General features: G+C 51.3%; 2 protein-coding genes across 6 annotated transcripts; both read right to left on the minus strand.

The window, feature by feature from the left end:
• Nucleotides 1-2,023: 2,023 nt before the first annotated feature.
• FBLN7 (fibulin 7) lies at nucleotides 2,024-43,519 on the minus strand. 4 transcript variants are annotated; one of them, XM_045008419.1, is made up of 8 exons: nucleotides 43,501-43,519; nucleotides 24,556-24,715; nucleotides 15,807-15,977; nucleotides 10,588-10,713; nucleotides 9,208-9,345; nucleotides 8,065-8,202; nucleotides 4,466-4,604; nucleotides 2,024-3,081 (listed from the first exon to the last, which is right to left on the minus strand). In XM_045008419.1, the coding sequence occupies exons 2-8, from the start codon at nucleotides 24,671-24,673 to the stop codon at nucleotides 2,709-2,711; spliced, it is 1,203 nt and encodes a 400-aa protein (XP_044864354.1). In that variant the 5' UTR covers nucleotides 24,674-24,715; nucleotides 43,501-43,519; the 3' UTR covers nucleotides 2,024-2,708. The 4 variants fall into 4 exon arrangements, with proteins under 4 accessions (XP_044864354.1, XP_044864353.1, XP_044864352.1 ...); XM_045008418.1 differs by lacking the exon at nucleotides 43,501-43,519 and adding an exon at nucleotides 39,649-39,693; XM_045008417.1 differs by lacking the exon at nucleotides 43,501-43,519 and adding an exon at nucleotides 36,894-37,681.
• Nucleotides 43,520-55,424: 11,905 nt separating this feature from the next.
• MERTK (MER proto-oncogene, tyrosine kinase) lies at nucleotides 55,425-119,464 on the minus strand. 2 transcript variants are annotated; one of them, XM_045010102.1, is made up of 19 exons: nucleotides 119,383-119,464; nucleotides 108,404-108,845; nucleotides 105,902-106,002; nucleotides 105,414-105,587; nucleotides 96,298-96,384; nucleotides 93,338-93,453; nucleotides 83,481-83,664; nucleotides 81,826-81,977; nucleotides 75,564-75,714; nucleotides 73,765-73,918; nucleotides 68,773-68,858; nucleotides 68,133-68,228; nucleotides 67,058-67,138; nucleotides 64,014-64,106; nucleotides 63,159-63,277; nucleotides 61,349-61,458; nucleotides 60,697-60,856; nucleotides 60,040-60,176; nucleotides 55,425-56,288 (listed from the first exon to the last, which is right to left on the minus strand). In XM_045010102.1, exons 1-19 carry the CDS (start codon nucleotides 119,426-119,428, stop codon nucleotides 55,793-55,795), a joined length of 2,985 nt encoding a protein of 994 aa, XP_044866037.1. In that variant the 5' UTR covers nucleotides 119,429-119,464; the 3' UTR covers nucleotides 55,425-55,792. The 2 variants fall into 2 exon arrangements, with proteins under 2 accessions (XP_044866037.1, XP_044866036.1); XM_045010101.1 differs by having other exon boundaries at nucleotides 75,564-75,717.
• Nucleotides 119,465-120,414: the final 950 nt, after the last annotated feature.

Below are 120,414 nucleotides of genomic sequence, written 5' to 3' on the forward strand. Positions count from 1 at the left end.
GGCTTTAGGATTATGCAAAGATAACGGGCCAGAGTTTTAGCTGGTGTAGGCAAGCGTCTCAATGGAGCTACCCCACATCTACACCAGTGGAGAATCTGGCCCAGAATTGGTAGGACTTGCCAGGGGAAAGAAACGCCCAGCATCCGATAGCTACAGGGTTATTTGTGGGCTGTACACCAGGGATCTGAGCCAAAGCCCACTGAACCCAAGGGCAAGATTCCCATTGCCTTTAGTGGTATTAGCTCAGGCCGCACTTGGGGGAAAGTCTGCGGGTTTGCATTTCCCATGAATGTGCAGGGGGAGTTTCCATGGGGAATCGCCATCAGTGAGTAGGTGCTGTGTGTCAGATCCTCCTGTGTAGCCATGTGAGCATGGCCGCTAGTCTCCTTCCTGTGTCTGAATGATGATACTATAGCATAAAAGGAAGGCGCATGAACCTCTTACCACAGGGTGCAGGTGCTGGTGCTGGAAAGAAACAGACACATTTCATCTTGAGAAGCAGCCATTGCAGTAATGTGCTGAGGTACCCGAGTGATGAGAGCAGGCTTAAAAAATGAACAAACCAACAAAAAACCCCAAATCCCTAGCTGGACGGCAGCTGAATGCACAACACTCCATTCTTCTGCCAGCGCCATTGTTTATCAAGCCACTGAGCCAAATTCTTCCCAGGAGCAGTGCCAGTGATTTAACCCCAAGGCAAATTTGACCTATGAGCTTCTCTGGGGCTGCAGGGGTGAAACTGGGAGCAGAATTTGTCCCATGCACTGTAAGACAGCACACACTATTCTGCATTCAAAATGCAAGACGTGGGGCATGGTGATGTCACAAAACCAGCCATTTTCATTGTCTGATGTGAGCTACGGGGAAAAAAAAGTCTAAAAAGAGGCAGATTGGGTCTAAATTGTGAGCTCAGTACACATCTGGAGTAACTCCATTGAAATCAATGGAACTATGCTGAGTCACACCTGCTCAGGATCTGGCCCATAGAATTTAATACAGAATGATCCCCTTTCAATAGTTTTTAGAACCATCCAAGGGCTCCATTAACAGGGAGGGGGGGAGGGGGTCCATCAAACTCTATGGGAGGGATCAAAATGTCTAAGCTAAACATGAGACTTGGATTCTAACTCTGTGAAAGCAATCGGCGGTCTCAGCCGACTCCACTGGAGATCCAGCCACCCCACAGAACTCCCACACATCGTGGTGCAATTCAGAACTCAAGGAACTTCATCCTGGGCTTGGCTATACTTACAAATTTGCAGCGCTGCAGCAGGGTGTGAAAACACACCCTCTCCAGCGCTGCAAATTGCGGCGCTGCAAAGCGCCAGTGTGGTCAAAGCCCCAGCACTGGGAGCGCGGCTCCCAGCGCTGTATGTTATTCCCCACAGGGAGGTGGAGTACGGACAGCGCTGGGAGAGCTCTCTCCCAGCGCTGGCGCTTTGACTACACTTAGCGCTTCAAAGCGCTGCCGCGTCAGCGCTTTGAAGTGCTAAGTGTAGCCACAGCCCCTGTCCCACTACAAAAGCAGCAAAGAATCCTGTGGCACCTTATAGACTAACAGACGTTTTGCAGCATGAGCTTTCGTGGGTGAATACCCACTTCTTCGGATGCAAGTGCATGCTGCAAAACGTCTGTTAGTCTATAAGGTGCCACAGGATTCTTTGCTGCTTTTACAGAACCAGACTAACACGGCTACCCCTCTGATACTTGTCCCACTACACTGATGGCAGCTTCCCCCCTGATTTGAATGGGAGCACGATCATGCCGTTGGTAGACCGCGCTCAGTAGCAACAAATGGAACCAGAACGACAGGAGAACTGGAGCCACTAGCTCAGAGCTGTCTTGCAGAAAATCTTACAGCGCTGGGTACCACGCCCAGCCTGTGCTATCGGCTCCTTACGCTCATGTTCGCTCCTATTCAGAAAACTGATTCAAGTCAGCTTTTCTAGAAAATGTTCATGGCCTTAGTTAATTGACATCTACAGACTTCAACCCTTTATTGGGGCAAACGCTTTGGGACGCCTTTTTAAGGGGTTTGGACAAGGACAAAGGAGTTATAAGTAACATCCATTTGTTCAAAGGTTTCACATGAGCCCGTTTTTTCATTGATGGGGAGGCTACTTGTTGTTACGGTGTCACTGATAACTGTTGGGCATGTGGCCCATTGCTAATCTGACTGCAGGGCAGGCCAGATTTCTGGGCGGATGCAGCTGTTGAGAGCACGTGATTTCATTCACACTTCATTGCCTGTTTTCCATGTATGTGAATGTAAAACCAGCCAGGAGACGGAGCAGACAAATCAACCTGAAATCTGGTAGAAGGATATTTACTCTATGGAGGCTTATATAGGCTATAATCTGGATTTCATTGCTACATCTCTGTTACTATGATTAATGTTCCTGGAGGCATGTGCTACAGAAGATGATGAGAAGCAAAGTCAGAAATGTCCAGAGTCAAAACTTCTCAAGAACAAATGAGTCTGAGATTATTGCAAGCCCCATCCTGGCATTGCCAGAGTAATGTGGTTTGTCTTGTCTCTCAGCACTGGGCTTTTAAGGTCCTGTTTTTTAGAACTGCTGCAGCGCCGTGGCCTTTCACTGTTTCGAAAGGAAGGAATTTCGTTCCAGACAGCACTGAAAGAAAGCGAGCGATGAACAGGAACAGTCCTTGTGGCTGTTTATTTGCTGACTTGCAGAAATTGCCTTTCTTTAAAACTCATAGGGAGACACAAAGACTGTGATCTTGGAGACATGCTTCGCCTGGAAGGTACGATCCAGATACTCGGACATGTCCACTTCCACCTCGATGGTCTGGGGTCCTTTCAGGCTTTGCACAAGGATCAGTTCTCCCGTCTGCCGGTCGGAGCGCTGCATCACAAAATGCCCTCGGTTGTTGCCTCCAATAATTCCGAAGCGCAGGCTGTCGGGCCCAGGCCGGCCTGGGGCGGAGGCAGTTGCCATGCGGAAGAGAGGGGTGGGGGTTATTAGATTGGAAGGCAGAGGGAGATAATGGAAGGAGATGGACTTTGGAGCATGATGGCACAATCTGCTGTCCATTGGGCAGGGGTTGCGTTCACATTGGCTGGCAATGAAAGAAAGGACAAGGGTTAAGGCAATCCTGGAAGCGGGAAGAGCCTGTGAACTCTTACACTGTTACCGTTGGGTCTTTGTGTTCTGTTCTGTTTCTGATGAGCCATTAACGATCATGTGGAGAACTGGCTGTCCCGTTTATTGCCCACGCATCTCCTAAAGCACCTTCCCCAAAGTAACCTGGTGATAACGCAGCACTCACGTACGCAGCCCCTAGACCACTGGAGACTCACGGCCCTAGTGATCTGGGGCAGCACTTTCATGGCTTGGATTCCTGAAAAGTAGCAGACCAGGGGCCAAATTCTGTTCTGAGTTAAACCAATGTAAGTCGACGGGATCTCCACTGAAGTCTATGAAATGAGTTTGGGTTTATACCTGTGTAACTAAGGACAGAAACTGGCCCCCCCAGCGACTGAACTAGGGCCCTCCAACCTAGACGCAAAGCCTCTCTGGGTATGTCTACACGGGAGGTAGGAGCCAACCTCCCAGCCTGGGGAGCCAGATTGTCCTAGCGGGGCTTGGGCTAGCATGCTAAAAACAGCTGTCTGGACATTGCGACACCAGCAGAGGCTCAGGCTAGAGCCTCCATCCTGCCTGCGGGGTCTGAGCTCCGGGAGCAGCCCAGGCCTGCACCAGTGCCACGACATCCACACTGCTATTCTTAGTGCGCTAGCTTGAGTGGAGCTAGCAGGAGTCTGTCTCCCTGGGCTGGGAGGCTCGTTCCCAGCTGCAGCGTAGACAGACCTTACGAGAGCTGGAGCTAGAAAGCCAGGCTCTGCAGCGGGGGCTGTAGCAGACATCTGGTGTGTCTCAGGCACAGCAGGGGACATGAAACCCATGCTGACCAGTGTGTCTCACACATCTCTCAGGAACGCCTGGAGGAGACCCAGGCACTTACGAAGGGTTGGGTATTGCAGCTGAGATCTGCTAGGTGAGGGTGAAAACCAGGGAAGTCAATGGGAGTTTTGCCATTGACATCAACAGGGCCAAGATTTCACCCGGAGAATGGTATTTAACCCTATATTCATAGATGATACGGCCCAAAGGGGCCACTGTGAGTGGCCATCTAGGTTGTCTTCCTGTCTAGCACTGGCCACAGGACCTCCCTGAATTAATTCCGGTTTGAACGAGCGCACCCCTCTGCAAGATGCTCCCCTATTTTGGATTTAGCCAAATGAAGAATTGAACTAACTTCCAGCCGAACAACCTGGGAAGGGAGGAACCCTGTCCTCGGGGGTGACAGTGATCTCCCCAAAGCAGGCCTGTTTTAACACTGTCCTTCAAAAAGGTAAATACCCTGTTGAGCTTTTCAGCCATGGGCGGTTTTCTCTGGCATTGCCAGGGGGTTGATTCTCTCACAGTCCCCTACTACTTACAATGGCGATGTTTTCACATAGCTGGCATTGCCGCTGGGCCGAGGGCACTCGGCGCTGACACACTGGAAGCCTCCTCCTGTATTAATGCACGTCATGCCCCTGGTGCAGTTGTGCTGGGACAGGCTGCACTCGTCTATATCTGCAAAACAGCGAGAATTGAACAGAGTGCGCCAGACGGAACTGCTCAAAGTGCAGAAAAGTGACCATCAGTCAGCACCGAGGGCCTGACATGGCCGCCGGACTCCTATAAAACACGCTCCCTTTTACAAAGGGAAAGATGGGGGCATTTTTTAGAGTAGATTTGCCCTTGGAAGACTTCACGCAGCAGAGCGACTCTGCATTGTCAGAGACATTCCAACGCCCCCTGTGTTATATCTGCCTCGTTAGAAACGATTGTAAATAACGTCAAATGTTGTTTTACTGAGCGGAAAGGTTAACACTCCATTGTCACTCCCTCTTGCCCACCTACATTTTAACTCGTTACTGGGGAAATTTGATCTTTTGGGTCAGAGGCTGCTCTTATCTCCTTTTCGCCTATTACCATCATAACAGCTTCTAAAGGGGTTAAATGGTTAAATATAAAGAAGAAAACATGATAGCAGCAATTTTCACTGATCCCTCTTCCTCTCTTTACCTAGCCGTCAGTACCTTCTAAATACACATTACCCGTCTCCAGCAAAGTGAGTTTAAAAAAAAAAGCTAATGAAAATCATTCAGACTTGATAGAAACACTAGCATTCGCCATCTCTTCCTTTCTTCTGTCCTTCTGGCACATAACGGGATGCTTTTTGTACTATAACCTCTGTCCGTAGATAGGTTAACCCTTGCTGGCCCAGGAAAATCAAAGAAGGTCTAAACTAGAGCAGAAAAATTAAAATCTATTTTTGCAACAAATTTCAAAATTACAGAGTTGTTTGAAACTGACCTATTTTTTTAAAATATGGATAGAATATTTTAATTAAAAATCTTACCAAACCATTATCAAAAATTTTCAGTAACTGCTCCTTCCCCCGTCCCAAAAAATATATTAAAAGGCACTACATTTTTCACAAAAATACACATTTTGACAAAACTGATGCTTTTTCCTAATGAATTTCATTTTTGAAAGCAGGCTATTCTTTGATGAAAATCTGTTCACCCAAACAATTTCAACCAGGTCTAGTCAAATCTTTTAAAATAACCAGCAATGTTTTTCTCCTGTGAATTCAAACTGGGAAAGGGGCAGAGAAGGGCTACACGGATGATCCGGGGAATGGAGGGCCTATTTTATGAGAGGAGGCGGGAAGAGCTTAGCTGAGCAAAATGAAGGCTGAGAGGGGATCTGATCACTCTCTCTAAGCACATCCGGGGGGTAAATACCAGGGAGGGTGAGGAGCAATTTAAGCTAAAGGAAAACGTTGGGACAAGAACAAATGGGCATAAACTGGCCATGAACGAACGTAGGCTGGAAATTGGAAGGAGGGGTTGTAACCCTGCGTAGACAGTACTAGGCTGATGGAAGAATCCTTCTTTTGACTAAGCTACCTCCTCTCGGGCAGGTGGGTTAACTATGCTGATGGGAGAACCATTCCCATCGGCACCGGCAACATCTACACTGAAGTGCTACTGCAGCGACAGCGTTTCAAGTGTAGCGAAGGCCTTTCACCTGACCTGCCAACTCCTGTGACACCCGGAGGCTGCCTTCCTTCGCTAGAGTGAACTCCAGCTAGTGACACACCTTTTGTCCCAGTGAAGACAGGGCCACACAGATACAATAAAAGCCAGAGGCTAAATAATGTGCTTCCTAAAAAGCACACTGGCCCAGCCCTCAGCTCTGCGCCATTCCAGTCACACACAGGGAGTGGACACTGCCCTCAACTCCCATGTGGGAGAGTCCCCAGCCGGAGAAGAGCCAGCCAGCGGTCGGCTGCTAGGCCACTGCCCTGGAGCCCTGGAAAAGGGATGTCAGTGGGAGGAAGGTGTTGCCGGAGCCCAGCCTAATGGCTCCTTCGTTCCTTCCTTGCTGCACTGGATAACTCTTCGGCTGCGTCTACACTATCGGGCTAAGTCGACCTAAGTTACGCTACTCCAGCTATGTGAATAATGTAACTGGAGTCGACGTGGCTTAGGTCGACTCACCGCGGTGTCCTCGCTGTGCTGCGTCAACAGGAGATGCTCTCCCCACGACTTCCCTTACTCCTCCCGTTCTGGTGGAGTCCTGGAGTCGACCGGAGAGCGCTCTGCCGTCGATTTCACGGGTCTTCTTCATGAGACCTGCTAAATCGACCCCTGCTGCATCAATCGCAGCAGCGCCGTAATGAAGGCAAGCCCTTTGCCATGGCACAGAATCCAGCAGTGAGCATTCAGCACTACTGCTGACCCCTGAGCATAGGCACCAACTCCCTCTCTACCTGGGGGTACTCGACCCCCAACTCCGCCCCAGGCCTGGCCCCACTCCACCCTTTCCCCCAAAGTCCCACACCGCCATGCCTCTTCCCGCCCCACCCTGTCTCTTCCTGCCCCCTTCCCCGAACGCGCCTGGTCTCCGCTCCTCTCAGCACCTCCTGCACGCCGCGGAACAGCTGGTCGCGGCAGGCAGGAAGTGCTGGGAGGGGGAGGAGTTAATTGGGGGAGCCACCGGCGGATGGGCGGTGCTGGGGGGGGAGTAGAGGTGGGGAGGAGGGCTTGGCTGCCAATGGGTCCTAAGCACCCACTTATTTTTTTCCATGGATGCTCCAGCCCTGGAGCACCCACAGAGTCAGCGCCTATGTCCCAGATTATTGAAAAATCATGAGCCAGACCACAAAAAAAAAAAAAAAAGTCAGGAGATTTGAAGCCAATCATGCGATTTTTTTTACTTTGGGTTCTTTTTATTTACCTCCTGGTTTTTGAGCTATTAGAATCACGTTTTCCCAGCTTTTCTCCACAGCCCAGGAGGGCCAGACCCTGACTTCTGTGTAAATGAAAGCTGGGATTCTCACCAAGCACCTGACTTGAGTTGGGGCTTTCAGAAAAACACCTAATTTTGCCAGACTCATGATAAAGTCCAGAGAGCTGGAAGCATCGAGGCCCTGATTCAACAACGCACTAAAGCACAAGCTTAGTTTTGGGTGGGGAAAATCCCACTGCCTCTCCCTTTTACCTCTCTCCCCCACTTTGTTTCCACTGGGAAAGGGGAGAAAAAGGTGAAAAAAGGGAGAGAAAAGGACGTTTTTGACCAGCTTTATTAAAGACCCACCTTCCACAGAATTCGGGAATGTGTCGATTTTGATGAAATTCCACCTGGTGTCCTGCCAGCTCCCCCCTGGCTCCTCACCTGAAGCCCCAGCTCCCAGGCTCACTGATCCTGGACAGCCTGGAATTACCACTCTCCACCCAGCTCTAACAATGGTGAAATCCCCGAGTCAACAGGAGTTTTGCCGGCGACTACACCATGTGAGGATTTCAGCCCACTGAAGTCAATGGGAGTCTTCCTAGCTATAAAATCTCTGCACAGCAGGTCTTTGTGACAGGAAGTTACGCATGAAATCAGAAAACAATACAGCTTCTGCAAATGCGCTTTTGTTTCCTGCAGCAGGCCCCAGCCTGCGGTGCCCAGCTCTCCGAGCGCGCTGGCTCACCTTCACAGCTTTTCCCGTCTCCGAGGAGCTTGTACCCGCTGGGGCAGGAGCAGCGGTAAGAGCCGGGAACGTTGACACAGGTGTACATGCACAGACGAGGGGCTCCCTCCAGGCTGTAAACCTCACACTCGTTTACGTCTGCAGAGGAAACACACCGTCCCATACAGCGCAGACCCTGCACAAAAGGGTCCACCCCGGCAAAGAATTCCTGCTGACAACCCATTCGCCCTTTGCCAGGACAAGAGCACCCGGGAATAGCAGCAAACTGCTCGGGTCCTCCCAAGAGCGGCCAGGAGTGGACCACCATGGAGAAACTAGTGAAACTGCAAAGGCACAGTGTTACCAGAGCAAAGGTATTTCGGTGCTTAGTGGTGTGTGGGATGAAATCTGACTCACCCCCGCTTTGGGGCTGGCTGGCTTGATTCTAGCCCATGCTATACGACAATAGGAGCGAGCAGGACGCAGGCCACAGGCCATGCAAAATGTGCACGCAAATTGGACTAGTATTTCCTTAACGAAAGGGCCAGTCTGCTGGGTTTTGCAAGCAATGGAGTTCTCGGGATGCCCCCAATTGCAATAGACATAACTAGATTAGCTGGGTTTAAAATGCTTGGCATTTATCCTGTCCCTTGTATCCACAGACCACAACGCACTGATTTACAGGTAGGGGTCGTTTCATCCACTACTGAAACGCAGGCGCTTTGGGGTTGGGAGGCTGCAGCCACAGGACACACCTGATTAGGACACTAATGGAGGAGAACAGCTTGGCCTGGAAATGCAGGGACTCTGGCTCCAGGGAATAACGTGGCTTGCAGGTACATAGAAAGTCGCCCTTGCATGGCCTCTTTCTGAAACTGAAAGAGCTCTCCTGCCGGCAAAACACCGTTCACTCCGGCGCTTTCTGTCGGCAAAACCTTTGTCATTCGTGTGTGTGGTTTTTTTCACCCCCCTAAACGACAAATGTTTTGCTGACGAAAATGCAGCGCAGACAAAGCCTTAGCCTCTTCCAAGCAGTCCTGTCCACCACATTTGTCCATAAAAGCTGCTGCACCTACTGAACATTCAGCTGCTTAGATGTGTTGTGTGTGCATTGGGCAGCAGACTGGTGAAAGCTGCCGATGGATATTTCTGCTCATCTCCTACCCTGACATATGCTGTTGTCGGACGTGCCACTCATGTGGAAGCCGGCTTCGCAGCTGCAGTGCTGGGTCCTGTCGATTTTGGCACAGCGGGGCTTGCGACTGAAAGCTGGGTCATTTGTAACACTCCATCCAGGTGGGGCTAAAAGAGAGAAGAGAGGAAACTTTAAAGTGCTTCTCGGACACCTGGCTCACAGGCCTGCAGTAACATTTTCAAAAGTGCCTAAACCACTTAGGAGTCACAGTCCCATTTTCAAATGCAACTTACGCACTTAGGCCTAGATCTTTAAATGCACTTTTGAAAATTCCACTCAATGCCTCTATGCATCTTTTGGCACCCAAATACTTTGAAAAATCTATCCCCGAAGAGCTTAATCTTATGAAAATCACTGGGAATTATACTTTTAAGACACTTAGGGACTTTTGAAAGCGTTACTCTTGGTTCCTACTAGAGCCATGTGATTTTAATTTATTGTTCATATAATTTTACTTGAGTTTTTATCACAATTCCTCTTGCTCAGGGGTATAGGTGACATGTAGGCGCAGGCATGCGGGGTCAAGTGCCCCCCAAGATTTCTGGCTGGCCTGGCAGTGGGGAGTGAGAGAGGCTCCGTTCTTCTCCCGCTGGGCCTGCCTCCCGGCAGGCTCTGCCTCTGTCCCTGGCAGCTGGCCCGGGAGGGGGACTATTTGCAATTCATTAATCATGTTGTGTGACTGGTTACCAAAGTCACATGACATTTTTTCTCCTCCTTGATGAGATGTGTGAAAGTAGAATGAATTATATTGGAAAAATAAGAATGGATTAAAGAAATGTTGTATGTACCTTTAAGCAGAAAAAAGAAATGTTGAAATACAGGTGCCAGGAAAAGAAACATTAGGCATAAACAATGGTGCTAATGGTGAAACATTAACAGAAGATCGGTAATAGTAAGGAAATAAGATATGCATGTCTAGTCCAGGTAAACTTATCAGATTCTGCTTCCTTAGTTATCTTGTTAAGTTCTCGCCCTTTTATCTGTATAAATAAGATAGTTTGTGCCTTGCATGGGGCTCACATTATCTGGGTGTTATTAGCAGAGCGCTGTGCTAATAAAACAGAGTGGTCTGACAAACTGTGAGTCCTGAGTCTAACTTTGACAGATGGGGCAGATTTTGGAAAGTGCTTAGTCTTTGGAAGCTCAGGGGCAGGGACTCTCCTTTTGTTCTGTGTCTGTACAGCACCCGGCACAGTGGGAATGGACCTCTAAGTGCTACCACAATGGAAATTACTGTCATTCTGAGGGTAGAGGCTGACATCTGAGACAGGGCAGGGGCTTCTGCCTTGTAATTCGTCGTCTGCCTTGCTCGAGTCTCTTTCTCTTTCACACCTCACCTGGTTACATACCTGTTTGTGATTGGTACTGGCAGTTCTCACCAGTCCACCCTTGAGGACAAGTGCATTTGTACTGGTTCACTCCATCCACACAAGTTCCACCATTCTGGCAGGGATTGCTCGAGCATTTGCTGATCACTAAGGGAAAAAGCATTTTTAAAAACAAACTACACTGGCTCTATCTCTCCTAACGTAAGGCCTGACCCTGCAGTCCTTCAGTGGATGTCAGCGGGAGCTTTGCCTGAGTAAAGACTGCGCAATCAAGCCCATCATTTTAATAATTCATTAAATATAATAATAATAATACATTTAAATCAGAATTTTAAAAATGGGCGCCAACATTTAGGCTCCTAAGACTTCCATAAATGTTAATGGGGGGATGCTGGGTGATCAGCACTTTTGAAAATCAAGGATTTAGGCCTAAAATAGGGATTTAGGAGCTTAAGTTGAGGCCCCCCCATTTTTTTAAATCTTGGCCTTAGTTTTAAGCACGACTTTCCTTGCCAAGCCACCAACACTACTACCCACGTCGTACCTTGATGGCTTTAGCGCCAGGTGCATGTTTTCTGGTTGGCTGTGTCAGCTCAGTAGGTGTCTTACTGCCGGTGCAGCTAGTTTGTTTAACTGCATCGCCAAAGTAATAAACCTCCCAAAGGATCTTTTCAAATAGCTTTTATTAGCAGCGAGTAACCCCTTTGCGATGACTGGCCCCATCGCTTGCAGAATCAATCTAAAAGCTATTGTAGATGGTCAAACAACAAAGGCGACAGAACCCAGTGCAGTTAGTCACACCTCCGCCCCAGGATCATGTTGGCCTAAGCTGGGACAACCCCCAGCTTTGGAAACGATAGTGAGTTCAACAGGACAGATCCAGCCTGAAGTACTTGCTGAGTTTGGTCTGAATGCTCCCAAACTCCTGTTCGCCTGAGCCATATTGTCACCCCTGCCTGGCATATTCTCTTCTTAACTCGTTAGCTCAAAGGCATGGCGGTGAAGAAGCAGGCTGTGAGTGCTACATGGCTAGCAATTCCTAAGCACATGCCAAGAGCCGAGCTTGCTTGGTCATCAATAGCATATTCTAAATATTTCAGGACTGCTAGAGCATGAAGTTATTGACCAAGACGTGAGAGAGCATTAACCGCCCCCGTCCTTGAATTTGCTGCCAGCAGAGATCCAAATCTCTCATCTCGCTTGCTCTCTGCAGCGATTGTGTGCAGTGGGCTGCACTGACACCTGGCCGACAAGCTGCGGGGGGAGACACCATGTCCCACAGTGGAACGCACGTCAGTGGCTGCACAGGTGTTCAGCAAAGGAACGCAGGGTTGCGTTGGTTGCCAAGCACTTTCATGTCAAGGAACGCTACATAAAGCCTCCTTTATTTCTCATCTACATACCGAGCCTGGGAAGATTAAATGGCTCTCTGTCCTTATCCCCTGCTCAGTCTAGTCTCTTTCTACAGACAGTCCAGGCTGTCAGCTTATCTAGTATGGCTGAGTTCATCTCTTTAGGCATTTCATAATAGACCATTACAGCACTCTGTGATGTCAGCAGTGCAGGGGGTAGATGTTGGGAGCTTAATCGACCATTAGCATTTTAGACAATGTCGTGGAATTTCCTTAAACAAACAACACTTTCAATCTGCAGAGCTCCAAGCTATTTAAACCTTGTGAGCCCCACTGCGTGAATGTCAACTACCCAGGCTATAAAAAGTATGTTGGCCATAGGGGACTGTTTTAGGATCCAAAAGACTGATGCAAACATAGGCTTTATCCAGGACAAATTACATGATGTGTCTTGCATGGCATCCATACATGCCTGACTTTAAACTAACACTCAAATTCAACCCTTCCCTACGAATTGCCAGGCATGAAAGGGTTGGTACTAAAAAGACTCATGCAGAGCAGGTGGCCAGGTTTATTTTTCAAACTCTCTCCCATAACTCTGCCCTGAACCTGAGCTCCCGCAGCGAGCCACTCCACATGCCAGCCGGGGTGAGTTCTGTGAGAAGTTTGTGATGTAGACAAACTCCTTATACGCTTAACGACAAAATCAAAGGCTCCATATGGTACGAGATGGCTCGCTCTCTTAGCAAAAGGAGAACACAGATTTCTCAGTAGGAGGCACCAAAGATCCCTAAAGATCAGCTGGGGGGAGGGGGGCGGTGCAGTCAGTGACTTTGTGATTCTGAAGGGTTTGCTTGTCACAGGATGGGCCGTAATTCTGATTGCGTATAGCTATGTAGGATTGTTTTTAAATCAATGAACACTTTATAAGCAAAGCAGGTGCCCCTGTTCACAGCCCTCCAACTTTAAACAGTTCATGCTTTAAAGATAGTTTATTATCAGGATCATTTACTTTACGCCTGGCCAAGAGTTTGGTTTTAGCAGGTCTGTGAGGCTCTGATCTCTTTCTCAGCTAATCTTTGCGGCTTCTGGGGAGCTTGGGTTTTTTTTGTTTTTTTTGTTTTTTTTTTTAGAACTTTTAAGCCCACTCCTAAAAGAGCTTAAATACTAGTAATACTTAGTGCTTCTCTGGCACTTTTCATCAGAAGATTTCAAAACACTTTACAAAGGAAATCAGTATAATTATCCCCATTTTACTGATGGGGAAACTGAGGGAGGGGGTGATGCAGTGACTTGCCCACATTGACTCAGTCCGTCAGTGGTGGAGCCGGAAGTAAAACAGCAGGTCTCCTGAGTCACAGCCCAGTGCTCTAACCACTAGGCAGGCAATGCTGCCTTGTATAAATATCCACATCAGGGTGAACATGTTTCTGACATTCTAGGTTAAAACTGGCCTGAATATAGAGCAGCCACTGTAAGTTCATTGGCTTTCTGGCTGAAGCATCCATGTTAGGAGTGGTTCAGTGGGAGGTTTATGTAGCATAAATCATTCTTCTCCCATAGGTGTTTCTTAATGGGGGAATCTTTGGCAGGTCCATGTGCATTAAACGAAAGCAGATGTCAGTGTCTTGTGATCGACTCGTGCACAGTTTCTAGAAATGCTGCTCAACAGTGTTTCTTTGGACTGATTCAAAATGTTGCATTTGGAAGGGAACGAAGCCCAGCACAGCTCTGGGAATGACAAGGGCAAGGGAGTGATGGAGGGATTCCAGGGTGGGTTACTGTGAAGAGCTGCCAATATTTTAACAAAGGACCCCTCCGAAATGTTCCCTCTTTCTCTGAGATCAGGCTGATGTGCCAGGGTCTGAGCAGTGTTGAGAAGAGATGTGCACGAGGCACTGAGCAATTCTGAGTATCTTCCTCTGGGGAAATGTTTTTAAACGAGCTGCCTTTTGGTGCCATCTGGGCCATTCCCAATGCAAAACAAGTGATGGTGAGAAGTGTTTCCAAGCGCCCCAAGTGGTCAAAAATCATGAGTTGGGTCTTCAAAAATCACAAGACTGGTTTAAACAAACAGCCCTGGGTCCACAGGCTCACACGTGCTACTTTGGAGGGTCAATCTTGAAAAACACTTGGTGCCAGAGGACAAACTAGTAGGCAAGTGCCCTGGCAAACAAGCGCCTCGCACCTGTGCCACATCCCTGAAACACACAGTGTTTTAACAGGAAGAATAACCAGTATCCTCGAAATGAGAGACACGTTACAGGACAATGCATTATGCCAATTTTAAATGGATGTAAATTGGATCATAATTTGGCCCAAAAGGAAGACAAGAACATGGATCCTGCTGGTAGAAAGCTCAGATGTCGTTACAATAATGTATCTGTGAATTAGAAATACGTGTGAGAGCAGTAGGTTCAAAGTAAATTTATTCTCCACCCATTGCACTTAGAGAGGGTCTTTCAGCTGAGGCTCTCCCTGTGGGTGTGTCATCTCCCTGTTAGTTAGAGGAGGGAACAGAGCCATAGAGACATTAAACGAGCTGACCAAAGTCACAAAATGACTGAGAGGCAGAGAACTGGGAACAGAACCTGTGGCCCCACACAGAGAACACTGCCCCTGAGCACAGGAATGCTGCATCGGCGCAAAGTCTTTCTTTCTGGTACATGGAAATTTGTGGGGATTGTATTTTTGGTAAGTTACTTTGGTGGTCAGAGCGCCACAGTGGGCGCTGTAGGCTTTGAATACCGGTTTCAATCAGTCTTGTGGTTTTGGAAAACATACTTTAAAAAAAATAATCCTTTTTTGTGCAATCGCATTAAGCCAAATGGCTGTTAACTACCATGAAACTCTGCCCAGGAAATTATTTTTAATAGAGGTAATTAGATATAATTTTCTTGTTTGCCAATTTGGATCAATCACATGTTGGACAGAAAGGCAGCCGTCCAAATAAGCATCTGAGGGGAATTATTATGAATGTGATGTGCCAGCTGCTTCAGACCCTGATATTTATTGTTATGAAATAAACTGTCTATTGCGGAGTTGGTTTTATGCTCAGAGCTTCAGGACGAGAAAAGTGGAACAGATGCGAGGTTGACTGCTAGAGCCGGGGACCCCCGTTACGCAGAGCTGGAAAGCAGCCGAACTACTGGTACACAAGGCAACGTACCCAGCTGTTATTATTCCAAGCTGAAGAGGGGGACTTTTCCAGTTCAGTGGAGACTGTCCAAGCACAGCGGCAAGTGTGTGGGCTTGCTGAGGCCTGCAAAGGGCCAGCTGTGAGTTCTGCAGGCAGGAGAGGACTAGCTGTGGCATCTCCACATCTCCTGTCCCTGGGAGTTGGTACACCTCTACCCCGATATAACCCGACCCGATATAACACGAATTCGGATATAACGCGGTAAAGCAGTGCTCCAGGGGGAAGCGGGGGTGCGGATCAAAGCAAGTTCGATATAATGCGGTTTCACCTATAACGCGGTAAGATTTTTTGGCTCCCAAGGACAGCGTTATATCGAGGTAGAGGTGTATTTGCAAAGAACAGAACATCACTAAGCTAAATGCCGAGGTCACAAGACCAGCCCGCTACTCAGTAAAGAGTGTAAGGTTGCTAAGATTCAGGAGAAGAATCCTTAATGGAGAAAATAAGCCCTCCCCTCTCATCACCACACTTATGCAAGAAGCTGAAGTTGAGGAGCGAACTGACAAGCCAAGGGGAAGCAAGAGCATCAAGGAGAACCTAGGCAATGCATTAGACTTTCCCGCACACCAACCATCTGCACTAACGAGTTACGACATTTTACAGTAGGGTAGCTACACTGGTTTTGTTCGCTAACCATGGCATGCGATGGGCTCGCACACTCAAACCAAGGGCATGAAAAGGCAAAGTACCTTTGCACCGTGGTGCTTCTCCAGTCCAGCTGCCATTTGCCTGACACACTCGGGTGCTGGAACCAGTGAGCTGAAAACCAGGTTCGCAGGTGAAATGGACTTCATGGTCCACAAAGTACTTGGTACCAAATCTTCTGCCATCCACGGGGGCATCCAGTGCAGGGCAGGACACTGCAAAAGCACAGTGGGAAATGTGGAGGTTAAATACTCAGTATGTTGGCCGCCCCTGGAGTACTCGGACAGCCAGCTGGCTTACAGCCTTCTAACTCTCAGCTCAGTATTGTTCCCATGGAGTAACAAAGCCACCTCCTCGGACAGCCTGAGCAATTGTAGTTGTTACCCCTGGGTGTTGGTCAAGCCATGCCGTGCCTCCTGTGTTTAAATAGTGAAAGACCTAGAATCTGACGTGGATCCTCACAAAGGAGAATTTTATGAAGAACAGGCCAGATACTGAGACTTGTATTCATAGCGAGCGATATTTGAGGCTGGAAGTGGTTCCATTGACTTCAGTAGGGTTACTCTCAGGGTAAGGCACTATTCAACTAGACAAAGGCCCTCAGAATCTGCCCCCAAAATACATGGTTTATTTTACATTAGGTATGAAATAATCAACAGAGAAAATTTTTATGAAACATCAGCTAGCAGAGCCCACTCCTCCAGATGCCGTCTTCTAACTGAAAGCAAGACAGAAAAGTGAAGTATTGACATTTACAAAAAATCCACAAACCACACGAGGAGAGTGAAATAGCTGTACCATTAAAGAATGCTCTGTCCTCAGCAAAGAAAATCAGCACGTCAATCATAGGTTCGTGTTCAGAGCCCGCTGGCCTATTTCATGACAGAATTATATTAGTGCCCCGATGGCTAGTCACGTATGAAAGAAAAGAAAGAATGAGCTGATACCTCGCAATGGAAGACTCTATGACATCCCTACTTGTACTGTCTGGGAGGTCCCTACTCTGAGTAGCCATTGGCCGGATGAAGCATTTGACAACATGCAATTGTTACACGCTCTGGGCCAGATCTTCTGTTGGAGTAAACCGGTGCAGCGCCACTGAAGTCAGTGTAGAGCAGCAGCGAACCTGCCCATCTTTCTGTTTTACATGAAACCTCTTCGCTTTCCCCAGAACGAGAAACGTGTCTCTGCGGGAGTAAAACGCCCCCTTGCTAGATGTCAGAAAAGTGCCTCTTAGGCAGGGGTTGCAGAGCACCACGTGGAGTGGTGGGGCACCGGTTTCCCCCAACCCTCCTCTTGCTGTCTCATGGGCCTCCCCCGCAGCAGCCTGACTCCCCTGGCCCATAAGTCCCTACACCCACCCCCTCCAAAGCTGGGTGGTGTTGCCACCCTGTGTGCCGGGTCACAACCTCACTCTCTTAAATTTGGCCTGCCTGCACCACTGTCATGACAGAGGAGCCCTGGGTCACGTTTCAGTGAGTGGGGATGTGAGCTGGTGCACAGGGTCGCAAGGCCACTCAGATGCGGCCTGGCCAAAAAGCAGTTGGCCCACGGCCTGGGAGGCCCCTCTGGCTCTGCGGACTGTGGTTTTGAGAACCTGATCCTGCCAACGCTACAGGGTGTGATGCTTCTGCCACTGACTCCAACAGGCACGGGATCTCATACCTGCACAAACTGGGTGAAAAGTTTAGGTTGCCATGTCGAGCAATCAAAAGTCACAAGTGTCAGATCCATGGAGGCCCACGCAAGCTTCATTCAGCCTCCTTGTGTATCCAGCCTGCCCACTGAACGAGGCAGGGATCCGGTGGGTGAGCCCATAATTAAAGACCGTACCTGAACGCCGGGTGATGCGAACAGCGCCAGCCACCACGGAGAGGCTCAATATTCCTGTGTCCTAGCTCCAGTGCTGTATGTAAACGTGCCCCCCATTGACTGCCTCCCTGTAGCAAGTCCAGTCAGCAGCAAGCGGGACTGGGGCAGGGGCTGGTTTGTCTCACCACCGTTAATGTTTCAAGCGGCTGGTAAAAGGTGAGACGGTTTCGAAGGCTCACCCAGCACAGCTCTCTGAGGGCACTGCCCCAGCCAGGTGACAGGTGTTGGGAGGCCATTCCAGGCAGAGGGGCAGCAGAGCAGAATGCAGAGAGGTCTGTGAATGAAAGGGCTATTGTTGTAGCATTAGCAGAGCAGAGGGTGGGGGAACCTGGGGGGGGGGGGGGAGGGTGTTTGCAGGCTCCCAGAGGCGAGTCAGCTCTGGAGAAAGGCTGCTGGGATTTCTGGAGTGTGCATTCCAGCCTGTCAGGTTGACTCTGTTCACTGCTCCGTTGTTTTATTAGCATCACAGGGCAGCAGTGAATTTTATTCAGCATTCTCAGAAATGTTCTCCGACACTCTTCGCCCCCAGTGGCAAAGCTCCCAGATAACACTCAGCCAGCTCTCGGAGATAAGGCCAGCTATCCAAATCTTCACCTGCCGTGTGATGATGTTTGGCCAAAGGCACTTCTGCTAAGTCAAAGCTCTTGGTTCTGGGTATGCCATTCGGTGCGCTATCAATTCTGTTACCTTACAGCAATGTCAGGTAAGAAAGTGAATCAGCAACATCTAAACTATACCATGAAACTGAAAAGGGAACTACAGGGAACTTCATTGACACCTTTCAATTTGGACGTGCATTCTACTGACATCAGGTGCCGTGCCCTGGCAGCTACTGCCTGTGCTAAACAATATCCAGAAAAGAACCCTGTGGTGGCAGAGAAATGGATAGTGACTGGCAAGAGTTAGGAGAACGGAGGGGTAACATTTGCAGGAACATCTGTTGGCAGTTTAATTTCAGTGGGAGCTGGATTGAACCTAATGTGAGACTTTCCATGGACCTTTGGGAGATCAGAATTAGTGCTACGTTGGAGTTGTTTTGGAACTCACCATAAGCGCTTCTGAAAGCGGCTTGTAGGCTGAGTTGATAAAATGACCACACATGTCTCTCATGGAAATGCCGCTGTGAGAGACTTTCATTCTGTGCATACTTCTGTTCTGTAGGTGAAAGAGACTTGGATGCAAAGATACAGGCTCTTAATCCGGTAGCAGGGTAGCATCGAATCCCATCTCATTGACACGAGTTAGGAAAAGAACCTAAGTCTCCTGACTCAGAATAATTGTTCTACACACTAGACAACACTTCCCTACAAAGTTTAATCATATGAGATTGCATTGGAAGGGCCTGATTCTCCACCGCCTAGCTCCTTGGGGAGTCATTTGCACTGTGCAAATGAGGTGCAAGGTAGCTCATACATTTCAAGGCAGGAAGCTCCATTTTGATAATTTACTCTGACCTCCAGCATAGCCCAGGCCAGAGAAGTTTGCCCAGTGACTCCTGCATCCAGCCCAATAACTTGCGGCTGAACTACAGTGATTTTTTAGGCAGATATCCAGGCTTGATTGACATACCACAGGTGACAGAAGATGTTCCTGTGGTTAATTCCCATTCTGTGTTAAAAATGTGTACCTTATCTCTAGCTGCATTTAATTTAGCTTGAGCTCCAGCCATTGGATCTTGTTGGATGGATGTAAGTCACAATCATGAAGATCTGGATCAAGTAATAACAAAAGAATGTGAACATAAGAACAGACATGCTGGGTCAGACCAATGGTCCATCTAGCCCAGTATCCCATCCTCCAACAGTGGCCAGTGCCAGATGCTCAAAGGGAACGAACTGAACAGGGCAATTAGCGAGTGATCCATCACCTGTCGTCCAGTCCCAGCTTCTCGCAGTCAAAGGTTTAGGGACACGCAGAGCATGATGTTCCGTCCCTGATCATCTTGGCTAATAGCCATTGATGGACCAATCCTCCATGAATTTAATTAATCCTTGTTTAACTCGATTATCCTTTTGGCCTTCACAACAACCCCGGCAACAAGTTCCTTCCACAGGTGGACTGTGCGCTGTGTGAAGGAGCATTTCCTTATGTTTGTCTTAAACCTGCTACCTACTAATTTCATTGCGTGAGCCCAGATTTTGGTCTTATGGGAAGAGGAAAATAACACTCCTGTACTACTTGTGCCACCTGGTTCATGATTTTATACACCTCTATCATATCCCCCCTTAGTCCTCTCTTTTCTAAGGTGAACAGTCCCAGTCTTTTTAATCGCTCCTTGTAGGGAAGCTGTTCCATACCCCTAATCATTTTTTGCTGCACTTCTGTATACTTTTTCTAATTCAAATATAGCATCTTAGTTTCGAGATGGGGTAACCAAAGCTATATGCAGTATTCAAGTGTGGTCATACCATGGATATATCAAGTGGTGGTTGATAGTTTTTATTTTATTATCTATCCCTTTCCTAATAAGCTTTTTTGACTGTCGCTGCATATTGAATGGACGTTTTCAGAGAACTATCCACAGTGACTCCAAGATCTCTTTCTTGAGTGATAACAGCTAATTTACACCCCATCATTTTATATGTATAGTGGGGATTATGTTTTCCAATGTGTGTTACTTTGCATTTATCAACATTGAATTTCATCTGCCATTTTGTTGCCTACTCACCAGTTTAGTGAGATCCCTTTGGAACTCTTTGCAGTCAGCTTTGGACTTAACTTGAATAATTTTGTATCTGCAAATTTTGCCACCTCACTGTTTACTCCTTTTTCCAGATAATCTATGAATATGTTGAACAGCACTGGTCCCAGTACAGATCCCCAGGGGATCCTGCTATTTACCACTTTCCATTGTGAAAACTGATCATTTATTTCAACCCTTTGTTTCCTATCTTTCAAACAGTTACTGATCCATGCATGATACAACCTTTCCTCTTATCCCATGACTGCTTACTTTGCTGAAGAGCCTTTGGTGAGGGAACTTGTCAAAGGCTTTCTGAAAGTTCAAGTACATTATATCAAGTAGATCACCTGTGTCCACATGCTTACTGACAGCCTCAAGAATTCTAATAGATTGGTGCACCTGTGTTGATTCTTCCCCAACATATTGTGTTCATCTATGTGTCTGATAATTCTATTCCCTACTATAGTTTCAACTAGTTTGCCTGGTACTGAAGTTAGGCTTACCAGCCTGTAATTGCTGGGATTACTTCGGGAACTCTTTTTTTTTTTTTTTATAATCGGCAATACATTAGCTATCCTCCAGTTATCTGGTACAGAGACTGATTTAAGCAATAGGTTACATACCACAGTTAGTTTTTCTGCAATTTCATATCTGAGTCCCATTAGAACTCTTGGGTGAATCCCATCTGGTCCTGGTGACTTATTACAATTTAATATATCAATTCGTTCCAAATGTCCTTTACTGACACTTCAGTCTGGGACAGTTCCTCAGATTTGTCATCTAAAAAGAATGGCTCGAGTGTGTGAATCTCCCTCACATCTTCTGCAATGAAGACCAATGCAAAGAATGAATTTAGCTTCTTCACAACAGCCTTGTCTTCCATGAGTGCTCCGTCAGCACCTTGACACTCCAGTGGCTCCACTGACTACTGGGCAGGCTTCTTGCTTCTGATGTACTTACAAACAGTTTTGTTTTTAGCAAAAGACACAAAAAGTAGTTGCTCTTCAAATTCTTTTTTGGCCTGCCCAACTATACTTTTACAGTTGACTTGCCAGAGTTTATGCTTCTTTCTATTTTCCTCAGCAGGATTTGACTTCCAATTTTTAGAGGATGCCTTTTTGCCTCTGAGTCTTCCTTTGCTGTTTAGCTATGAACAGACTTCAGACAGACTTCAATGAGAAACTGCAGAACTGGAATTAATTTGCAAACTTGACACCATCAAATTAGTCCTGAATAAAGATTGGGAGTGGCTGGGTCACTAGAAAAAATAATTTCCCCTCTGATTGATACTCACGCCTTCTTGTCAACTGCTGGGAATGGGTCACATCTACTTTGATTGAATTTGCCTCGTTCGCACTGACCGCCAGCTTGGTAAGGCAACTCCCATCTTTTCATGTGCTGTATATTTATACCTGCCTACTGTATTTTCCACTCCATGCATCTGATGAAGTGGGTATATCCCACGAAAGCTTATGCCCAAATAAATGTGTTAGTCTCTAAGGTGCCACAAGGACTTCTCATTGTTTTTGCTGATACAGACTAACAATGCTGCCCCTCTGAAACCTGTTTAGCTATGGTGGCATTTTTTTATCCTACCTTTTTTTTAAATTTGGGGTATACATGTAGTTTGAGCCTCTATTATGGCGTTTTTTAGTAGTTTCCATGAAGCTTGCAGGCATTTCACTCTTGTGACTCTCCCTTTTAATTTCTATTTAACTCACTTCCTCATTTTTGCGTAGTTCTCCTTTTTGAAGTTAAATGCTGCTGCAGTGGGTTTCTTTGGTATTTTCCACCCTACAGGGATGTTACATTTAATTACATTATGGTTGCTATTACCAAGCGGTTCAGCTACATTCATCTCTTGGACACGATCCTATGCATCATTTAGGACTAAATCAAGAATTGCCTCTCCCCTTGTGGCTAGCAGGACAAAATGCTCCAAGAAGGAGTCATTTAATGGTCTCTAGAAATTTTCTCTGCAGCCCTTCCTGAGGCAACATGTTCCCAGTCAATATGGGGATAGTTGAAATCCCCCACTATTATTGGGTTTTCCAGTTTTGTAGCCTCTCTAATCTCCCTGAGCATTTCACAATCACCGTTATCATACTGGTCAGGAGGTTGGTAGTATATTTCTATTGCTATTCTCTTAAATTCTCTGCTTGAACAATCTCTCCACAGAGGTTCTGTGGTACAGTTTGATTCACTTAAGATGCTTTTTCACAAATAGGGCCTCCCCCACACCAGCATGACCTACTCTGTCCTTCCAATACATTTTGTACCCTGGTATTACTGTGTCCCATTGATTATCAATTGTTCCACCAAATTTCTGTTACCTATTTTATCACTGTCCTCATTTAATACCAGGCTCTCAAGTTCACCATCTTAGTATTTAGACTTCTAGCATTTGTAATAAGCCCTTGTAAAGTTTGTCAGTGTTTGGCTGTCTGTCTTCCGGTGATGTGACTGACTGGGACTCTTTCATGTGACTTTAGATAATGCGACTGTTTCTCTTCAGTTCCTACCCAGACTTAATCACCTTCTCTCCTCTCCTCCTCACTAGGATGTTGAGAGTCCCTTTTAATAGCTCCTCCCACTGGCCGAACTGTGAGCTCCTCTCCCTGTCGGCTTCCCCCAGCCCTTAGTTTAAAAACTGCTCGACAACCTCTTTAATTTTAGATGCCAGCAATGTAAAACGCTATGCGGTGTTGCAGTGAAAAGGCCGGGAAACTTGAAAGTCAATACGGAAATGACCTTCCTTTCAACAGACGTAGGAGAATTAAGTACGAATCATGGGGGCTCAAAAGACCCTAAGTGATTTAAATTTCAATGGGACTTGTTCTCCTAAGATGCTTCTATAAATGTCACCTGACAAGTCTCAGGGCTTGTCTACACTGGCAACGTTAAAGCACCGCCGTGGCAGCGCTTTAACGTGGCTTGTGTAGTCACGGCACAGCGCTGGGAGAGCTCTCTCTTACTTAGAAACCCACCTCGACGAGGGGCGCAGCTCCCAGCGCTGGTGCACTGTCTACACTGGCACTTTACAGCGCTGAAACTTGCGGTGCTCAGAGGGTTTTTTTCCACGCCCCTGACAAGAAAGCTGCAGCGCTGTGAAGTGCCAGTGTGGATAAGTCTTCAGTTTCTACACTGTTGTGACACTGCAAACCGTGCACGAGAAGTAAAGCTTTCAGGCACTATTGTTTTCCACAGAAAATATTATTTCTGCTTATCATATGCTGAGAAAACTGAATCTCATTCTAGAGCAGTGTTTCCCAAACTTGGGATGCCGCTTGTGTAGGGAAAGCCCCTGTCAGGCCGGGCCGGTTTGTTTACCTGCTGCGTCTGCAGGTCCAGCCGATCGCGGCTCCCACTGGCCGCGGTTCGCCACTCCAGGCCAATGGGGGCTGCGGGAAGCGGCGCGGACTGAGGGACGTACTGGCCGCCGCTTCCAGCAGCTCCCATTGGCCTGGAGCAGTGAACTGCGGCCAGTGGGAGCTGCAATCGGCCGGACATGCGGACAGGGCAGGTAAATAAACCGGCCTGGCCTGCCAGGGGCTTTTCCTGAACAAGCGGCATTCCAAGTTTGGGAAACCCTGCTCTAGACCATAGAGAGACGTATTTATTACTGCGTGTCTCTCCACTGTATATGGAGACCAAGCATCCCCCCAAGAGAGAAACAGGAAAGAGGATTTAGCAAGCGAGCGAGCACTATAAATATACTGACCTAATTTTAAGATCTAAAATTGAGATCATGGGCTTGAGCCCGTATGGTCACAAGGCTTGAGCTGGTTGTGTGGGAAGAGCAGGTCACACTGAACATGATCTACTGTAGCTACTTTGGGGCAGATTCCTGATCTACCGATCTGCGTGCAAAGTGACGTGTACAGCCATGGGATGAGACTGACGGACAGTCTGGTATGGGGAGAAAAGGTGTATTGGGGCTGTCCCACAATGTCTGGCACCGTTTGGGTGGGACACGTGTTCCCCTTCTCTGCCAAAAAGTAGGGAGTGGAGGGGGGAAGAGAGAGGGCAGTAGTGCCCCTAGGTCTTGGCAGTTGATAGTGCAGCATGGCATGGGGTGGGCAGCGGGATGTGCCAAGAGCCAGCTTGCCTGGCCCTCGCTCTCCCTGCCGGGGCGGGGCGGGGCGGGGGGAGGAAGCAGCCTGTCGGTACTGGTGTGCACCGCAGCCAGATGCTCTACGGCTGCTCTTGTTGCTGAAAGGCCAGCTGTGGGTGTTTACCGGATTGTGGGTCCGGGGTGGCTTTCGTCACCGAGTTCTGCAGAGTTATCAGCCGGTTCTTCATGACGCGCACTCCCTCTGCAAACCGCGTTTCCTGCCCCTTTAAGAACTGCTGCATTTGGCGGATGGCAGCCAGGAGATGCTGTTTGTTGAGACAGTTCTGTGAAGAAGAAAGAAAGAGAGCGAGAGAGAGAGACAGCTGTTTCACCGCTGAGCGCACACGGCACGCAACTGCGCGTTAGCTGCCAGGGACAGCTCATTCAGCACAATTAGCGAGCGATTATTCCAGCGTCCGCTTCCCCTCCTAACACATGTGGTCTATGTACATTCAGTGGGGTGCTGAGCAGTTTCGTTGGCACACCCAGGCCTTTTCAGGGATACGCTGTCAAATAACTGCAACCCGGTAACCAGGGTGAGCAGACAGAGCTTGTGAAAATCCATCCATATTTTTAACCGTAGCAACAGCAGTTCAGCCCCTGCCAGCATCGTCCCATTCTGCAATTCCTCCCTGCAGCCCCAGTGGAGCCATGTGCCTAGTGCCCCCTTCCTTGCCAACCCTCCAGGACTTAGAGATTCATAATTAATTAAAGATTATGTCATGTGACTAAACATCCAGGAATACGTCCAGCCAAAATCAGCAACTCCTTTGCCCATCCTCACCCCCCCCACCGCATCCCCAGCATTTTGTAACCCTGTTTTATTTACACATGAAGGGGATCTGGTGAAGTTTAGACCCTCAGAAAGACCGAGTCAGTATGGCATCACCAACGAGTTCCAGGCACTTTGTCGCACGGCTAAGTGCCAGCGCTACGTCACGCTGCCCATCTAGCACTGGGCAGCAGTCACCCCATTGCCGGAGCCTTTCCTAAGCAAAGGCAATTGCCAGGTGGATTGGTGAGGTGGCCCAGGAGGTATCAAATTCAACGTATAGAAAGAAATGGCAGAAAAGCCATGCCCTGATCTGGGAGGTGTTATGTCACTACTTGCCATGCACCCCTGGGGGCCCCACAATGCTTTGCTACTGTAGCTCCCGGCCTGGACTCCTGCAGATCACATCCTGGGTGTCTGTGTATAGCCACCACCCTGGTACTGCAATTCTGACCCCAGCTGCCTGTGCACAGCCCCACAACCTTACTCCGGCTTCCACCAGCCTGGGTTATAACAAGCAAGGTGACCCCAACACACTCCCCATCCCAAATTTTCCAAAAACTATGTGTGCTGCAATGTCCAGTCCTCTCCTGGACAACTCAGAGAACTAAAAAGGTTTGTTTGTTCCTCTAAAGACACAAAAGCACACCACAGCTTACTAACTTAACTGGGTAAATACACCCTTCTATTTAAACACAGCACTCAGCTGGTTTATAGTAAAAAATAAAACAAACTGTACTAACAATAGGACACAGGTTAAGGGATGCCAAATAAAAGGAATAAAGTTAGAAAGGGTTGCAAGCAAATAAGCGTGAAAATGTGTATCTAAAAGTGTACAACAATCTAGCAAGGTACAGATGTTGTTCAAGATGGTTTCTCAACTCTATTCAGAATATATGAGGTACACCATATGTTGTGATAGGTATGTATAGGATCCATGGATCTTGAAAGGTGTGTTGATCATCATGGCAGTGGATATATGTCCACAGGTTTTGCATTTGTTGCTCTGGCAGGGTCTGATGCTGCTTTGAGTTGGTGTGTCCTGGTCTGGGGAGGGAGGGGCGCTTGCCTCTGATGAGCGTGGGAGAGGTTGTGGGGTGGGGGTTGTTTGAAGGCCAGAAGACAGAACTGGGAAAGATTTCTTTCAGGATGGGGTCCCCACTGAGTATGGGTTGTAGTTGTTTGATGATACCTCATGTAGGTTCCAGGTGGTAGGTGACAACTAGGGGTGTGCAGTTGGAGGGGGTTTTATTTCTGTATTGGAGAAAGTTCTCTCAGGGTATTTGGGTGGCCCATTGCATGATGTAATCTATTATTCTGGTGGGGTGTCCTTGTTTGGTGAAGGTGGTTATGTGTGTTTAGATGCGTCTCCCGGACTTTCTCTTTGGAGCACATTCTGTGGTATCTGAGTGCCTGGCTGTAGAGAAGAGATTCCTTGGTGTGTTTGGTCACATACAACAGAAGTTGGTCCAATAGAAGATATTACTTCATCTGCCTTGTCTCAGGCTCTCTCATGAGATTCAAGAGCATTCCCTTCCACAACCCAGGTGGGCAGGGGTCTGCGAAGATGGAAACTGAAGTCACCCCAGTTATTTCAGACCTTGTGAAAAGTTCAGTTCCTGAGGTTCCAGAGAGATTCTAATTTTATCCAAATGGGCTCACACCAAAAACTGACTAGGTGAAGATGATAGCTGACCGTTTCCGGGGAATATGCCCAGAAAATAGACGGGTGGGGCAAATTTTCAGATCAATGAACAGTGATTTGTCCACCTAAATCCCAATGCTACTAACTTCCACATTCCCTGCACACTGCTTATGATCATCAGTCCACCTGAAAAAGAAACCAAAGGGGATCCAAGTGTGCTCAAGGGTATGAACCACATGAGTATTAGTCATCTCAGTCTAGCACTTAGTCCTGAGAGGTGCTGAGGCATTGCAGTCAGTGGGTGCTCTCAGAGTTTGGCTCCCAGGAATTTAGAGGGCCAGCAACGAGGCAGGATGTTGGGGAGTGGGGCCACTAGCTAGCCCCTTAAGAGCACAGGACAGCTACTCTCACCTGCAGAGGTGGTGAAAAGCCACCCCAGTTCCCATCAATGGATGCTGCATGGAGGGAAGCGTGCGCCATTTGTGATACTTCTACATTAGGCCCTCCAAATATGGGCATTATCTTAGTCAAGGCAATGGCAACCAAAATACTCACTCACCGCAATGCTCAGTAAACGCTGCTCTGTCTGGGAATCTGGCTACCGGTACTATCTGTCATCTCATCACAGGCAACGGCAACTGGGTAATACCACCTAGCTCTTCTGTAGCACTTTTCATCAGTAGATCTCAAACCTGCCGGTACCATTCCATGGAGATGCTCTGTACAATAGCTATCAACAAATCGACCTGTTAAGTGTGCGATGACTGATAATGAGAGAGTTCAAAGTGGAAATTTCTTGTCTCACAGAACTTCTTTCCAGTAAACACATGCAGGGCCGTGACACCGTGGGAGTTACAGCCGTGACATGCTGGCGTAGAAGACATGAACCTCCCCAAAAGGAGCCATTCTGTATTTTGCAGAGTGTTGCGCAATCACTTGTTATGATGTTTCACTCTCCCAGACCCAAATCCGTTCTGATTGCCTTTGATTTGTTAAACCGTCTCTCCTGGTTGGGTTATTACTGTGGAAAAAAATATCTCCTCAGAGAGAGAGAGAGAGTGTTTTGGGAGACAGATTGGAGATCTTGTTCCGCTGATCAGGAATCTTGGTCAGAGGAGAGTTATTTTCCAAGCGCACACAAAGCTGAACAAGAAATCTTCCTGTTGTAGCTGGAAGTCACTCATGTTTTCTTCCTTTTCCAATATTTGAGTCCTCGTTGGTTAGCACTGCCCTCTAATTACAATGGGCAGACACTAAAATCAACCCTTCTAGCTACATTGCACTCCCAGTTCTTGATAAAATCTTCATAAATGTAAAGAAATGAGTTTTCCTAGGATTCACAATGACTGAATGTGTCCCTGCTGAGCCCAGCATGGGGCTTGCGGGTTGAATCTGGCTCCAGATTTGGGCCTTGATGCTGCTTCCAGACAAACCTCCCAGTGGCTCTGATGGAAAATTCTTTGTAAGATCTGTCTGGGGCAGATCAGGACTTTCTGCAGATTTTGCTTTTCATGTGACCAGACTCTTGAGTCCTTCATCCTAATAAAGAAATTCTTACTTCAAGGACGGCTTCCTGTGAACTACTTGTAAGAGAATAATTCAATGCTGAGTATGACAAGGAAGGGCTGTGATTACTTTGGAAATCCTGGGAGGGATTCCATAGCTCATGTTAAGTCCTTTTGGAACCAGAGCTATATTCCACTTCAGTTTTACAAAATAATAGGAAAACAGATGTCTTGTCCTTTCTTAGAGTGCCAGGAACACTTGTGAGATTTATGCCTGAACGCTAACAGTTCTGGTTCGAAGCCGGAGGGACTGATTCACCCGGGAGGTGTGGATCTTTGTGACAACATGCAGCAGAACTAACTTAAAACCAAAAAGCAAGCCTGAACCAAACTGGCAATTCTGTAGCTCAGACTCTCACCAAAACTCAGTTTCCCCCACAAATAAGCAACTTCTGTTCTACTGGGAAATGCCCCTTGTCAGTGGGAACAGAGAGAAGATATGGTTCCTGCCTCTTGTCAAGAGCGTTTCAGAAGGGCCACTGGGTGCATAGGGATTGTCGTACAGTCTTTAGCTACCTGCTCGCACGCTATTTGCTCAACTTGGCCACGGCCTCAGTCAGTGCACAGAACAAACAGCCAAGGAAGAGAACGATAGTCTTGGGTGCTTAAGGCATTAGCTCGGGACTCAGGAGAAATGGGCACGAACCCTGGTTCTGCTACAGTCTCTGTCTGTAACTAGCTTGGTGAGAGCGGGGAAGTAAGCTGCACCCTCTCCAAGGCTCTCTGTCTGAGGAACGATATTAGACCCCGAGCTATTCCCGGGTCCCAAAAGCCATGTCCACCTAGTGTTACAGAGGGGTCACCAGATAATGCTGTAGTGTGGTGCAGATTCCTTGGGGAGGCTGATGCAGTCAACAAGGGAATTTGCTCTCTGCGTTATTCACTAATTAGAGGCAGTTGGGGCAAAGTCCCTTGCTGGGAGCCAGGCACTGGCGTTTGGGCCGAGCTCCCTGGAAAAGGGCTTGGCCTGCATGCCATTTGGGACCAGCTCTGTTCAGGGACTGGTGGATGAAAGGAACAAGCTACACCAAGAACATCCCCAGATCCACATCACTGATTTCTCCTGCAACAGGAAACCTGCCTGCAAGGCCCCAGATCTACTGCTGGGCTGAAGGGTGACTTGTATGGCAACTTCACTTCTTCCTGTTTGCAGGGTCCGCAGAGCAGGGGCAAGGAAAGGGGCAAGAACTGTCCTAGGCTTCTTTGCTGGCACCCCCGTGAGGCAGGCAGATGGCTGAGAAAGGGCGCCTTGGTCGGGCGTCTGTGAGCCAGGATTGCGGCAGAGAGCTGGCTAGGCTGGGAGAGAATGGGAAGGGAGCTTTCTGATTCTGCTATAAACCCGGCAGAGTCAGAGAAGTGAGTGGAACGACCCAGCCTAGAGTGGATAACTGTGCCATGGGAAGGTACCCTGCGGAAGGGTGGTTTAGTCCGGCTGGAGATCCAGATACAGGCAGGTGGAGGCACTAAGACAAGGACGAAGCCAAGGGGCTGAGCAGAATACCCTGGAGAGAACCAACAGGAATGGCCTTGGGCAAAGGAGCAGAGACGGCTCGGAGACTCACACCAGGCACCCTCTTCCTTTTCGGGGTCTCCGGGTGAAGTGCCCAGCAGAGGGTGGGTGGGAACTCCCCTTCAGCCCTGCTCTAGCACGGTGGAAGCTGGTCACTTCCGTCTCATGTAGCTGTGTCATGTGGATTGTGTAAAGCTGCCAGTACCATAGACTTCTCCGGAGAGCAGCTGCATTTGTCGGTTTATCTATGATGGTCATTCTTGCTAGGTAACTAGTCCTGCTGCCAACACACGGTTACTTGGAGGCAGATAAGTGGGAAACAGCCCAACTTAATTTCAGTTTAAACAGGGAAAAGAAGATTTCTGAAATCTTCAAGGAACTTTTCAACAAGATCCCCTGACTTCAGGGGGATTTTATAATCAGCGCGTCGTTGGCAACTGCAGACTCATCACTGCCAAGGGCACATTCGTTAGTTGTTGAAGAGCACAACGAACAGTGGTGGGCATCATTCCAACATGCCATTGAATCTGGCCTGGAAATTCTGTTTCATTCATTCAAGAGGCTTCTTCGTCAAAGAGAGTGCGATCATCCAGATAAACAACCAGTGCTGCAATTATCTCAAGAAACCTCAATGAAGAGCAGAGCAAGGGGCGCGCCATGCCAAACCCTCCAGAGGAGCTCAAGAGGGAGGAGGAGCTGGAAACCTCCTTCCACTCCGGTCATGCTCTAGGGCCTCTGTGGACGGTCATGGTGCCTCCTCCCACACAGGCAGGATGGGTGTGTGCATGCGCTGATGGGTCAGCTAACTGGATCTTTGGCTGGCCCCATCCCTACCCTCAGGCGCCCCTACGTCTGGAAGCCATGCTGAGCCCAGCTCTCAGAGACCTGTCTGCCTAGTGAAGTGCAATGACCTAGCCTGACTTCTTTCTCATGCCCAAAAAGAGGAGGGGGAAGGGGGGGGGGAATGGAGCCTATATGAGTAGTCATTAAACAAACAACCAAAGAATCCTGTGCACATCTATAGCCCCTTCCACAGAGGGTTGCAGTGCAAGCCTGATGGTCACTAGCAGCTGTGCATCTTATACCTACTCCCATGATGGACAAACTAAGGCATGGCGAAATTCAACAGTTTGCTCAAAGGTGTGAGTGAGGGACAGATGGGAGTCATACCCAGAATCCTTGGCTCCCCATCCTGACCACTAGACTCTCCTTCCCCCACCCCCATCCAGGCCACGCTCCCTCTTCAATCACGGTACAGTTTTCCTAGGGTATTTCACAGAGTGGGAACCTGCCAGCATTTCATACAAATTCCTGTTACACATTTGCAGAGCTGCAAGCCTGAGAGAAGGCTAGTAAACGATAGATCACAACAAAACTGACCTGACCATTTGTGACACGTCTGGCCATAGGCCCACCAGTCTTTTCTAGCCCCCTTGTGAAGCAGTTCCAGTTACTTTTACTGTTGGTTTAACATGACTATTATGATGATTAATAAGAGACCCTTCCTTGCCTCCAGGTCTGCTCACCCTTTCCTTCCTGTGAATACACTCGCGATTGAGAACCCTCCAACCAGCTGCTGTGGAGAGTGCTGTGTGCCCAGAGCCACAGCATGGTAGGAAGTGACCCACGTTCCTTTCTTCCCCCAATGGAGTATTGCTTTTTGGCCTAGACTATGGATTTATCCCAAGCGCGACATGTGGGGCAGCTGGGACCCCCTTGCCCCAAGGGGGACAGGAATTTGCTACTGGCCCTTACTAGCAGGGAATTTCTACGTCTACCTGCCAAGGTTCTGCCCACTCCTCCACTCCCTGGCCGTCTGCTCTTGGGGTAGGGTTGAGAATGGGGCATACAGTGCCTCCCTGTGCGTCAAGACCCAAGGTCTGGGGAGGCCAAGCAGCGTAAGGGGCGGGTTGAGGAACCTATTTCCTATCATGCTGCTGAATAGACTATTTCCTATCATGCTGCTCTTCAAGCCGAGCCCTTCAGTCTTTAGAAAGCTCACAGGTGTTTCCTTATAGATGGACAAGCAGCACCAGCAAGATCTGTGTTGTTCCCCGCCTCTTTGAAAGAAGTGGGGAACAAAAATTCAGGCACAAAATATAGATGGCTACATCCGGAAGACGAGATGTCCCAGCTCGCTCACAGGCAGGGCAGAACAGAACAATTAAGAACCCAACATTTCAACCCTCAAATTTTGGCAGAAATTTTTAATTTTGCCCCAAAAGGAGGGATGATTGGGGCGGGGGGGGGAGGTTGGGGAGTTTTATCCTGTTTTTTTGACTAGCTGTAATCACAGGTACAGACAGAACATAGCTGAAGCTAGGTCTTTCCCCTGCATCTACCGCTCCAACACCTCCCTGAGGCTGCCTGGGGCCACACGCAGAAGCTGCTAGGACACGGGATTTCCCGCCAGGGTGCAGCCGGGAGCCATTTGACAGAGGGGTTCCAGGAATGCGGGCAATGCTGCACACCAGGGTGGGAAAGTTCACACTGGCCAGCGTTCAAACACAGCCCCCAGCCCCCAGGCACACACCGGGCTCTCCGACAAACACAGGCAGCTGGGACCAGCAGCCAGGAAACGTCTCTGACTCTGCCGTGGCGCCGCTTGCAGAGACTCCAAGGCCAGAAGGAGCCATTGTGATCACCTCCTCTCCGACCCTCCTGCCTAGCACCGGGCAGAGAATTTCACGCCGGGATTCCTGCCTGGACTCCCTGCCTTCTGGTTGAGTGACAGTAAATCTCTTCGAAAGACATCCAGCCTCGATTTACAGATTCCAAGTGATGGAGACGCCATCACATCCCAAATTACTTTGTACCAAGACTCGATTCCTCTCCCGGTTTAACGATCTGCCCCTGCTTTTCAGTCTGAACGACGTGTCTAGCTTTCGCTTCCCACCATTAGAGCTCACCGCGCCTTCATCTGCTAGAGTAAAGAGCCCTCTGTTCGTTGTGAGAAATCTTCTCCCATCTAGGTGCTCTGGGTGGGGGGGAAACACTCACTGTGACTAGGGAAGGGTAGAGAGAACGGACGGGGGAGCTACTCCGACTCAGGGGCTGACCCCCAGCTCGGCGTGCCGGTGCCTTTGCTCCCAAGTTCTTCCCTTCCCCAGGGTTGGGGGTTTCCTACCTACTCCCCAGAGACTGGCCCGATCTGGTGCCCCATGGCGGCTGCTCCAGCCCCTCCTCCAGGTCCTGCTCTCGTCTCTGTGCCCCACACACGCGTGCAGGGGCAGAAACACACCCGGGGCCCATTGTTTCCAATATTTCCATTGTGGGGGCGTTAGACCCCTCTGCTTCCAACACTGCTGTAAGCTCCAGTCGCCTCTTAAATGTCTCTTCACACAAGAAAGAACTTGGAGCCAGTGATGCTTTAATCCTGCCCCCAATTGCAGGTTCGCCCCCGGTTTGTAGTTGTGAGGCAGGCGATCGTGGGAGCGTCTGAGGGGAGCTGGTTACGCCCGCACAGCGCCACGCCCTTACTTCTGGACTTAGCAGCAGCCAGGAAGGATTGGGGCCGGCTGTTCCCTGGCCGTCGCAGAACGTTTTACCTTGCGCTTGTGCCCTGCCACGCCCTAGGGCTTTGCCCGTGGTGTCTGTCAGAGTGTCCTGCCCCACAGCAAGCCCCACACACAGAAAAGCGACTCACCAGTCAGCGCCCCCATGTGGCTGGGTGAGGGCTGACGGCCGGCCGGCCCCTGTGGCGGTCGGGGTCGGTGACTCTGGCCAGGTCACACTTAAAAGCTCAATCCCCTCACAGGGTATGTGGCCAGGCCCTAAGCTGGCTTCCCGAAAGCCCTGATCCAGCTCCACCTGAGCCAGCAACAGTCTTTCCGAGCTGTACAGACCCTCACACGAGGAGCCCTCTCCGACCTCACCTTTTGCGACAATCACGCTCTTCCTTCCAGAGTCGCTGGGCCCTGGGCTTCTCGCTGGGGCCCCGCAGGAGAGCTCAGCACTACAAATCCGCCACCCCCGCAGCCCTGCTGCAAGCTCAGACCTCCCGTCCCTCTGGGGCTTCTCCTCAGCAACACCAGGCCCCGCACAGCCTCCCGGGAGCCTGGCCTCGCCCCAGGGCCTGCCAGGGAACTAGCGCCACTCTTATGGCTGTCCCTCCCCAGCTGAGCCTCAGCGGCTCGGCTTCCTCCCATTTTATCCCACATCCTGCAGCTGTGGCAGGCCAGGGCTAACCCAGGCCTCCTGGTCCTTACAGGAGCAGGCCACCCTGTTACAGGGCCTGTCAAACAGAGGTACTCCTGCATACCCTCTGTCCCAGAGCACGACGCGTGAACGAGCACCATGCCAATGCAGAGCGTCGCTGATAAACAGAGAACACCAAGTCCTCACCTGCAGGCCACTGCTCTAACCACTAGACCACACTCCCCTTCCAGAGCCAGAAATGGAACCCAGGACTCCTGACTCCTTACATACACAGCAAATAGTGGTGTAACCCGCTAGCAAAATGCGTCTTACAGCTCTCTCTGGGGGCTGCCCCCCACAGCAAGGATGATAACAGCTTTCTACTGCTGCCAGTCACTTCATTTCTTTAGCTCAACTGGTAGAGGTCTGTGCTGGAAATCTAAAGGTCTAGGATTCAAAACCTGCTAATGACCCAAGAGAAGGGCCACTACAGTGGCACATAAGATAATGTCTTTTTTTTTAAATCTTTTTTTAAAAACCTAGGTAATTCCATTAAAACCCCCAAAACTATATTAACAGAACATTAAGGTTGCAATTTAAGCACTCAGAAGTTAAGAAAAGCCAGATTCACATTACCTATGAGACTTTAATTTGGCCCCCTTGTGTTATGAAACAGTCTTTAATTTCATGATACCCTCCTATTTGCTCTACAGGACGCTGCATCATTCAGTGCCCAGGGCAGGCAGGAAACGAAGCAGGAGTGTGCAAGAAGTGAAATATTGCCGTGTGACTGAGGCAGTCGCCTGGCATTCCAGAGAACGGGATCCTATCTTAGCTTAAATCAAAGAAGGTTAAGGGGTGACTTGATCACAGTCTATAAGTATCAAACAAATATTTAATAATGGGCTCTTCAATCTAGCAGAGAAAGATCTGACACCATCCAGTGGCTGGAAATTGAAGTTAGGCAAATTCAGACTGGAAATAAGGTGCAAAGTTTTAACAGCAAGCAATTAAGCAGTGGAACAATTAACTGAGGGTCATGGTGGATTCTCCGTCACTGACAATTTTAAAATTAAAATTGGATGTTTTTCTAAGGCTCTGCTCCAGGAATTGCTCTGGGGCAGTTCTCGGGCCTGTGCGATACAGGAGGTCAGACTAGATGATCACAATGGTCCCTTCTGGCCATAGGATCTAGGCATCCCTAGTTCTGCTACCAACTTCTTTTGTGAAGCTGGACAAGGTGTTTAAACAACAGGCTTCAGAGGCCAGAGTTGCCAGTTTTGCCTTTCATTGAGCTACCTCGCTGGGGCGTTATCAGGATAAGTTCATTATCATCTGGGATGAGTGCTGACGCGCGCCATAGAAAAGCCCATGAGAAAACAAAAAGCCCCTTCTTTGGTGCAGGCTTAGGCTGGTGGGCAGTAAATCTGGGACAAGGGCCACACAGTGAATGAGGGGGATAAAACAGCTATTGAACAGCCTCTTTCACTGAAGCCCTATCTACCCTATGCACGGAGATAGGCTGGGTCAGGTGGAAAAAGGAGTATGTAATTCAAGACTGCATCATACAGCATGTGCACCAAGGGACTGACCTGAATTTGCATGGGCAACTAACTTTTGAACACTTAACTTTGCAACCCCAATGTTCTTTTCTTTGTGTGGAATATATCTGTAGATATCTAGGCCAGCTACCATTTGTTGTCCAACACTGTCATAAAAAATTATAGCGGCTGGATGCGGTACACAGAAATCTGGGGAAAAAAAAGTTGATTCCTGGCATGTAGTTCACTTTTATAATAAGTTCTTTGTTAAAAGGCTATTTTTAATTTGAACTGCCTGACATACTGCAGCTCGCTTATGCTAACCAGAATAAACAGCACTAGGGAACTGCTCTCAGAAAATTGGTTCTAGTTTTTGTCCCTAACAGCCCAGCAGAGTTTGTCAAGGTGATTAAGCATGTGCATTGTATTCAGTATGTAACTGAAAGACCTAAGTATTAACCATACTATTGTCTGCTGAGAAAAGGCTTGTGCATACCCTTTGTGATTCTCCTGATAATTATAAACTGTGTTACAGTCGCTGGGTTGTCACAGGACTGCAGAGTTCAGATACTTATGTGACATCTATGCAAGGATCCAAAATCACCGCCAGCATAGTACTGTGAGAACGGTTATATTACACGTAAAAGCTGAAGGGAAGATCATTACGCTAGGATTACAGGTCCAAAATGTCCAATACCTTTGGCTGTGTGTGTGGTGAAGAAGAAGAGTTTGAGAATGATGCAGGGTGAAATTATGAAGACTACAGCACCTGTATTTTCATGGATGTGACTTTTAACTATTACCTTGCCTTTGAAAGAGAAAAATGTCAGTGACAGAGGACAGTCAGAAGTAATGGCCTGTGATGGGTAGTTTTCCAAGTAAGTTTATTCACAGGATGGGTCTAGAAAGGAATATCACGAGTCCATGAAAAGAACAAGCTGAAGAGCGATACAGTCCTGCTCTGTGCAAACTATTCTGTTCCCTAAACCAATTTTTAGCAATACAATTTTCTGCAAATGCACAACTGTCGTTGCTTGGTTAGTTCTGTGAAAGCAAGCTGGTTAGCACTCACAGGCTAACTATGCACAGTCTCTCACCTACATTACATGGAACTGGCTTGTAAAATACACACATCCATTGTTTGTCTTCTACACCTGGCTGAGGATAGGCAGATTCTCCAAATGCCATGGGAAGACATAAAAGACAGTGGGGGATATAGCGGGTAAGAGACAGGAGCCAGCCACCTTCTGTGCTGTAGATAGTGTAATTATATGATAGAGACGGAGGCTTACCTGGGAAGCTGGAGATCCCTGGCATGCTGTGAGGCACAGGAACAGAAACAGGCTGTACTGAAATCCAGAAACCATGGTCCTAGTTTCGAGGTAAAAATCTCTTCTCAGATTATTTTCGAATGCTTTCCCCTCCTGAGTGTTTTCTCAACCTGCCTTAGAAGTCCCTGGGAATGCCTGGAATGCAGCCGAGGGACAGCTGACTCCGGCTTGCCAGCACCAACCTGGCTGCTCCTCTCACGGAAGGGTTGAATACCACTCCGTTTTCAAGTCCTCATCTGCTGGCTGCCCTCGCAGCAGCTGCTGCTGCTGCTGCTGCAATCTGCCACTGCTGCTGCCTGTGTGAGCTCTGACAATTCTACACCTAAGCTGTGTGGGTCTGGCTGGGGGATTGGTTTCTCCCTCCCACTCAAGGTAGTCGTGGAAGGCTGGCTGGCTAGCTGGGTCCTAGCAGTAGGTGCTGGTCTCAGGGGAGAAACACTTGCCAAGTGGATATCTCCTCATGGCCCGCACACTGGGCAGTGACCAGAGTGGGAGAGACTCATCCCGTTTGTCTTCTAGGAGAGGTTGGGGCTGTATTTCCCCAGAAGGCCCCTGAGAAAGGAGCACTCCTTTGGGATCCAAGTGGTTTCCATTAGCCTTGCTTCCTTCTTGGATGGAGAAGAACGGCCCCATGTGCAATGCTGATCTGCTGCAGAGCAACTGGAGAGAGGAGGATTTGGGTGGAGGTTCATCCCTCCCTTGCCCGGCCTTCTAGGGTGCTATCCTGGGAACACAGGGTTCAGGTGCACGTCACCACACTTCTGCCTTCAGCTCCCACGGAAGCCTGTGGACTCATGCATGGGTGTGTATCCAAGGGCAGAACTGGGCCCTGGGCCAGAGCCAGTGAGAATGCCAGGGTGCACTCAGCTGGAGAGCTCCCTTCCTAGAGAGATTGGGTCTTGTCATGCAATACCCAGCAGCTGATCTCCAAAAGCTTCTCCGCAAGCCACCTTCGGGGGTTCCCTTGCTATGCAGCCTGCTAGCAACAGCTCCACCTCGGACACATGATGGCCAATGCACCGCGTTTAACGCTGACAAATATAGCGGTCTTTAGACTCCTCGAGCACCTGGAGGCCTCTTTACAGACACAGTGGGGAACATTTACTCTCCCAGTCCACCTTGAAGCTTTACAAACCCTATAGCTTCGTGATTGATTTGGGGTGAATGGGTGGGGGTGCATTGATGGCTGAGTAATGGCAGTGGCTGGCTCTGAATGCCCCTCCCCATCCAACCCCTTCCCCTCTGCCTTCTCCGTCTCTAGGCTCACCTGCAGCCCAGGAGTAGAACTAGGAGTGACGGGGGACATTAAGCAAAGGACAGTGGAGCTGTGTTGGGTGTGGTGGGATCAGCCCTGGGAAGTGAGGGAAGCCACTGAGACTAGACTGGCCAAAGCAATGTCAAATATAGCAGGGAAAACACTGCCAGCAGCAGAAACGTGGACGAAGTGGGACTGGGCAGGAAACAGTTTTCCTGGCCCCTGAGTAATTTGAATAGTTCACAATTCTTTTCCATTGTGAATTGAGGAAAAATCCTCAAAATATTTGCAAACCAAAAAAACCCACCAAACAAAACAGATTTTTTTAAACTCCTTAATTAGTCTAATTTGCTTAAATTTCTAAACAACCAGAATGGTTTGGTGCAAAAGTATCCAAACAAAAATGTTTCAGTAATTTCAAAACTCCCCCTCCCCACCTCCAACGTTTTTCTGAGTCAGGAAATTCATGGAAAATGACCTTGTTTGGCAAATAGTTTCGATTCTGATCAATTGACCTATCTATTGACCAAAAATCCCACCCAGCTGGAGTGCTAGCAAGACTTGCTTATCTCTGTCCTCTGTTATGGCCAACCCTACCAGGGAAGTCCAGAAGCTAGAGCTTTTGACTAACATAAGTAGCAGTGAAATGGTAATAGTTTAAATTGCTACAGGAGTAGGAGCAGGAGCAGGATCATATTAACTCCCCATTGGGATGCCGGGGGGGGCAGTTTGCAGCTCTCTGAGCCCTTCCTCACAGCCCTCTGGCAGCAAATAACATTTGAAAGGTTTTCTTCAGAACCATGGCAATGAAAGACACCAGCCCAGCTCTCAAGAAAGCCCTGAAATGCTCCCTCTTCACATTCCCTTCCAGCCCCGGGTGAGAGATGGGCGGGAGGGAAGAGCACCCCCCCCCCCTTAGAACTACAGTCTCCACTCCTGTTAGCACAGCCACTTCTCGGGGGTAGGAAACCCAGAGAGGCGATACCCCCTCTGACCTCACCGCTGGGAACAGGGCCTGAGAGTCACACGCTTTGGGTTGTGTGGATGCATTTGGCTTTGATCCTGGGCGGTGTTAGCCGCCTGTGGCATACAGGGGGGCAAACTGTGTGAGCTGGTGGCCTTAAACTCTAGGACTCTGTGATGGCTCTGCCAATATCTGCTCTCCTCTGTCTCTTTTTTCTCCCCCTACACAGTCTGACCACAACCGAAGTCTTAGGTGGGGAGCTTTGTCACAGGACAGAGAGATGTGTTTACCCACAGCAGCAGTCTGCACTCAGCACTTACTTGTGCTCCTCTGTTCCTGTCTATACTCACGCTAATTAAAAACCACATACATCCTATTATATCGGGAGCCAGTCGGAGACATTCTGATATTTGCATTTGTTTCATCCCCACCAGCTTCCCCTAGCCCAGAGGTTTATAACTGTGGCCTGCAGATGCCAGGGGGGCAGGCGACCATACCAAGATTTCCAGAGGGGTCTGCACCGCCATTCAAAATTTTCAGGGGTCTGCAAAAAAAAAAAAGGGTTGAAAAGCCCTGCCTTGGCTGTCCCTATGTTCAATGTCTAATGTCTAGGTCGTACACTCCTCAGCGTTGGAGTTGTGCCTTTTTCACCTCTGTGTGCTCCAAACACACTGCCGGTGTGAAAAACCTGTTAATTAATACTAACGGGATTATACAGAATAGGGATATGGCAATTTGAGCAACAGCCATTTTAAATGCCCTAAGTGAGCTTTTATGAGAGTAGCCCGGTTACTCTTGGGAGCCGACCTACTGATGCCCATGTGAACTAGGTCTGCACAATCCACTGGTACGTGGTGAAACGTTAGACTTGCTAGCTCCAGTGATCGGGGGGCGGGGGAGGCAGTGGAGAATCTGCCCCGAAGATTTTTCTTTTTGGACGAGAACTATCCGAACATCCGTTATCCGAGGCGGTTCGATCAGACTTTACTAAACTAGCTCTAAAGACTGCAGCGTTTACCTGCATGTGCTTCGCACTGCAGGGCCATGTTCCCGCAATGCCATACACGTCTCTCAAGCCAATTGTACGTTTATGGACAGAATGATCCTAACAATGGTCCCAGACCAGGGGTGCTGGACCAGGTTCTATAATGGGGGTGCTGGAAGCCATTGAACCAAACTGTAAACCCCGTGTTTGATGGAAACCACTTCAAGCCAGGGGGTGCGGCAGCTTCCCCAGCACCCCTAGTTCCAGCGCCTGTCCCCCAGACAATCCGGGACCCGGTCTTCGGAATAGGTGTTTCCCCAACAGAATTCTGAACCCCAGCTAGACGTCTGCTGAGCTCTGCTGCCATCTATCGGACAATATGAAAACGTGACAGTCCTACCTAGCAGGCTGGTGGGGACCCAAACCTGGGAACATGAGCTCTTTAGGGCAAGAGCTGACATTGATCATAAGCTTGTACAGGGCCAGCACAGTGGGCTGCCACCTGAGGGAGGTTTTTTTGCCACTACCCCACTATAAATGTTAAATAGTAAAGACTGTGCTGGTCCTGATGCAAACCTTGATGGGTGGTGGGCTCGCCTCGATATGAACTGGTCGCTCCCACTGGAATTACCTGAAGAACATATAAATGGCCACACTGAGTCAGACCTGATCCCTCTAGCCCAGTATCATTTCTTCCGACAGCGGCCAGGGCCAGCCAGGTGCTTCGGAAGGAATGAACAGAACAGGGAAATTATCGAGTGATCCATCCCTTGTCGTACGCTCCCAGCTTCTGGCAGGCAGAGGTTTAGGGACACCCAGAGTATGGGATTAGGTCTCTGACCATTTCAGCTAATAACCATTGATGGACCTATCTGACAACCAGAAACTTAGCTAATACTTCTTTTTAAAACCCAGTTATACTTTTGGTCTGCACAACATCCCTTGGCAACAGGTTCCACAGGTTGTGTGTGTGTTGCGTGAAGTACTTTCTTTTGTTTGTTTTAAACCTGCTGCATATTAATTTCATTGGGTGACTCCTGATTCTTGTGACGAGGTAAAGAACACCTTTCTATTTACTTTCTCCACACCAGTTATTTTATAGACCGTTATCATTTCCCCCCTTCCTTGTCTCTTTTCCAAGCTCATCAGCCCTAGACTTTTTAATCTCTCCTCATACGGAAACTGCTCCATACCCCTAATCATTTTTGTTGCTCTTTGCTATACTTTTTCCAATTCTAATATATCTTTTTTGAGATAGGGTGACCAGAACTACATTCAAGGTGTGGACAGACCCTGGATTTATATAGTGGCATTATGATATTTTCTGTCTTCTAAGCTATCCCTTTCATAATGGTTTCTATTAGCTTTCTTGATTGCTGCTGCACATTGAGTGGATGTTTTCACAGAACTATGTGTGATGACTCCAAAATCTCTTTCTTGAGTGGTAACAACTAATTTACACCCCATTGTATAGTGGGGATTATATTTTCCAATGTGCATTACTTTGAATTTATCAACATTGAATTTCATCTGCTATTTTGTTGCCCAGTCACCCAGTTTGGTCTAGTGAGATCCCTTTGTAACTGTTCACAGACAGCTTTGGACTTAACTAACCTGAATGATTTTTTATCTTCTGCAACCTTTGCCACCTCTCTGTTTACTCCTTTCCCCAGATCATCTATGAATATGTTGAACAACACTGGCCTCAGTACAAACCCCTGGAGGACCCCATTATTTATTACTTTCCATTGTGAAAACTGACCATTTATTCCTATCCTTTGTTTCCTATCTTTTAACAGGTTACTGATCTCTGAGGGGACCTTCCCTCTTATCCCATGGCAGCTTCCTTTGCTTGATCTCTGAGGGGACCTTCCCTCTTATCCCATGGCAGCTTACTTTGCTTAAGAGCCTTTGGTGAGGGACCTTCTCAAAGGCTTTCTGAAAGTCCCAGTACACTATGTCCATTGGATCACTCTTGTCCACATGTTGTTGACCCCCTCAAAGAATTCTAGTAGACTGGTGAGGCATGATTTCCCTGTACAAAAGCTGTGTTGACTCTTCTCCAACAAATCCTGTTCATCTGTGTCTGATAATTCTGTTCTTTACTGTAGTTTCAAGCAGGTTGCCCTGTACTGAAGTCAGGCTTACTGGGCTATAATTGCCAGGATCAACTCTGGAGCCTTTTATAAAAATCAAAGAATAGGATGAGAGGCACAGATAGGGCTTCCAGTGGTGATGCCTCTCTGCCCTTGACCAATCAGCGCAGAGATGGGTCAGGAAATCCCATCCCTCTAGATCTCCTCAGACCACGCCCAAGAGGCATACGCCATGAGTGTTTGTCTTTCCTTCTGGGGGGTGAGCTAGCCCCCATAACCTTTACTGCAGCCTGCTCACATTCCCCTCCAACAGTCAGCCTCAATCTAGGGCTCCATGTAGGCCTGAGTGGGAGCCAATCAGTGAGGCCTTGAGGTCGGTGGGGTGCCTGAGGCCCAGCCCAACCAGAGAGGGTACCTTAGTACTTAATCTTAGCACGTAACCATTGCCTGTTTGATAGCATCAGTCCGGAAACCCATCAGCCTCGAGGTATGAAAGAGGGTGTCTTCTTTAAAGAGCCCATTTTCAGAAATTGTGAAAACGTGGAGCGGAAACTTGGACTCCTTCACCAGTTCCCGTGAGAATGGCGGAAGGTGTTTGAACTCTGACCATGCTCGGGCACTCGCAGAGAAAGCTCTACATCAGTGGCAGTCGTGAAGGAGGGCAGGAGGAGGCTGAGGGGATCTCTCTGACCCAGCTGCTGCTGGGGACTCTGGAACCTGACTGGGACACCTGACTGATTGTGAGGCCGTCTGACACGTGTGGCGCCCGCCTGTTGTCTGAACCTATGGAGGAGGACGCTTCATTCAAGGCTGGGGAATCTCCCTCAAACAATCTGAGCCACAGAGCTGAGTCATAGGTAAATAGGACACAAAATACCGAGGGGCTGGACGTGCTGGGGTGTAGGAAGTGACCATGGCTGTGTAAAACGCATGCTTACCAGTGATTCTTTAGGGAAAATCTCTCAAAAGCTGTACGACACCTACTAGAGAACCGGGAGAACCTCGACAGTGTTAGAGTAGAGGATGCAGATGACACAGCCCCAAAGTGCTTTTCCCTTCCTGAAGACAAGCTGTTTGAGAGGACGCCGAGGATGAGAATGAGAACAGTGTAAAGGGGTCGCACTCATGTCTCGTGAACGCCCCCTGTCCGAGTGCATGTGCCTGCACTCTCTCCGTGTCAGTGTCTCAGCCCTCCGGTCAAGTCCCATACCATCGGTATGTGAAATAAAAACCCCTTATGGGGAAACTGTCTGACACGGGGGCCTTACCGCAGAGTCCTGCCCTGGTTGAGTCCCAGCAGCCAATCTGGAGTTCCCTCTCGCTCCTACCGGTCTCTGCCAGCACTGCTCTGTCCGAGGTCCCGTAGCTTCCTCAGCCAGCCAGGCACACTATCCATGCTCCTCCAGCTCCTGCAAGGAATCGAACGCTGTGCTGCACGGCAGCTCCTTTTATATGGGCCTGCTGGGCTCTGATTGGCTGCCCCCTGCAGCCCTTTTTGATTGGCTGCTTCCCACACAGCCACTCTAGGCAGCTTGGAGGTCCCTCTCCATTACCCTTTTCTGGGGCTGGTGTGGCAGGGCCATGAGGGCCTGATTCAACTGCCCCAAATAGCTATCAGGAGCTCCCTAGGGATAGAGCTGAGTCTGTCACGTCACCGTACCCACAAACACTGCCACAGGGAGGAGAATGTGAGGGGTGTGTTAAAGATGTGCCAGGCCACTGACATCCTGGCTGTGAACTGGACCTCAGTGGATCTAAACCGTGAATTTCTGGCCCTTTATGTTGATCTTTGTCTGGAAAGCTTATTAAACGCTGTTAATGCCTTAGATTAGGCAAGGTGCTATCTGTGCTCATCCCTAGAAAACTTAGCTGAGGGGGTGGCCTTGCGAAATGCTGTGCAAACTTTGCAAAACAAAAGGACTAGGCTGAAGGCTGACTGAGGGTGCAATCCACCCCATCATCCAGATCATTAATAAAGATGTTGAACAAAAAAAGCATCTGGCTGCATGTCCACACCTGCCAGACCAGAGCAGGGTTTGTCTACCTGGTCACATCCCCCATGTTCTTCTGTGCTTAGAGCCATAGGTGGGGCTGCTGCTGCCAGGCCTTGGTGCAAAGGGAATGCTGATAAGATCACACATCAACTGCGTGTGCATTAAAGGGGCTGTTCCCAGTTACCCTGCTCGCAGGCCCAGTGTGCAGGCCGGGCAGCAGCTTAGAGTCTGCCCGGCTCGGTGGTGCCCCTCTTCTCTCTCTCGGATCTGTTTGGGCAGCTGTTTCTAGCACTCCCAGAGCCAGGTGTGCATGGGTTCGTGCCGCGGGCTGGCATGCCGAGTGGCCATACAGGCCTGGCAGCCTGCACCCCATGGGACTCCTCTCCATGCCGGCCTTGCGGGGCAGCAGCGGAAGGGATGGGTCTGGGGGCAGCTCTTTCCATAGCTTCATCTTCCTGCACAAGCCCCATAGCAGGGCTGCGGCTGCTTGCCTGGCCCAGGGCTGGCTCCCGGGCCTTCTGCGGCGGAATGGAGCCCACCCGAATTGTGCTGGCCTGTGCGGTGCTGTGAACATGCCGCACCATGGGAACATGCTGACGTTTTTTGGAAACCCATGTGTGTCCCCGCAGCTCCGTGAGACCTACTGCAGGAGCCAGGAGCATCCACACTAAAGAGGAGAGGAAGAAGGGTAGCCAGCCACCTCGCTGCACTATATTCTCTGATCCAGCAGGTGGTGCTCACGGGACGTAACTAACCCCATCCAAGGACAGTCCCACTGCAATCCCCCAGCCCTGTGTTCTGACATGGGCGGCTCAGCTCTTGTTCTGAGAACCAACAAATCTGGATCTCAACCTCCTGGGTCTGTGCCACAGCCGGGCATTTTCCAGGTTTCCCTAATAGAAACGGAGTCTCACACGGAGGGCAGCGGGTGGGAGACACAGAAAGCATCTGGCCTGGCGAGGGTGGACATAACTGGAATCTTGTTCCGCTGAATCCCAGTGCTGGCTCTGAGTGCTCCATCCACCGCTGGGGAGCCGGCCCGTGGGCGAGCAGCATCTTCTGGAGGCTTTATATAGACCCAGCATGCTGGCCAGTGCCAGCCCTTTTCCCACGCTGGGCAGCCCAGTCAAGTTTTCCAGAGCCACAATGTTTTCACTTTTTGAATTCTCTGCTCAGCCTCTATCATTTTCTCTCAGAACAGAGCAATGACGTGTCCAGTGAAACAACCAGGCCTGTGTTTTGCTCCCATAGGAACTGCCAGACTGGATCAGACCTGGGGTCCATCCACTCCCGTGTCTGTCTCAGACAGTGCCCCGCGCCAGGTGCTGCAGAGGAAGGGAATATTGTGCCCCCACATTAATTGTCTCCATGATCTCTAACAATTAGAGCCTGGCTGAGGCCCTGCCACGTGAGGTTTAATATCCCTTCCGGACTTTTTGTTGCCATTCACTATAATGACATGCAGATTCTCGGTATCTGTATAAACATCCAGTCCTTTTTGCCAGAACCATTTTCAGGGCACAAACCCAGCAATACAATCTGTGTATCTGCCATTCAGGCGCTCTGCAGATTCGGTCTCGCTAACCACCAGCGCCCAGTTCCAGAAATCCAGCACAGCCCCTGCCCCGCTGCCAGGTGGGCAGCGCTCCTCACAGCAGCAAGAGAAGTGGAATTGTGCCCCTCATCTCTGGGAAATCATATTTTCCCCATTATTATTCAGTGATGGGATTTCGTCCACTCAGTCCCATTTGTAACAGCACAGGGAGGGTCCAGGAAGGAAAGGAGAAAAGTACAAAACGGCTGAGGCAGAGTCTGCTCTCCGCGCACACAGTGCACCTTGGAAGAGAACGGGCTGATCTCCCCGCTGCTGGTGCAAATGGACTTTGTTGTGTTGGAGTCAATGGAATCACCGATTGCTGAGTTACTCCAACTGCGGCTTTGTCCCAATGGACTCCCGAGAACAAAATTTGACCTTTTCAGACATGTCAGAAACTAATAAACATGCTTCCTTCTTTCCATTATCAGTAGGAAACGTCCCTACGTTACAAAGAAGGGATGCAAAGCAGAAGAGGAATATATGTCACAGCTCTCGGATAACCATTACGAACAGCTTTGAGTACATGGTGTTAGAGAATGACATGGGACTGCCACAGATTAGGCCATCTCCAGAATGGGAAGTTAGAGACACTTCCTTGCACGTCTCGTGGCAGGGAATCTGGCAGTCAGCAGCTTTTAAGAACAAGCCCATGATTTACCGCTAAAGTGACAGCAATGCAGGGTAGAATTCTTAGGGAACCTGTGGCTGTGCCTGGGGACTGAGCTGAGAATCCTACTAAGGCTCTGACTCCTTCACGTCAGGTATTGCAGCCCTGGAGGGTCTAAGCCAGGGGTAGGCAACCTATGGCACATGTGCCGAAGGCGGCACACGAGCTGATTTTCAGTGGCACTCACACTGCCCGGGTCCTGGCCACTGGTGGCGGGGGCTCTGCATTTTAATTTAATGTTAAATGAAACTTCTTAAACATTTTAAAAAATGTATTTACTTTACATACAACAATAGTTTAGTTATATTATAGACTTGTTAGAAAGAGACATTTTAACGTTTTTAGAAGCTATTACTGGCATGTGAAACCATAAATTAGAGTTAATAAATGAAGACTCGGCACAGCACTTCTGAAAGGTTGCCGACCCCTGGCCTAAGCACTCAGGGCTCACCATTAGCTTCCGATTTCCCTTGAATAATATATTTGTTTCTTACAGCTGTCATCTCTAGTAATCCCTGGGCCTCTGCCAGCGTGGGGAGAAGGACATCACACCCGCGCATGCCTCAAGGATTGAGAACAGCGCCCTCGCTTGACTCCTCTTGAGTACCCCTCCTGCTATGTTGCTCCCAAATCAAATCCCTTGAGCTGGGCAACTCTGCAGGGGAGGGCAGTGAAGGGTCAATGATGTTTTTGAATGTGATACAGAACAAGTGACCAGTAAGGCAGCCAGTTTGGGCAGGACCAGAAAACATGAAACCGTATTTCCTGTTCCAAGTGCCTCTAACAGCTATCAACACAGCAACTAAACAGGGGAATCCTGAGCAGGAGCAAAGAGGTTATTTTACCTCTGTGTTTGGCACTGGTGCGACCAGTGCTGGAATCCTGTGTCCAGTTCTGGTGCCCACAATACAAGAAGATGTTGATAAATTGGAGAGGGGTCAGAGAAGAGCCACGGGAATGATTGAAGGATTAGAAAACCTGCCTTACAGTGATAAAATACATAGATTGAGCTCCCTGAGTCTAGGGGTGACTTGATGACAGTCTATAAGTATCTACATAAGGAACAAATATTTAATAATGGGTTCTTCAATGTAGCAGACAAAGGTCTAACACTATCCAAGGGCTGGAAGTTGAAGCTAGACAAATTCAGAGTGGAAATGAGGCGTAAATTTTTAACAGTGAGAGTAACTAGCTTTTGGAACAACTTTCCAAGGGCTCTGATGGATTCTCCATCACTGACCATTTTTAAACCAAGATTGGATGTGCTTCTAAAAGCTCTGCCCCAGGAATTATTTGGGGGCAGTTCTCTGGCCTGTATCGTGTAGTCTGACCTCCTGGATGACAATGGTTCCTTCTGGCCTTGGGATCTATGAACTAGACATCTTGCTCATTCTCCCTGGTGCCTGGTACTTCTGTGCTCTGCTCTTATGCTGCCATCATAACAGGCTCATGGAGCCCTGGCAAACATCCCTCCAGCTCAGAAGGTGATAGCTCTTCCCATTAAATCATGAACCCTCTGTGACAGGCAAAGACGACCAAGACATTTGCTCTCTATAATCTTTCCACAATGTTCTGAGCTTGTTAACTTCAAAACAGGGGTTTGCTCTGCACCAGTGGGGTCTCTAGTCCTGACAACATAACTTGAGGCTGAATGAGAAAACACCTTGTCAGAGAACAGTGGAGCAGAAGAAAGGCTGGCAGGTTCCATGCGTGTCCTGTGAGGGACAGGAGGAATGTATGTCTATCATCAAATCCCATTATCTTTTCCCTTCCACATAAGTGAGCAAGGATGAGGGAAGTATGAGACCCAATGAATGTAACGGGGTATCAAGTACTTCTCACTTTAAATCTGGCACCTATCCCCATTTCGGTGAAGTGTGCATCACGCCTATTGTAGTGGGGATCGGGCTACAGTCTTATGTTTGTCAGTCCGTAAAGCTGCAGGAGAATTCCCCACCACCCCAACAACCATGTTCTGTTTCTACCTAGTGACTGGCTGGAGAACCCAATTTCCAAGGGAACATGGTCCTTAACTGGATGGCAGCACAGTATGTGTCTAGATCTGACCAGGAGACTCCAGCATGCTCAAGACAGTTGGGCACCAATGCTTAGATTCATGGATTCTAAGGCCAGAAGGGACCCTGGGATCATCTAGTCCAGGGGTCGACAACCTTTCAGAAGTGCTGTGCCGAGTCTTCAGTTATTCACGTTAATTTAAGGTTTCACATGCCAGTAATACATTTTAACATTTTTAGAAGGTCTCTTTCTGTAAGTCTATAATATATAACTAAACTATTGTTGTATGTAAAGTAAATAAGGTTTTTAAAATGTTTAAGAAGCTTCATTTAAAATTAAATTAAAATGCAGAGCCCCCCGGACCAGTGGTCAGGACCCATGCAGTGTGAGTGCCACTGAAAATCAGCTCACGTGCCGCCTTTGACACGCGTGCCATAGGTTGCCTACCCCGATCTAGCCTGACCTGTATAGCCCAGGCCGTGAAGCTTCCATTTCTCAGCCTCATTAACCATAGCAAACTACGGTGACAGGCCAGCACACAAGAGAGCCGGTTCACTGGTACCTTATTGGTATGATCCAACCACTTCTTTCAAAGTGATCCTCAGCTACCTGGCCTGAGCAGACCTGACCACGGGCCTGATATACCAAAGTGCAAGAGCGGTGATACAATCCACTGACGAGGGGAAACCAGGGCCAAACCTGTCCTACCAGGCTCAGGTCGAGATCTGAGAGTTTGACAAGTTTGCCTGGTACTCCCCGGTTTTGGTGCCTGTTTCTCATAACCGAGTGCATCGTTCCTTTGCCTCCAAAAGAAAATAAACGGATAGTAATGGGCACCCCCCTTCTGCCTCCTCATCTTTAACTTGGCATTAGCCTGCTGGCACCAGTAGCTGTCAGCCCCTTTGAAGGAAGCTGGGAGATTCCATAGCTTGGTCCATACCAAGTGTTTATTGCCCAGACCAGAGGAAGTGTCTGCCCTCTGCATGCTCCCACCTGTGGGCACAGCCCTCGGTGCCACTCAGCTCCCATTGCAGCCACTCGAGTGCCATGTCTCAGCAAGGAACGCTATATTAACAGTGTAACCCTGTTGGGGGGAGCAGCGAACATCATTCTGGGCTGTATTAGCAGGAGTGCTGTGAGCAAGACATGAGACGTAATTCTTCCACTCTGCTCCGCGCTGATTAGGCCTCAACTGAAGCATTGTGTCCAGTTCTGGGCACCACATTTAAAAAAAAAAGGCGGTTTTTTAGTCTGGAGAAGACAAGGCTGAAAGGGGACATGATAACAGTTTTGAAATACATAAAAGGTTGTTACAAGGAGGAGGGAGAAAAATTATTCTCCTTAACCTCTGAGCTTAGGACAAGAAGCAATGGGCTTAAATTGCAGCAAGGGCAGTTTAGATTGGACATTAGGAAAAACCTTCTAGCTGTCAGGGTGGTGAAGCACTGGAATAAACTACCCAGGGAGGTTGTGGAATCACCATGGTTGGGGATTTTTCAGAGCAGGTTGGACAAACCCCTGTCAGGGATGGTCTAGATAATACTTAGTCCTGCCATGAGTGCAGGGGACTGGATTCGATGACCTCTCGAGGTCCCTTCCAGTCCCGTGATTCTGTAATTGGGGCATGTTGAGACCTGGGTGCTGGGTTCTGCTCATGATAAGGAGCTGGGGTTTGGAGCCAAGGTCTTGGAGCTAGTATAGCTGAGGTCCAGTGCACGTCTCTGCATGGGGAACAAACGGGGTCACATTCCACATTATACGCCTGGGGCTTTTCTGCATATTATTTAAGCAGAAGGCAAGCCCTGGAGTCCAGATTCCTTATGGGCTCCCCATGACTGCTCACAGCCACGCCCGGTAAGATTAATATTTACCTGTCTTCTATTTGCCTGGGGTTACTGGGTTCTGCTCAGACATGTGCCCACGTGAGTTTAATGGGGAAATACCTTTTGCAATTACATTTCTGAGGCAAATACTTTGACTTGCAGTTCTGAACATGTCACAGTTCAGGAATTTTCCATCCCGATCTGTTTCCCGGCCCCTGGTGCGTGGGCAATAAATCACACCCAATGTAATGCACAAGCCGGCTCAATAAATCTCTCCTCAGAAAAGCCAAGACAGAGTCCTCAGCTCAGGAACAGGATTATGCCTCCTGCCCCATGGGCCATGCTGGAGGGGGTGGCGGCTCAGAGTCCAGCCCCTAGACCCAGCTGGAATCAGAAGCAGCTATGGACTCTCTCTCTCTCTCTCAAACCCATTCGCTATTGGCCAGACCCTTGGCTATCACTGAGTGTCCCTTGTACTGCTGCAGCCAAGGGGACTCTGAGCTGCCTAGGATTCCCCAGCAGATGGCACAGCCCTGCTCGCCCCAAGCAGCAGAGCAGTCCCCAGAGGAGTGCTCCAGCACAACCGAGAGCAGCCCATTGTCGGAGCAGCACTCTAACCTGAGTGCTGGGCAGTGCTCGGCAAACACAAGCTGGTGATGGGCCTTTCCCCTTTGCATTTACGAGAATATGCTTCTGTTTTCTATAAATCAGTCGGGGACTGGGCTGATTTCCTCAGTGCATCTCAGAGCCAGTCAGAGGCTTTGTTATTCCCGTTGCAGCTTTGGGCTCAGTGACAAAGCGACCAAACAGAAGAAGCCAATGCTGACCTTGTAAATGGCACTTCATGCCTGGCCGGTGCAGAGTGGGCGTGTGCCGGGAAGACTGACCAGTTGCTAGCTCTGTTTACAGAAAACAGAAACATGTTCTACTCACAGAAGAAAAGGCCTCTCTTGGCTGGCCCGCTTTGCACTTCTCAGCAGTTAAGCTCGATGTACATTATTTCCCTGCTGACACAGCAGGTCAGGAGAGCTACAGGCATCAGATTTCTGAACCGTTGACCAATAGTGACCTGAAAGGTTTTAGTTTCGTATACACGCCTGTGACAATTTGGGGAATCTGTCTATGGACGGCTTAAGAATGCCAGATTGCAGTTATGAACTCTCGGTATATCTGTATCTTTGTCAAACTGCAGGCAAACGTGGGCCTCGTCTGTCTCCTGTGCGGTCTTCTTACCTCCATGTTGGACGGAAGTCACAAGGAGTGGGACAGGCTAACAATGGAGGGTCATTAAACGTGGATGGCCCTCTAGTCACAGAGAAGTCCCCTTGGAAAAAGAGTTAGCTACTGCCCAGAAGAACCAGTCTGCCGAGGTGGGCTGGTAACTAAGCTATGGATCACCTGGTGGCGGGACCTTGATTATTTTATGAGGCTGCTCATGGAGTCATCTGACAAAAGGGACTGGAGGTTATAAAAGCCAGGGTCTCTCGGTGGCCATTTTAGAGAGAGGGAGAAGAGCCCCGGAGCAGAAGGAAGCTGGCTGAAGGAAGGAGAGGAGACTCCATGTGTGAGGGGAAAAGCCATGTGTTAGAGAGGAACACTGGACACCCTACAGGACTCTGACCTGAGCCCAGAGAACGGTCATGAGCAGTGAGGAAACCTAGCAGGGAAATGCATACAGGTGTTCCATTGATTTATCTGGAGCTGTCTCTCTCTTCAGCTATCTAAGATAAAGAGTGATTGTGCTGCAAACTTTCACAAGCCTGTGTGTTATGTGCTTCAACTATCATAAGTCCCTGATGTTATATTCATGGCAAAGAAGTTAGATAAAAACACAAAATACTCTTGCGGGAAGGTTGCAATGCAACCCTGCATTATTGCTTAGAATTCAGAATGACAACACACCGGAACCCCAAACACAGAGCGACGAGGCAGGCTGCTCCGTAGAGCAGAGAGGCGCACCTCACCCGTCTTAGTCTAGGACGGCTGCTGCAGAGTAACTGCAAAAGACCCAGCTCATGCACTGCTCCACACAGCCCCCTTGCCTGCAAGCAGGACCAGGAATCCCCTCACACATTGTAAATGTAGGACAGCTTGCAACACACTGTCCGGAGCTGGAGGGGGAAGCTAGGTGCCCACAAGGGTGGAGCCCTGGGAAAGGGTGTGCTTAGCTACTGGGACGTACTGGTCCTGGGGGCCTAAGAGCTGGACCGTGAGGAGGCTCCACTCCCACAGGGAGAGTCTGTGCCCAGGGAGAGTGCCACAGAGGCCGAAGAGAGAGGCAGCGCTGGACCCTACCCAGACCAAGGAGAGCCTAAGAGCACACAGGACCCTACCCCAGCAGCCAGTGAGCGTCCCGCCCAGGAGCACCCCCAGGCCTGTGACGTCCTGATGACACACACAGAGGTACACAAGGTTTCAGTTTCCTGTCCGCACCTTGTCCAGGCTGACGGCACGTGGACACGTGTGACAAGCATCTGGCTGTGCTCGGAGCTGCACAGCACCTTGGGCAGTTGAACCAGGAAGCAGCAAAAGGCAGCTACTACCTGAAATAACCAGCAATTGCTACCACCAGTTTGCAGCACTAGGGTTTTGAGCGTCATCTCAACCAGCTGTGCACAGCCTGGGGCTTTGCTTTGTGGTGCGGCTCCTGAACCCAGGACCGCAGTTTGGTCCACACGGCTTCGGCCATGAACCAACCCTTTCATATTAGCTCTGAGGCTCAAGCACCTGTGGGGGGGCATGTCTGCCAGTCTGTGCAGAGCGAGTGCAGCGCTTCCTGCAGGCTGACAGGTGCCCAGCAGGATGAGGGAAGGAGAGGGAAGTGCAGACCCGGTCACCCGGGTGCAGGGCTGAGCGAATCGACACACGCTCTGCTTCCTTTGTGAAGCTCCTCTTATCAGACTCAGGAGTGGGGGGTCGCATTTGGCCTTCTAGAGCCAGCCAGCCAGCCGGCTTTGGGACCTGGATACGTGTGGACATCCAGGGTCTGCCCGCTACAGATCCATAGGTCTGCACAGCTCCCTGGGGACTAGGAGTCTCCCAAGGACTTCTCCTCTTTTCTCCATTCTTTTCCCGGCAGGCTGAGTGACACATGTTGGCACCGTGCCTCGGGGTCCAGTGATTCTGTTAACGGAGCTGGCCTAGTTTCATACAGGATACACAGCAAGTCGTACAGAATGGCACAGAACTGTGAGAGCTCCCTCCGAATCGCACCAGTCGCTCTCACCCCACTAGCGAGAGGGCAGCATCCCCCAAGCCCTCCGAGACTGGGGTAGCTGAGATGCCACAGGAGCTGCAAATAGCGGCACTGTCTCGGCAGTGCGACTGGGTAAACACTGACTTTAGCCTGCCCTGCGAAATTGTGAGTCTTCAAAGGGTGTACTGAGTTACACATCTGGATGGGTTTCGCTCTGAGACGACCTAGGTCAAAGCTGCAAACAAATTCCTAACAAGGAACAAAGAGTGCTCTAAAAATACCCCCTGGCATCTGTACAGTTTCAATATGACCAGGAGGCAACACCACAAAGATTCCAACATACGCTTCACCTTTTTCACACTTTGGGTCAGACTCCACCGTGGCCCTGCAGAGGCAGTCGCTCCCGTTGATTTACAAAGAGCTGGGGACAAACCTAGGGAACAAAAATCACTGCTAGCATTTTTTTAAAGAAGAGACATTTGATTCTTGTCAAAAAAATGTGCTGGTCCCATTCCCTGCTTTAACAACTCTCTATAAACTGGAGAGATGCTGCTGTGATTGCAAGTTTGTAGTGACATTGTTACTAATACATATAATTTAGATTGGGAAGGACGCATGAGTGGACAAACTCACGGAGATCTAGTGCAGCAAGGTATTTCAGCATACGCTTAACTGTGATTCAGTGGGAAGTCCTATTAACATTAATGCTACTACTCACCTGCTTAAAGTTGGGCACATGCTAACGTATCTTGTTGAATTGAGTCCACACCAGTGCAGGCTCCAGTTCAGCAAAACAGCTAAGCATGTGTTTAAGGTCTATTGATTTCCATGGAGGCTCAGCATGGGAGTTTCATTAAGCACATGGTACAATGCTTTGCTGAACCGGGGCCGACAATGGGAAGCCAACACCATCAGACCTGAGTGCCTGAAGTTAGGCCGACCCCCAGACCCAGGTTTATGCAGAATAAATGCCCTGCTTTTCAGGGGTTCCCTGCTCCCCTTGCTCACATGCTGATACTCCAGGCCACCTGCAAGGGGAGTTGCAGGTGCTCTGAGCGCCTGAAAACTGGCCACTTATTCCAGTGCCTGAATATGGATTTAGGAACCAAACTCTAGATTTCCAAGTTTGAAATTTTAGCCATTGCTCTAAAATAAAAAAATAAAAAAAGATATGAAAAATACCAGCAGCAGTTGCCCCAGCTCCCTGCTCAGCTGTTCTCATGTTGTCAGCAGCACGGCTCCTCGGCATGGTTCAAATGATCTACCGGAAACATATCAACTGACTGTCTCCGAGGGGCGAAGGACAGCGTAGGCCAGGCTGTTCCATGTCCACCTGATCACACCCCATGATGGTGCACTGCTCGGTCACTCTCTGTTGCTTCTGACCCAGCAGCTCTGGGGGTGCGGCAGGGAGCAGGGGGTTTCTAAGGGTATGAGCTCTGGGAAGGGACTGAACATGGTACTTGGGAGGCTCCTACGAATCTGTAGTAACCTGCAAGCAGGGGATGAGCTGGCTACACAAGCTCTTCAGACAGTGCAGGTCACATCCGTCATGATGGCCTGTCTCCTCCCCTGCCCCTTGGGCTGTCTCCTGCAAGGGAAACAGTACGCGGGAGCAGCCCCTGCATCGCCTGGCGCTTGTGCAAGAGGGCGCGTGAGAGTGAGCTGATCCGGCACCGTACAGCATCACCAGGGCTGTAACCTGTTAATACAGCCCTGTCACCAGTCACCTTCCAAATACCAAATCCTGAGCTCAGTTCTACAGCTCTATGCCATAGGCAGGGCTGATTGCGTCTAAGGGGACAGTGTAATTACGGCTCAGACACTGTTAGCCCTGGGGGGGAAGAGGGGGACAGTTCATGCAGTTTTTAAACAGCAGAAACATCCCAAGACTGAACGATCAGTTACTCCATTTAATAAAAAAGAGACGAGCATGAACACCAGGGTTTTAACACTGAGCTCTAATGTAGGGAACGGCCGCAGTGGGGGAAAGACTCCAATTCCAAGACAGCAATGGAAGAAGAAATAAAATAGCCCCCCACTGGTTGTGATTTATTAAAATGTAATCCCGCCAACTCTCTGGTGTCGATGGCTAGAGACATCACTTTGTACAAATTCAGATAGCTTGTGTTGCCTTGGCCACTCGCTCGACGGCTGGAATGGCCCAGTCACCTTATAATGCTATTTCCGTAAGACACAAATACGCCAAGTGAAACATTCGCTGCAAACGCCTGGCCCCACAAGAGCTCAGTTTTCCAGTTCTCGTTTCACAGCAGAACTTCGGAGTTCTCAGAAGAGTCATCTGCATACAGCAGTTCATCTGCTAACGAGCTGCCCAGCAGCATGCTGGCTGGACCCCACGCGGCCCCGTTCCGGGTGACGGTGCCCTGCAGAAGAGGCACACGCCCCTGTTCCAGAGTCAGGGAGCTTGCAGTCTGTTCGTCCGTCTCCCCCTTTAAAATATACCTTTCCTCCCGCTGATCGCTTTCATGGACCTCTGCGGTGACAACCGTGGTGTCTGGCTTGGGGGAAGGGGACACAGTTACGTAACTGCGATTGAAAGCCATGTCTGTCTGAGGGAATTCAGACTCTCCCGTGAGCTCCTCGCTCTCCTCTGGCAAGCTTGTGTTGATGTAAATGACGTCTTCAGACCCACTCACTTCGGGCAAACTTTCCAACAGCTTCTCCAGGTGGAGTTTTAGCTCTGGGAATGCAGGTCGCTCGTGGGGGTCTGCTCTCCAGCAGGAGTACATCACTTCGTACCTGAAAGCACAAGGAAACAGAAGAGATCTTCAGGAAGCTGCACTGTTCACTACACGGTGCTGAACGACGCACAGGACAGCCGTGCGTGAAAGAGAACATCCTTTTAGCCTTCTGGCTCTGCTGAAGGAGAAGCTTTCAGTTATGAAGACTAATGAGAAAAATGACCATTCCTCCTAACCATTTATCTTCCAAAATGACTGCTATATGCCTATGCAGTATTGTCGTGGTCCCGGAATATGAGAGAGACAAGGTGTGCTCCAGAGTCACCAACTTTGGAGTAGCTACAAAATGCCTCAGCTGAGCCCATACAGGACAAAAAGGATCTGAATCAAGGTGATACAGCCCTTTCCTCTGGATATTAATTCTAACTCTATTTTACTTGTAAATTCTCAGAATATTCCGTCACTATTCCGACAGCGAATGGTGTCACTTGGGGGAAGATACGCTGCGTTCTTCACATGTCCGCAAAGAGGCTGATTCCATAATTTAACAGCAAACCTCAACTAGGGGGCTCTGCCCAGCACCTGCCCAACATCTATAAATAGATCTTTCTCCTGCAATCCGAGTTCCTCTCTTCTCATCCTGTACCTTCGCTTCAAGACCCAGGGGCAGCAGAGTATTTGGTGCCTGAGGGGGTTGGGAATGTCCTCTGAGTAAAGTGTTTTGAGGAGGAATTTAGATAAACTCTTCTACCTCGGAGTGACAGGCCAGTGTAGACTTTCAGATGCCCCCATTTACAGTGACCAACAAAAGCTGACTCCGGGCTGGAAACGAAAGGCTGCTGTTGTCGCATTCGCTATCGCTATGAGCTCTGTTGCTCACCCAGGGATCACAGAGAAATCACTGACTGGCCACTTGAGTACAGTCAGTCACAGAAGTTGACAGCGGTAGGAAAAGCAGAATAGTCTAGGAGACTAAGCACAACCCTGGGAGCCAGGAATTGCGAAGTTCTAATCCCAACTCTGACAAACTCACTGGGTGGCCTTGAGCCAGTGACTTGTAACCCTTCTATAGCTCAGTTTTCCCCTTCTGTAAAACGAAGATAACTCCTGCACTGGGTGCAACTGAAACTGACCCCTTTGGGCTGGCAGAGGGATTTGAACCCGGGACATTAGCAGTGACAGCACACTGCTGGCTAGTGCCTTATGGCAAGACCTTAGAGCGGGGTCTTTTTGAAAGCACAGATATGCCTCTGCTCCTAGAAGCAGAGCTCAGCTTTTTCTGCTGCTTTATGGTCATCTGATGCGCCGCACATTTATCTTCACTCTCTTGGTATAAACTCGAATGTGGAGAGTGTGTTAATCAACCCTCGTTTCTCTCAGCGGTCAGCTGCAAATGACCTAAAGTTTCCTTTAAAAAAACAACTTTCCAGGCTGCCTCCAAATTTGAGAGACACAAGGTGGGCGAGGTTGGTGAAAGAGACAAGCTTTCGAGATACACCCTCTCTCATTTCCCGGGCCCAACACTGCGCAGCTCAAACCCTTTAGGCACAACAAGCTAACCCGCAACTGCCCACTTCCTTTCGAATGACTGCGGCCCCGTGCGTTACCCTTTCTGCTTAACAATCTGCCCCCGCCTGTATTTAGCTCAGTCACTCCACTGCCTTCCCCAGACCTGAAGACGACCTCTGCGTAGCTCAGAAGCTTGTACCTCAGCAAACGTTGGTCCAGTAAAAGATATCACCTCACCCACCTTCTCTCTCCATTTTATAGACAACTGCACTGGGGCCCAATTACATGGATTTCTGTATCATTAGTTGATGTTCGTTTCTTTTAAGACCTGCTGGGTGAGGTAACCCTAACCCACCTCACCTCTCTCAGAGGCTGCAAACAACAGTGGAAGATATTGTATCTTTCAAGACTTGACGCTTACTGACCTCAGTGTCCCAAATACAATACTAAAAATGGTGCTGCCGGATGCCACAAGTGCGAATGTGGCGATCCAGGCCAAGCTACAGGCAAACTGGTCTTTGGGAGTCGAGAGCACGCAGCGCTTTGCCAGATCTGCTCCTGATGAGAAACAGTGCAGCAGGTTCCTTTTGCATATGGTGGAGGGTATAACTAATTGGAAATTAACACTGAGACATTAAAACCATTAATCCTTGGACATGCACCCTCCTCTGCCATCTAAGAGGTTGAACCAAATCAATAGTTTATTCCTGATTCGCTTCAGGGAAGGGCATTTAAAATAGCACACCCACAAAACCACGACTTCAGGGCTTGAATTCAGGCCGTGATGCAATAACCTGGCAGCAGTCTCACTTTCCAGTCTCTTTCGTCAAACAATTGTTACAAGTGCACTGAAAGCGGTGGGGAAACGGTCCCATTTACTAAATCCAAACAAGCCTGTGCACCCAGACCCAGAGCATGAGAACAGGCCCTGGTTGTGTGCCAGGCACAGTTCACAGATGAGCTTGTTTTCTCTACCAATCGGTGGAGAGAGCAGGAGAGACCTCTGCCAAGTGAATGCCTGTTTAGCGAGGTTGGGGCTTTTGGCTAGTAGCTTTGAGCGTATCTGGTATTATGTAACTTCCAGAGGCCTGTTTATTGACATGGCTTCCCCTTGGCCTGTGGAGGTTTTAAACATTTTGAGCTGTGACTGCACATAAGAATTCCTCAGAGACTCCTGTAGCTCAGCCAACGTTAAATACAAACCCTCTGTGAGCTGCCCAGACATTTAAAACGCCTTCAGATCTCACCCACGTTGTAATGTCTCTTTGCCACAGATTTACAGACGCTAAGGACAGAAGGGCCCATGCTGAACATCGCTTTGGGCCTCAGTGGGGTTGTGCACAAGAGCTGGAGAGCAGAGCTGGCCCCTATCATCCACATTTCTGTTTAAAGCAAGAGGATTTTGCACATGAACAATATCACCCAACACCCCCTGAAGATCCCTCCAGGAGCAGCTCCTTCCGGAACGTGAGGGAAGTCCTACAGCTGGCAGCAGCCCAGCTCCCGAGAGCCAGACTCCAAGTGCACCTCCCCAGACTGGGCTTTACAAAGTTCTTGGCAACTCCAGCCTGGGGTACTTAGCAGCCAGGACACCCCCAAGCCGAAGCAAAATTGTAAAAGAATGAAGTTACAGACTGACCTGACATGCCGATTAACTCGACATTCATTTAGAACACATTCCTCGCGTCCCTCTACAGCCACTGTTCACTAAACCCAATTAAAGGCTCATGGCTTGCAATTTTTAAAACTCCAATTTTTGTCTGAGGTTGATGCCAAAATCATCAGAAAGCCTAAGAGCAGAGGGCCGGATCCTCAGCTGCCGTGAATCCGTGCAGCACCACGGATTGCCCAAGGGCTCTGGCCTTCAGCTGGTGTGAATCAGAGCAAGTCCACTGAAATCAGTGGCTCTACCTCAATTTACAATGGCTGAAAATCTGGCCCCAAATGTTTCTTTTGCCGTTCTGTAAAGGAGAAACGGATAGAAGTAATTTTTGTCAGTAAGCTGTCAGCCAGAGCTTTTTATTCCCCAAGTTTCAGCCAAGTTCACGTTTGAAAACTAAGCCACACATCCACGACAGCTGTTAGCTGCTGTGTCCATTTAGCTAAAGTGAGCCGCAAAAACATGGGAAGAGCGTGACGAACGACACACAGCGAGGACTCTGCAGCTGAGCGAGGGTAAACGCTGACAGTCTGTGTGTTATTGAAACAGCTGAGACTGACACGTACAAACGTGTTCCTGTGACTAAAGTGAGTCCACATGTACGAATGTACAAAACCCAGGAATCAACATGAATACTCACAGCTCATCCAAGCAGTCCTCTGGCTGTTTCAGCCTGTGACCGTGAAGGAGGTAGTCATAGATTTCATGGTTCTGCACTCCTGGGTACGGAGTCATCCCTCGAGTGGCTATCTCCCACATGGTAACCCCGAACGCCCACTACACAGAACAAAGGGAAAGCCTATTAGGGTGACATTTCCAGAAGGCCTGAATGAGTCGTTTCACTGGGAAAGGTCATTTCCTAAAGCCCTTCGGGATCTTGCGTAATGTGGATAATTATATGCATAGTGTGAATATGTTCCCAAGCTGGAAATAACATGTAATGTCCTACAACAGCTCAGTGGCTCACTCAATGCACCTATTTCAGGAGCCTTTACAAGCAAAGAGAGATCAGTGCACCACTCATCAGTGTGGCTGTTTACACTCGCAAACCCTCATGCTTTCATTCATTTGGCTTTTCCATTTTCAGGATACAAAACCAAATAAAGCTAATGCAGGCGACATCCAAAAACCAACACAGGCTGATTAAAACAATCCAAACATGAAAATCAGAGGGCTAACGAATACCCACAAATACCCGCTGTGCTCAAGGTTTCCAGTGACTGGCTGTATTACACACTTCTACCATGGACTGGAGTTCTGACTTTAGGGTGGGGGACCCTGCACCTGGTGTACGTACCACGTCGCTCTTGGTCGTGTACACCCGATCAGCCAGGCTCTCGATTGCAATCCACTTGACAGGCATTTTAGCAATGCGCCCCTGACGGTAATAATCGCTGCTGTAGATCTTCTTCGACAAGCCAAAGTCCGCCACACACACAGTCATGTCGTCCCGTAACCTGTCAGTGTTTACAAGAAAATGTTAACGTGAATGCCGAACGAGACTACGTTGCTCACAGGTGTAAAGTTACTCACACTTCTCTAGGATCAGGGCCTTCGAGCACCCCTCGCCCCCGGTTATTTCTTACTAAGGTAAACGTGCCAAGATTTAAAGTGGAACAGCTGGCAAAAGTCTTATTCCTACCCCCTACCCTCCATCACAGATGTTAAGGCCAGATAGGACCTCTGTGATCATCGAGTCTGACCTCCTGCATAGAACAGGCCACAGGACTTCCTTTCGCCTACTACCGTTCCTGTGAAAACTGAGCGAAAGAGAAAGTCTGACAAACCACGTTCTGAGTTAAAACATGAGCCGTTCTCACGTGGCTGTTTCTCAAGGCAGAGGAGATTTGATAGGAAAGTGAAAGGTTTCTTTCTAACGTGAGTGCATCAGAAACAGCACGAAGACGCTACACAGGCTATCGGTAATGAAACAGAGAAACCAAACTCACATGCAGTTTCGAGCAGCTAAATCTCGATGCAGAAATTGCCGAGTGCTGAGGTACTCCATTCCGAGCGCAATATCGACCATGAACTTCAGCAAGGTCTGCAGTGGTACGTGCTGGGAAGAGAGGGAGGCGGTTCGAACATACAGGAAGCATGTGAAGGCTGGAACATTTGGGACAAACACTGCTGCCCGTGGACCTCAGCAGCTCCCGTGTAGCCCAACAGGAGTTAAAGCCACTTGAAAACCTCAGCAGAGACACTCACAGGCCAGGGCCCCAGGGAAAGGAGAAAACACATTTTCCATTTCTACAGAGCAGCCAGTCGGACAAGGCTCTCTTTGATCAGTGCATGATTACACGCCAAGCTACCAGCGAGCTCTCCCGTGGTTCATAGCCCAGGCAGACCTGTTTGCGGTGGGAGCGCTGAAATACTTCATTGTTCGGGGCGGCCTGGTAAATCGTATCAGTTTAGTGTCAGAGCTCTTCTTTGTAAGATACAAGGAGTAAATGAAAATTTCCACACTGCCCAATAGGAACAGCACAAGCAACTCCGCTTGCTCACAGCTGCAAGGTTCTCAGCATCGTGTGGCGCTTTACTGGTGCTCCACAGGGGGTTAACTCACCAAAACAACAGGATCTATTTAGTTAGGAGCATACGGAAACAATCTGTGCCAGGCATGGCAGTTTAGGAACAATGGGAAGCATTATCTACCAGGCTACCACAATCACTACTGCAGCAAAACGAAATGCCACTGCTGGCTTTCTGTTGAACGAAAACCAAACCACCGTCCCCAACCCTGCAATGTGACCCCAGAGACCAGGGGTGTCTGGGCGCTGAACGCGGCATTAACAAAGCTTTTGGGAGGTGGATCTCTCGTGCTTTCCCTCGTACGGGGCTTGAAGTTACACTCATTGAAGCCCAATGCAAAGCTCCCACTGACTGCAGCGGGGCAGGATCAGGGCCTTCTCGCTGAGGGGACGGGACAACCTCACAAGCACCTCACAGACTATTTTTTGCATTCTTATGCGCTTAGACTAATCTTATCATCAAAACAGCCTTCAGTGACACTTCGGGCGCCAGTTCCCTTCTCTCGAAGGCATTTCTCTCATTGGTTCGTCAGCATCTAATGGATTTTATAGATAAAGATTTAGACAGGAATTTCCCTTTGTTAGGAACAGACCCGTCTCTGAGCTTTACACCAGGGCAGCACCTCACGAGCTGGTTCTCAGGGAGCCAGACACGGAGGGCCTGGGGCAGGCATTCCCACTCAGGCAGCGTGACTGCAAAACACTCCTCTTCTATTTGGTACTGTTGTGAGTAGTGCAAAGGGCGGCCCAGAGGCTGAAGCGCTAAGAGCCAATGCAACGGTGGATGTTCGTTATCCCCCCTCCCTTTGCGGGGTTTCTTATGGAGAAGCGCAGCTCCATTTTATTTTTCATAAACCATGAAAAGCTCAGACACTCCATGGGCCAAGTCTCTCAGTTGCTGTGTGCTTCAGTTTCTCGGCCGCATGAAGGGACAGTAAAAACACTTTGCCGTCTCTCTCTCCAGGACGAAGTCCTGGCCCCTATGAAGTGAATGGCAAAACTCCCGCTGATTTCTGCGGGGGTGGGATTTCTTCCCTGGTGTTTTTCAGAGACAGGAAGGACCATCTCCTTTTTATGTTTCAGAAAAATAAAGCCAGAGCTTTTTTGTGGAACCGGAAGATCTGGCTCTGGGTTGATAATTAAATGCTGAATACAACCTGGCAGCAGCTCCTCCTACCACCCTTGTTGGTTAAGCGCGCCAGTGCTTTGCAGCGGCTGAGTTCATTACCTGGGTGCCTGTTTCAAACCGTGAGCGCAGCAGGAAGCTGTGCAGGTCGCCGTATTTCATGAACGGGAGAACCACCATGGGCTTCGGGACCTGCCGGGAGCTCAGTTCTATGCACACACCTGGAACGAATGGGAGGTGAGTGTCACGCACCAGGCCAGGCCATTGCATAGACTGATGCCCATCCTGGAGCTGAGTCCTAGGAGGGCTTGGTGAGAAAGCTGGGGCTTGCCCTTGGCTGGGGAATGTGAGAGTCCCGTACAGCGAATGCAGCTGGCTCTTCAATACCCACTCCTGCCTGCCCCCGTCACTGGGCACAGGGGAACGTCGGACAGGATGTGTGCGAGGGCTCTGGCAAAGCTGGGCTGGCAGATCCCAGTTCCACTACCCTGGTGTCCCTGTGCTGGGCATACCCAGATGCAAGCAGCGGTCACTGACGGTCAGTCTGACGGACAGAGCACAAGCCAGGTTTCCGTACGCGAGCCCAGCGTCACCCCACACCACACAGGCCCTGAGCTGCAGAGTGGCTGCTGTCGAGAGCAGAGGCCTGGAAAGGTAAAGGTGCAATACACAGCACCAACCCAGAACTGCTCCCTAGCTGCCACCACCAGGCCCCGACTCCGGTTCTTTCCCTACAGGCAATCGTCCTCTGACCTGGACTGCCGCGTTCTGCTGGAATGTAGACGCGCTGTCAAATGTAACATGCACTAGTCAGAAACCTGGGCATGTCGGGAGAACCAGCTATTGGAGGCAGATGGGCAATGCGGATCGGAGAGGAGCATCACCCTATGCTTTTGCTAATGGCAAAATTCTCTAGTGATGGAAGAGTGACCTCCCTCCCGGGGGCTGTCCACGTACCTAGGAGTCTGATGACGTTTGGGTGATCAAAGTCCTTCATGCAGGCTGCTTCGCTGAGGAACTCTTCGATCTCTCGCTGGGAAAAGTCCTCCACTGAAAACACCAGAAAAGGGAGATCACTTACAACAAAAAAGATTCAACTCCCCAAATCATTTCTGTTGTGATGGGTGTTATTGCCAGGACTTCCTACTCTGGGTAGTTGTCAGAAAAGCCCCCACCTAGGCAGAGGGAGAAAGGAATGATATTACCAGACTGAAAGCAAGAGATGGGTAGCAGGCCTGCATCTGGATGTCTGCTGCAGCGAGCGTGGGCTTTGCGTGGCTTTCATTTTATTCCTGGGTAGCAGTCAGAGCAGGGGGAGGCTGATGGAAGAGGACAGGGTTCAGAAGCAAGCAGGGAATATCGCGCCCGGCGCTCACATGGTTGGGTGGGTACATGCACTGCCTGCTTCCCACAGATCACACGGTGTGGGCTGTGCTAATGCAGCATGCCGCTGTCTCAGTGCACCAGCCGAGTGCAGCAGTGCTTTGGCTACCCTGATCTCCAGCAGAAGAGATCTGTGCCCAGGCCCAGATATGAAGGTCTGTGTGATCTCTGGGCACCTTGTCTATTGCACTTCCTGGATCACCTGTAGCTTCGCTCTAGGCCTGGGTACAACTCCTGCCTGGGGTGCCTGAGGGGTGCTCAGTTTATCTGCAGGTGCTGCAGAGTGAACCCGGGCAGACATTTTCTCTTCTAAACGCTGCCTGGTTTTTCCAATCCTGCCGCTGTGCGATGCTGATCTGCGTTCTGTCTCCCTGGTCTACTCTGGCCACTTGGGGAAGCTGTCCACGTACAACCGAGAGAGAAATGGCAGGGGAGGTAAAACCTTTTACGGGACCAGCTTCTGCTGGTGAAGGAGGAGAGCCTTCAAGCTTACACACAGCTCTTCGGGTCAGAAGACAAGCTGAAGAAGAGCTCTGTGTAGCTTGAAAGCTTGTCTTCCTCCCCAGCCGAAGGTGGTCCAGTAAACGTATTCCCTCCCCCACCTGAGCCCGTCATTAAGGGCATGTTGACCCAGACAGATGGTTGAAGGCTGAGAGAAGCTGCTTTTCTCCCAGTTGTCTGCAGGAGGCGAAAATCAAGAGAGTGGAAAATCTCCAAAACAGCAGAACAAAAAACCCGGTGTTGGGGCAGCCTTTTTAAAACACCCAGGCTGAGGAACTGGGAAGCTCAGCGGACTCAAAGACACACAGGGAAGGTGTGCAGGGGAGGGGGCGTGCTTTCGTAGTGGGAGGGCGTGTGGTGGTCTTGATTTAACTGCAGGACCAGCCAAGGAAGAAGAAAGCTGGCTGCACAGTAGAGGGAGCGAAACCCGTAACCAAGAGGAGAATCCTGGACTCCCTGATGGGGTTGCCACCTGGCTGGTTTTAATACCGCCTTATTGGTTGCCGGTCCAAAGACACTGTTTGCCAGGTTTTTTGCAGCTGCTGGGTATTTCTGGCTACGTACATGGGTGGCGGCGTGTGCAGCAATCCGGTAACTCTGGGGCCACGCATGTCACAGCTCAACGTGCACCGCGGCCGCCCAAGGGTCCATTCGGCACCCTGGTCCTGCTCTGAATGCATGCAGCGTGCTGGAGCAGACACCAGCTAGCCCCGCCCTTGAATCTCTTCAACTCTGGTGTGACTTTCCACGAGCCAAGCCCCTCCCCAGGGCTGGATGGAACCGAGGAACTTTCTGCCTCCCCCTTCCCACAGACTGGCCGTTTTTCTGTGCCTTGGAGGCAACCCCACCCCCTAGCAGACTGACCTAAGCCAGACAGCGCTCCAGGGTGGTGGGAAACAGAGTCAGGGAACCGTTTATAGGGTGTGTCTGGATCTGTCTATCTTCTGTCCTAGGTAAGCAAAGAGGACGTATGTTTAGAAACCTTTGCAAAATCTAGCTGTGCGTCTGTCTGCTTCAAGTGGCATGAGTCCCTGAAGAGTTCGACTCCACAAAGGTCTGGAGTGCGGGACCCAAACACAGCAGCCTGGGGAGTGTCCAGCTGGGGGTGCTCTCCCAGGGCTGTGCGCGACATCTACGGGAAATCTCACGGCACACAGCCCGGGCCCTGTTAGTTTACGGCACTGCTTAGAAAAATGCTGGCAATTTGCTCTCCCCTTTGTTGACGTGGGGAGCTGTGTGGAGGGACAATTTACCTACAACAGACACGTGAGCCCAGGGGTTGGCTCTGGGGAGGAAACCTGGGAAGAGAAGCAGCACCATGCAGCACGTACAATGACATTTCCCAGCGTTCTTGCCCACAACACACACCACAAATGCTTCATGCGATGGCCACAGCACCACTTCCACGGCAGATTCTGCAAGCGCAGCAGTTCAAGCAAGAGGTGGGTTTTGACATTTCCCTAGGGTGGGAAGCAAACACTAACCTGAAATTCTGCAGAAAAGCAAAGCGCCTGGGGGCTAAAGCACTCTGATGAACTGTCTGACGCAGCAAACGGGAGAGAGAAACGGGGGACGTTACAGTACTGCAGACAATCAATAATAACTAGATGAAATCTGGAGAACAGGGAGCAAATTCCCATCCAGCAGCTCCCTGCCCCCGGAGAGAAGAACAGGCCCTTCGGCTTCGTTTTCATTTTTCAGGATTTCAGGGCTGAGGGCGCTTTCCAGCAATCTGACTGGCTGATCTGGCTACGGGGCATTGTTCTCTAGAAAGGCAGGACACACGCGGCGACGCTGCACTGCAAACGTCTCCCCTAGGTCTTACCATACCTCGGCTCCATCGTCACTGACACTGACCCCAGGGGCCCTCTCCTGGGGATGCTCCTTATCCTAGTTATTCACTGATCCCCATAACATGCCCTGTATCCAAGCCGCTATTGCTTAGCTATGGCTGACAATCCCGTGCCTGACAAACCAGGTTAACGGCTGCATGGCCCTGGGCTGGGCTGGCGTTCACCCGCAGCGCCAGGCCCTCTATCCCTGCCCTGGGGCGAGCTGGGCAAAGCTTGTGACAAAAGCAAACAGCGCGAGATCTCACAGCCGGCACCGCTACTTACGCTTCATGGTTTTCACGGCGACTTTCTGCACGGTGCCGTTGGGCTGGCTGAGGTGCCCTTCCATCACCGACCCGAACTCTCCTGTTCCACGGGAGAGAAGGAACAGTCTCCCTTGTGCACAGCCCCCTGGCACCACCCAGCCACACACATGGAGACCCAAAGGCTGTTGCAGGGATGCTGGCAGAGCACATCTGGCCCATGCTGTGCATGGCTCATACCACACACAGAGGAAAGACGGTGCATTGTGCCAGATACACCACAGCTGCTGCGACCGCTGTCCCCAGCCCAGGGGGACGATGGAATCGCACACTGGGATGGAGCACGTACAGGCTAAGCACCAGTCAGACTGCAGCTCTGCTCCGCACACACAGGCAGCATGCCGCTTGCCAGCCCAGCAGAGTAAAGGACGTCGCAGCTGGGGACGGCGGCAGGGCCTCGGCTGGGGCAGAGCTGGGCTGGGTAACAACAAGGTGCTTGGCAAGGGGAGGGGATGGAGCCTTTCACACCCCCGTGCACAGCTACAGCCCACACAACATCCCAGTGGGGATGGGGAAGAGATGGGGCCATGCTTCCCCGGCAGGGCAGTGTGCTATCTATGCAGCAGCAGTCCCGCTGCCTGTGCAGTGAGGGCCTGGGACAGGCATTCTGCTTCCCCCTTTTCCGAGCTGGCCAGTGGGGGCAATGTTTCTGAGCACACACTGGCCCTCAACCTTCTCCCCAACGGTCCTAGAGATCCGGGCCCTTTGTGTTGGGTGCCGAATAGACACACAGCGAAAGGCCGTCCCTGCTCCAAAGAGCCCACAACTTAGACCAGGGTGGGAGGGGAAACTGAGGCACGGAGCCGTAAAGGGATTTGCCCAAAGTCAGTGGCAGAGTCAAGAAGACAACCCAGGTCTTGTGAGTCTCAGCCCAGTGCCTTGTCCTCTCGGCCACACTGCCTCCCCACCAGGCACTGGGCCTTGGGAGGATGCAGGGAATCCTGCACACGGGCAGAGGCAATGGTGCCAGCTAACGCCATGTGGATTCAGCACTGAGCCCAACCCCCACGGCGCTCCGGACATTCGGCACCACTCACCCTCTCCCAGAATCTTCCCCAGGGCGAGGGAATCCCTGTCAATCACGACGTCCTGGAGTTTCTGCTGCAGCTCCTCACTGACCCCCAGGCTGGCCACTGCAAGAGAGGCCCTTGGGTGAGCTGGCAGCTCAGCACGTGCTCTGGGTGCTGCAAACCCGGGACGGTTGCCACAGGTGGACAAAACATCAGAGGCACCTTCAGGGCTACATCCTGTCCTGGTGCCTGCGGGCGAGGGCAGAATCGCTCTCTGCACAGCACTCCAGGGACAAGCTGCCCCCCAACATACCAGCCCCCAGCTCCCATTGGGGCCCATGGCATGTGAAGGGCTCAACCCCTCCGTGTGGGGCTGGTCCAGCCCCAGTGCATGCTGGAGTGGGGGAGCCCCAGGGGGCAGGAGAATCCCCAGGGAGCCAGTTGCACCATTTTGTGACTATTTTGTGGGTTGGACCAGCACAAGAAGGCTCCAGCGGGGCCAGGCTCAGTCCCCTTGATGTTAATCGATGCCTCGTTTGGGTGCATGTGCACACACACAGGTTCCTTCCCTGGGTTCCTGTTTCGCAGGCAGCCATCTGCCCAAATCCCCACATAGTCCACCGCCCTCTCCACAACAGCCCTTACAACGGAGTCAATCAGAGCTTACGCGTCAGTTCGACGGCTCTCCGGCTGTAGGACTTCTTTGCCGTGTAGCTGACGACATGCTCTGAATCGTCGCTGTGGAAAGCATTCCTAAGGGGACAGAAACAGAAGGTGTGCCAGGGCGGGGAACGACGTTTCTTCCCTATTCCTGGAGCGTAGGGCTGCACTACATTCGCACTGCTGAGACAGCGACAGTGAACAGGACCCGCACCTTCTCTCCCCTACAACGCCTTTCCCTCCGACTGCATTATACCATCCCCTGGTTCACGAGGTCTTTGCTAGCTCTACACTCGATACAGTGGCACAGCCAGTGCTTCGGTGCAGCCACCTACTACCACGATGGGCGGGGTTCTCCAGTGGCTGAAGGTTCCACCTAGCGCTGCGCACAGCTGGGTTAGGTCGGCGTGGCTACATCTCGCAGGGATGTGGATTTTTCACACCCCGGAGAGACACAGCTATGCCGACGTAACTTTCCAGTGGCCACCAGTCCTACACGGGAGAAAACACCACCTCACCCACACTAATGGCTCATCTCCTAATCACACAGCAGAGTATGTATTGATAATAATATGGCCCTGGGATCACTGTCCTTTCACAGATTTGAAAGCTAGACGACCCCATTGTGATCGTCTAGTCCGATCTCCTGTGTAACATAAGCCTTGACTTGAAAATTGTCAGCGATGGAGAATTCGCCACAACCCTTGATAAACTGTTCCAGTATTAACCGCCCTCACTGTGAATTGATGCCTTATTTCCAGTCTGAATTTGTCTAGCTTCACCCACCAGCCATGGGTGGCATTAGACCTTTCTCTGGCGGACTGAAGAGCCCATTGTGAAATGTGTGTGTACCGGGTATTTGTTCACCCACACTGTCATGTCTCACAAAGAAACCAAGAGCTTCTCTATTGTCAGCAGAGCAGATTCCCATTTTCAGCGTTACCAGGTCATCTCAAAACTTCAGCCCCTTCCTCTTTCAGAAACAAAAGTGGATTATGGCCAAACAAGCAGTGAACCCCCGAGTTCAAAATGCTGCAGGCAAGAGGGTGAAATGTGCTCTGGAACCTGTCTGACTTGTACTGGAGCAGACACTGAACCCTACAGGGCCTTCTGCAGGAAGGCAGCGTCCGGGAAAACCAACATGCTGATTTTAACACGTGTTAGTCAAACAGGCGTGTGCGGGAAGAGACATTTACAGGATGTTCGCCCAGTAGGCAGACGGGATCCAGATACACCACCTGTTGCCAGACTGGGATCCAGTGTAACTCCTTGGGAAAGCCAGAGCAGTTAGGATTCGTTTATCCATTTTTGCAAACTCCTTTACTCCAGTGCTCTGCACCCACAGGAACTCAAGTTTGGTTTCGGTATTGAAAGCTACAATGACCATTCTCATCGAGGAAGAGCTTCTACCATGACTGCAGACGTGCAAAGACAAACAAAAAGTGTTACATCAAGATTCCTGTGGGGCTGAATTCCCAGAAGCACGTTATTGCACATGCGTCAAGAGCTGGTTATTTAAAAAGTTTTGACTAGAAAGAATCAAATTGTTTTTGAATGAAAAGTGCAGGGGTTGGCCTCATTTGAAACCCAGCTTAGAAGGTCACAAGGGAGAATGTGTGCTGTTAATAATGGATCATTGTCCGTGTTATAAAAAGCCACCGCACAATGCAGCGCTGGCAGTCACTCTGCTCAGAAAGGCTAAGGATTAGAACAAGTGTGCTAGAAGTGTATCAGCAGAGCTGCACAAGAAAACTGCACAGCCCACAAATCCTGACGCGAGACAGCGCCAGTCTTACTCTTCTGCACTACGGCCGGAATTCCTCCGCCTCTGTAAGAACCAATTCTTCCTTCGCAGCAGAAGTATTTTCAATGCAGCAAAGAGGGCTGTTCCACAGCACTGAGCAGATGCAGGCCAAATTCTGATGTAAAATGCAGCTGGTTTTTAGAGATGAACAAAAATCCCCCCTCCCCGCCTACAAAATAACCAAACCAAATCCCTGGGTTTGCTGTTTTTTAAGTGAGCTAAAATAATCTTGATTAGTTTTTATCTATGTGTAGAACTTTTCTTCATGGTGACAGGTAGGTAGCTAGCCAGAGCCCCTTAATGCTGGGTTTATAAAGAAATTTCCAAAACCGATGATGCAACATAAATAGCAAAGAAAATGATGTTTGCCTAATAGTTGACAATTACATACTGAAGTTATTTATGCTGCTCAAGGGTTAGGAGATTGTTACACTGGTGCTGTAGGAGATGAGCTGGGGGCTTTCATCATCCATTTGCAAAACTTTGCTTGCTGCTGAATATTCTCTCTCTTGCTACTGAGCTGAGGTGGAGAGAGCTGAAGGACCAATGCGACACTAGGCTTCCCAGGGCTGCTTTCCTTCCAGTCTGTTCCAAAGCAAGGAAAAGAACGTTGAACGAAAAGCAAAACACCGAGGAAGGAGATGGACGTTTCAGCCCTTCCACTCTTGTGAAAGACTCCCAACTACTTCAGAGGGAGTTCTGCCTGCAGTATAGGGCAAAATGGATCCAATGGCCTCCCGGGCCTCCCATGGAGTTACCACGGAGATGGATTTGACTCCAGTGTATTTAGCCTTTATTTTTTTGGTGCTGGATAAATAGTGGGGAAAATTCAGCTGTTGAGGAATGGCGGGGCTTTGCTGAAGGTGCTGGCCTGGGGACTGAGGCAACATTGGCTGGGAGCAGGCTGTGCGGGAGAGGAGCACCAGGCTTACGTTTGAGCAGAAAGCTGTTCCCCAGGGAGAGTGCGTAGTCGGTTACTGAGACGGTGGCTCTGGCACGTAAGCAGGCTGTGGATGCCCTCAGGGATTACCTGCCGGGCAGCCCCTTCTCCCTAGTGACAGACTGTGCGCCCTCACGGTGGCTGCCCTCTGTGAAGGATTCACGCCCCCCAATGACGCGCTGGTGTCTGGCACCCCAGGCCTGCGCCTTCTGGTGCCGCACTGAGCCTGGAAGCAGCAAAGGCAGGTTTTCTCCCTAGCAGGTTGGGCCAGGGGAGGGCTTGGGTTGCGAGGGGAGGAAGGGAGAGAGAGAGAGAGTGTGTGTGTGTGTGTGTGTGTGTGTGTGTGTGTGTGTGTGTGTGTGTGACTGGACGTGCCCCCAGCCCACTGGCTGCAAGCCCAACGAGCATGCAGCACTGAGGAAGGGCCGGCTGGGTGCACCTGCAGCGCGTGGCCCACTGGAAAAGGGAAGCTTAACAAGCGAAGCTGGCCACAGGACGGGGGTTTGCCCAAGAGGAGCGGCTGCTACCCCAGGAGTCAGAGACGCCTAACCTGAGACAGCAACTCACCTTCCCTCCTTCCCCACCCCTTGTTTCGGGCAGACGGACGCTGCCGCCCTGAGGGACTCTGGTCCTCTGCTCCCCTCAGGCCCAGCGACAGGCACTGATGGAGCAGCACCAGGGACAGGACTGAGAAAAGACCCTGGGAGTGAGCTCAGCTCCTGTGGGGTAGGGTGAGCTTAGCCAGAAGAGTGGGGGGGGGAGAAGAGGGGACGTGGGGGCAAGAGACACAGAATGGCGCCGGCCGGCAGCAGCACTGGAAGTATGTTCCGGAAAGGCGATCCAGGCGAGTCGAGCAGAGAAACGCGTTCGGCCGAGCTGAAGGAACGTGGCTCTGCTCTGCGAGCGGAAGGACAACAGGAGGACACGTCCACTCAGACCAACTAAGTGATCAGGCTAATCAAAACCAAGCAAAGTGACCAGAGGCTGAAAGAAGGAGCCTGCCGCTGGCACCCTGAAGATGAAGCAGCAGGGGACAGGAACTTTGGGCTTACTTTTGAAAGAACCCGTTTCCAAGAATTATAAAAAGAAGGGGAGAAAACGCGCTGGGTATCCCCTGGGAGAATGAAGCAGCCAGCACTTGCTGTCTCTAATAGGTGGTCCTCCCACCAGACGGGCTGAAGCATGGGGCCAGTATGGTATGAATAAGAAACGGTGCTAGGCACGGCCACATCACGCTAGAATTACGTTTTGGACACTAGAAAGTGTGTTGGTTTGGTTTGGTTTGGAACCCTTTCACGTCTCCCCCGCTCTTGTGGAAATCACTTTCCCCTATGTTCTTCATTACTCAACTTATTCTTGTTTTCTTCCCAAACCATCTCAGTGCTATCAGGCCAATGTTACGGGGGGGGGAGGGGAGGGGGAGGGCTAGGGCTGGGGGGAGAGTTTCTTGGCGCCGTCAGACCGACGTTACCAGGGGGCGGGGGAGGAGTTTCTCGGCGCCGTCAGACCGACATTACGGGGTGTGTGTGGGTTCTCGGCGCCGTCAGGCCGACGTTACCGGGGTGTGCGTGTGTGGGTTCTCGGCGCCGTCAGGCCGACGTTACCGGGGTGTGCGTGTGTGGGTTCTCGGCGCCGTCAGGCCGACGTTACCGGGGTGTGCGTGTGTGGGTTCTCGGCGCCGTCAGGCCGACATTACCGGGGTGTGCGTGTGTGGGTTCTCGGCGCCGTCAGGCCGACGTTACCGGGGTGTGCGTGTGTGGGTTCTCGGCGCCGTCAGGCCGACGTTACAGGGCGGGGGGGGGGTGTTCTCGGCGCTGTCAGGCCGACGTTACAGGGGGTGTTCTCGGCGCCGTCAGACCATTGTGTTCTCTTTGGAGGCAGGGAGCTGAGTAACTTCCGTGAGCATCCAGAGAGAGGGATGCTGAGCCCAAGCTGGCCAGCGAAAGGCCCCGCAAGGTACAGGGCAGGTGGTGACAGGACCCCTGCCCTGAGCAGAGTTTATATCACAGTCCCTACAACATGAAGACCAGGCGGTGCCCCCCAGCCGAGGCCGTCTGTGCGCTGGCACTTACTGGGGCGAATGGGAGAGGTGAAGGTTTATTTAAACCTGGAGACAGAACGCCTCCTACTGCTCCCCTTGGCCAGCCCACTTCTCCCCCCCGCACCGGGCCGGCAGCCAGTCCCACGCAAGGCGTGCCCTGCCAGCCGTTTGGCCAGCGCTCAGTGCTCCTGCAGCAGTTATTTCTGTGACTCACCCAAACTTGGTTTCCATCCGTCTTTTCCTGACAATCACCGAGAAATACACGATTAACCCAATGGCGACGATCCCCAGGATAAAGCCGAGGACTATGGCAAAGGAGTGGTTGTTTCCCGGCGCTGGAGTCGAGGAAGGCGCGGAGGCGATGAAACCTGATCAAACAGCCCAGAGTGAAGAACATAAAAGGGGGTCAGTCGACAACATGCGATAGGCGCTGTAGGATTTTTAACCAACAAAAACCAAACAAGGCATTTAAACCACAAAAGACAGGAAAGAAAACAGCAGCAGCATGGAAACATTGCACGTGGCTGGAATCGATCACTGCACGGCTTTAGTCGAACAACAAACCCAGGTGCACAGGCATTTGGGGACGGGGTTTCTCAGGGCTGGGTGCATTGTTCTCTCTATTACAGTAGCACCCAGGGGCCAACCGAGACCAGGGCCCGGCTGGGCCAGGTGCTGCCCAGACACAGACTAGGAGACCCGCTGGGGGCAGCTTGTGATCTGGTTGGCCAGGCAGCCACCGGGCAGGGGAAACGCCGTCCCACACACGCAGCCCGAGCAGGGGGCGGCTGTGAGCGGCACGGCTGTTTCCTGCCAGGGTGGGCGGGCGGGCGACATCTGTTGGGGAGCGGGGTTGTTATGAGGGGAATGACAAGGCGAGCGGGTGAGGGGCAGAGGACGCAAAGAGGGGCAGTGGAGAGGCTGCCGGAGGGGGAGGGTTGGAGCAAACAGCCCATCTGCCCAGGCACGGAAAGACCCGAATGCAGAAGGCAGCCCCTGTCTGACACTCCGCACCTGCCCTCTGGCTCTGTTTAGCTACCAGCCCCGACAGGAGTGCGGGAGGAGCTCTGCCATGCACATCCCGCCGGAGCCTGGGCCAAAACCTGCGGAAGTGATGGGGAGGTGTCCAGAGGGCTTTGCACCAGGCCCCAGAGAGGCTCTGTGTGTGTGTGTGTGTGTGCGCACGAGCGAGCGACCAGCATCTGGATGGCCTCTGCCCCTGCCACTCAACAGAATCCCAGGTGGCGGCAGGCTGGGGAGAACCCAGGCCTGGAGACTGCACTGGGTGCGGAGCTGGACCGGGGGGGGTTGCTGTGTCAGGAGAGGTAGCCAGGTCTGTGGAAGAGCAACAAGGGCCTCTGGGAAAGCGGCAATCCGGCTGGAGCTGGGTGAGCTGCCAGGACCTGGAGGGAGGGCTAACCATGGAGGATCACAGCTGAGACGAGCGCCCCTCATCCCCACCGCGCTGGGGGCTTTGCAGAGCCAGGACCCGTTTGGAGAAGGCTTCGGAAGCTGCTCCCTCCCCGGAGGCGGCTCGCTCGGAGAACGGGCCCCTCTGCCAGGGGCACGAGGCCCCACCCCTCGCCTGATCTTTAGCGCCTCTCTAGGCTGGTTGCAGTGACCACGGCAGGTAGAGGCTGATGCCTGCTCCGGCTCGCAGGGAAGCTCCAGCAATGGCAGCTGTGTGCAGACGAGGGCGTGGGCCTGTTAACGAGGACACGTGTGGTGGTAAAAAAGGCACGTAGCCTGTCCACACTACGGTTCCTGTCAACTGCTGCCATTGCTGGAGCTGCAGTGGGGGTGAATTCCACAGTGACTTGCCGGGGCAGAGGCAGATTCAAACAAAGCAGTGCGTGTGAACCATACGTTCAATAGCCAGGCAGATTCTGCATGTCAAACATGTACTTCACAAGAGAGCTGCTCAGGTTCCAGAGCCAGGAAAGGCCACAAACCAAGTGGCCCCTTTGAAGTGAAATGCCTCGTTAACGACACGGTCGTACTATTGGTTCTTACCGTCCCCTGGAATGAAAACTACCACTGGGTCACTGAAGGGCCCGATCCCCCCCTTGGTGACGGCGGCGACGCGCACAGCGTACGTGGCGTTAGTGATTACGATCGCGACAGTGGCGACAGTGGCGTTCTGCTGGGCTTCGGAAGAACGATTCTGCTGAAAATGAAAAGAAAGAAAGAAAGACGCTAGCACCATGGAGAAGAGCAGCTTGTTTTCGCTGGACATTCCCAACAATGAAAACTCGAGATTTATTTTAATCTAAGTCTTTCCTGATTAAATTTTCTGGTTGCCGACCCTTAATGGCCTGCAGGAGTTAGGACCCTGCACAATGTAACTGGGAGCTATTTACAGAGAATAATTGTTCTTCAAGAACTGGATGAAAACAAAGTAGCTGGACAGGATTTCCTTTTTAAACCACTTCACTGATGGAGGCATGATTCAACTCAATTGTCATACAGCCTCCTTGGCTGCAGGCTCTGGGACAAGGTGAACTATCCTACCGAGGAGACAGGAAAACCTACACAAGAGAAAATACAATCCCTAAGCAGTAGGGAGCCATGCAAGGGCCTGTGGGGAGAGGGACAGTTCAGGTGTCTCTATTTCGAGTCCTCAGGCTACCCTCTGCCCCTGCTGGAGCCATGGGGCTTGCAGGAGTTACTCCAATAGTCCCGTCCCCGGCTCCCCACGACACTCCCTGCAGTGCGGAAGGAGCCTACCTCCCATCCGAGAGACAGACTCACAGAGCAGAGATTACATGCGGAGCCGGTCACAGTGAGGCCTTGCCTAGATGAGGGTTTAATGGTATTAGCTGACAGGTCGGAAAAGTCTAGCGTAGCCTTTACAATGTGCTGAAAGGGCGAAGGCAAACCCCACGCTCCCCTAACGTCACTTGCCCAGCGTTCTGCGTGTCCCAGGACCCGTGCCTGGCCACACGAGGGTAACCGGCCTGTTAGTTCAAAGAGGCGATTGCACCTTTTCTCCTGCCCAGACGCGACTGGGGGGACAAGAACCCAGCAGCAGTTTCAGTTCTCTGCACGAACCACTTCTTGTGCCCCTCACGTCAGGTTTGTCCCACACTTTGGCCCTGGTGGGGCGGCAGGTTTGGCTGCAAAGGCTCCTACCGGCCCCACCTGTGGCCATGTTACCACAAACTGACCTTGCTGGGGGAGGGACGGGCTCTCTGGGAGTGTGCTGGGTGGGGACTGCCTTCCTCACTAGGCTCCTGCTCTCTCCACCAAAGGGGAATAGGCTTTCCCCACGGGACAGGTTGGCCCCTCCCTAGCACCCGGGCTGAACTCCAGACGTGAAGCTCTCCGTCAGAGACGGGACCCAGGCAATGTCGCCTCACGCCCGCACGCAGTGCAGCAAGTCATCGGTTGGGATTTGTTTTCTGCGTGTCGCTCCTTTCGACGGAGGCGTCTCTCTCGCTGCTGCCCAGCCAGCTGCTGCCCTGCTCGGATACGGCCTGCTCGCTCTCCCCACTCATGGATACCTTGTTCCTTCTCATTTTAGGACTCATCCTCTGGCCAATTTCCCCACCAGGGTAAATTAGTAAAACTCTACCAAGGTCAGTGGAACGGGGACCGTCTGCACCTGCCGAGAATCTGGCCCCTCTCCTTTTTCCATGCACGAAGTGCGACCACACACTTGCAGTAAGGAAGATCTTTGTTTCACAATTAAAGTAATGAACCGGGGAAGGCAGACTTCGTAGCCGACTGTTGTACACCAATGTGGTTTCATGTCACACTAATGACATTTCTCGTTTTACACTGCGTTTCCTTTCATGGCCCCAACACCTCGTTAGCTTTGTTTTAATGTTATCATAGATGTTTTTCTTGATCACCTAAACAAGTGATTCCCTTTCCCACAAACTCACTGTTATTTCCTGCATTTCTTGTGAGTCAGCTGGACAGCTGAGAAAGTGACTGGCGTTGCTCCATGATAACTCATTACTGAAAAACAACCGTTCGGGGACAGATCATACAGCTGGCAGACTGACGTGCACATTACAACATCTGCGGACAGTTTTCAAACACAGTGTGGTCATGATACAGCAACAACAGGAAAAAAATCGGTGAAGTGCCAGTTCAGCAGGAACCAAATCTGATTTGCCATTAGACAAAAGAACCCTAAAAATGGAAACGAAACTACTGTATTAACATACACACACTTACAGGCCTCCTGGATGTAGGTGCTACTAAAATAGCTCTGTCCCGTGGAGCAGCACTGAAGAAAGCTTGGCCTGCAGTTATGCACGTGAATACAGAGATACTTTCCTGCTCTTTGGCAACATTCCCAGGTTTCTCCTGCTTTGCTTCATGGCACCCTGAGGCAAAGGGATGTCTGCAAGGTGGTGTTTGTATTGCTGTGTCTCAGTCAATGCAAAGAACGTCTACATTCTTTAATCTCTCGTGCAGCTGTGCTGTGCCATGTGAGGAATATTCAACTGGCTGCGTACAGCACATGCAGGAAATGCAGCCTTCTCAACTGATGTGACACACCCACTGGGTCAGATCCTCTGTCCCCCTTCAGGCTGCCGTAACAGGACACCAGAGAGTCCCCTGGCATAGGGAAGTTGCCAGGAGGCATAAAATGGGCACAGCCACCTCTGCGAGATTCCTGTCCTGCCCTGGCACTTTCGGAGGCGCGTTGGTGGGGGGAGAGGTTTCAGCATAACTTGGCTGCTGGAGAGATCCGTAGGGCTCCATGACTTGGAGCAGTCCGCAGGCTGCCACCCCAGCCCTGGCGTTGGGGGTGGGAGAAAGGGAGCTTGGCTGGCTCTGACCCGCTGGATTTAATAACCAAGAAAACCTCAGCTCAGAGCTGCCATGTCACAGTAAAAGCTGTAAACAAACAGCTGTGTGGGCTAGCCTGCAGGCAGCCAGCCGTTCCCTCGGCCAACAGCCTGTGCGAGGCCAGGTATCTGCATGTGTGATTTAGTATCTCTCTGCTCCATGGCCCCAGGCCGGCACAGTGCTTCGGCACGTACCTAACTTTAAGCACATGATTAATCCCACTGGCTCCAATGGGGCTACTCATGTGCTTGGAGTGAGTTAGGCACATGCTTACGTACCTTGGTGAATTGGGGCTGCTTTTCCATCTCCTCTGACCCTACCCTCTTGGTGCATCGAAGTCCCTGATCCAGAGCCTGGAGAGAAGTGTCCGGACTGACTGAGACTTCATTTGGATAACGCTCCGCTCAAGATTTTCCAGAATGGGTCCTGAATGAAGTTGGAATCCTACACCCACTTTTAGCCATCTACCTTGGTGGCTTGATTTGCAAGGTGTTGAGGGTCCACGCATCCATGCCCCAGTTCCGGCCAGCTAGCGAAGGCACCTGACCCCATTGTTCAGGCTGGACAAGAAAGAGGTAAAACAGGGTGTCCTCTGCATACTGAAAACACCCTCCCCAGGATTCCACCCTCGCCCGCGTAACAATCTGACGCATGCTGAATGGACAGCATCCCCATGTGCAGCCCATGGGGGAGCGGAGGGGTAGCCTGCAGATCCCCTCTGTGGTTGACTGCAGCGAAAAGTGCATCCACTCCTGCTAAGGCATCCGTGCGAGTCAACAGCCGCTCTCCATCGTGGGAGCTGAAGGCAGCCACCAGATTTCTCTCTTCCCAACGTTTTACTGCCTGCCGTCATTAGAGCAGCCAACGAAGCACATACACAACTCCCCTCCAAGGAGCGGTCAATATGATTGCTCACACAAGTCAACGTATGCGGCGAAGGAGGTAGGGTCAGGCCCAAAGTGATTCTGTAGGTCGTCTCGAAACTTTGTCTTCATAATTTCTTTGAAAAAACGTGCGTTTCACAGCCCATCAAACCCTTCAATGCAATAAAGAAATCACAATCTTCCCCCTCCCCTGCTGTTACGTGACGTAGTAATGAAAATGGCCTATGTTCTCCCCTTGCTTGAGAGCAGGTTGCACATTGCCAGCCAGTGTGGCATTCTGCTGTTACCCACGAGCATCCCACAGCAGTACAATCGAGTTGTGCTGGGTTGTGGAAAGAACAACTACCCATTTTTCTTACATTAGTCTTGCCGTTTGCCGGGTTGCTGTAGTTGCGTTGGTCCCAGGATGCTTGAGGGACAAGATGGGGGAGGGAATCTCTTCGACTGGACCAACTTCTGTGGGCGATATCGAATTATTTTTGGTAACGGCCTTTAGGACATAGGCAGTAGGCTGGGAAGGCTGAAATGTTGGCCAAGGCAAGGATTGCTAGGATAGCTTGAGGCGTTGTGGAGGGACACCAGGGACAGTGGTTACAAGGCTCGCTTGGGTTTTGACCTGATGTGTGTGCGCCCTAGAAGCCAGCTTGCGAGTACCAACATTTGGATATTTGTAGGGATGTGTAAGTAGGAAAAAAGGCCCTGAAATTTATGTTCTAGGCTGCCTGCATTCTGACCCTGAGGCATTACATGACAGCAACATGTTTTGCCCTGCAATGAATGTTGTAAGTAGATGGTCTGAATCAACCGTAAACCACAAAAATAGTCTTCAGCCCCACTTCTGCAAAGAGCTTTTGTCCTGTCCAGCAAAGTTCCATTCTTATGCACCTAGCCAAGGTCTCCTACAGTCAGAAGCCACTCACCCACTAGCAGAGATTTTATATCTTCCTTCAGCTCAGCAGGTTTTCCACACTGAATGCAGGTCACTGAGGAACAGTAAGCAGCTATGGTGTGTAACTATCCTGAAGTATAACATCTTTTTTATTGCTTAAAAGTCTTATGTTGGAAATTCACAAAAAATATAAAAATAAAAAAAGTCCCTTCTCCCCAGGCTTGTGAGAAGATAAATGTGTCAGCATCTTTTTCCAGTGTTAGTCACAAGATCATAATATTGTTTTCCCGATTTCATTGTGCATGGGCCATATAGATCGGATAAAAAGGGAACAGAAATCACAGTGTCTTAGAAAAAGAGTGTGAATCATTTCTTCCATGCAGATTTCAGAAATGTACGCATTCAGCGCCTTTTTGTGTTCTAAACTTTGGATTATTCAGAGGGCAAGAAACAGCCCAGGAAAGTACACAAGTAAGCAGGCAACATCTGGATGGAACCATGTGTCCGGCTTGCCGGCTTCCTTTTGTCTGGTCTATAATGGCTCCATTTGCTTCACATTTGTTATGCAACTCCCTTCATTCATGTGCAGGGATTTCCCACAGTGCAATGGCTCCAAGCTCCCGTGTTGTTCTGCCCATTACCAGCAGTGACCCAGGAGCAGCCGGACTGCTCAGGCTAGTCTGGCTTGAAGAAGAGGCCAATACCTCTGGGTCCTGAAGGCTTTTGTAACTGGCTTTGCTGTAGCCCAGAGAAAACAGGCAAAAACAACAACAAAAAGGGTCTGAACTTTCAACGTGGGATTAGGGCTGGCTGGAAAATAATTCTGTTCCACAAAAAACTGTGAGGCTTTGGAATTTGTTTCCGTTCCAATCTGGAGCAAGACTGAGACCTTCGGAAATCTTTCATGAAAATCGGAGAGAGATTTGGAGCAGGGACTTCAACCCTGATCTCTCGCTTGCCCAGAGAGTGTCCTCGCCACCAGGCTCTTCTGTTTGCTGGGTCCCTCACTTACCCTCCGAAATTCCAGCCTGGATCCGAGAAACTTTCCGTAGAGAAACAGTGTAGAAATCGGCACGTTTCCGTGAAACGTTTGTTAGGATGAAAGGGCATTTTCCTACCAAAAAAACTTTCACTGCATTTTTTCCCCCCAGTTCTACGCAAGATCTCAAATGTTCCCTTCACTCTGCTCTCCAAACAAAGAGACTCCCCTGCTGCATGCACCTCCCCACCCATGTACCTCGTAGCCATTTCCATCTGCAAAAGCTACCGAATCCGAATTCCCGCTCCAAACCCTCTGGCACAGGGAAGAGCCCCTCAAAATACTAACACGTCGCATGCAAACAACATCTTATTTGTTTTTGTAGAGAAACCCCATAGAGAAGCAATAATGAACACGCATTTTTCTTGCTCTGCAGCTCCCCTTTAAGACAAGAACAGGCACCACAGCACTGGCTAATATTCTTAGTTATGAACTGGAACTGAATTAAGCCAGGGCACTGCACAAACATACACCACAGAGCCACTCTCTGCCCTGTATGGCTAGAGACAGCAGGCAGATACAGATGGGGGCCACCAGGGAACACGGAGAGGACACCTGTCAGGAAGAAAAACAGCGTCGAAGCTGCCTGGCCATTGTCGAGATGTTTGCGGCCATTGCGTTACATTTAGTTCGTATTATATTTCTTTTCATACTCACCGTTATCTTGGAGTTCTGCCATGTGTGCAGTAGCCTGTAGCCCTGCAGTTCTCCATGCTTTCGTCCAAGGTGAGGCTTTGCCCACCTGACTTCCAGGGAGGAGCTGGACTCGTTGAAGAACACTGTGACATTCAGAGGGGGAGTAGATGGGGCTACAAGACACAGACAGAATCACGTACAGAGCTAAGAAAACCAGGCAGACGTGCCCATCAGCAACTCACGTGGATGTGGTGGGGCTCCTGGGTTGCAGAACCCACCTTGGGACCTTCTGTGTCTCACAAATGGAGGCCCCAATCCTGCCGTGACTTTGGCGCCCACGCAGAGCTCATGGAAGGATCAAGGCTAATTCTTTAATTAACCCCCTCTCTAAGTCACTCTGTCCAAACAGCCACGTTTTTCAGACTCCCTGAGCACACCCCGGCCAGCCTCGTGGCAGGAGAGCCATCTGGAGTGGGTGGCTTCCGAGGCTCTGGTGTCTCAGGTCTAGCTGCTGTTTTCGGTGCTGCCATAGCTGCCACGCGCAGGTGTCAGAAGGCTGTGGGGATGGGCAGGGGAGCGACTGAATAGGAAAACGCCTCCCATCTTGAAGCTGCACACACACACCAGGGCTGGGGGGGGGGGGGGGAGAAGAATCCCTAGCTCACTTCCCCCCGACACTTCCCCACTCTGAGAGCAGGGAGCAGCCAAGACGAAAGACATATTTCATAACCCCCATACGACCTGTGACCCCACTGTCCCCGGCAGAGCACCCGCACCTTGACTGCGGGGTGGCATCATTGGCTGCTTTAGCTGCAGATAAGACGTGGACCCACAGCCCCTCGTGAGCACTGAAGAGCCCAGTGCATCTTTCCCAAAGGCCTAAACTCCGGCCCGGGTAGCTGGGCTGTGTCTCCCTACGAAGGTCCCCGCAGCGTGAACCGAGACGCTCCTCTCCTACGCAGTAAGCGCTGCTGGCCCAGCATGGCAGCTGCATGGCCCCATGCTCTGTGGGGATCCAGGCGCTGGGACCTCCCTCAGGCCTGAGAACAAACACTGGGGGTGCCCTGCCTTGCCGGCTGGGCTTTCACAGCCCCAAGGAGCCAGGATCTGCAGTGTCGGGGGCAGAGTCAGGCGCTGGCTGGTAGGTGCATCCAGTGCTAAACGGGGGATGCGCTGCTTCTCTCTAAGGGGCCCATCCTGCACCCCAATTCCCATGGAGCAACAGTGAGCCCAAGCCCAGCCGGCCAAGGGCTGATTCCCCCAGCCCTGTGCCTGCTGCAGCCAGGGAGCACAGAGGGGTGGGACACGCTAGCTGTGTAAGTCACTGCACGGGGGGGGGTGGAGAACAGAGCCCAAATACTCCTCCCAACCATAGCCCCCAGCTCCCTGCAGCCGCCCCCTGCCTGGCTGAACACTGAGGGCAATGGAAGCACTGGGGGAGCGGGGAAACACAGCAGTGAGGGCCAGCTGGCACATACACACGCCTGCCTGCACTTTCCAGTGCCAGTGACCATGCCGTGCTGCCTGTGTGCCGGTGAAGGAGCTCCCGGTGACCCATCCCTTGGGCCTCGGCATGGAGCTGTCAGCACCCTCTCGGCAAACTGAACCCCTCGGCAGAGGGCCCTACGAAGCACAGATCTACAGACCGTCCTCTGTCTTATTTGCTCTTGTCCTACCTCCCTCGGTTGTGCTGGCCAGAGTCCAGGGGCTGAATGAAGACCAGCCGACTTCGTTCCTGCAGGAAACACGGATGCTATACTCTGCCAGGGGCTGCAGCTGCTGGACGTGATACCGATGAGGTGGCACAGAGGTGTTCCAGATCAGAAATGAGCCGTTGTTCAGTGGAGCCGCTTCCGTGACCTTAATTGAAAATCAAACAGGGACACGGATGAGTCAGCAAGAACCTGCTGGGCCAGAGGCATGTTAGGAATTTGAAGTCTGTAAACAGGATCCAGAATTCTGTCCTTCCCGCTTCCTCTGCTCTTCCCTCCACGCTCTCTTAACTCTTACTGGGAGGAGACCCGGGGGGAAGTTTCACGGTAGGCAGCAAGGCTGAGACTTCTAACAAACACAGCCTACCATAGGAACGGCCATGCTGGGTCAGACCAATGGTCCATCCAGCCCAGTATCCTGTCTGCCGACAGTGGCCAGTACCAGATGCCCCAGAGGGAATGAACAGAACAGGTAATCACCAAGTGATCCATCCCCTGTCGCCCATTCCCAGCTTCTGGCAAACAGAGGTGAGGGACACCCAGAGCACGGGGTTGCATGTGTTCTCATTTTAGAGGAGGACACAAAATATCTATGGTAAAATGCACAACTGCTCTGCTGTGTGCACCCTGATTTCAACGGAGGAATAAACATAAAGTGTAACACAGAGGCAATGACTTGGAAGCCGTCGCTCCTGGTACTGAATTCCCACTCTAAAAGCTCAGCGAAGTTCTACTCCGAGAAACTTCTTTGTTACTGACAAGCCTCCCAAAACTTCACAGACCCTAAACAAAGAGGATTCTGCAGCGTTATGAGGAAACAGCCCAAGGAAGGTGGCAGGTCGATGTATTTAACAAGTTATTTTCCTTGCACTGAATTACTCAGAACCCACCTACATTGTCAGGAGAAAGGCATGACAGGGGACGAAGCAGCCAGTCATAACAAGAACTAGATTCAATGAGATTAGATGTGAGGCACAGAAAGATCAGCAAAAACAATGAGGAGTCCTTGTGGCACCTTAGAGAAAGCTTGTGCCCAAATAAAATTGTTAGTCTCTATGGCTTTGGCTACACTTAGCGCTGCACAGCGCTGCTGCGGGAGTGCTTTGAAGCGCGAGTGTGGTCGGAGCGCCAGCGCTGGGAGAGAGCTCTCCCAGCGCTGTCCGTACTCCACCTCCCTGTGGGGATTAGCGTACAGCGCTGGGAGCGCGACCACACTGGTGCTTTGCAGCGCCACAATTTGCAGCGCTGGAGAGGGTGTTTTTTCACACCCTGCTGCAGCGCTGCAAATCTGCAAGTGTAGCCAAAGCCTAAGGTGCCACAAGCACTCCTCATTGTTTTTGCTAATATAGACTAACACAGCTACAACAACACAGAAAGATCAGGATCTTATCTTGACCTTACAAGGATTTGACTCAGCTGTATTCTGACTTGGACTTTTGGGGTACCGCCTCTGGCTGAACGCCCCTTCGTGAGGTCTGGGATGGACTCTTGCAACAAACCCAAACCTCACACCGTATGAAATGTCACCTCTCGCTTTGCAGTCCAAACAGCTGCCCCGTGCTGCTGCTGCAGAAAAGAGCATGAAGCCAATTAACACTCTGGAATCTGCTAATGGCTTATCCCCTTCGCTGAATTAAAAAGCCCTGCCTTTTACGAGATGGCACACCTCCCAGTGAAAAGTAGCAGGGTTAAAAATGTGAAAAGTCTTCCAGAATTTTTACCTATAGAGCAGACTGTAGAATGCACACACAGAGTACCCTAAGCCTTCCAGTTAGTGCCCAGAGATTAAAAACAGTCGTCAGCTGCGTTCCTGCATGCAAACCAGCACACTACGCATCATGCTTTGCTTCAGAATTCCCATGCCCAGGACTGCAGCTTTTTAAACGGAAGAAGAGTTTAGCCATGGCCGGTCTGAAAGCATGGGCATGGATTTCACCAAAATAACCACCCGGCATGGCGCTGCTGTACGGAGAGCCAGCAACGCCATCAAAACCGCACTCGGAAGAGGGTTATGCAGTCCTCCATTCACACTCCATCTTTCCTCCTTTACACATTCAGCAGAACGAGTTCCTAGCACACAACAAAACACTCGCCCAGTGTGCAGCACAGGCTGGAGTTGTGGGAGGACGTCTGAAAGGCCCAGAAGAAGTAATCTAATCAGCAATTAGCCAGCAGAAAACTCAAGCTACCCACCAACCTTGCCAACAGTATTGGAGTTGTATCATCACTAGAACTACCTAGTCTGGAATGGCTCCCCCAGGAGAATATTTCCCAGCTTCAGGCAAGCCTGCAATTACTTCTCTTCCCCACTCTATTTCAGAGTGAACCACCGAATGGGAACTTCCCAACTCAGCTGGTGTCTGAGGCCTTGCACGCCACATAGGTTGTTTCAGGACAGCCAGCAGCACCGGTTTGCATTCAGCAAAGAGAGGGGCCCATGTCTAGGGCTTAGTGCGCGGGACCGGGAGACAAGGCCCTAGAGTCGGCATTGACACTGGCTCACTAGGTAGCCGGGGAGCAACATTCATCAGCAGAGATGAGGACAGTTAACGTCGGATTCCCAAACCAGACAGGAATGCAGGGTCAGAGACTCATCAGATGCTGCTAGATGCTTTGGCAAGAACGTTTAAAGCAGCGATCAAAACCATCTGCTGCTGGTGCTGGCTCATTTATTGTCATATAAATACCGTAGTATGTCTCCAGCTGTTGTATCCCCCAGTCTCAGCCCAGGGCCGTCCCTAGACATCGTGGTGCCCTATGCACCCCCCCGCCCGTGGGGAGGTGTGTGCTGGCTCCAGGCCTCTGCAGAGGGTGGGGGGGCTGCTCCCAAGGTCTGTGGGGGGCAGGAGCGAAACCGCCCCCCAGCACGAGCCAGCGGAGTGGGTTGGGAACGGGTCACTCCACCTCCTGCCGCCCGGTGATTGCAGGGTGGGCCCGACCACGCACTCACGGGGCGGCGGGAAGTGGAGTGACCGAGCCCCAGCCCACTCCCAGCCTTGGGACTTGGGGGGCAGAGAGGAACCGCCCCCCAGCACTCACCGGCGGCGCGGCTGGGAGCTGGTGGAGCGGGCTGGGTTGCTCCATGAGTGCAGGGCGGGCCCGACCCCTGCTGCAGTCCCCCGGGATGCAGCTCAGGGGAAGGGTTGGTGTGGGGGGGAGGCAGAGCAGGGGCGGGGGCTTTGGGGAAGGTGCAGTGGGGGCGAGGCTGAGGTGGAGCAAGGGTGGGAAGAGGCAGGGCGGGGGTGGAGCAGGGGCTATGGGGAAGGGGTGGAGTGTGCACGGGGCGGGAGCAAGGGCAGCTTTCCTGGCCGGCTTAGCCACTGGAGCAGCACGCAGCTGCGCAGGGCACCAGGAAATCTGGGGCACTCGATGGTGCCCTACGCAGTTTGCGTCTGGGTAAGGACGGCCGGTCTCAGTCCTACACGGTCAGATGTGCGACGAAGAGCCAAAGGGGCCGCCGCGCTCAGCCCCGCAGCCTTCTGAACCCGTCAGCACCGGCTGTGATGGGCCCGATTCCCAGGGATGCTGCGTGCCCTCAGCCCCCCCGGCTTTGTCCAATCCGCCCCTCTGGAAGTCGGGCCCTTTACTGTTAGATCACAGTGAGAGTCAAGCGAAAAGCAGCTGCATGACAAGTCAGGTCTTTTTTAAATAGATGGCAGGGCGAGGAAAGCACATCCCTTGAGACACCCGGAATCCAGACACTGACACCCCAGGGAAACCCTGCATCACACAGCACCTTCCCTCAGAGCGCTATCCCTGCAGTGACGTTACCGTTAGCTTCCTGCAGACTGCTCACCGGGGCCCCCTCAGTACTGGTCAAGGCGACGCACTGCACTTTCCAGGGACTCGTCGCTAAACGGGGGTTGTGGGATGTGATTTACACCGTCTCATTCAGCGGTGAACCGGGCTAAATAGAGAGGGCCCAGCGCTGCCTTTGATACACGTCCGTAACTCCGACTGACCTCAACGGGGGCTGGCTGTGCATGTCTGAGGGTAGAATTTGGTTCACAAAATCCTAAGCAAAACCTTAGCAATATTACTCCCAATAAGGCTGCGATACGTATATCCAGAATGCATGCTCAGCGACCAAACATGCAAATGGATTCCTAAAATGCAGGTGGACTGGTCACAATTATGAATTCTAAATCCACCTGAGTCTTGTCAATTCTTTCCAGAGAGGGGCCGTCGGACCCGGCTTATTCGGAACTGGAACGCAGGGCTCAGTTCCTGCCAGCTGGGGCTAGGAGAGCACCCGCTATTGTCACTGACAGGGTCAAAAACTAACTACGCATTTGGCAAGATGGCATCACCTGAGCCAGGCTGAACAGCGAAGGAGGTGAGAGTACAGTGGCTGAGTCACCGCAGTCGTTCTTGCCAGGAATCATATCTTGTTTTCTGATTTAAAAGGCTATTTCCCAGTGACGGGTCATGTAAATTAAGTCACAGGAAATTCTTTGTCCCTCCACCCTACTTCCTGAGCTGTAGTAAGAATGGAACATTAAATGCTGCACTCACATTACACTGGATCGCATCCCCAGAGACCTTTCACTTTCACCAGCCTTCTTACAGAGGGGGTTATGAAGTGTCGGAGGAGGAGTCATTCCGATCCGACACAGTGGACGTGACTGAGGGCAAATGGAAGGAAGCCGGGTCTTACTCACTATTTTTATTATGTACATTGTTTAATTCATCCACAGGCCAGGTGTTCTCAGAGCCGGGACTCCTGGGGGCGCAGTGGAATGCTAAAGACGTCGCCTGACCCCGCTCGGATTCCGTCCAAGCCCCAGGCATCCCTCGTGCTGCCATCTAGAGCCTAGCGTACTCCCTCAGCCGGGCCGGGCGACTTTTAAAATGCAGATTTTAGCCACCACAATGCGTTTAAGCCAAAGGACATTTTCCCTGAAAAAGATGCAACCTTTGAAATGAGTGTCCTAAGCTGCATGCACCTGACTGAAAGGGTTAACAACGCTGGGCCATTCTGAATACGTCACGGCACGGAGTGGCGGTTAGTTATATACCACCCGGCATTTCCCTCAGCAAATCGGTGTCCAATAAAACTAGCTGCTGTTCCGATGCAGGTAAAAATGAACCCCTGATAAACGATCCCGAAATCACCAAAGAGCAGAAAAAGGACTGGGCCCCGGAACGCCCCCTGCCTGGGAGCTGCTTGCAGGATTGGCCCCCTAGCGCCCATACAGAAAGGAACATCGGCACTCACTCACTCACTCATCAGGAAGCCAACTTCCTTCTGATGGCAGCAGAGTGCAGAGAGGTGTCCTGTACCTTTGAGTCCGCCTGGGGGCGCTTTGAAAGCTTCATTTTGCTTTTGACCTGTTTTATCGGCTTATCAAACGGGACAGATATTAACGCAACATAAACCCTTTACGGCTTCTAAACCACTTGAGTGGAAAAGCTGTAGCTGCCAGGCTGGATTCTCCCCACGGCAGGGGGAGTGCCCTGCCAATGGCCAGGACCCTGCTTTAAAAGCACCATTCTTCCCGTCAGTCCAGCAGCAGTCGTGCTGCCTTGATGGGAGCTGGGCTCTGAGTAGGATCTGTGACCATTTCAGACTCAAACTTCTAGAGTCGCCTTGTGAGCATCTGTCCGCGCGTCAGATGGCTACTGGCGCCAACACTCTCCCTCTGCCCAGCGTCCCACCCACACAGCTGAGCAGGGCGCTGGGCCCACGCGTAGTGAGGGCGGCCTCTTCCCCTGCTTGTCACAGAACGGCTCTGCCACCCCCCGCTCCCCCCCCACAGGTGCTACTGAAGCCCGGAGGTTATAGCAGCCTCCAGAGGCCCCACAGTGCAATGCAGACAGGCCGTGCAGCAGGAAAGCTACTTACTCTTGTACAAGTCCCCACTGTCCACCCCCCGTGATGGGGGTGAAGGAGGGAGTGCGTGCTGGGCACTACCCTGACACGGCATCTTGGCACATCACAGCTGAGCCTTGTGCCACGCAGGGATCTATTAATCCCCAAGGAGCACAACCACAGTGGTGGGGCTGCCAGGAAACCCTGCACAGCAGCAGAGGACAGGACAGGATGAATCATTTAATTCTCCCACATGGAATTCAACTGCTGCGGGTGACATCTGAGCCAGCAGCCAGATGCCCACGATGCACCAGTGAACATCCGCCAGCCAGAGAGCAGCTTGGCCACAGGAGAGGCCATCTTCTCAGACCTTTCTGGGGAAGCTGGCAGGAGCACAGGGAGCGTCGCTGTACTGCACTCACAAGATCGAGATCACCTCTCCAGACGCTGCCTAACCCAGGCACTGTGCTAGCAGAGTGTCACTGCGCTAGGCTCACAGCGAACCCCCTGGTTTTGACGGAGCAGCAGGAGACCCTGATCCGGTGGTAAAATCCCACCGCAGTGGTATCTCTTGACTAAACTAGACTGTGATCATGCAACCGTCGCTGTGGACTCAGTAACCAGCCAGTGCCTGACCTCCCGTCACACTGTACGCTGGCTCACCATTACTACGCCCTTAATGCTGCCCCCGCTGGGACGATACACCCAGAACTGCACAAATCCCATGGAGCTCTTCCCCAGGGGAGGCAGGTAATTGCATCCCTCTGCCTTGTAACTCCCCTCCAGTGACTGGAAGAGACCACGCAGCAGGTGTCTCACACTTCCTGTTCCAATCCCGCTCTGGCTAGTTGACGTCTGTCTGTCTCTCCGCTCACATAACCAGCCCAGCAGAGAGCTTGTGATTCAGACACACACAGAGCTCTCAGAGCGTCACAATTCACTGGCCCCTCTTGTTCTCAAGGGGATGCAGTTGGCTGCAGTCTTTGACCGAGCGGAGCTTAAATCCCCATGCTGGCCAGTGTGCGTGGGAAGGTGGCCCCATTCCCATCCTGAGAGCTCTGTACCTAGCCGTTGCTCCAAGGTCGTTTTCCTGTTAGACTCAGGCTGCCGGTCTTCAACAGACCCTGCCTTGAAGCTGCATGCAATGATTGCACACCTGGGAGAACACCCCACCATTAACCTTTCCCTCTTATCCCTGCACTGGGAGATCTGGAACCAGGACCCTGCCACCCAGACCTACCATCTTCCCTCGGCTTGAAGGTTAATGTGGCATAGGCGCCGACTTCTAACGGTGCCGGTGGGCGCTCAACCCCCCTCCGCTCCCGGCCCCACCCCGACTTCACACCCGCCCCGCCCCCATTCCAACCCCTTCCACAAAGTCCCCGCCCCAACTCTGCCCCCTCCCTGCCTCTATCTGTCTCCTTCCCCAAATCCCTGCCCCGGCCCCGTCTCCTCCCCTGAGCGCGCCACGTTCCCGCTCCTCCCCCCTCCCTCCCGGAGCTTGCTACAGCTGTTTGGCGGCGGCAAGTGCTGGGCGGTAGGTGGAGGAGCAGGGACGCGGTGCACTCAGAGGAGGAGGCAGAGGAGGAGGTGAGGTGGGGCAGGGGCAGGGTGCCGGTGGGTAAATTTTTTCCCACGGAGTTGGCGCCTACGAGTGCATGTAACTATAACCAACCCTGTCCTAAGCACCATTCCATTACCGCCCTGTGTCCCATAGTGATACAACGCAAGCCTGACAAGCTCTGTAAATACAGCAACTAAGATCTAGACTAAATAGCTTGCAGGCCTCTCACAACTGATTTAACCAAATAACAATTGCAGAACTACTAACTGTGGTATGTCGCCTATTGCTTAAATCAGCCTCTGTACCAGATGACTGGACGGTAGCTAATGCGATGCCGATTTTTAAAAAAGGCTCCTGAAGCGATCCTGGCAATTACAGGCTGGTAAGCCTGACTTTAGCACCAGGCACACTGGCTGAAACTACAGTAAAGAACAAAATTATCAGACACATCGATGGACACAATATGGTGGAGAAGAGTTAACACAGCTTTTGGAAAGGGAAATCACGCCTCAGCAATCTATTAGAATTCTTTGATGGGTGTCCACAAGTCTGGATATAGTGGACTTGGACTTCTGACAAGGTCCCACAGCAAAGACTCTTCAGTAAAGTAAGGAGTCGTGGGATAAGAGGGAAGGTTCCTCTCATGGAGCAGTAAGTAGTTAAAAGACAGGAAACAAAGGGTAAGAATAAATGGTCAGTTTTCACAATGTAGAGAGGTAAATAGTGGAGTCCTCCAGGGATCTGTAGTGGGATCAGTGCTGTTCAACATATTCATAAATGATCTGGAAAAAGGGGTAAACAGTGAGGTGGCAAAGTTTGCAGCTGATACAAAATTACTAAAATACTTAAGTCCAAAGCTGGTTGTGAAGAGTTACAAAGGGATCTCACAAAACTGGGTGACTGGGCAACAAAATGGCAGATGAAATTCAGTGTTGATGAATGCAAAGTGATGCACATTGGAAAACATAATCCCAACTATACATACAAAATGATGGGGTCTAAATTAGCTGTTACCACTCAAGAAAGAGATTTGGAGTCATTGTGGATAGTTCTCTGAAAACGTCCACTCAATGTGCAGCGGCAGTCAAAAAAGCTAACAATGTTAGGAACCATTAGGACAGGGATAGATAATAAGACAGAAAACATCATAATGCCACTATCTAAATCCATGATATGCCCTCACCTTAAATAGTGTGTGCAGTTCTGTTCATCCCATCTCAAAAAAGAGATAGTAGAATTGAAAAGGGTACAGAAAAAGGCAACAAAAATGATTAGGGGTATGGAACACCTTCCATATAAGGAAAGATTGAAAAGACCTGAACTGTTCAGCTTAGAAAAGAGACGACTAAGGGGAGATATGATAGAGGTCTATAAAATCATGACGAGGCTGGAGAAAGTGAATAGGGAAGTGTTATTTACTCCTTAACCTAACACAAGAACAATGAAATAGGCAGCAGGTTTAAAACAAACATAAGGAAGTACTTCTTCATACAATGCACAGACAACCTGTGGAACTCACTGCTACAGGATGTTGCAAAGATCAAAAATATAACTGGGTTCAAAAAGAACTAGGTAAGTTCATGGAGGATGGGTCCATCAATGGCTATTAGTCAAAATAGTCAGGGATGCAACCCCATGCTCTGGGTGTCCCTAAACCTCTGACTGCCAGAAGCTGGGAGTGTACAACTGGGGATCACTAGATAGCTGCCCTGTTCTGTTCATTCCCTCTGAAGCACCTGGCACTGTCAGAAGACAGGACACTGGTTAGATGGACCATGGTTCCGACCCAGCATGGCTGTTCTTATCGTCTTAACTGAAATATGCCCTAAATCTTCCAAAACAGCAGAGGGGAGGGAGGGAGAGCTAATCCATCCCTCCCTCCTACCTCCCGGGGGAGAGGGGATCAAGCACCCTGAAGGCACCTTAACACCTGTTTCTTCTTCTTCTTCCTCCAGGATGCAAATCTGAGACGCCCCCAACTCCGAGATGCCCCCAACTCCAGCGCCCACAGGGGAGCTGGCACTGCCAGGCTGCAGGTGTCTGGCCAGCAGGGACCTCATGGCTTTGACATCCTGACCGCATGAGGGTCTTGACCCTTTTGGGACCCCAGACCACCAGCCCAGCATGAGATGAGCAACCTGCAGATGGCACATGGCCTGCCAGCTGCTCCGCACACCCATGTCTTTTGGCTGGCCCAGCAGTACCTCCCTACCTGCAGATGGAACAGGAGCCCGTGTTCTTATTTCCTGAACACAGAGACGGCCCGAATCTCTTCTCTCTTCCACCAGCATTGACCAAGTGATTTACCCGAGCAGCAATGCAGCTATCCCTGGCTTATGCTGGTGTATGTGAGAGGAGAGACAGGCCCAGCACGGCCTGCAGCCTCCCTGCAAGCACCACGCCGCAGCAAACACAAGCGGCTCGAACCACGACACCAAGACTTACCTGGAGGCGGCAGCTGTGCAGAGGCGAATAGCCGTCGAAGCCCGGCACCCAGGACACCACGAAGCTGTGCGCTGTTCTATTCAGGACACGCACGTCAGCTGGGGCGGCTGCAGCTCCTACATGAGAAAGCCAGCACTGGTCAGCGCTAACGCGTGTGAACACAACGCCGGCTCCCAGCTGGCTGCGCATGTAGAGAAACACCTGAACGCTGAATTCAGCGCTGGGGAGGTGGCAGGAGCCGCCCCAAGAGAACTCTGCTGGGCGTCCCAGGGCTGGGTTGGGCCACGGGGAGCAGCACCACCCGTGGAAGGCAGATTCAAGCAGTGGCCTGACATAGAGGGGTGGGGAGAAATGGCATGGGGGGGTCCCCGGGGCTGGGAGCTTGCCTGGAACCCGCACACAGGGAACTTGCGGTGCGCACCGGCAGCGTCTCCACGCAGTAACTGCCGTGCTGCAGGTGAGTGCGCTTCAGAAATCACGCCTGTGCTGCGTGTGGCCGCCCATGCAGACAAGTCCAAGGGGTGTGCTCATCGCTATAGCACGGTCATGAGCTCGGGCGGGCCCGGACCCCGCCGGGCCGCGAGGAGCAGCGTGTGCTCAGCATCAGCGTTTCAAATGGGCGTCACTGATTTCCCACGCCGTGCTCTGTCCTGTCGCCCGGAGAGCTGCTCTCCTTGGCCAAGGATCACCTGCCCTGGCCGCTGCCCACTCTGAACTGCAGGACACAGCTAGGTTGAGCCGAGCGCCACCCCGGGCAGACAGCTATCGGCAGAGCGCAGGCTGCAGCCCCGAGTCGGGGGTCTGGCTGCCACGGGCTGGGCAGACGTACCCTCTGTGACAGTCGGAATCGTGTCTCCTTTCACGGGCCCGGCGCTGAGAAGCGGGTGGCTGGATGGTCTCGCGGGGCAGGGGTGCCACAGGGGCTAGGGGAAGGCTCTCTCAGAGGAGGGGGACACAGTGCTGTGTGCGAAGGCCGGGAGAAAGCTGCCCGCTGAGGGAGAGGGTGGCTGGGAGGGGGATGCAGCTAGATCGCTGACCTGCTCCTGAGCCCATCCCAGCTGCCCTGGAGACGCTAGGCCTGGCGGGGGCGACAGGTCAGAGGCAAGTCGCAGGGCTCACCATTATGTTGATGTAACAATACGCAGCATCAGCTTATTGCTGTCTCCAGGCGCCTCCCCAGCGCCAGCGGTGAGCAGCGGACTGGGAACAGCGCCGGCCCATGCTTTAAACGTCCCCGAGGGGCCACGTTACCCGAAGGAAGAAACGAGGCCTCTGACCCTCCATGTGGGGTACCTGCTGCCTGCACTCTCCCCTCCCCTGGCCTCCGGACAGGAGCTGCTGCCAGCCTGGGTGCTGCTGCCATCTGGGGCCTGGATGTGGCACCCTGAGGTGCTGGGCCTGGGGGAAATGACTTCCCAGACCCTGCAGCACCATCCCTCGCAGGGAGTCGAACACCAAATGGGTGAGTTAGTCAGGTGCCCCCCTTTACAGCCCTAATTTATGGGGCAGACTGTTAAAAACAGAGGCCATCTGGGCACTCTTCTTCGAGGTACACGGCCGGGCAGCCGAGCCCGATCCTGTGTGTGGGGCCGGCAGTACCAAGAGCTCAGCCAGGCTGCTGGCAAAGCCCTAAGGGCTGTTCGCAGCCCTCTGGGTCAGATCAGGGCGGCTGGCCGGGATGAGAGAAACCCAGCTCTGGAGGCTGGCGGTGGAAGCGGGGACTCGTTCAGGAGCACTGGACACAAACTCCATGTGGAATCCAGAACACAACAGACCATCTTCACCTTTCCTGGAGCCGGCTGCATACGCTCGGCGTCCGTGAACTGAAACCCGCACTCTGCCTCGGCTGGGAACGTGTGGGCTCAGGGAAAATGCTCCCTTGGCCGCCAGGGCGACTCCAGCTTGGGAATTTCAGGAATTCCCATCACTTCCGATGGAAACACGGAGGCTGGCTCGGACCAGGAAGGAAGGGAGGGAATGGCACAGCCCTTCTGAAACTCCCCTCGGTTTGACAGCTCTGCTTACAAGTGAGCTCTCGGGTGCTTCCTCCCCCAGTCACAGCCCTGCGGACGCCCAGCTTTCCAGCTAGCAGAATCCCGGCAGGGGACGCTTGGGCTGCACTGGCGTCAGCTTTTCAGCCATAATCGTCGGGGGTGGGTGGGGGTGGGGGTGGTTGTTGTTGCTGTGGCCAGCAAGGGAGGGAAGGCAGCATGCCCTGCTGTGGAGGGGAGAGACTCAGACCAACGCGCAGACACGCTGTGCCTCCATCCAACTCTCAGGATTTATGGGGTTTTGTGGGTTTGGTGCATCTTGTCCTCTAGGGTAGGGGCAATACCTGCTCTCCCCAACACTACGACCTGCAGGAATCTCTGCCACGGCCCGGGGGAGGTTTGAGACCAGGCTTTGGAGCACAGCTTCCAATGCAATGACTAGAGATGGGCAGAAAACGGTTCTCCTGTCCGGTGAGAATTTTTGAAAATATTTTCCCACCCCGAATTGGGATGAAAACGCAAAATCTTGAAAATGTTCATCACCCAAAAATGCAAAAATATCAGACTGGGTCAAGTGAAACACTGAGATCATTTCTAAAGGATTCTTTCTACGCTGATATTTTTTTGTTTTTTTTAAAACTATAAATCAAATTTTAAATTTTAAGACAAAACGTCATTTTGACCTGAACAATTATACTTTGTTTTGTAAAATGTCAAAATGGGACATTTGGATGATTCCGAAACTTTGTTTTCCAAGGCTTTTCCAAAACTTTTCCGTGGACAGTTTTGGTTTTGATGAATCAGCATCTTCTAGCACAAAATTTATTGTCCAAAAATTCCCAACCAGCTCTAACAATAACCTCATTCCACAGTCTCACTGCCACGTGGGTTCAGGCAGGAGCCACACACAGTTTACTAGGCAGAGACCTTAGCAGCAGTAGTGAGACAGACTTCATGTTCATCACTTACTTTTTATATTGATCTGCACTTCATTCGAGGCAGTTAGTCCTTTCCTATTGTGAGCTTCACAGCTGAATATTGCAGTTTCGCTAAGACCTGCAGTAGGATAAAATAAACAGATTTAAACATTTTATTAAAGCTAATGTTAAAAAAAATTATACAATACATAGGTTGGGAAAAGAGTGTCTATAGATCTGGGTATAGTGCTAAGATTATCCACAAATACAAAGTTAGTTTTTTAAAAGTCATCTGATACATAGAGTACACTATAACAGGACAATGGCCAGGCGGTGGGGAACTTTCGCAGGACAAAGGGAAGTCCTTTCACCACCCTGTATTTCTTTCAAGCTCATTTAATTTCATTCTCCACACAAAGATACCAATTCCCAGGTGGTGTTCAGCTAGCCACGAACCACGCCTGAACATCAACACCCCTTCACACACGAAGGGGAGACTTTGCAGCTTCTTTTGTTTTTAAAAAGTTATTTTCTTTTCCCATGAACATAGACACATAGGCTTTGGCTACACTTGCACTTCAAAGCGCTGCCGCGGCAGCGCTTTGAAGCGCTAAGTGTAGTCAAAGCGCCAGCGCTGGGAGAGAGCTCTCCCAGCGCTGTCCGTACTCCACCTCCCTGTGGGGAATAACGGACAGCGCTGGGAGCCGTGCTCCCAGCGCTGGGGCTTTGACCACACTGGCGCTTTGCAGCGCCGCAATTTGCAGCGCTGGAGAGGGTGTGTTTTCACACCCTGCTGCAGCGCTGCAAATTTGCAAGTGTAGCCAAGGCCTTAGACACATAGACGTGAAGGTCAGAAGGGACCATTATGATCTTCTAGTCTGACCTCCTGCACAACATGAATAACCCATTTTTGCATGAACCACTTCAAATTTGCCATATGCTGCATTTCTGCACGTGCAGTGAAGTAAGCAGGAGAGGAGAAAGTTGACATCCTGGTCCCAATGAAGCCAGGCACTCAGATACTATAGTGATGAGCACAGTATAAAAACCTACGTAGGACTCCCGCTGACTTCAGTAGGGCCAGGATTTCACCCGATATTTTAACTAAGAAGCAGAGAACATAAGCGTGAGATGAGGGGGGCAGACCCAGTTCTGTAGCCCACAGCAGTGGCTGTTGCCCTATTTGAGAAATGGAGAGGCAGAAAGAGGAAGAACCCAAGACAATAAACCTTTGGTTTGTTTTTAAAGACTGCCCAAGCCACCCAAGTGCGATAGCAGCAGCAGAACCCTCCGGGGTCCAGCCGTGACCCCCACCCAGATAATGGTGCCTCACCCAAAACCTCACTTCTTCCCAACGGGAACATGAGCCGTGTGCAGAACGGAGCACCCTGGACCGCTGCAAGGGGACTGGGGAACGTCGCACGATGGATTTACACCCCCCGCCCCAAGGGCCTGCTGGTGCTGCTGGCTGCTGTGCCCACACTGCCCCACTGACGCTCTCCCCATGGCTCTGCCGCCTCCTAAACACGCAGCAGAGGTGGCCGCCCTGGCAGTTTAAAGAGCCACTGGAAGAGCTCTCTTCTTTTGCAGGACACTCCCTACAACGACAAAGGCCGGCTAGCCCAGCCCGTCGCCGGCTCTGTGGACACAGGACCACAGCCCCCATGCCCTGTGCAGTAGCTGTTCCTAAAGGCAGGGGGACATTGATGGTAATCTCCAGGCAGGACTTGCAGACCAGGTCCACCCCTGTCGGCCAGCCCCCTCACGCCCAAAGAGGAACACTGTGGCCCAGATGCTCAGCTGGGGCGACGTGACGTGGTTCACTGCAGTCAACAGGCTCCGCTAAGACACACCAGCTGCGGTCTCGGCCCTGGGCTTTTATAGGCTGACCTCAGTCTCTGGCCATCCTGGGAGTCTTTAGTCCCCTACCTGCCCTTAAGTCAGGCCAGGGAAGTCTAAATCTCATACAAATATTTTAGTGCTAGTTTGGAAGGGCCCAGAATTCTGGCCTCTACCTGCCAATCAAACCACTCGACCCGCCCAGGCCCACGCGGGGGTCGACAGGGAGGAGAGTTGAGAGACCCCTGCTGGGAAAAGGGTCTGGACTGAGGGGCGCGGTGGGCTCCGGTGGGGACAGACAATCTAAGGCTGACTGGCTTCTAGCTAAAACACTGGGATGAAGGCAGTGCTTATGATGTGTGGTGGCCTTTGCTGATCATAAAGGAACATTGGCAGTGCCCTTATCTGACAGGGCGGCTCGCCCAGCGGGACAGAGGCCAGAATTCTGGGCGTTACTTCCAGAATCCAAGAGGAAGGGAAAAGTATGTGCACAACATGTCGTGGGAGCCTCTGGATACCACAGTAGACTCAGAGTCTGGGCATCCCCTTTACCAACCCACTTCCTGCTCTGCGCGATCCTACACACCGACGCCGGGGACACGCTGTTCCTTGGCGTGCAGGACACAGAGACCAGGGCTCTCCTTAAGGTTGGGCGCCCTCCCCAAACTCCTAAGTGCCTCACTTTAAATCACTCTTTAAGCCACTACCAGCCACCTCTGCCGTCGAGGGGAGGAGCCCAGCAGCCCCTCTGCAGCCGGGCAGAGCTGCCCACCTACGCATATTTGCCAATGGACAACCTGTGTCTAAGGCAGGGATTGTGAAGGCTCCCTGGCCCCATCCAATACAGGAACTGCAGGGTATTTGGCGGGGAAGGTCTATATTGTCCTACGTACAGAGCCCTTGCTGCCTGCTCCAAGGACGGGGCGGGAAGCTGTAGCCCTCGCTGGTCAGAATGAGAGCTGGGGAAAGGAATCTTCCCCTCATGCTGCTGGTGCGCTCTGCTCTCAGACTGACTCCCGGAGCTGCCTGTCAGCAAGCCCTGTTACAATCCCAGCACTGCTCCTGCCAGGATCAATCACCTGCCCAGAGACGTCCACCTGGGGCAGGGAAAATGATCCCTCAGTCCATAGGCTGCTGCAGCACTGAAACACCAGCACTCGTTATGGCCCAAATCCTGACCCTTTAAAGTCAATGGACGCTTTGCCTTCAGCTTGGCCCTTTGTAAGTAGACTATTGCGTAGTGGGCTAATAAACCAGACCCAACGTTGTGAATTCTTCCTATTCAGAGCCTAGACTACTGCAGGGGGCCAATGGGTTCCAAACCTAAAGGGTACAGTAAGGAACACAAGAGCGGCCAGACTGGGTCAGACCAAGGGTCCATCCAGCCCAGGATCCTGCCTTGCGACAGTGGCCAGTGCCAGGTGCCCCAGAGGGAATGAACAGAACAGGGCAGTTAGCGTGTGATCCATCCCGTCGCCCATTCCCAGAGTCTGGCAAATAGTGAAACAAACCAGTGAGTTGTTAGAACTTGGTTCACCTTTACATCCACCCGAGAGCTGGCGCATCTTCCAAGCTGCCCAAATCCACAGATCTCCCCTTTCCCAACCTCTCTGCATTATTTATCACTATTATCCCTTATTCCCACCACACCCCAATATACGCTCCACACATTGAATCCATCCAGAAGACAAGGGCTCATTCAGTTTCTGCTCCGATCAGACTAGGAGGCAGAATATAAAATAAAACCCAGCAATGCTCAAAAGGACACAAGTCTTTCTGATGATGGACAGAACTCTCTCTGTCTCTAGGATGGGTATCAAGATTTCATCCACACTTGGATCCCCTTTACGATTATACAAGCAAGAGCTTAATGCTGGATGTCTTAATGATTATAGGAGTACTCCCCTCGTTAAATATACATCATATTACACCACCATTAACTAGAGTGTAGTTACAGAACTGTTCTAACTTTTGATACAACGAATTACCACCCAATCTAGCACTGTGCCTGGTATCTCCGGGGCGGGGGAGGAGCTTGAGAAGCCTGAAATGAATCAGGTTGCAGGTTTCTGAGGAATTCCTAGTTTCCATTCGGATTTTCATAATGCTTCTCAGCAGCCGACTGCTTCTCTTAAAGTTAAATATCTGAGGTGGAAATGTGGAGTTTCCTCACTCCCAATAATTACAGGGTGGTTACCATGGAGCAGGGCCGCCCAGAGGATTCAGGGCGCCTGGGGTGTTTGGTGATGGGGGGGTCCCCGCCGCCGAATTGCCGCTGTTCCCAGGGCGGAAGGACCCCACCGCCACGGGTCTTCGGGGCGCTTCGGCGGTGGGTCCTGGAGCAGAAGGACCCCCCACTGCCGAATTGCCGTGGAAGATGCTCCGGGGGCCCGGGCCCCGTGAGAGTTTTCTGGGGCTCCCGGAGTGAGTGAAGGACGCTGCTCCAGGCCCCCCAAAAAACTCTCATGGGGGCCCCTGCAGGGCCCGGGGCAAATTGCCCCACTTTCCCCCCCCTCTGGGCGACCCTGCCCTGGAGTTAATGTGCCAGGATTCTAAAAGATAGACAGCAATGCTGAGTAACGCAGGCAGGAAGGACAGCTCTTGGTTATATGAATTAGTGGTAATGCCAGCTATCAATCGTTAGAACTGGGCTGTAACTACAGCATAGCTACTCTTTAATTACGCGTGCTCCAATACGTCTGTTAGTCTATAAGGTGCCACAGGACTCCTTGCTGCTTTAATTACCATACCAGTATTATAAAGTACGTAAGAGAGAAGAGAGCCTGGAACACTTGGCCTGGTGCAAGATTCGAGGCCTGACCCAGAGGCTGTGAACCAAAATCAGTCCATGGATTAAAGCAGATGTTTACAAGTTCACTGTCTGATACGTGACCTTGGCAAAAGTATTGCTAGCGTGGCTAAAACACAGGCACTTCTAAGAAGCAACAGATACTAGGTATATGTGAGAACACACTCACAAAGATTAGCTCAGGGCTAAGACCAGAGAAGAGGATGTTTTGCCCAAGACACCTGGAGCATAAGACAAAGGGAGGCAACAAGCAGGTGTCCTGAAACACGTGAGGTGGCACAGAAGTTGTTTGTCTCAGTCTATAAAGATTGGGGTACCTCACCGTAACCCTTTGTGTGGCCAAGGGGGCATCAAAAAGTCCTACTGCACACTGGGTACTCGTGTTTTAGCATACGTGTAACCATGGAGCCAGGGTGCTAGGACTATCTTGAGGGCAATAATCCTGTCCGAGTACCTTTGTCACTGAACCGTGCCAGTGGTCGTTCTTTCTGGGTAGTGCTATCGAGATCTGCTGAACCAACTGTTTGTGCAGGGCTGGGAGAGCACACAGAGAGAGCACGCATGCACCTAACTGACAACGAAGTATACCCACCTCCTACTGAAATTAATTAATAGCACTCCCAAACACAGCGGTGTTCGTCAGAGCTAATTGCCTTTGCTTCCTAGCCACTGACTTTTACTAGTGGGACTTAATGGTTTGCAATCGGCTTTGTGTGTGTTTTTGCAGGTTTCGTTTCCAACGTTCTCTCCTTGGGATATATTTTTCAGCTGATGTGATGTTATGGACAACTTTCCTTCTTCACGCTCCTGTTCTCACAATGTTAAGGAACGCTTGGCACAATAACCCAGAATTGTTTAATGGGGAGCAGGGGTTACTCACTGGCTTCCTTCCTGCCTTACTTTTACATATCTCTGAAGTTTTCCTGTTTTCGATTAAAAATCCCATAAAAACAAGGCAACCCTTGTATTTCATTCCTATCTGCCTGGCAGAGCTGGGATTTCCCAGTGTTCTTTTCAGTGGTTTGAAAACGCTTTTGGAAAGAGGATTTATTTTTACCTTCTAATTTTCTAGGCCATAATCACGGGGATCAGGGTCTTGCACTGAAACCTTTGCTCAACCAAACAGCCCTTGCTCATGCAAGTCATCCCTTTGATGCCAATAGGGCGACTTGGGTGAGAAAAATTGCTCCAACCATCAGACCTAGAGTTTGCCAAACATAGACAAAAAATGCAGAAGGCATGAGTCAGATCTTCCGGCTTTCGCTGCCTTTTAAAATCTCTCTGTGGAGCCCAAGACATGCCAGCTATAGCATAGCACGTGTACAGCTGGGAGTGAATCAAGTAAATCCCACTCTTCGCTCTTTTATGGCAAAATCCTCCTGGATTTTACATCAGAGTGGGAATAAGGTCAGTTGCAGACAGGACATGTCTCTCCCCCTTACTCACCCGGATTTGCCAGGTCTCGTTCCCCTCCCTACCCTCCATGCATATCCAAGGCTCTTCTACATCCCCCTTTGTTCGCTCTCCTGGGGTCCCCTGGCAACAGCAGCAGCAGAGTAACCAGGTGTGATCTCAGCAACACTCACAACCCTGTGGAAATCCAGGGTCACGCCCAGCCTGTAGGCCAGAGTGAAACTCAGCAGCACCTGTAGGGAAACCCTGCCACGTGCTAACGCTCAACCCCACGGAGCCAGGAGTCTGGGGAGAAAGCTAAACTGCGGGCCCTGATCCTTGGCTCCAGCCCAGGAGTGCTCGGTGCAATTCGGAGGAGTTCCAGTTGCAGCCCTATAGCTGCTCTGATCTACATCGGCTGCCAGTGGCCCCAGGGGAAAATCCAACCCGGGAACCCCGGTGATCCTGCACCCACAATAAGCCTCTCAGATCGCTCAATACACTGACGGACTGAATCAGGGGCGGCTCTAGGCATTTCGCCCGCCCCAAGCACGGCGGCACGCAGCGGGGGCACTCTGCCGGTCGCCGGTCCCGCGGCTCCGGTGGACCTCCCACAGACGTGCCTGCGGATGCTCCACCGAAGCCGCGGGACCAGCGGACCCTCCGCAGGCACGCCTGCGGGAGGTCCACCGGAGCCGCCTGCCGCCCTCCCGGGGACCGGCAGAGCGCCCCCCGTGGCATGGCCGCCCCAAGCACGCGCTTGGCGTGCTGGGGCCTGGAGCCGCCCTTGGACTGAATGCACCTCATCCAGCTCCCGTGTGTGCCAGCCTAAGACAGCCCACCTCCCTCCCAGCCCTGCCTGTTCTCATGGAAGTTCACAGCAGGAGTCCCGAGGATCCAGCCCTTAGAGGAAAGGAAACACACGCAGTGACCCTGCCATGGAGAGGACCCAGCCACCACGCAGGAAATGCCGCTTTCACTTCCTCATTTCATTTCCCCCCGCCCCAGCGCCGACGTCTACACAGCAGTTTTACAGCCCCGTGAGCCTGAGTCAGCTGACACGGCCCAGCTGCATGGAGGGCGGGGGCGAGGGAGGGGGGTTAACTGCAGTGTAGACAAACCCTAAGGAAACTGCTGCGTGGGCTGGTGGGGGAACCGATCCTCAGAAGCACCAGAGCAAAGCTAGAGCCGCCTGCTGACTTCCCTTGCGATTCTGGGCTCTCTGCACCAGGACGGGCATTCTCTTATCGGAACAGCCTGCTCCATAGACTCAGCACTTGCAGTTACCTGGGGCTGCTGGCGGGAACGGGCTGTTCGTGGATGGGGGGAAGGGGAGTTTGACTGCAAACTTCCTTGTCAGAAGAAGTTTCCAACCCTGAACTGAAAGCGGCTAGAAGCCCCCAAACCAGCCCTTTTGCTTCATGTGACCCAAGCGGATCTGTATCTCGCAGCGGGGAGACATAGCCTCTGCCCCCCCTTCGGGGTATGACGAGCGTCCCCGTCCATCCCACTCTGCAAGCCACGGCTCCATGTTCCTGCTCGACTCAGGAAGGGGGATCCCGCGCAGGTCCCTGCACTATCGGACAAGCCTGAGCAATGACTCTGTTTTCACCCTCAGCACACTGAGCCTGGAGGGAAGGGCAAAGCAGGGACTTTCAGGAACAATCAGACCGGGTCAGCTGAGTTAGGGCTCACTTCACAGCCTCTCCATGCGCTCGCTCCAAGCGTAAGGCATTGCGCTGCCATGCGAGGGGCCACGTTCGCAGGGACGGTGCAAAATCTCGTTACTTCCCAAATAATTCATGGTCCAGCTCATTCGAGTCAGCGAGTTAGCGAAGCTGAAGTGGTTTCATTGTTCACATTTGGGAGGAGATGCCTAACAAGTGCTGTAATATCCCTACTCTCACCATGGCGCGCTCCGAGGTTAAAGCCAGTCCCGGTCACTGGGCGTTAACTACGGCCCTGGGCACCTGGCTCAGCCCAGCCCGGGTGTGAGGGCCCCGCTGCGAAGCCGCGCTCGAGTCCCGGTGGCCTCGCTGGTGCTGCGCTCACCTGGGCGTGTCACCAGGCCTCCTCGGGGCACATCCCACGGGTCTTTGTGCTGAGCTGCTCTCCTGGGAGAACTCTGGGAAAACTGCCCCTTCTGGGCACACGGGGTCGGGGGGAAGGAGGAGTTGTGGGCGGGCACTGGAGGACGACCAGCACTGGAAGGATTTAGCCTGTGTCCTCGCTGCCAAGCAGGCGGGTTACCAACCTCACAGGGGCTCTAGCCTATAGCCACGGACGGGCCAGAGAGCCAGAGTGTGTGTGGATGGGACAGAGGTTGGGGCGACACCCCAGGAAGAGCCTGGGTTAACTCTGCAATGAAGACATTCCCTTATGGGCAGCATGCTCCCAAACAAACCCTCCACAGCTAGCTAAGCCTCCTCATTTAACACACCATGTTCCTCACTTCCACTGATGGGTGCTAGAACTGGGTCCCACGTGCGCCAATGTGCAGAGTAATGCAGCGTACGCACCACAGTCCCCACCACCCCTGTGTAACAAAGCATCCACCCTGACCTCAGCGGCATCACCACGCCGGGCTGCTAGACAGCCCTGCACCGGGGAAGCATATGACGTGGGAAGAGCCCTCGATATATAGACTTCAAGGCCAGCAGGGATCAGCACAATTTGGACCGGCCAGGCCTCCTGCAGACCATCAGAGACCCGCAGACCATCATTTCTGCATCAACCCTTGGTGGGGTCAGAGTTCAGGGTTTGCATTCTAAGGTGGTACTGAGGAATGGGACATGGCATGAACCCTGCTAGGCCAACGTGTCCGCCAGGGCAGGGTTTGACTCTTTGTATATCAGTGCAAGGATGTAACCATCAATTCAACACGGGAGCGAGCCCTGCAGCGAGATGAGATCACGTCTATTGCAGAGCAGGATGGCTGAAGGCAAGGGCCATTGCGTTCCTGGCTGCTTCTGCATGCCAGCTGTTAGCCAGGCGCACCAGCCAACCGCCCACCAGCAAGTTCAGTTGGCGAACGCCAGCCAGCCAAGCAGGGCAGCCGCGGAGCTTACCACGCTCCTGCTGCAGTGACGGCCCCCGGCACGCTGAAACCGCCCCCGGGCGACACTCACCTGGCAGAGTCAGGACAGAGGGGGAAATGTACGGCTGGTCATTCACCCTGCTGCTGTTCCGAAACCAGTAAATCTGCACAGGCTCCGGGGGCCCCATCGCCTCGCATGTGAGGTTGAACGGTCTGTTCCTGGTAACGTTCAGACTCTGGGGCTGCCGAAGGAAGTGGGGGAGCCCTACGCAGAAAGGCACGGAGACCAGGCACCTTAAAAACACTTGCAGCAATAACACTAGCCAATAACACCCAGGTCTGCCAGCATCGCTGCCAATGCAACAGCGGCTCTCAGCACCGGCATCATGTGCACTGGCACCTGCCTCCCACACTGAGTAGCCCAGCCCGCTCCACCATCTCCTGCTCCTGGATTGCTCGCTCCCACTCCAGTCCAGCTCCTGCTCCCAACTGCCCAGCCCCATACACAACCCCTGCCACGAGCTCTCCTGCCAGCGCGCTGGCATTCTTACTAAATGCCTCTTTCAGGCCCCGGCTTACCTTCCATCTGGATGAAGATGGGGTCTGACTCAATTTCCTCATTGTGGATTTTCAGTTTGCAGCTGTAGGACCCGTTATCAGAGCGCTGAGCATTGGTTATGCTGCCAGGGGAGAGGAAAGGGTTCACCTTGAGACTTACCACTGGCACAAAAGACAAGAAATGCTGGAACACTTCTACGCTGGATCTCAGAATTACCCACAAAAACGGCATTAAAAGAATGTTACGGTTGCAAAGTCAAGCACTCAAAAGATGCAACTTTCTTGTGCAAACGCATTATGGTACAGTCTTCAACTGGACTCAGACTTTCCGGCCAGAAGGGACAATCATGATCATCCAGTCTGACCTCCTGCACACTGCAAGCCACCGACCCTCACCCACCCACTCCTGTAACAGATCCCTAACCTCTGGCTGAGTTCTGCAGTCCTCAAATCATGATTTAAAGACTTCAAGTTACAGAGAATCCACCTTTTACACTAGTTTAAACCTGGAAACGACCCATGTCCCATGCTGTGGAGGAAAGCGGAACACCCAATCAGGGTATCTGCCAATCTGATCCAGGGGGAAATTCCTTCCTGATCCCAAACATGGTGATCAGTTAGACCCTGAGCACGTGGGCAAGAACCACCATAATTACTGGATCACATGCTTTTTTCCCCAGAAGGCCCTGCTTCATTCAGTCCACAGGGTGGCCGGTACCCACTCACTGAGCAGCTGACTGCTGTTTTAGCCTCAGGATTTAACGTGTGGCTCTATGGTTGCCACTATTCAAACCCTGCTCTGGAAACAGAATTATGAACGTCCTTCTTGGCTTCTCTATGGTGCTCATCGGCATTGCTGCTGTAGTTCAGCGCTTCACACATTTCTTAACGTTTGTTTTCACAATGCCCGGGGATGGGGGGGCACTATGACCCCCACAGGACAGGAGGGGAACTGATGCACAGACAGGTTACAGTCACAAGCGTCCACTAATTCTGGGAGCACAATCTGAGACACCCAGGACCTGACTTTGCAGAGGACTTGGCATCATACACGTTCCAAGCCCAGCTCCCAGGGACTTCAGTTGTGCTCGGAGAACTCAGCACTTTTTACATCAGCCCCCAGGGTCTCAAGTCAGGCACCTGGTTAACGAGGGACACGCAATTAGCGACCCCCTGTGTAAAGTCTGGTTGATGTGATTTGCTCCCCCCCCCACACCTTCCCGGCTCCTAGCCCCCGGCTCCTTGCCAAGCCAGTCCCTTTCGTTCAGTGTCCCCCCCGCAGCTCCCAGTCCCCGTCTTCTCCCCTCTCCCTTCCCCCAGGCTCCTTGTCCCCGTCTCTCCCTATGGCCTGGAGATGGAAGGGCCTAGGGACAGCACTTTAGGAGCACAACCCCACCCCCTTGCAACGGGACTTAAACTCTTAGGTGACATTAGGGGCCTTTGAAAATGTTCCACTGAATCACTTCGCGGCAGCAATGCAGAGAAGAACCGGATGCATGCTAGGAAGTTTGCTTTGAGACCGGCACGCGTGTTTGTTTCAGGACCGTCTCACAGTGGTCCTGTTACACACGACAATGGTGAAAAGCACATCTCTGGGGCCCTCTTGTAAATGACAGTCATGGGCAAGCTGGGTTTTTCCCTGGACTCAGAAGCTACACACCCAACATACCGCGTGCGTGGGAGGAGGAGTGCAGGAGGGGGCGGTATTTGTGGGGGGGTCTATGTTTGGCTTAGTGGATCTTCCTTTCCTTTTCCTCCCTGCACTGCGGGTTTCATGCGGCCGATTCCCGCCTACGGAAGGTTATGCCATGCTGCCGGGTTTAGCTGCGCCTCCCCTATGGTCCTGGGTCCTTGCTGAATGCCATCACCAGTGGATCTGACCCTAGGACGGATGGAACAGAGCTCCTCTCTGAGGGCCAACCCTTGCCTCCTGGTCCAGCCATCCTGACCGCAGCGGGACTGAGGATCTGCCTTCTTTAAAAAAGAGCCACGACGGGGGGCTGAGCTGACAGCAATCCCAGCCCCTGCTTCGTGCTGGACCATCCGGGAGTTCTATCCCCCACCCCCTCTGTTCCTGGATCTGTCACGCCTGAGGGGGCTGGGTTTGCTTTGGGGAAGATGACTTAAAGCAAAGGGTGTGTGGGTGAGCCTGTGTTTTCTGTCATCACCGGATTCCTATTTTCCATCACGCAAGAAAGGGTTAAAACTAGCTTTTCAGGTCTGCAGTTGTACCTGCCTGACAAGTCAGGAAGGGTGTGACTAGCCTGTGGTGTTACCGAAGACTGGAGCAGCCAAACTTCCACCAGCCCTGATTGTGACCCTGATCAGCAAACACCACAGCTCTCTCCAAGCTGAAATCTACCCCTGCTGGCTGAGGTCCAGGAGCACTATTAGCAGTCATTCTGCAGGGATCTACGGGCAGAGATCTAAGCTACTGGGCTGTGCTAGAGTTTTTAGTTGCTAAGTACTCTCGAACTGAAGATGGCAATCAGTGAACCACCTTTAAACAGCTGGCTCGTTTACCTGAAGGCAGAGACCATTGTTGTTTCGACATCGTCCGTGACCTGGTAATGTCGAGTGGACATGCGGCCAGGCTCCTGCAGCTCCTTCCCATCTTTCCACAAGGAAATGACAGCAGAGTCTTGGTTGAATAAGAGATGGGGTCCCTTAATTGAGCAGTTAAACTTGAAATCTTTATGCTCATTAATTAATATATGGCCTACTGTGGGATTGAATTTAACTTGCTGTAGAGAGTGGGCTGCAGAGGCTTTGTCCAAGACAGACGCATTGGCCTGGTCAGGATATGGTTCCACGGAGGGCGTCTGTGCGTCGGCTTTGGGGGTATCACGTGTGGCGGTTTGAAGGGAGCGGGGGCGTCGGGGCGCAGCCGGCCAGTCCACTGACAATGCTTGTGTGGATGGCAACAGGTGGGACGTCCTCCTCTCCTGCCTCGCCTCAGTATTCTCTGCAAAATAAGACCCAGGTTTATGACCTTGCTCATTGCCAGCCGTGAGCTCACCGCGGTACTCGGCGTTCTGCGTATCTCAGCAGCCCCCAAGTGCCAACGTTTCTATTCTCCGTGGCCTCGCCGCGGCACGGTGGCCCCAGGCACACTCCATCCCCCACAGTGGAGCAGACCCAATACTAGCGGGGCGTCTCCGCAGAGACCCCCAGTCTCTATGCAGCATGTGTTCATGAGCCAGACCCTTGGCTGGTGAAGCTCCACCAACCGTTCTGAAATACCATCCACAGCAGCAGAGACCCCCCTTCACCGATACTGCCGAGCCCAGCCCCGCGCTCAGGCAATGACAGCAGGGCTCCTGCTGCAGCCGTACTGCAAGCTGGGGGGCTGCGGAAAAGGGACACGGCTGTGTGAAGGGACTGGCCTCCGTAAGTGATGGCTCCTCCCTTTGTGGATCTGTGGGTGCCCCTCCCCACGCAGCCCCTAGAGCTGGTGGGGTGGAAGGACTCACCCCCTGAAGCCCTCCCCCAGGAGAGATGCGTAAAGAGAGCACTACAAAGGCAGGGTTCAGCGTTTTCGCCCCCACCGTACTCCCGGGTGTTTTCCATAGGAGAGGTTTGTCTGGCCCAGATGTTACCGTCAGTCCTATCTACACCCCTCTAGCGTCCCCAAATGTCTCCTTCACTGCAGTATAAAACCGGACCCAAAACGGTCCACAGAGCCCAAAAAGCCAAAGACAGCCACATGCAGATGTGTCATCTAGCCAACCAGCCACGCTGCAGACATCTGGCCAGCCCTCTTCCCAGCACCCACCGACTGAGATGCCGCCATTAATACGAGGCTCCGTGTCTCCCACGTACTGGTTCCAATGCACCCCGCAATGAAGACAAAACTGGCATTTCGCCATCCCATGAGAGGGCCTCAAAGCACTGCAGACATGAGCTGTGCCTTGCCTGCCTCACAAGGCTTTTGTAACCACTTGCAGTACCATGGAAGCCAGTGGGGCTCGGTGCAGGTGCAGTGATTTGCCCCAGGATGGACTCGAGCTCCGTGAGGCAGGGACCATGTCTCCTGGGTGTTTGTACAAAGCCTAACACAGCTGGGGTGTGATTCTGATGGGGGCCTCTGGTGCCCTGCAATGGAAATGTCAGACGACGGGGAGGCACAGACAGACTGAAGGTTGAACCTGCGTGGTCCTCCTGGGGTAGAGTGCTGGGCACTAAGTGGAAGATCAAAAAAGCCAGGAGCAGGAGAGAGAGGCTCCGACCCCGCAGTGCTGAGCACACGGCTGTACAGTCCCCACGTCACGCCTGCCTCGCAGCAGAAGGAAGGTCTAAGGGGAAATGTGAGCCCTGCTAGGATTTACTCCCATGTCTCCCACATCCTGCCCCACTCTGACCCGCGCACTGTAGTGCGAGGCAGGAGCTGCCTGCTCAGCACAGAGGGTGATGCTATCACCAGAGCCGCTCAAACACGCAGCTTCAGTTGACCCAAAACTATTAATCAACTTGACCCGACTAGTTTCAGCTGGGAAAATGCTTTGCAGGACCAGCTTCAGGGTGTGTGTTTAGCCCAGTGGGTAGGGCACTCGCTTGGGGTGCAGGAAACCCAGGTTTAAATCCCCACTCTGGAGCAGGGACGTGGCCTCAGTTTTCTCTCTCCCTGGCGGGCCGGGCCGGTTTGTTTACCTGCCGCGTCTGCAGTGTTCGGAACAGAACTGAAGATTTGGTCTGGTTTTTCTGACCAAATGGGAGGAAAAAACCCCATTTCTTCGCGCAGCTCTAGCCATGACTGGATGGCAGGCTCAAGGACACAAGGTAACTCTCTGACGCCAGGTGGGAGAAATTGATTTCTGCTGCTGAGCTACCCGGCCAGCTCAGGTGGCTCTCGGCGCTCCAGTTTGGGAGCATACAGGGAGCCGGGTGTTCCCAAGCAGAACGAATTCAGTACAGGGCGATTTCAGTGAAAGCCCCTAGGAAGAGAGTGACGCTCAGGAAAACACTTGGGCTGAGGTGAACTTTTTGCAGTTGCTAAGTTCACAATAAAGGCAAAGCCCAGGAAGCAGAGAAGTTTGGATCAAACCCAACGAGGCCGAGCACACACTGTGCTAGGAACAGGGTGGGAATGCCACTGATTACATATCCCTCGTGCTGACATGAACATTGGACCCTGCAGAGCCTAGGCTCACCCTTGTGCGACAGCCGCAATTGCACTTGCTGCTGTGATCTGCCCAAGGACTTGCAGCATCATAAACTCCATGACTTCTGCAGGGTCACGCGGCAGTTCTCTGGCAGAGCCGCGGAGAGAAACACAACACTGAAGGACGGACTTGCAGCTAACCATGAGTGGGAGTTGAGATCTGGGGTCTGTAAGTCCTTTAGCCTCTGGGCACTTATCCCCATTTTATAGATCGGGGTAGGCAACCTATGGCATGCGTGCCGAAGGCAGCGCGCGAGCTGATTTTCAGTGGCACTAACACTGGCCACCGGTCTGGGGGACTCTGCATTTTAATTTAATTTTAAATGAAGCTTCTTAAACATTTTAAAAACCTTCTTTACTTTACATACAACAATAGTTTAGTTATGTATTATAGACTTATAGAAAGAGGCCTTCTCAAAACGTTAAAATGTGTTACTGGCACGCAAAACCTTAAATGAGAGTGAATAACTGAAGACTCGGCCCAGCACTTCGGAAAGGCTGCCGACCCGTTATAGATCATACCTCACACAAGTGGCTGGTGATCACAAAGGGTTGAGGGAGTTGTGGTTGGAAGGCAATTGTGGCAGGGTTCTTCTGCTGAGCTACCCCTCGACAGGGGCTACAAATTCATTCCTGTTGACTTGTTGTGGCGAGTTCAGCTTGTAAATCCCAGACTGGATATAAAGTGCAGTGGGGGAGGGATCTAGGATCTGGGACAGAGTCATGTTCCCAGGAGAGACCCCAGGAATAGCCAAGCACAGGCATTTGTTGGTATTTGTTGTGACTGTATTTGCTGGATTTTGTTATGTGTTCCTTTGTTACAGAAGCCAAACCCCTAGCCAGGCACGGGGGAGCTGACATGGTCCAGTGTCACCAGAGCGTTCAGTGCAGGGTGGGAACGCCAATCCCCCACTCGCAGAAATATGTGAACTCCCAGACCAAACACACACACACACACACACACACTGCTTAACTTGGAACTGAAGCTGTGTGTGACGTTCACCATGTGCCTTCACCAACAGACCATGCTGCCTGCACACTCTGATCCCTAGTTTGTAACCTAAGGGTAGGTCTACACCCCCGTTAGACACCCGCGGCTGGCCCGGGCCAGCTGACCCGGCCAGGGGGCTGTTTAATTGCAGTGCGGATGTTCAGGCTCGGGCTGGAGCCTGAGCTCTAGGATCCCGTGCGGAGGGAGGGCCCCAGGGCTTGAGTCCTGACAGCTCCAGGGCAATTAAACAGCCCCTTAGCCCGAGCCCCCAGGGGTGTCTAACTGCCCTGCAGACAGGGTCGGTCACAACCGACTGCTACTTAAAGCTCCCTTAACTGAGCTCCTTTTATAGGAAAATAACTGATGATTAGGATGGAGAATTGCCTGTAAATGCCTATTACGATTCAGGGTGGATTTAAAAAACAATTTTTCTTTTTTTTTTTTAAATAGGATTTTTTAAATTTTATTTGTTATACTAAGTTTTTCTTTTTAAAAATAAACCTAACATACACTCATACAAAATATGCTAAAGCCTAAATTTATTATAATTTCTTTAAAACGTTTACAGAAAAAATAAATATGCGAATCCATGAGCCTCTATCCAAAACTCTGAGTTATATGGAAAAGCAGCCTTTAAAGAAAGAACTGGGGGAGAAACATGGAACTTCTGAGGTCAGGCTTTATAAAAATAGCTCAGTAGGTCAATGTAAGTAACTTTAAGAGACTGTCTTATTTTTAAGAGACTTACACGAGTAGGAATTTAAGTACCAGTCACTTTCACTTAGATGTATCTGAAAATTTGCACAGCTTAATTCACTGACTACAGTGAATCCCTCTGTTCCTTTAAGAAATCATTTAGTTGTAAATGCAAATCATGTTTTGATAAGAGAAGTTTATGTATCCAAAACATTTGAGGTCATTTTGCTTAATAAAAATAAATTGTATTTGCTGTTGTGTGTAATTCCAGTTACCATCCTAATGCAGTTTGACACAAATCATGAGCAAAAAGTTAATTATTTAGTAAATAAGCAATCATTCACTGTTTTCTAACACACTAAAAATATACAATTAATAAGAATCTGAAGATATTAAGCTATATAATTGCTTAACAAATGTATATAATTATAATGCACCCTCCTAGATAGCAAAACAACGTACCAAATCTAGTGCAAAGGCTCTATTGAGTTGTAAATCAGCATTTTTTAATGGTCATGTCAACCCATGAGAATGCACCTCTCTTTAGAAAATAACACATACAAATGGAAAAGTTGCTTAAAATGGGTGATTTAAATCATTGCTTTGAATCACCTTGATTTAAATCAGACCACCCAGTTAGTTTCATCTTTCCCAGCCCCACATTCAACCAAAAAAACCAAGGAATCCTTGTGGCACCTTAAAGACTAACAAATTTATTTGGGCATAAGCTTTCTTGGGCTAGAACCCACTTCATCAGATGCATGAAGTGAAAAATACACGGACCAGGTATAAATACATGAAAGGATGGGGGTTGCTTTACCAAGTGTGAGGTCAGTCTAACAAGATAAGCAGACTAGATTTGTAAACATTTTCCCAAGCAACGCTAATAGCAACCTCCTACAAAGGTTTCATTTCCCTCCATCCTTACATGGTACTTCACTTTTGGAGCTATTCATTCAAGTTTTCCCTAGATTGATGGTACTCCTGAGGCCAATCTTGCATCAAACTAAATGTAGCATTTTAAAATAATTTCTCAGAAACAAAGTTGTGTATTTTAAGAGACTAGATCTGGAGAATATTCCCCACACATCATTTTACTAGATTATTTTTAAAAACTTCTGTTGGATTTGACAGGCAAAATACACTACTGGCTGGATGAATCTGCCATGTCGATGGCAATACAGTTATGGCTGCTTACCCTCAAGTCATGGAAATGCAGGGCTGGAAGGGACCCCAAGAAGTCATCAAGTAGCCCCCTGCTCTGAGACAGGACCAAGTAAACCCTGAGACCATCCTGACAGGTGTTTGTCCAACCTGTTCTTAAACTTCTCCAATGGTGGGGATTCCCCAACCTCCCCTGGCAGCCTATTCCAGAACTTATCTACACTTGTAGTTAGAAAGTTTTTCCTCCTGTCTAACCTAAATCTCCCTTGCTACAGATTAAGCCCATTGCTTCTTGCCCTACCTTCAGTGAGTCAGGTTTTTTTAAAAACCTTTGATCATTTTTGTTGCTTCTCCTCTGGACTCTCTCCAAGTTGTCCACACTTTCCTAAAGTGTGATGCCCAGATTTGGACACAATATAGAGCGAGACAATTACTTTTCATGTTTTACAAACGACACTTCTGTTACTACACCCAATGATATTAGCCCTTTTCACATCACATTGTTGACTCGTATTCAATTTGTGATCCACTTTAACCCCCAGATCCTTTTCAGCAGTACCACTGCCTAGCCAGCTATCCCCTATTTTGTAGCTGTGCATTTGATTTTTCCATCTGAAGTGAAGTACTTTGCACTTGTCTTTATTGAATTTCATCCTGTTGATTTCAGACCAATTCTCCAATTTGTCACAGCTGTTTTGAACTCTAAACCTATCCTCCAAAGTGCTTGCAACTGCTCCAGCTTGGTGTCATCTGCAAATGTTACAGGCATAGCCTCTACTTCATCATCCAAGTCATTAATGAAAATTAATGGAAAAGTACTGGACCCAGAACTGACGCCCTGCCGGCCCCCACTAGATACTCCCTCCCAGTTTGACAGTGAACCACTGATTACTCTGAGTACAGCCAGTTGTGCACCCACCTTACAGTAAATTCACCTAGACTACATTCCCCTAGTTTGCCTATGAGACTGTCACATGGGATTGTGCCAAAAGACTTATTAGAACTAATCATGTCTACTGCTTGCCCCCATCTGTCAGGCCAGTAACTCTGTCAAAGAGGGAAAATAGGTTGGTTTGGCATGATTTGTTCTTGACAAATCCACACTGGCTATTCCTTATAACCCTATTATCCTCTAGGCGCTTACACATTGATTGTTTAATAATTTGTTCCAGAAGCTTTCCAAGGATCAACATTAGGCTGACTGGTCTATAATTCTCTGGGGTTCTCTTTGTTCCCCTTGTTAAAGAAAAGTACTACGTTTGCCCTGCTCCAGTCCTCTGAGACTCCAGATATCCTCCGGGAATTCTCGAAGATAATTGCTAAAGGTTCAGAGACTGCTCCAGCTGGATCTGCAAGTATCCTTCATCAGACTCCGCCAGCTTGAATACTAACTTTGGCTTCCCCCTTGTTGTTAATACTAATTGTGTTGAGTATCTGGTCATCATTAACCTGTTCAGTGAAGACTGGAGCAAAATAGGCATCAGACACCTCAGTCTTCTTGATGTCATCAGTTATTAGCTCTCCTGCCCTGCTAAGCAGAGCACCCATGCTTCCCTTTGGCTCTCTCTTGCTCCTAATGTATTTAAAGAACCTCTTCTCATTGCCTTGTATGTCCCTTGCTTGGCGCCTTGGCCTTTCTGATTTTGTCCCTACGTGCTTGTGCTGTTCTTTTGTGCTCCTCCTTTGCAATTCGCCCATGTATCCACTTCCTGTAGGATTCCTTTTCGACTTTCAGGTCAGTAAGGAGCTCCTGGTGCCGCCACATTGGCTTCTGATTAGTCTTTCTAGCTTTCCTTTGTGCTAGCACAGTTTGCGGTTGTGCCTTTAATACCGGCTCTCCTGAACTCCTTTTACCCTTAGATTTTCTTCCCATGGGACCTGAGCTCCCTGTTCTCTGAGTTTATTAAACTCTGCTTTTTTGAAGTCTATTGTCCTTATTCTGCTGCCGTCACATCTTCCTTTCCTTGAAATAATGGACTTCATGATTCTGTGATCCCTTTCACCCACCTTCAGATTCAACACCAACTCCTCCCTCTTGGTCAGAATCAAGGCTAAAGTGGCTGTCCTCCTAGTTACTTCCTCCACTTTCTGAAACAAAAAGTTGTCCCCAATATGTTCTAAGAACTTACTGGAAATGTTGCGTTTTGCCATATTACTTTCCCAGCAGATGTCGGGGGTTTTAAAGTCCCCCGTTCCTACCAGGTCTTGTGTTTTGGATATTTCTGTTATTTGTTCTAGAAATGCCTCATCCGCCTCCTTTTCCTGATTTGGTGGGCTATCCTAGACCCTGACCACAATGTCACCCCTGTTTTTTCACCCCTTTTACCTTTACCCAGAGACTCTCAACTGGTCTGCATCTGGCCTCCTTCTGGATCTCAGAACAAATTATGTATAATGTAACACCTCCTCCCTTTTAATCCTGCCTGTTGTATCTACACCCCTCTATACCAATATTTCAGTCATACCAACAGTGAATTTGATCCATCTTGATTAACCTGTCGCTTTCACCAAATATTCACCGGGTATAATTATAAAGTAAATCAAAGAATGAGTAGAAAGCAGTGGCCTGTTTACCCAACAAGAACATTCAATATGCCTTAACTGAGTCCATTTTTTAGCTGGTTAGTACTCCTGATTACCAAACACCTCAAAGATTTTAACACCATGTCATTAATTTCCCCATTGTGACTAGCTGAGCAGAATTCAAGGGGACGTTACAGAGAGCCAGCAAATAGGACCTAAGTTTGAGGCTGGATACATTTATTTGCCAAATTGATTGCTATTTTTACTCATGAAAAATGATACTTTTAGACAGAAATTTGCAAAGTCACAAAATTGGTTCCCAGTCTTGTCTGTTCTTACAGAGTAAATAGAAATGCTCTCCCGGTTTAAGATGCAAAACAACTGTCTTACGCTGCAAAAATAACTAAGCTTTTTAAGCCTACACCATAATCTTAACCATAACACAAACAAAGAGCATGTGACCGCTGCTGAACCTTCCCTATGCCACTTGCTGTTTACTTACACGGTACTAAAAACCAGTGACCAGGTGACCCGAGGAAAAATGCTTGAACAGCTCAGTAAGAGATTTCTCAAAGAAAAACTTCTTTTCCGCTTGCTAAGGGCATCTGAAACTTAAACTTCCTGACACAACCCAGCCAGCTACATTTTATTCTTAGACCTTTAGTTTTGTTGTTATTCATACATTTCAAGAGACAATGACGCAGTGTAATGGACTGACTAGCCAACCAGCTATAAAAAAAAGCAGATATTACCGAAAAAACCCCAAAGATATCAGAACAGCTCTCCATGCTCTCAGGGGGCTTGACAGTTTCTTTTCTGGTTACTAGACTGGGGAATAAAGCCACAAACAAGAATATTTGTCTATTAACACCTGCAAGAAATGTCACTAAAGGTTTAAAAATAAATGGGGAAAGCGACCCCACACTTGAAATGATACTTCTCTACTCCAGCTCTAGTAAGGAGCTATTTGAATTCAATAAGAATTCATGACTTCACTAACCCTATATTCCTCATTAAGGGCCAAAAGCCGTGTGTTTACAAATGGGTCTTTCCCCTCGCACGCGTTGTTGACATGTCTCGTTCCTCACACTGAGGATCAAAGGGGTCCATCAAGAGAGCTTCCATCTCATCAACAGCTTCAGTCCCTCCATCCCAAAAGACAGTTTTCTAAATCGCTTCGCGGGAAATGTATCCCGGGTAGCAGAACAGAGACACCAGAAAGAATCCAGTCTCTTTGGTGACATTCTCACTCCTGAGTGCCAAGCCATTACCGGATCACTGTTGTAAATCCAGGAACGTTTCCCCAAATTCTCTGCAGGCTTATGGTACTGCACCTTTACCCCACTGTATTCACCGTGACTCTTCAACGGGTTACAACCAGTGGTGACCCATCTACCTAGGACTAGCTCCTGACCCACATGCGGGAGCAGAATTCCCAGCAGCTTACAACAGAATATGAGGAAGAGACTTCGGTCACCCCTATGTGATGTGAGCCCTTAGATCAAACCAGCCTAGTGTTCGAGAGGGATAGTTCAGCGCATTCGCGCCCGCAGGCCGAGGAAGCCCTCTATCTGCAGCACAGTGCAACGCCCCCGCTGTTCTCACCCAGGTACTGCACCTGAGTGCTCCAGGGATGGGCGGGCAGTCCAGGCACCCCGGGGGCCCATGGAGCCGTGCCCCGTGCTGAAATGGCCAGCGAGGCTGGCGTGTCGGATGGGGGCCAGAACATAGACACTAGCCCAGTTGAAAACTGCGCCCGGGAGCTCATCACAGCAGCGTGGTCTAACTCATCCCAGATCCCGGGCTGGTGGCGGGGGCTGTAAGGACTTTAGCAGGGCTGGGGGAGAAGGTTCCCCCCACAGCCAGGAGCCTTGGGCAACTCTGTTCTAAGGGGGCGAGAGGGTCCCTCACCCACCCCACTGACCAGACAGCCCCAGGGGCCGCAGCAGGAGGCTACCCCCCCCCGGGAGGGGGGGCATTGCCAAGCCCTGCAGACAGCAGGCCTGGGCTCACAGTGAGACGCACTGGGCGGTGCTCAGGCTCCACTGCCCAAGGGCCCACACAGATACCCACCAGCGTGTGGGGACTGGGCCCTGCCAGGGCAGCGCTGCCCGGGGACCCACGCACTGCACCCCACCACCAGCTGGGCACGCACTGTGCCCTCCCCACAGGCTGGGGAGCCCCACGCACACACACACACACACACTGCACCCCCAGCACACCTACTGCACCCCCCACGCGCGTGCACACACACCCACGCAGCCTCCCTGCATACCCACACCGCACCCCCCACACCACCCTCCTTACACGTGCACACACGCTGCACCTTCCCCACAGGCTGGGGAGCCCCCCGCGCACACCCACACCCACGCAGCCCCCTTGCGTGCCCACACCCACGCTGCACCCCCCACACCCACACGGCACCCCCCGCGCACACTCACACACTGCACCATCCCCACAGGCTGGGGAGCACCACACACACATACACACTCACAGCCCCCCTCCGTACCCACACCGCACCCCCCACATACTGCCCCCACACAAACGCACACATGCAGTCTCCCTGTGCACACACAGGGCCCCCCTGCACAACACACACACACACTCACACTGTCCCACGCACACACTGTCCCAGACACACACACACTGGCCCCCACACGTTCCCAGACACACACACACACACACTGTCCCACACACACACTGGCCCCCACACGTTCCCAGACACACACACACACACTGTCCCACACACACACTGGCCCCCATACGTTCCCAGACACACACACACACACACACACACACACACTGGCCCCCACACGTTCCCAGACACACACACACACACACTGTCCCACACACACACTGGCCCCCACACGTTCCCAGACACACACACACACACACTGTCCCACACACACACTGGCCCCCACACGTTCCCAGACACACACTGCCCCCCGCTCGGGGACCCGGACTCACCCAGCGCCGCGAGCAGCAGCAGCAGCAGCAGCAGGTCCCGGCCCATGGCAGCCGCGCGCTGCCCGGAGCCCCCTGCCCCGCCGCCGACAGCCCCGAGGCGCCGGCCGCGCCGCAGAGTCCGCTCCGGGGCGGGGCGGGGCGGCTCCGCCTCTAGGGCCGGCACCGCGGCTGCGGCCGAGCGCCCTCCGCAGGCAGGGCCCGGGCTGTGCGGGGGCTCCGGGTGCGGGGCTGTGCGGGGCAGGGGCTCCGGGTGTGGGGCTGTGCGGGGCAGGGGCTCCAGGTGTGGGGCTGAGTGGGGCAGGGGCTGTGCAGGGCAGGGGCTCCGGGTGTGGGGCTGTGCAGGGCAGGGGCTCCGAGCATGGGGCTGTGCGGGATGGGGGCGCGGGGCTGTGCGGGGCAGGGGCTCCGGGCGCGGGGCTGTGCGGGGCAGGGGCTCCGGGTGTGGGGCTGGGCGGGGCAGGGGCTGTGCGGGGCAGGGGCTCCGGGCGCGGGGCTGTGCGGGGCAGGGGCTCCAGGTGTGGGGCTGAGTGGGGCAGGGGCTCCGAGCATGGGGCTGTGCGGGATGGGGGCGTGGGGCTGTGCGGGGCAGGGGCTCCGGGTGTGGGGCTGAGTGGGGCAGGGGCTCCGGGTGTGGAGCTGAGTGGGGCAAGGGCTGTGCAGGGCAGGGGCTCCGAGCGTGGGGCTGTGCGGGGCAGGGGCTCCGGGTGTGGGGCTGAGTGGGGCAGGGGCTCCGAGCATGGGGCTGTGCGGGATGGGGGCGCGGGGCTGAGCGGGGCAGGGGCTCCGGGTGTGGGGCTGTGCGGGATGGGGGCGTGGGGCTGTGCGGGGCAGGGGCTCCGGGTGTGGGGCTGTGCGGGATGGGGGCGGGGGTCTGTGCGGGGCAGGGGCTCCGGGTGTGGGGCTGAGTGGGGCAGGGGCTCCGGGAGAGGGGCTGTGCGGGATGGGGGCGTGGGGCTGTGCGGGGCAGGGGCTCCGGGTGTGGGGCTGAGTGGGGCAGGGGCTCCGAGCATGGGGCTGTGCGGGATGGGGGCG

Source organism: Mauremys mutica, chromosome 3, assembly GCF_020497125.1.
Source record: "Mauremys mutica isolate MM-2020 ecotype Southern chromosome 3, ASM2049712v1, whole genome shotgun sequence".
Classification (NCBI taxonomy): Eukaryota; Metazoa; Chordata; order Testudines; family Geoemydidae; genus Mauremys; species Mauremys mutica.

Coding starts and splice junctions, on each gene's coding strand:
- FBLN7 (XM_045008417.1), bottom strand. CDS start 36,968: ATGGTTTCTGGATTTCAGTACAGCCTGTTTCTGTTCCTGTGCCTCACA. Junction 9,346..10,587: donor CCAGTACCAATCACAAACAG/GTATGTAACCAG, acceptor TCTCTCTTTTAG/CCCCACCTGGATGGAGTGTT. Junction 3,082..4,465: donor TATGTGAAAACATCGCCATT/GTAAGTAGTAGG, acceptor TTTCATTGCCAG/CCAATGTGAACGCAACCCCT.
- MERTK (XM_045010101.1), bottom strand. CDS start 119,428: ATGGGCCGGGACCTGCTGCTGCTGCTGCTGCTGCTCGCGGCGCTGG. Junction 63,278..64,013: donor AAACGTCATCAGACTCCTAG/GTACGTGGACAG, acceptor CATTCGTTCCAG/GTGTGTGCATAGAACTGAGC. Junction 56,289..60,039: donor GAGGACTGCTTGGATGAGCT/GTGAGTATTCAT, acceptor TTGTGCTTTCAG/GTACGAAGTGATGTACTCCT.